We start from the raw sequence: 107,421 nt of genomic DNA on the forward strand, positions 1-107,421 counted from the left end.
AGTTCACTGCAGACAGGTACAAGATAATGAGCACTGTAAGAAATCATTTAAACTACTTATATGTATTGATGGGGTCTGAATTAGCTCTAACCTCTGGGTTAGGATGGATGCACAATCCAGCAGCAGTGAGGAAGGAAAAGTGCTGTAAGCCAGGGGGGAGGGTAAATTCAGATCAGAAATATCTCTTCAGTCTTACTGCAGCCATGAGCAGGGCTCATGTAAAATAGAAAGAGTGACCTCTAGATGTGTATGAAGAATTCCAAGCTAAGAAAAAAATAATAATGGCTATGATTATTTATAATTATTTATTTATAATTAATTTCTCATTTTGGGGAGGAAATTACATCAATTTAAGCTAAAAGGCAACTCTGAAAGGACAGAGACAAACAACTCCAGATGAAATGGCAGGCACATGTGAGAAAGGGTCTGAAGGATGCAAGTTAAACTTGCAAGTTTACTTTCAAAGTCAAGAGAGCATCAAGAGCACCAGTGTACTCCAAATATGCGATTCTGTGAGGGGCCTATTTTGAGTTTCTTCAAGACATGCCATGATCCAATGCCTAGCACGAGAGAACAGACAGAGAGGTTTAGCAATGAGTTATTAGGCTTATATTAAGGTGTTAACCATTTCAGCGTACTTCAGGCTTTAAACTGCTTCAACAGGACTTGCCAGCACTCAGCCGTCACTGCCCCAACACCAGAGAGATGTGACCTTGTACCATGAGTGAGGGAGAACATGGCTCTAAGCCACTGGCTCAAACAAAAAAGTCTGAACTTTTCCATTGCTGTTACTAACTCTCTGCTGTGAGTACTGGGGTCCAGAGAAAGCCCTTTCTGGAGTCAGTTCGCATGAAGAACATACCTAACCAAGTGACTGGTAAGACAGAAAAGCAGGGTTGCCTGAGGACCTGTTCCTCCTGTTCATGCTCTCTCTCAAAGCATTATCTACGCTGTCATTGAATGGAGAGGCTTCACTTACACTCTGTGTGCTACAGCCAACTTTTCTCCAAACATTACAACTTCCCAGCAAATTCCCATGTTCCTGAAGGCTTCAAGGAAGGAGATGATATCACAGAGAAGGACTGTTACAGAATAATTGTTTTATTGGCCCATGCACCACAGAGTACTTTCTGCCTAGGAAGGGGTAATGCAAAAAGTCAGTGATTATATGATTGTTGTTTGTAATGCAGATGTTTGGGTTTGATTTAAAGCACTCTTGGCAGCTCATAGGATGAACTTTTCACTCTCAGTCCTAAATGATCATTCATTATTTTCCTCTTCTGAATATTATTTCATCTCCTGTCATGGTCCTCAAGCATTTTTCCTTCTGCAAGGGTTGTCAGATAGGAAATGCACAAATTCTTGAGGAGTCACTGGGAGAAAGGATGAGGGGATGCAGCTGGAGTAAAGTGGTAAGGAAGGAAAGAGGGCAGGGGGAAGAGGGCCCTGGCCTTGGCAGGACTGGGAGAAGTGAGGCAGAACATGACAGCAGCAGAGCGCCAGAAATTTTATGAGCTGTTTTCCAGGACATCTGTAACTGTGAGGGACTGAGAGGATGGAAAAGAGCATCTTCTTTCCAGTATTGAGAATACCTCATTTTGACCACAGTCCTGTCCATCTCTGTGGCCAGATCTAGCTGGCCACACCTCCTCCTCCGATCCCTTTGACCCTCATTTCTGCAAGATACAACCCCAAGGCACACCAAGGTTCCTGGGAAGTGCAGGACCAAATCCTGATATCTTCTTTTAGACTCTAGTCATTCTTCAATAGACATGGAGGTTAATTGGTAAGGACCCAAACCCGTGTCATAATTTAAACATTTTTCAGAGCATTACCTGAAGAGAAAAAATTCAATGTGTCTTTTGTGGGATATTGCTCTGCTGGGAGATTGACTGTAGTGTTTTGAGGGTAAACACCTGGACAGATCAGGACAGGGACTGCCAGTCTAGGACTCTGTGGTAGGCAAACGAGAAGTGTCAGAACTCTTCTCCAATATGAAAAACACAAAGATGTAATTGTGGGCCTGTAGGACCCAGCCTGGTTTCCTGCTGGTTAAGATGTTATCCCTGTAAGAGCCCTTCACTTCTGATGCTCTGGTATAAAATGAGTGTGTTAAAAGAAACTGGTAGTCTGGCACTTCATTGGTGTAATTATTCATGGAGTTCACTCTACCCCTCCTGCAGAGATGTGACTATTGTAACAATTTCACTGTAGCATGACCAGGAGAACACAAACAGACATGGAAACTGAATTACTTTATCCATTTTAGCTGTGGGGATCTTTATACTCAATGTGTATATCTCTGCTGTATTTTAGCAGATGCAGAAACAGAGCCCAATTTCAGGGCAGTTAATCTGGCTTTCAGAAACAATGTATTCACTTTAAATTCCCTTATTTCATGACTTCATCCAAGGTGAAACAAAAAGAAGAAAGGAACTGGCTCTGAGCACTGAAATGTGCCATTTCCTTCAGATGGACCTAGCTACGCAGATTTAGGAGGATGTGTGCATGCATATGTTTATGTGAGTTTGTGTGTTTATTGCTTCAGAATTGCCTAGAGTTACATCATCCCAAGAGATCTATTCAGCCCTGTATGCTCAGATGGAATATGATGTTTGCACATAAAATGATAAGGATTTGTAAAGCACTCAGACAGGAAGGTGAGGTGAGACAGTTATAAAACAGATGCTGACACTACTTTTCAGCTGGAGTCCTCTGAGATAGGCTGCCCTGTGATTGACTAGTCTGTGTTTGACAAATACTTTCCATGGATTTTTTTTATTTGAAAATAATTTTAACCAATAATGGAAATTCATTATTTTGCTCTGACATTTAAGTATATTTTCAATTGTATCCAGATTTCAGTGACTAGAAGAAAAAACCCTATAATTGTTCTAGTGACAAGGATAAATGAAACATTTCTGAAGTATTATAAAGACCATCTAAATTCTTGAAGTGATAGGACTTGATTTGAAACCAATAAATAAATTTGATACAAAAAAAAACACAGCAAGCATGAGAGGAAAAGCTTCATCCAATGCATTTGTGCATCTTCTGTCTGTTTTACATCATAGTTTTCTTTTGGCAGAAAACTTGATGACTGAAGAGAACAGTCATTTGTCAAAAAAAAAGCAAAGACTGAAAGATCATGATCATAATTTTATTATTGGCATTAAATATTTATTATCCCAATTCAGTAACTGATACATGTACGTGCTTATGTGATAAATATGTGTGTGCATGCACATGCCTTTGGCTGTTCTGCACATACAGGGTGGATTATACCACAGCACACTGTGATGGGTGAGATACTGGCATTTGAGGGTGCTGAAAATACACAGAACACACCACCAAGGAGGCTGAAGATGTATAAACCCTATCTGGAGCATTCAGGATCTCTCAATCTGATACACCCTCTCGCCATCTCCTTTAGGATGACCTGTTGTGGTCTGAAAGTGGGGCCAGCAACCTACGGCAAACTGCAAATTTGGTGAGATTCTTTCTTGTATATTCAGCTAGCAGTCCAAATTTGATCACATCAAACTAATCAATATCTTTAATACAGTAGATCATGCTTCTGCTCATTTAAGAAAACACACCCAATACTAGTACTGTTCAGTTTTTGCTCCTTTGTTGGCACTATAGGCAGTTTCTGGAATGAAAGCAGTGCTCTGTATTTATCTATATTTATCTTTTGAAAGCTACCTAAGACTGAGCTCTAGGAAGCCATCAGCTGTGCATATTAGTTTCATAACATTGTTTGCACAATCAACATCCCAATTACCTTTAAAAAATGAATAAATATGTTTTTTCATGATGCAAAGCTTGGAAAATATCCAATAATTTATAAAAGCAGGCTGATGTCTTCCTATCAGGTCACCAGCAAAAAAACAAACTTGAGAATTCTACAGTCACACATAAGATGTTGTAATCACAGTGATCAATAATCAGAAATGTGGGGTTTGAAGTCAAGCATGTTGACCTGTGTTATTCATTTACTTATGCCTTCTTAACTCAGTCTTGCAAAGATAAATGATCTCATTTATAAAATGAGCAGCACATTTAAGTATAGAACTGGGGCTTTGCTCCCCATCTATAAGAATGGAAAGACTGCCTTTTGAAATATTTCCACAAACTATTTATTTTTACTGTTTCTTAATGAGGGATTCTGCAGTACTGACATTCCACATCCTGGTCCCCATTTAACTTAGTTTAGACATATTCTCCACTCTCTCAGGAATATGCACATTTGTGCATATCCCTCCTCCCTGCCTATAAAGACGGGCACCCATCAATACTTCAGTTTTGTGACACCTCAATATTTTTTTCTCAGCATTTTTTGAAATTTTTGACAGCACAAATTTGAAAGTGTCTGCTTTTTCATGTGTTCACCTGCTCATCTCCACTTGTTTAACTCCCATCCCTGTATGCCAACAGATATTATCAGTAAATCCTCCTGGTTTAATCTCCAAAATGTTTCAGAAATCTCTTCGTTCCTCTTCATTCTCCCCATAAAATCTTTGTCAAGTCCATCCTTCTTCACAGCCATTCCTATTACGACCTTGCTGTCTTCAGCCTCTAAATGACACTCACATTAGCCAGTTTTTAAAGTAGTGTAATGCAAAAGTAATCCACTGCTCCCAGTATTGAGATCTCATTAAGATATTCCTAAATCCCTCTTCTTCACTGTCTCCCTATTGCCTTCTAAATCTGATCGAAGCTGCTCTTATCACCCAGAGTTGCTCTTCACCTAGCCTACCTTCTCCTGTCCTTGCTCTGTTCTTCCACATCTTTCTTCTTTATGTGCTCCCTCCTCACCCATTGCCAGTCACAGTGTAAACCACTTGCCAATTAGACCTGTGCACTGCCTTCCATGTCATCCATTATACCTGTGAGTGCAGTGAGCAGTTCAACAACACCATTCCAGATGGAAAATATCCTGATGTGTTTGGCATAGACCCCTTTATAAGTTTGAATCAATGACTAGTGAAAAGGTGTTATTGAGTGCTTTTCTAAAAAAATAAAAGGAGGCATTTGTCTTCCAATAGTAAGATTATGCTGTTTCTTTCTGAGTCATGCACAATTTTTTCTGTGTCCTTAGGCCTTGAATCAGAAAAGGAATTAAAGTTGTTACGATAAATTTACTTTCACAGAGGTTGCGAAATTGCTCTCCAACCAGCCTATCTGGACACCCCTCGCAGAAAGCTGATGTTTAGACAAATTTGAAATATATATCTCTGACGTTTAAAAAATATGTTTCCTGTTCTTAAGACCTGAATCTTAGGTTGTAACTTCTTGCTTTCTTGCTTAATGTTAAAATCTTTTTGTGGCTTTTGTCAAGGCGGACATAAAAGCACACGCTAGTTGTAATCCATAGTCAAGAGAGGTAGAAAGATTTTTTATTTTCTCTACTCCTATACCTCTTCACAATGACTGTGGCCTAATTGAGATTGGCTGCTTAGCAAACAATGACAAGGCTGTCTAAGAAACAATGACCACTCAAGCAGTAAAACAATCAGCTCTACAAGCAAAAGTATAGTTGCTACATATTATCCACAAGTTCTTCCTTGTGCACTCTTAATGTCCCATAACAAGAACATCCTCCCGTTGCGTCAAGAACATCTTCTCTTGTTGATTATCTTGGCCTCCTCTCTGGGTTTCACTGAAGCTGCAAAATGTCACTGTAACATTCTCACAGGTAAATTCTGACTGGTTTCAGGTCTGACTCTGTGAGACCCCCAGACCAGCTGTCAGTCTCATCATCTTTTATCTTGATTTTGGGGAGTAAAAAGACATGGAACAATGACATATTTTCTGCATTATAGGTTTTCAGCCCCTAGTAGTCCACTGAAGTTTAGCAGCAGGATCTGTAAGTTAGTACACACCAGCTGAGCTTACAGTACAGCACATGCCAGCAAAAGGGCAGGACGTGCAGATCAAAGTTGTCCTCAGGTCAGCTGATTTTCTGTTCCTCTGTGTCTCCATGCATTAGATTACGGGAAAACGTAACAAAACAAACTGGTTCCTGCTCCCTTCCTCTCTTACCCTTTAAGTTCTCCCCCCATCACAAAGTCAAACAGAAGGGAAAAAGGTCTTCCTACACCTGGACCTTTTGTTCATTATTCTGCAGTTCATCAGAAATTAACATCCGGTTCCTGGAGCTTCCTCTCCCTTTGCCAAGGTGCTCCAGAGGTACTTTGTGCCAACCAGACACCTACGTGCTATTTCTACATGCCTCACACCTCCCTGGCTTGAGTAGATTAACCCACTGAACTTCAGCCAGCAGTGATCATGAGGCTAGAAAATGGTGGTGAGCAAATAGATACTAAAAAGTTTACAAAAAAATGTTGCCACATCTAGAGATAATTCCCAAGAGCAGACTGACGCTTTCCCATCACCAAAATCCCAGCCTCAAAACTTTTTAGTCAGACATGGTATGTTTTGTCACAGTGACATTCCACAGCCTCATGTGTTTTACTTACCTTAGAGAGATTCTCCACTCTCCCAGCAGCATGGCTATTTGTGCATGTCCCTCAGCTTGCATCTATAAGGACAGGCACATTTCATTGTTTGTTTTACAATGCTTCAACATGAGAGTCATCACCTCCAGGAAGCTGGGAAATGGCTGTAGGCACATTGTCCATGGCAAGATTAGAGAAAATATTGCCATATCAAGCATGATATAAGTATATGCTGAAGTGTCATTAGGATGTGTTAATGAGAACAAAACTGCTCTCATGTCAAGCACAAAGACATGCCAAAGGCTATATTGAATATGTCCTATTACGCAACCCATGAACTCATAGAAATTTGGTCTCCTTCAGTTCCCGAGTTTCCTGCCTCTTTCCTCCCTGTCTATGTCTTTGTTTTCCTCACAAAGCCGAGTTCAGAGATTTCCTGTACCTCCCTCACATCCCATTACCCTTAAAGCAACATTGCTTGACTGTAGTAAAGATCCATCTCAAAACTGAAGAAAGCAGTAAGAGCAACAGAAGTTAGCCAAGACTGATTCCAAACAAAGAGTCTCAGGGCTAACATATACTCATGTCAGCAGGAAAAAGGCGGAAGGAAACATGTAGACCGTTACCTCTGAGCTGATAAACACTGAGCAAGTTACTATTCTCCTCCACCTCCTCCTCATCCTCCCTCATCTGCTCCACCTGCTCCATTCTGCTGCTGCTGCTCCTGTACTGCCAGCAGGCTGCAGTCACCCCTTCCAGCTGCACCCTCCCCCTGCCCCAGCCACTTCCCAAACAGCTCCATGCTCCTCTAACCACCTCACCCCTGAATCCTCTGATATCCTCTGCAAGACGCAGCCTCTTGCTTCCCTTTTACTTTCTCATTGTTTTCCCATTTGCCAGAAGACCAGGTCCTCAGCCTCTCCTGACCCTTCCTGTCCTGCCTGTGAGCCTCAGGAACTTTTGGAAGCGTGAGGCTTAAGACGAAGGGCAGTGTCAGGGCTGCCCCTGCACCAGGACACCACTTTCCTGATAGGCATATGTGCGGATTTTGCCCACGGTCAGATATTTTAAAGCAGGAAGGTCTTTCTGTGACACAGGGGCTCTGCACCGGGCACGGCACAGCAACAGCATCACCAATGAAACTGCTTCCATTCCTAGGTAGGTGAAATCTCTGTCTCTGGGGAGCGTGTGGCAGGTGAGAATGGAGTGGGATCTGGCAAGGAGAAATAATTATATTGGGGATGGTTGAAAGCTGCTGGATACACAGGACTGGAAGTCCCTGTAGCTTTGATCAGTTCTGCTACTGGATTTGGTAATTGTATGGTTAGTACCATCCCACAACCAAACCCCAAAACACCTGTCTATCTCACTGTGGCTTTTGTACTGAAAAAGACAGAAACTTTGTGGGTTTCTGTGCATTTGGTTTTGGGGTTTTTTTCCTTATCTCTCTCCATCTGCTTGGGAAATTTTCGGATTTCACATGCTGAAAACAGTAAAATGACAACAGAATCCCACAGGTTTCTGTTTTAATCCCTGTGGAAGAAGATCTCTCTTCTCAGAAACATAGAGAAAATGTGAAATTTGTTGACCACTAAGTCGACTTGGATTATATATAATTATTTTTAAATTGTCTGTAATTTTCAGTCTTTTGAATTTTTCATGAAGTCTTAATTTGTCCAAGAAAACAGCATCTCAGTGAGATTTCATGAGGCAATGAAACTGTAACATTAGGCTAGCAAATATCCAGAATAACATTTAGGTAGGGAAAAGCAGAACTGCAGGGGAAGATAGCATTCAGTAGGATCTCTGTGTTCTGCAACTTTCACTACATTCTGCTAAAAATTTATAAACTACAAAGTAAAAAAACTTACTCTCCCTTCTGAGTTAAATGCCTCATATCTGTTGGGTGTGTGTGATAGTACGGTGATCTGTAAGCTTTCTCAAAATAAGAGATTCCTTTTTTAATTTGTATTGAAAACCATATACATTCATACAATGGGAAAGTAGTTATGGTATTTTAAGAGATTAAATTTAAATAATTTGCCACACCATAAATAACTTTTAAACCGCGCTGTCATAATGCTGTAAATATGTGATATTTCATCTTGATCTACCAGACCATGCCTATGTGTCAGCTACAGAAGTATGGGAGTGTTTATAAAAATAAAAAGTCTGCTATGGGGAACCCTCTTTGGTATTTTTCCCTCGGAGGTGTAGGGCAGTTTGGATTATGCTCAATACATAATTCAGAGTGCAAATAAATGCTTGTGCTTTACTGGAAACTACTAGAGAGCTTTGAAAGCCATCCAAATGTTTCCCCTAGATCACTGAGTAACTTCTAAGCTGTTTACCAATTTTATACTGGTTAAGAACACACTAGAGTTCTTTATCTATGGTGTCTGGTGTTTTACCACAGAAACCCCTGTAGCTGGTGGCTCTTCCCTATCATGCAGTACAGCTGAGTCTGTGATGTTAAGTTTACTGGAATACACCCATTTTGTGGAAACCTTTGGCTCAGAGCTCAGAATAAAGTTTTTAGACAATAAGTCTGATTTTCCTTTGTTCCAGTTCTGATTTCCAGTCTGCTGGACTATGGCTGCACTTCTCCAAGCTGCAACATGACATGCCACAAAGACGCCAGGTGTGAAGTTCAGGGTGGGACAACAGGCTGCTATTGTTCCCAAGGATACACAGGAAATGGCATAACAGTGTGTAAAGGTAAACAGATTTTACCTATATGTTTTCTTGTTATATGCTCGCTTGGAAAACTTACTCAAGAGCCCACTAGTTCAAGGATTAAACTTTATGTCACAACAGTGCCGTACACTAACATGCTTTCAAAGACAAAAAACATTACCATTTTCTGAGAAATTGTCCCATTTACTCTCAGCCTAGTGTTTTGATACAGCATGCCATGCATCTCAGTTGTGTATGACCTGTTTTCCAGCTTTCCTTTTCCATGAGAGTTGATAATGCATCTTTGCTGATTTACCTTCAGCAATTTCCCCTGTGACTCAGGATTTCTGAAGCTTACGGCTGTTGTGGTGGCTACTGTACAGCCCTCAGCTCCCTGCCCCACACTCACAGCACTTGGCCACTCTTCCCAGCAGCTGATCACCATCAAATAACAGCTCCTGGACTGCTCTAGAAAACCAAGGAGGTGTGTATGCCACAGAGGCATGCCAGTGTTGATTTTTCTACTACAGCTTCTTGCAAGAGAAATATGCCAGAAATCCTATTAAGGGATCTGCTTTTGGATGACTCTATCTTTCATCCAAAGAAAAGGATGTTTTTCCTGCCTTCATTTTTGGGTTTTCTTCTACTATGAATGTCTCTAATACTTATTTTCACTGTTCGTATGGTTATGTCCAGCTGCAGACAGGCTGAAATTCATATGAATCTTGTCAGTTTTCAGTACCCTGAGAAGAAGTTATGAGTAGCAACCATCTACCAAGTCAGTTTTTGTGTTTCAAGCGTTTTGGGAAATTTAGCAGTTACTGCTTAGCAGGAACATTTTGGTTTGGTATGAGTACAGGAAAGCAGCCCACAGGTATTTTGGATTTTTATAGCTCATTTGCCATGCTGTGCTTGGAAGTATGTTTAGGAAAATTTAGAAATGCAAAGGCATTTTTCTAAGAAACATGTCTACCCTTTTATGAGGTGGTAATGTTTAAACAGAAGTATAGATAGCTAAAATAATAAAAAATAAATCAAAAAATCATAGAATAATTTAGTTTGGAAGAGACTTCTGGAGGTCATCTCATCCAGCTCCCCTCTCAGAGCAGATTAAACTTAGAGCAGGTGTCTTAGAGCTTTGGCCAGCTGAGTTTTGAGTATCTCCAAGGATGAAACCTGCACATCTCTGGGCCATTGTTTCAGTGTCTGACCACCATAATTGTGAAAACATTTTTTCTGATGTCTGGTTGAGGTTTTTTGTTTGCAGCTTGTAAATGTTCCTTCCCATGTGCACTTACCACATTTCTAACGATAGTTTAGCTTCATCTCCTCCACAAGCCCTCGTGACCTCCCATTAGATAGTGTAGGCAGCATTATTATTTGCCCTTTGCCTTCCCTTCTAAAGTCTGAACAAACACTGTTCTGTCAGTTTCTTATTTGCATCAAGTTTGATGTAGTTTCTAAACATATTTCTTGAATTTAGTGTTATCTTTGCCCTGATAGGTAAATCATTATTTGTCTATCAAGCTGTTCAAAAGAAATTAAGAAATGGCCTTCACAACACTGGTTTTGCTCTTGCACTAGTTCAGTTTTAGTACCATGAAAAAGTCAGCTGATTTGAACAATAAGTGCACATCATGTTCGCAGAGACAAGGGCCTACATTTGTGAATAATGCAGAGAAAGAAGAAAACCAAGTCAATTTTAGCAATACTACCTGGAATAAATCAAACTAGCATTTACTTACCTAGTATCATCTGGCACCCACTACATTGTCTGTACTGGTCTAGAAAGCCTTTGATCATGAATCATCAATGAAATTTGCAGTAAATATACCTGGTTTTCTCACTGCCATGACTGATGTTCTTAAATCCCTCCATTATATATGTACCCATTATAATGTTATTAAATCCAAATTTGTGAGCACAGATTTATCTTACCTTCCATGCTTTTTTTTCCTCATACAGTACCTTTTCTTACTTTCTCTTTTACCTGTATTTTCTTACAGAAATCTACATTCAAATTTCATAAAAACATTTATTAAGCACTTAAAGAAAATTCAGTGCAGTGAAATATGCATTCACAAATCTTGTTAATCCATTAATTTTTTATTAAGAATTATACCCAGTGTTTGAAAACTCAGTCTTTAAAATAAAATTTCCAATGTCAGTCCAGGCAAACAAGATACTAGATGTATTTGTGGCGCTTTGCAGTTAAGTGGCAATGGTTTGAAGCAAGCCTCATGTCAGGAGACCAACATTTTCTCTGGTAAAATACCTCAACAGCCACAAAAGTCACTTACCCTCCAGCAAAGCAGCAAAGTTTATATCAGAACTGTGTGGCTGCTGGCCCTGAAAGAGAGACAATGTTTCTCTAGGGCAGCATGTAACACGGTGCATTATTAATATTGTGCAGTAGTCCTCTAATAGCATAAAAAAGTAACCAGAATTTTAATTGGGTAGGTTCTATAAAGGATTAGAAATATAGGCTACACCCTATCATAAATAGTTTAAAGCTGTGAAAACGTAAAGCAAAGCCTCAGTTGTTTAATGATGTATGAGATCTTGCTGTTCTGTGTGGCGAAACCAGCAGGTGTATCTGCTGTTCTAGAGATAGCTACCCATTTTTATTCAGTTAATAATCTTGGGCTTTTACAATGATAGTGCAGTCACCTTCAAAGGAGATCATCAATTATGTGCTAATACAGGCATTTTCTAAAGAGCCTATATAGTGCATTGTGTTTACATATTTGCCCTTTTAGTTATTTAGCTGGGTTGTCAGAGTCATAATTGCTGCCAAAAACATTAGTAATTTTGCATAACTTAGATCCAGCTTCTTCATTGTGCTTATCCTGGTAGACAATTAAAGCACAACAGTCATTGTTTTGAGACTTTATTCTGAAACAACCAATTCAAATTCTTTCTCCTTATAAACATGTTGAACAGAAAGTGTTAGTTTTCAGGTTAGTCCTCTTAAACTTTCATAGCTGAGAAACTCTTCATTTTTATTTATAGCTACATTCTTACAGCTTTTGAAAGGTTTACATTTGTTTCTCTATTTTCACTTGCTTGTAACACCTCTTAAATACTTGTAAAAGTTATTTCTTTGCTAGCCCTGTCTTTTCAATGTGACACACTTAGACATTTTCCCTTGGGTTTTCTGTGCTGCAAAAGGCAATAATGCCCTCTTACATTTATTTCCTAGCACCATTATTGATGAATCATGAATCACTGATGTCAACATACCTTAGGAATGGGGTTTGTTAGTTTTGACTTTGCTCCCTTTGCCAGCTGGCTAAGTGACTGCAGAGAGCTCAAGATTATTGGATTTGCTGTGTATAGATAAAGACACATAGATATGAATTTAATTTCCTGGTGTCAAAGTCATGGCTTTTAAAATAATTATCCTCTTACAATCTTTCCCACAAGATTTCAACCACTTTAAATTAGGTCATGTTTTGGACTTTCTGAAGGCATACTTTGGCCACTCTAACAAAAAGCTAATCCTCTTCATAATCTCATTGTCTTCAGCAAGAAATGTGCAGGAATGCACATAGTCAGGAGAATAACTGATTGTGGTATCTGGCCTCTTTTATGTATTGGAATTATAGCCTACATAGCAATAAATTCCCTCTGTACAGGATCTTCCAGAAAGCCATAAATGAGTCACCTTGTCAAGCTTTACACCTCTGAGGTACAAAATACTATCCCAGTCTTTTTACATTTTCTTTTGTATTTATATTCCTTGCTTTATGTAGTATTAGATGAGAGAGAATGACCTCTGATAGCACATCTATTTGCTTTTTAGGACTGTTCTTGGGCAGATGTGTATTCTGTATGTAATGCATGAGGCTTTAGCTTGACAATACCACACACCTAATTGAAGTAACATGGGCTAAAGCTCTTGGCATAAAAAATAAAGATATACCCAGAAACAACTGATTTATAGACAAGTTAACTTCCTCTCATGCAAAAATGCCACAGATTTTTTACAGATAAATAGAATATATTTGCCATAGTTGTAAATGCATTTCTTTATATAAAAGGAGTTGGACATATAAATTAGGTGTTGTTCATAATTCCAGCTTTCTTCCAAAAGAAAATTAAAGGAAACAAACAAAATTTCAGATCCTTTAGAAAAGATAGGGGTAGAAGTAAAACTTCATAGAAGCCAATATTTTATTTTTAAAACAAAGGGGAAAATGAGTTGGCATCAGTGATGCTTTCCTAAGCAGCTCTGCTGTTTCAATGCTGGCTGCTTCTTGATTGCTGACTGCCAATTTGCTGCTTTGCTGGCACACTGCAGGAAATTAAAGTAAACAGTGTGATCACAGTGTTTACTTTAACTTTGTAAAATACGGAAGGAAAATGAAGCAGTGCTGTTTGTTCCAGGAGGGTAGGCAGGCAAGCAGGAAAAGCCTGAACACAATATCCCTCCCAGATATCCCTACACAATATTCCCTTGTAAATGTCACTTGCAAATTACACTGCAAGATTAATCAGTCTTACTTGTAAAATAGTTACAGCTCTTCCAGAAATATTGAGCGGGGTCTTAGGCTGTCAGGGAAACTTTCTGTTGGAGTAAGGCAGTAGCTCTGTTTCTGAAGTGCAGTGTGGGAGGATTTATCATTGTACAGAGGTAAAAAATACCTCAGTGCAAAGTAGTGTTTTGTATCAAAATACAAAATCCCTGTTAGAACACAGGGCAATTTGTATAAATCCAGCTGAATCAAATTGAAAGCATGCTCAATATCTGAACACAAACATATTTTCTTCTTTTATGGAGGATCAGACAACCAACTCTCTGGCTTTTGCCAGCTATAAAAAGGAGTTTTCCTGTAAGACCTCAGTTCCTTGTTCTAACGTGATATTGCTGAGTCCCACCATTGACTTTTATTGCAGTCACTGAATTTGTTTGGATTCACTGGTGTCACTGTTACCATCCTGCAGCACCCAATTTGTGTATTGTTTTGAGGGATTTTTGCTTTCAAATTAAAATGACCCTGTAAAGCCACTGTGTATAATCATTTTATTCTACCCAGAAGTGCTCTTCAATAGAAAATTATCTAATTCAAGTGCTGGTTCACTAAAGGAGAATTTTTTTTTTTTTTTTTTGTTACCAGCAGGCATACATCACTGGATGTCACTTCTGTGTTTACCAAATAGTCTGAAATCACTGATATGGAAGATCCAATCCACACACTTCCTAAATTTATTTCACCGCTATCAGTTACCACAGGCTATAAAAAGGCAAATTGCAGCTGCTCTAACATAGCACAGCAGGAGAAAGATATGCCTTAGCCAAATGCTAATAACAGGGCTCAACTCAGCGTGTGACAGCTTGGAAAACTTGGAATGTGCTATACAGAGGGCCAAAGATGACCACTAATTCCCAGCCCTTCTGACATACTCCTTACCATTTTTCCTTTCCCCTTCTCCTCCTGCATCTCCTGATCTCTGCTGCTTTGCCTCTATATTCTGCTGGAGCTTTTACATGGTTTCGGGGTGGAGCGTGGTAAAAACAGTGTGGGCTGTGTGAAAGAGCAGGAGTCACCTTTGAATTCAGAATTCCTACTGCAGGTTTAGGTGTCTGGCATTTTGGTTATCCCAAGATTTGTTAGGAGGCACCTCCCTGTTTGTTGCATATTTAGGTATTATATTTAACTAAGCCTGTGGCCTCAGGGTTCCTCTTCAGGGGACAGAATGTTTTCTTCCCTTATGTCTTCTTTGGTGATAATGTAGCTGGATGTTTTTTACTTCTCTTGAAGTGCAGAGATTGACTGCTGAGCTGTGAGATGTTACCCAGCTGAGTTATCTCAATTTAACATTCCAGATTAAAACTGTAGGCAAATCATGGAATTGAAATTCTGGACAAATTAACTGGGAGGATTTGATTTGCTGGTGCATGACAGTCCACTTGCCTAGGAAAGTGTTGGTGTCAATGTTAGCTCAGCAGGTTCCTGGCCATTTGGGGACCTACAGCTTTATGTATGGCTTTTGCCTTTTCATGTGCAAGATGTCACACTTTTCTTGGAATTTGGGAAGGGCTTGATGTCTGTGATGTCTGTAGGCTGCAGGGGACTAACCAGCTGCTGTATGGTTGCCTTCCAGCCACAAAGGATGGAGTTATGTTTATGTTCCTGAAAATAGCCATACCCTTGGCTAACAGCATTAGTCAAAACAGCTTCTGTAGCCTTGAATTTACTTTTAATAGCTACTATTTAAATTATATTTTAGTTGAATTTTTTGAGAGTAGTTCAGGCCTTTGAAAGGGGAGCATGTGTTACAACAGTGCCTGGTGATGCGTGAGAACATGAGTCAGAAAGAAAGCAGCGCAGGATGTCTGCAGTCATATAACCCTGTTGAATAAGGCATAGTGGAGGCTGTCTCACTCCAATTGTCTTACCTCTGTAGATGGCTGAGTCCAAGACATTTTGACTCAAAACATTTTTTGCATCCAAAGTGTCAAATCCGCTTTTCTCTCTCATATGAAGAAATCCCTCCCTGTTTCCCACCCATATGAGAGAGGATCTTCAGAGGGTTAGCTCTTCTCCCTACTGCCAGAGAACACAGTTCACCTGGGCCGAAGACACAGCCCACAATAACCATTTGTAAGATTGACACTAACCTTAAGAAGCCTTAGACAAAGTCCATTTCAGGGACTTTTTAGATAGACTCATTACATCCACAGATTGGAGCCAAAAAAAAAAAGACCCCTCTATTTTTTTCATGTCTTTTGTTTACATTTTCTTGAAATGGTACTTTGAGCATGACTAAAATGCAGTAATGCATTTTTGAAAGGACCAGAAAGAAACAAAACTTCCTTTTGTTATATCTTTAATCGTATCCAGATTCTCTTTTCAATTAGTCCTGTTAGTATCTAAAAAGAGTTTTTAAAATGTGTGTAGATGATGTGGTAGAAAAAAGTTATTTATCTCTCTCAAAAATTTACCCAAACTTTTAGACTGATCGTCTGCACTTGGATGGTTTCTTACTTGTTTAATTCAAAGTGTGTTTTAACCCTTGCCAAATAATGCTAATTTCCTTTCTTGAGAAAATACTCCTTTCATCCTGCTTTATGTACTAGGAATCAATATGTTACAAGTTTAGAGGATGTGGGAAAATTCATTTAAGGAGCTTTAAACTTATTATGTCAGAGTTTGCTTACTCTCTGTTTACCAGAGATATGATTCCCTTCCTGTGTCTCTAACATCTGAAGTAGTCCCAGGAGATCCAACAGTAACAATATGTTCTTCTCACTTGCTGGTTTGAAGTAAAAGGATGAAAAGTATTTCCTGAACATGTCTACTCATACATGTATATTAAATACACAAGGCCATGTACACAGGGAGCAGTGTACAGGCAGGCATGTGAATAAAAAGCAGACTTTTCTATGAAAAAAAATGTAAGACAATCTCAAAATTGTCAGTTTTACTCGTTCTGTGGTTGTATAGACAAAATTAGCTTTTGCTAAGGAAAGACCAGGACTTACTGTAAAGAAATTGCTTCCATGCATTCCATTTCCTTGAGACTTCTCAATCCAGACTTGCCCATGGTAGGGGCTGCTGCAGCCATCAGGCTCTGAGCTGCCTTTGGGGCTATGAAGTCAGTGTCACCCACAGAAGAAGGGATGTATCATCAGGAATTACACACGTAAAAGAATATGTCATTTCTGCACAGCTATGCTGATTTACGTATAATATCCCACTAATCTTGTACACTCATTTAACTTTTTTCTCTCTGACTCTATACTGAACTCATAGAGTTCAATTGCAGAAAAGTGTTCCACTTAGGATTTTGGGGGTTTTGCCTTTTTTTAAATTGTTGGGTTTTATTTTCTTCTGCCAGAACATACTGGTCAGGAGTGGTGAAGTTGTATGTAACCACATTTGAAATGTGTAATTTATCCAGGATGATATGCTGGTGCACAATTTTTCTGTGTATGACTGTGAAAAATTGCCGACTGAGCTGTTGGCAGACAGAATATCAAACCCAGCTCAGCCCTGTGTGTATGAAAGAGTTTAAGAAGGTAATTGACACTTTGGGCCTCTATTTGCCAAAGAAAGAGATAATGACGTTCTCCAAGAAGATTAGAATCTAACCAAACATTGTGCTCTAAATATAGAGCACAAAGACAGGTGATGTTTGTGAAAATGCTGCTGGGCTGCAGGAGGAGGAGGGGGATGAAGGACTTCAATTTTGTACTGTATATTTTTTAGGTACACAGATTTAATTTAGAGATTGTGGCTTGAAAATGAAATTTACAGTATGTGTGTTTTTTGGTGATAAGAAATTGATTTTGTGACCTTGGTACACACTAATTGAAATATCTGGCACTGTGTTTTGCTGAGGTTAAAGAAAGCCATACATGCGTGGAACCACATTCTTCTTTCACCTTGAACTGTGCGGTTAATCACAGCCCCAATCACAGGCAGGAAGGAAGCTGCAGTTCCACTGGGGTACAAGGAAGCTGAATAATCTCTGCTCATTGTCTAAGGGATAGCTTGTTGTGTGATTACTTCTGGCTGGGTTTAGGAGATTCACAATTGCTTTAAAATGGAGAATTCTGGTGGAATTAACATTCAGGTAGCACCAGAGGCCAGAGCCTCACCAGCTGCGCTACCACAGCCAGAGCAGACACACTGAGGCACCGGGGGTTCTCCTTCCACCTGCCCATCACAAACCTGGCTGCTCTTTTAGGGCTGAGACAGCTCTGTCCTGTGCTCGTTGCTGCTGTGCCAGGATGGGAAACAGGGAAAAGCTTCTCTGGCTGTGCTCTGCTGTGTGCTGTTCCAGCAGCAGGGACCGCTCTGCCCCCGGACTGCTCCTCCTGCGTATCCTCCTGCTCAAAAGGCGGGTTGCAGCATTAAGGAACAGCAGCGACGTCCCAAGGGACTCCACTGGTGGGGTTTTAATATGTCTGCTTCATTTAACTGGGTTTCTGTCTTAGCTTGGACATGTACAGCTGTGACACTCTGAGGTTGTCTATAAACTAGTCTGGCAGGGTGTCCCTTTATTTTGCTTACTACTTAATGTTACACATTTGTTAGGTTGGCACAGGACCTTGTTTTTCAAAAGGGAAAATGAAAGCTCCTGAAAAGCCTTGACAATAAATGGTTATTTGTTCAGAACAGCCAAGTTTAATCTTTGTTTATGTTACTAGGCTTTGTGTAATGTTGTTGCAATAAAGAAAAATAGTTCTTCAGGATATGCACCGGCTTTTATGTTTTATTTGTAATGAAAGCTATGCACATAGGCAGCAATCTACATAAGTTACAGTGAGAGAGAGCATAAGCTTGGGTGGTGACTTGCATGTTTATATATTTACATTTTATTTGCAGCAAAGTGTCTGAATCTCAATGTTAAAAAATGTGAAATTAGTCTGAGGTATTGCAGGTTTCATTCCCAGAATTTTACCAGTGGAAGACTAAGAGAAAAGGTGAGTTCATCCTGCACTAGGAGACCACTGCTTCTCTCCTGCCCCATCTGTGCAGATGAGCTGTGGGTCCATCCCCACAACCATTGTCCTGTCTTCTCATGTTCAGTCCCCAGCTGGGACAGGGTGCAGTAATCTTCACTGCCCTCCAACATTATAGTGGGTTTTGGGTATCCCCAAAGCTCAAAAGGGCTGAGGGTAACACAGCTTTGTCTCACAGTTTGCATCGGGAGTGTCATGGGGGGCAGGGAGCTATGGCAGCAATAATCTATGCATCACATGACAGTCTTCATCACTGATCCTTGTAACATCAGAGGCCCTAAAGACATGCCAGAGAAACTTCAGGATGTTGGCATGGACTGAAAGAGAAGTTCAGCTAAGCTCTGCAGGGCGAAATAGGAACTCTGAGTCCTGCATTTGTTCCTTGTGGTGATGGGAAAGGAGTAGGTGGAAAATTGTATTATGATGAAGGCTTTGCCTTACTTTTTCTCTTGAATAAATCATTTTCATGGGTAGTATTGATCCTGAGGAAGCTCTACCTTTCCGAAATCAGCCTGTAAGGAGTTCAGAAGGGAGAGGAAGCTGGAGGTACTCAGACAAACAGTTTCAGGCCCTTTGTTCCTATCCAAAGTGTTCCATTATTTAGAGCTATGATGAAGCATGCATCAATTCATAAATATGACCACTGTGCAATACAAAAATATCAGTATTTCTCCCCCATTGTGTAAGGGATATCTGGTGCATACAGAAAGACTTTCGTCTCCTTAGCTACCACAGAGAAAATGGGAAAGGCAAATAGCCTTCAAAAGTGACTTGAAAACAGAGATGAGAAGTTTCTAAAACTTAACACGGCTTTTCATCTGAGCAGATCAAAATAGAAACTGTGCAGGGTGACAATTGTAAACGATGCAGAACTACAATTTGGCTTCTTTTTCAGTGTTGTCATGCAAATCTTGGTATGGTGATTCCGTAACTCTTTCATCATACTCAGCTCCATGGTTAAGACCTAGGAAACTCTTAGTAAAGCTGTCTTTAGAAAATGAGGTCACTTCAGGGACGTATTATATGGCACCACTGGTCTCACAGAAGTCAAATATTTAGTCCTAGGTGTGTCAGGACACAGCAGTGGGGTACACAAGTGTTGAGCTCCATTGGTATCATTTTGCACACAAGGCCTGAGATTTAAGTGGATGTCAAAGGAGAGACTGGGATAATATTTACACAGCTGTAGACTGCAGAAAAAAAGAACTGCTAACTGAACTTTTTGTATTTCCTCTTGAATAAACAGGTAGTATGTTAATACCACCAAATGCTTCTTGTTTGAGTGGAGGGATGTGCTAAAAAACCTCTGGGCTTTATCCTCTGTTCTCAGAGAAAGATAGTGCAGCTTCATTAGCTCCAAACTGCTCTTGAAACTCAAGTTTTGGTCTTAGACTGATGACCATTAAGAAAACTTTTAGCCTGGCAATGGCATGTTACCCTCAAAGAATGCCATGCAGACAGCAGCATTCTGTTTTGAGCTTGATATTCAAGCTAGTAAGGAGTCTGTGCCGCAATATGGACATCTGGCTTCGAGTGCTGCAAGAGAAATCCAAGAGCACAGCTATTGCTGCTTTCACAGGCAGCATGGTAAAAATAGACCTGCTGCCTGTGTTCTTGCAGCAGCAAGCAGTGGCAAGAGCACAGATGAGTACAGTAAGGTATTTTATTATAGTTTCCTGCAGAAGGGGTAATGCTGATGACATTCCTCCAGCAGGGAGGTAGGTGACTTACGTTGGGTCTTGCTAGTCACAATGGCTGTAGGACACAAAGCCACAGTTAGGGATGGATTTTCCAAAGAAATATGTGTTGAGCACTTTTGAACTGTCTGGCTCTATCGGAGGTGCCTAAAGGAGGACTGGGTTGTTTCAAAAGAATACTCCCAGCTGTGGATGCCAAGCAATTGAAAATCTGTCCCTGAAGTGCCTTTTATTTTCCTATCATCTGATGGCAGTTTGGGCTTTTGATTGATTTATTTCTTTATTTTTAACTGTAAAGACCTTTTAATTAGGGAGAGGAGCTATGTGAATGAGCTGGAGCTGCTGGTGGTAGCAGCTCCTTGCCATTAGAGATTGGGTCATTAAATAAGTAGATAATATCCTCCTTATTGAGAAGATTTAGAAAATCATAAGGACTTTGCATTATTACAGTGTTTAGCATTCACAAATGGACTAAAAATCCCCATAATGGCAATTTTCATTAGCTGCAATGCATGTGGAGGCTTCTTTTCTTTCTTTGAACAGCCAAGCACTAAACAATTCCTAAATCCCTCCTTGTTACTTATGTTTTCTTCTTGGTGGTTAAAAACCCCATAAAGCAGAAATTGAAGACTTGCTATTAAAATACTTGCTGACAGCTCCATTCAAAACATCTTTTCAAATAGTGCTATATCACATTGTGATTCATCTGCTATTCTGATAGAGTTGCTTTAACTAGTACCTTCCTTCTTAGTTAGGGCCCATCTCTTTTTACTGGAAAATTCTTCCTTTAAACACTTTACTGACTCTCTGCTGTAAACAAGCCTCTTTCTGGTGCGGCACTGTTTGTGCTGCAGAACACATGTAACCCCTAAAAAACACGGTGACAGGCTTATTGGGGATGAAAAAGGACAAAACAATAAGAGAAAGAAACCCTTTTTCCCCTCCTCACCTGTGTTGTATGGGTGTGAGCACCCTGTGCAATTAGCACAAGTCAGGGTTTCTGGCTCAGCATCATGTCCCCACATCCCTGTGTTCCCCAGGAGGGCACAGGGCCCTGCAGGGCTGCCACATCTCCTGGCACTGCCTCTGCCAGGGCCAGACCCTGTAAAGCAGCACCCCTGCAGCACCAGTATGCAGCCTCCACCAGCTGAAGACCAAACCCAGGAGCATCCTGGGGATAAGTGGTCCCCAGTGAAGCAGGGTGAATTTCACTGCTGAAGTTAGAATTATTTACAGTCACTTTAACAGGACAACAGCTGCTCTTTACCTAGAGATGAGCCAAGAGCACTGAAAGAATTTGGATCTGAATTGCAGATGGATGGATTTCAATTTGATTCAAGTAGCTGGACTGCACGAATCTGTACTGTAAGCTCTCAAAGTCAGAGCTTGAGAGAAAAATCATTAATTTGGAAGCTGATACCCTGAAAGACTTTTATGAAGCAATATATTTTCATAGCAGACACAGATCAATTTAAAAGTAGTAATCAAGAGCCATGTGCTACGTGTTCACAGACAAAAAATGTAGGGAATCCAGCCAGAGCCAGACACTTAACATTCAGAGCATTCAGACTAGCACTGAAGATATTGCCTCTATGGAAAATAGTAGGGTTCAGAATTAAAGTATTGTGAATTTGTGAGATAATCACAATGCTGTGCAGATATAAAGATGCCGCTGGATTGCTGCCAGAAACTAGCTCAACGTAACTTTTCTAGGCAAATTTGGGTTTAACTTCTGTAGAAACTTTGGAGCAAGGAAGAATCTCTGCAAATATTCCACTGAAAAGGTGTTAAACTCTCGAGACAAGAGAGAAAATTATAATATAACAGGACCCATTAAAAACACTTTTTATCATATTTGAAAGGCCTTCTCTAAATTCAAAGTTACTACACAAGCTTTCACCAAATGAGATTTAGGCCCAGGGATTTTTCCCTTGCCAGTCCTAAGAATTTTTAGGTGTAAGATTCCATTAAAAAATAAAGCATCCACACATTAGTGCTTTGTGTCACACAAGTAATTGCATTGTACAAAATCAAAAATTTATATTTACTTGGATAATACTACAACTAAACTCCTCCTGGAAATTTTTAACCTTGGTTCCTAAGTAGTCTCTTTGGCAATACTTACAGGAAAAAAATAGTAGCCACTAGCAGTAGTAGGTATTTCAAAAGGTGGATTAAAATGATCTCTTATCAGATTTTCAAACATTCAGGATTTGTACTTGGAGCCAGGCATGGTTTTCACTCCTCTGCTGAAATCATCCTCTGTCATGACTTAGCGCAATCTGAAGAGACTTTTGTGTGTGTTACATACACTTTCTTAGGTTGATTTGGCTCCAGTTTACCATGTCAGTCGTTACCAGTCAGGAAGGAAAGTAGGGAATAACATAATCTTTAATGGACACCTTTGTTTTAGCTGACATGTTAAGGCTTTTTGTGTGTCATGGTTTAACTCCAGCCAGTGACTCAGCCCCACACAGCTGCTGCTTTGCTTTCCCCAGTGGGGTGGGGGAGAGAATCAGAAAAGTAAAAGTACAGCAAAAGCTGTGCACACAAGAAAAGAAAAACAGGGCTTTCATTCACCACTGCCATGAGCAGGCAGGTGTTCAGCCATTCCAGGACAGCAGGGCTTCATCATCTGTAACTAGTGAAAACAAAAGCCATCACTCAGAATGTCCCTTCTTCCTCCTTCTTCCTCCAGCTATGTGTGCTGAGCAAGACACAATCTGTTATGGAAAAGTATGGTGTAGTTAAGCACTCTGCACATATTGCCATTAAACTAGATAAGGGCAGTGGCATATTTTCATGGGTGTTTCCATAGCACACAAAGCACAGTGCTTGGAAAAAACCTTATTTTTCATGAGGAGCCTGGTCTAGTGAAAGGTACCCCTGCTCATCGCTGAGCCGTTCGAACTAGATCCTTATGGTCCCTTCAAACCCAAACCATTCTCTGATGGTTCTATGGTTCTGTAACATAAGACCTATTGGGCACATGCAGAATTTATTTTTGCTTTTATATCTCTAGACAGATTCCATTTAGGTGTATTGTTTTGCTTGTGGAGAGTGAAATTCCTAAAAGGGCTTATTGCTTCTGTCAATTTTTATTACTTCTGTTCTCATCATGTTGATAGTACATTCAAAGAAGTCATGAAAAGAAAATGGTGAGATTTTTACCACTGGTTTCTCCCCAGAAAAGAGACATTATAAATTGATATGAGACACATGGCTTTGTATTACATTGCTACATGCCACTTTGTAGTATGAAACTACACAAAATCTTAGAAAACCCCAAACATTGAAATTTATTGAGACTAGAAAATGAGATATCTGGGATCTTTGGGAGAAATATAATTAATAATTACCTCCTACCTGATTTTAATGTTATTTCTCTGCTTCAGCCTTTGACAGACCAGAGGCAAACTGATTTTGGCTGGACTGTCAGTGGCCTCCCATTATTATGAGTTGGGACATAAAACCCCTCCTCACATATTTGTATAGGTGAGTCTGGTCACAGACTCTTCCTGTTCCCATCCTCTCTGCTTTCCCTCTATAGAATAACTCTGTCCTAATTGATATGAAAAGCATCTAGTAATTTAGTATCACCCATGAATTTAATTCTCAGAATGGTCATCTCTTTTTCCAGGGCATTAATAAATATGTTAAATGAAACTGGGCTTAACAGGAGCTCCTGGGGAACCCCAACTGGATACCCCTTCACAGCTCAGTGGAGTGCTGTTTGTCATGACCCACTATCCTTTGTTTACATTCCTGCAGCCAGTTTGCAATCCCCATAACAGCACTCTTATCCAAGACATTATAAGATATTTTTCTAATAAGATTTTGTGAGCCACTGTATCAAATGCTATGCTACATCCCAGATATATCATGTTCTCAGCCATTGCTGAGGTTCACAGCTAAGGTTTTCAGGCAAAGGGGGTGGTAAATCCCAACTCATACTTCAGCAATGGTAATTTCATATGGGCAGTGCCACCTGAAAATGAGGAAAGGCAGAGAGATGGGACTAGCTACAATTTAGGAGATGCAGTCGGAAGGAAAGGACAGAAAGATATGGTGTAGCTGATAGCAGGGGGAGGTCTGAACAGAAGAAAGGAGAAGGGCAAGCCAAAGAGAGTCTCAAAACTGAGAATCAACTTGATGGGGGAATTCTGGACCTGTCAGCTCTAAAGGAGAATCTCTAAGCTGTCATTAATTCAGTGTTTTTGTTTGATTCTGTTCAAACCAGGAGCCATGCCTTACTCTCTTTCATAGTGATTCTTCTGATGCTGCTGTTTGCATCACATGCCACTTGTGGATTTGGGAAACAATTTGAAAAGTATCCAGCAATTCTCTGCATGAATTCAGATGGAGGCATCCTTTGTGTGCATTGTGCAGTTTGTATCTGTAGGACATCTCATGCCATCGAGGCCATGTGGATTGGTGGGGACAGGAGCTTTTGCTCTCATAGCCCCATGTTTGGGGCTTGTCCCTTACTCAAAACAGAAATACATGGACAGACCTAGCACTGGCTTTACCAAGAGCTATTCCTGCCTGAGAATGGCAAGATCACACTGAGGATCAAATCCTCTTTCTGAAGGGATTACACTTCCTGCCAAATATGTGACATGGTTCAGTTTCAAGCACATACAAAATAAATCTCCATCAAGACAGACATTTAACAGTGGCTTAGTATCCAGGACTGTCATGGGAGACAGCTCTCAGCATCCAATCTAACAGGATCTCCTGGCCAATGTCTGCAAGACCTTGGGCTCTACCTCTCTTAAATAATTTATAGAGATAGTAGCTAATTAAGCTTTTGTATTAATTTATATGTACTGCACAAGTGTGGATAAGAAGAGTTAAATTTTTGGCGGAGATGACTTCTGAGAAGCCACTTCAAAAGACACTAGTTTTCCTTCCTGTCAATTCTTGTCACTGCTTGCAAATCTTCACTCTCTTCTTTGTGTCACTTACGCATGTTCATCCTTGGACTTTAAAATGCATTCATCAAAGAGATAACAGGTTTCATTTTGTACATCACCAAGGATTACCCTGTGAAAACAATGCTACTGACAATATGTGATGGCTGATTTTTAAGGAATGTGTGGACACTTTGTGCATATTACAAAAATTTCAGTCCAGCTCCTGGAAAAAAAAGAAGCAGTATAATCTTGCTCAAGAGATTCCTGTTTCTGGCAGTGCTGGGTGCCTGTTCTGAGAGCTCCCAAAAGTCATACTTCCTGTGCTGGGACAATCAGAGGCAGATGTTGTTATTTCCACTCTGGAAACTAACTGCTAATATCATTAATACCCTGCTCAGAATACTCACTTAGGAAAGTATGGGTAGTAGTTTAATGAGATTTTTTTTCCTTATGAAAATATGCAAAAACAAAAGAAGAAAGAAAAAAAAATATAAGGATGTTTTAAACCAGATATGGCAGCCTTTAAAATTTTGCACCACCTTCTTCCTCTCAAAATAAAGAATGTGTAAAGCAGACTAACTTGGGGTGTGTTGGCATGTCTATGTGATCCCAAGATCCAATCCATACTTCAGGATTGCACTGATTGGAAAAATGCTCTCATGAATAAAATAATGCAGGATAAAGTGTTGTTTATGATTTCTTTTCTCAGCAGATTAGCTATGTACATCTTGTAACACAGGCTGGCTCTGTGGAACATCAAACACTTCAAGAAACCTGTTAAAAAATGAATTACGTTATCCAGCCAAAGCAATATCAGAAACATCCCAGAGTCTACACTATCTTAATGTTGATTTAAAATCATATATTCATATTACCTTTTTATGTCTAGTAAAGCAATGTGATGGAGCCTTTCTTTTGCCAAAGTTGTATTATCTCATTTCTCTGAGTTAGGTAAACTGTAATGTGTCTGCTTTACAGATGGGTAAACTTAGCATAAAGAGAGGGAAGGCACTGTTTTGAGTCAAGAAAGCCTAAATGTAAGCACTTTCATCTATATTGGTCAGCCATAGTGGCAGTGGCGCCTAAAATGAGCCTCTTTCCATTCATTCATTTATATGACAGATTATTTTACTTTAAACAATTCTTGGATAAAATACGTTAGGCATCCCTAGGGCAGGAACGTGAAATCAAGACTGGCACAGGAGACATTAACTGCCCAGCTGGAGAGATGCACTCCTGTGCTCAGGGTGATTGAACTGCTCTTGCCAACTGAAGTAGCCTCAATAGGAGGGATTGGGTGAAGTTCTGCCTGCAGCTGGGTGATTAGGGTGTTTTTCAGGACTAGGGGAGGGCAGGTTTGTTTAGGACTGCCTCGAAACGCCTTCATGCTAAAACACAGTCACTGAAGAGCACATTGCCACTACCTACATGTCTCTTCTTTTCTTCTTCCTGTGTTTCAATAAAAGTGACTGCAGCTGTGTTGATCATAGCACAAGCTCCCATAGGTGTTTATAGGACCTCAACCCCTTGTCAAAGAGTTCCCAGTGGAACTGAGGCATCATTACAAAATAAAGACTGACCCCCGTATTGTTGGCAGGGTCAAGACAGTCCTGAGCATATCAAGAAGCACAAGACAGACATTTGTCAAAGTGCTTTTGGTGCCAAAATCATTTTTTCAAGTTGTGATTAAAGAAGTAGTCACAGAAAAAGGAACTAGAGTACCCCAGTCAGCAGCCAGTCTTTTCCAGCCAGCATTTTGAGAAATGTTGTATAAATTATAATATAGTATAAATTATAGGCATGTAAATTACAACTAGTATTATGAAACATTGGACCTGCTGGGGGTTTTAGCCTGCATATATGGAATAGTCAACATACTGTTTCCATCATTTTAATAACCTATATGGAGCAGGTGGCTGATGCAGTTAATGCTGGCATCATTTTTCTTTCCCTATGTGATGACAGTTCTGTCATTTCATTTTGACTATTTAAGGCTATTAGGAAGCATTTTTAGGCAATCATCTAGCATAGTTATTTTCAAGCATGCCTAAAGCATATAGGGTGTCACCACCTTTCCCACTGCATATTTCTAAATAAGTATATAATATATTCTGTGTTAATCTATGAAAAAACTATGGACAAGATCACCAGCTGTGATAAACTGCCTTGCTTCATTTAGTTAGATGGAGTTATACTCTTTTGTTCCAGATGGAGATCAAGTCCAACATTGTACAATTGCAGATTTCAAAGCAGTGAAATATTCTAAGATCATTGAAATATATATTTTGCATTTCAAAGATAAAATACCAATATGTCATCAAACCATTTAATTTTCTTCCAAGTCTGAAAGTAAATTGACGAGAGATCAGCAATTGGCAGGAAAACAAATGAAACATATTGAAAGAGCCAATTTGGTGGTGTCGAGGGAGGCAGATGTGTCAGTTTTACATCTGCTTGAACAAAGTCCTTGTTGTTGTTTTTCTCCCTCCACCTTTCAAAAAATATTTCATTACCTAAAGGTTTCATTATTAGATAATTGAATAATCCTTGATAAGTGGCCAAGTAGCACTCTGTTCATTTAAGAGCCCCTTTCATTGCCATGCTGTGACTCAGGCAGTTGCAGTTCATTTGTGGAAGTTTCTGATTTTTTTTCTCAGAACTCATCACACCTAACACACACGAGATTTCAATTGCAGGTTAGCAGTTTCCTGAGCCCCAATATTCCAGATACCAATCTACTACCTCTTTCCTGAACTAGTTATTAAATGAAAAGGAAGTGGAAACAGCACTGAGATTTCCACTGACAGTCTGTTTCAGGGTATAGGCAGAAAGCATGGCAGGGAGCAGCAGCAGCAGCAGCAGAAGGAACAAAAAAAGCAGGAAGGGTAAGTGCTTCCGTGTTTTTAAATACAGACAGCAAGGTGGGACCCTTAGACTGTTATTTCCTCTGTGAAGCAGGTAGACAGACATGAGCTAAGCCTGTCAGTAGGTGTTAGTCAGAGCTGCAAGTTTGAAGTGTGTCAGAAGCTGTTTGAAGAAATATGTACGGATAATGAAATGAGCGATTCCCTGCCACTGACTTTTGCTCGATTTTCTGGTCTCTGCCTTCTTTATTGTTTATAATTTGTTACATTCTTTTGAGGAGGCTTTCAAAAATGCATCAACAAAAAAAGGAGGCATTATTTAACTCAATATTTTATTAATTTTCAAGAGACCTGATAGGTGGTATGCCCAGGGTGTGTCTGCAAAATTGAAAAACCAAATTTCATGAGAGAAATGGTAGGACCACTGGATTTGTAGAACCTTTTTGTAGAACCAAGTTATGTATCTGTGAATCAGACCTCATGTATGCATTATCCTACAAAACAGGAAAGTGGAACCATGAAAATACTTGACTTTCTTTTACGTAGATTAAAATTTCTATTGCCAGGAGCTGATGATACTTTTAAGTATTAGAGTTGTTAATGTGATTTCAGGAGCTAAAGCTTTAAGTAAAAAAAAAACTACTGACTATTGTAAAAGTATTCATTTCATATACTGGAGGCATTTCTAAAGACTGAGCACTTTGGCCTTGAGGTGCCCATTGATGCATAAAAATAACAAGAAATTCTCCTCAAAACAGACTATCACAACCCTCTTTTTGTCTGCAATTTTGACCTTGAATTCTACATTAGAACATTTTTTTCCATAGGAGAAGGAACTTTTCTTTAGAGTAGTGTTTAATCTGCTTGAGAAGGTTACTGCAGGGAGGGCATCTGTTGACTGGGCTAGAGGACCTCACCTCTGTGTCTGCAGATCATCTCCAGTGCTCAACAAGGGAAACAACAGTACAGGGCTTAGAGACAAGCATGGGCAATGTGTAACTTCTCTGCAATATCAAAAGGCTATTCAAGGTTAAACCTCCCAGCCACTCAAATCCATGACAGAATTTCTTTTTTAGCTCTGCTTTTTAATGGGGTAATAAGGTACATTTCTAACTATGCAACTTAATCTTGTACCATCCTTCGCTCAAAGTAAAAACATTCTGGAGAGCAGTGTTTGAAAGGAAGTTTCAGTTTGTTTCATTTCTTAGGATTCATTATGTGGTTTAGGCTTACCCAAACAAGATCAAGGAGCCAAATGAGTTCATATTGCTATCAAAGCAAATGTGACCTTTAAGGGTTTGAGCTTGTTTTGTTTAAATCAAAACAGACAAGGTAAATGAAAGGATTTTGTAGGTGGGGAACTGAGACAAAGGCAGGCTAAGTGATTCCACAGGCTTCCACAGGCTTCCACCCACAGTCTATAGGAAAGTCAATAAATTAAAATGAAATCTGTAAGTCTCTTAAGGTCACACAATCAAGGGCGCAACCAGCTCACAACCTCCGTTTGTGGAGGTGGCTTCAGGAGGATGTATGGAGGTTGAAAATATGGAAAGGAGACTGCTGTGTGAAGGAAGTAATGTACCTTTTGCATCTGGGAATTACTTTGGGGCTGGAGGTTGGGGAGGTGGAGGCATAGCAGGGAGAGGTGTCATTATGTCAGGGCTGTTGGACTGAGCATCAGTGGAAATGCCTCGACTCCCTAGTGGCGCATGACATGTGTGGAATTATGAAGCTCAACAGAGATGCTGGTATTTGCCAGAACAGTTTACACCTGTTTACTTTGCTCTTTGTTTTCAGGGGCAACCCCTTGCTGAGTAGCCACCAAAGACGAGTTTTCCCGATGGGTTAATGACTTTTAATTTTGCTGTTCCTTTTATCATTCCAACAACATCCCCCATCACAAAGCAGTGTGCTAGAGCCCTGCTGGCGTAAAAGATGTGGACAAATACTGATTTGTCATGCAGTCCACTGGAGAGTCCAGAGCACTTCCCCGTGCTTAGTATAGATGGGAAGTCTTCAGCAGCAGTAGGAAAATGTTGAATTATTAAATTATGTCTACAGCACTTCATATAATTTTTGCCCAAGTGATAGTACAGTGAGATAAGCCTGGTGTCGACAAGCAGACTTTTCCACCTTCAGAGTTTGGTTAACAGGCTGGCTATTTTGAAATTCAAGAAAAGTCCACTCTCTCAGGAAGAATTTAAATAGAAAATTAAATGGGTTTGCATATTGCTCTGCATGTCAGATTCTTTAGCTAGCCTTCAAAGTCTGCATGATCTAACCAAGCATGTGGAAGCAAGATACATATTTCTGAGTGCTATAATTGTTGTTATTGTGAAAAATTATTAAAGGTAAGCAGTTACCCCAAATGTTATTTTAATTCACTAAATATTCTGTGGATTAATAATACTGTATGTGGAATGGCTGAAATCATTTTTGGGTGGCTTCTCAGCTGGCTGCTTTCAGAGGCAATTCACTCTCTGGTGATCTTTCCTTCCTCAAGGAAAACTATTTAGACATGAGATGACTCCACAATTATATCTTGGCTAGAAATTACTGTGGCAGAAACTCTGTTTGCTCTTCCCATTCCTTTCTGATAAAGTGCCGTTAGTACATCCCTTGGCTCACTCTGTGAGATGTTTGTGGGCAGGGGTGTTGTGAGGGAACATAAGCTGCTACCACAGCCATTCTCTAAACATGAAGTTGGACGACAGCTCTGCTCTGGTGACAGAAAACATCAAAGCAACAAAACATGCTGTTTTATCTGATGGGGGTAACAATATCTCAGTTAATAAAATGGCTGTCATCCCTGTCTATTGTATAGATAAGGAAGCTGAGGACTTTGGGATGCTCTTTGTTGGTATGCCAAGTTGCAATTATCCTATGACAGAGCCCTTCTGGGCTATGATTGATGAAACATTTTGAGGGGGAAAGCACCTCAATAAGTGAATTTCATTGGATTTGATGATGACATTGCTTGCACAATGGCTGGCAAAAACAAAAACATTTTGAGTGGAACTAGGAAAATGTGGCCTTATTTAATCTGCCTGAGATGTCCTTGCCACATTCATTTATTTGTATTTTATGTTGGATGTAAACAAGTCTAATTCTGAAGTTCTTATGTTGACCTTTTCTGGCATTGAGATCAAAGTACTGTCTGCAATAAAGATGAGAAGACTTTAAAGACTTTGGTGGCTTGTCAGAGTAGGGTACGTTTAAACATAAAATATCACAACACAGCAGCCGTTGGCTAAAACAGGCACCAAATGAAGTTCTAAAGAAATTTGTTGCTCCTCAAAAAACCCATCGTTATCTTGCAGTTTAACGGCCTGAAAGTGGGGCCTGCTTAGAAAACAGTTTTTCCTTCTTGCCTGAGCCTTAACTCACAGCGTGACTCTGCCAGTTGTCTCTAGCAGCTGTAACATGGATGTCACCAGTTAAGAGGAAAAGCATGCCCTTTCTTTACTCAAATTCCTACCTAGATTTTAGGACTCCTCTGAACAATAGTCAGCCCTCTGTAAAATATCAGCCTTCCCAAAGCATGGCATGCTGTCCAATCCCCAGCATGCCCTTTTCCCTGGCTCCAGCTGTTCTGTATCCCAGATCTTTCAGTAAGTCTCTGGAAGAGGTCCTGGAGGTTAACTTTACAGTGGCTGATCTGGAGCCAAGGCAGCTGGTGTAAGAATTTGAACTCTAATACATTATTTTCTTATATAACAGCTTGACCATTTGAAAATAAATGTCTTTTTAAAAACTGCTTTTTGTGTCCATAGTCTGAATTTAGATTTGAGGTATAAACCTACTCCAAGTGAAATGTTTAATGCTTACAATAACATAAAATTTGCAAAAATTCCAAGCACCGAGAACCTTTCCCAACAAATTGAAACTGGCATTTTCAGTACTTTGACTGTGCTAGGACTTTTGGAGCAAAATTGAGGATATCCTATAGAACTGCCTGTGCTGGTGCATTCACATACGGGTGCAGAGGACCAAAGGCAATGACTTCTTTTGATGAATAAAACATTTGATAGATTATATAACAGTTTTCCTGGACTAAAAACAAAGTAACCATCTTTATTGCAGCTTGCAGCACTGTGCCACATTTCTAATAGATGGCCCAATTTTCAGGAATACTTAACATGCTGTAGAAATCTACCCAATGCTTCCACAAGTTCAGTCGATTCGGTAATTGAAATATTTATCTTGATTATTTTTGCTTGAACTTAGTTTTGGGCACTTACTTTAACGGGTTTATTTCAATATGTAAAGGGAAGGTTCTTTTTGTATTTTTGAGTGATTTTCTTGGCTAGCAAGTTTTTAGCCTCTCCAACTGAGAATTTTGCAGCTGCATAATACTCAAAGAACAATACTAGTGAAAGTTTCTGCAGTGCCTCCCTCTCGGATGGAACCTCAGCATGGCAGTCTGTGGAAATCTGTTGTGTTCTACACGCATTTATTCAGCACCTTATGACAATCCTCCTTTTGTGTCATCTTAGTATGTAAATTATACCCCTCACCTTACTCAGTGGCAGCAGTGTTTTCTCTGTGCTTTGTAACTGGGACTTTGTCTCCGAGTGTCTGCTGCGCTGACAGAGTGCAGCGCTGGATAAACCAAGTCAAGCGACAGCGAGCAGTGGTGTGGCTGTGCTGCGATGGCCTGGCTAACAGAGACTGGATTTCAGGGGCTAATTAACCTGGCTAGACAGTGGCATTACTGTAGCATCACTGCCTGCAGTAGGACACACCTCTGAGCTCTTGAAGCCCTTCAGTGTGGCATACAGCTTATCTCCTGTTGCCAAAAGATACACAGCATTTATGCAACACATTCACACCCTCCCGCCTGTCTGTATTCCCAGACATAAAATGCACATAATAACAATTTATGTGGGAGGTTGTATTATGGCAGACAAACTTAAAAGTGTTTTCATCTCTGACTTGTGCCACATTTCAACTTTATTCCATGGTATAAGTATTACTTCTGTCCAAACTAGATATGTTTTTAATGGAACATTGTATTTTTGCCTACTAAGTGTTTTGTTTCTTTGGGATAACAAAGTCCTTAACCCCTGTTTCTAAGAATAAAAACCTTCACTAGAAAATGACAAATTTATGCAGACAACAGTGATTATGAATAAACAGAATATTTCAACCTAGGATGTATTAACTAATGAAGAGTAGGGTTGTTGGTGTAGTCAGCAAGGGAAAAGCCACTTTAGATTGATTTAGGACGCTATGTACTCCCCTCACGCTCAAAATTCATTAAGAGACCTGAGTAGGTTAACTCATTCTGCTGTTTGACATGAAACCAAAGTTTTACAGAAAAAAGGGTCCAGAAAGAGCTACCCAGACTGTTTGGCACGCAGAGACTATGGGTTCCATCACTTCAAAGCTGTAAGTTTCAGGAGGGAGAGATGAAAGAGGAAATTTGGCCTTAAGACTAGTCTGGTTTTTGGAAGAGGTTGCTGCAGAAAGGAGGAGGGTTAGATGCTTTTCAAATTAACAAATTCCACTAAGATGATATTTGGCTAATATATGGTAAAACTATTATAATCATCCAAAAACCTGCAACCTTTCAACTGAGCCAAGCAGCACCACAGACCTAACTTCTGAGTTTTATAACCTCCCATTCCACTTGCATCATTACATTTAGCTTTAATTCACATCAGAAGATAAAAAAAGGGGAGGCAGTGGGGAGTACACAACATCAAAACCTGTATGATTTTATAGTGATCCCCTGGGGTCAGTCTCTGAGAATATCACTGTCAGTAGTTAAGAGGTTTTCACCATGGAGTTAAATACTTGCAGCATTGACAGTAGCTGGAAATACTTCAGTAGTTATTGTTGTAGTCGTTAGTCCAGCTGAAATAATGCTGGCATGTTTCCCCTCTGGGTAGAATTCCTCAGCCTAATTGTCTCCTCCTTGCCAGACCATATTTGATATCTTCAGGTTTGGAGACTGGATGTTTTCCAGCAATTAATGGCTTTTCTCTGTTATAGATTGAAATTATTTCCTTTTGTGATTTAGTCTATTATCCAGAAGTGAAGCTATTGAATTCCAGAACATTTAAATGGGATAACTCACAAAGAGGGCTAATATAAAAAGCACAGTCATCAAGCCACATGAAAGCTGTGTGGGACACTGTAGAAGATGGGTATTTCACATGTAATTTTTTACTTTAAAAATAAAATAAATAAATCCATTCTTTACTATTGCGGTATCTTCTTCTAATGACTTAACCTTAGTATTAGCTTAGAGCAGTATAGGTTCAAGTGTCTCATAGGGCAGGATTATTAGGTCACCTCATCTAACCTCCTGAAGTGTACTGGCAATCAAATTTCATTGAGATACTTCTGTCTTTAGTACTGTAACTTGGGTTTGACAAAAGTACATAGTGATCTCTGTGTCTCTGATGCCCAGACCAGACTCCTTAAGGTACTTTGTCCACTCAGAGCATAATTAGCCTGTGGTTTCAGAAATCAATGAACACTGTTCCACAATGGAAAAAAAAAAAATAGCTTCTGTAGTCGCTGTTTTATGGCCTTCCATGTTATTTGAGCTATTACTTCTCTCAAAGAAATTTTACCACATCTTTTATTGTATTTTTCTTTTTAGATCCAAAATGGAACATACTACACATCTCAAAAGCAAGAAATGTTTTTAATACTGTTTCAGATATGTTACAGGAAATTATCTGCAATAAATTTGTCCTTTGGAAAATAATGTAACACAAATGACACCTGGGCTTCATAAAGTACTACCTGTTTTTAAGCAGCAGATTCAAAAGCATAAAGAGGGACTTTTAGCTGAACACCGAGGAGCCCAGTTGTCCTTTCTACATGTCTAGCTGCCCTTGTTGCCCAAAGAAAGTCTTCATGCTACGGTTCTCGAATTAGGATTTAACAAAAACCTTCTCAGTAAAATTCAGTTCTTTTCTCTTCCGAAAATGTTGGTAAAATGGTAAATGTAAACTGACAGAGTTTATCTCCCCAGGACCAGGAAGGTAATCTGGAAATGTGAGATGCAGGAATTCATGTTCACCCCAACCTCCAGCTTTGTGTTTCACTTGATGGTAGATGGGCCATTGTTGAGGAAGCTAGAGAGATCTCTGCCTATGACTGATACCCTCGTGTAACTGTCCATAGGAGACATCCTTCTAGTAGCTTTTGGGATTTAGATGTGAACAGAGTAATCCTGATATGGTTATACTGTCTTTCTTTAAATGCATTTAACATCTGTTGCGTGCAGATCGGATAGATCACAAGATTTGGTGCATGGTAATGTACAACATCTTTGCAGCTACTGGAGAGCTATGTTCTCTACAAGAGTGTTTATGGTTCTGATGTATCATGCAAAAAATTGTGTCATACTGTTTATGTGTTTCAGAAAGTTCTGTAACAGAGTTTTGAGAAATTAGTGTTGGAAATAACAAGAACCAGGTGCATTGGTAATTTAACAACTTTGAGACTTATTTCGTTAATCCTAGTATACAGTGGCTGCTGGAGTATTGGACAGATATGTGTACACAGAATAAATAAACACACATTATTTATATGAACTGAAGAAAGATAATGTAATCAAGACTGCACTCGCACATTCTGATACATCGACTTTCATGGGTGGTGCTGATTCTATGCCATCATTATAGGAAATGGAAAATGCAATGGGAAATCTGCAAGAAATTAAAATGCAGAAATTGTCTGGCTGTAGTTTGTTTGGAGTTTGGTTGGATTTCTGGTTTTGTTTGTTAGTTCTTTTAATGCAGTTTTATTTGCAGTGCTGAAACAGAACTTCTACCTGGGCTTCCATTTAGTTCCACAGAGGGGGCATAGCTATATGCTAGCAAATCCCTCTTAGTAGGGGACTGCTGTGTGCTGCTCACTTTCCTTTAAGCAAAAATATTTTGATTGTGCATGTGCTGTTTTACTCTTCAGTTAAAAGATGATTTTCAGTGAAAACAAGCAAATTAGCAACAAAAATGAAAGCTAGATTGGAAATCATGTAATTTAATAACAGTGAAGTTTCTAAAACACTTCTGCTAGTAGTGTTCAGAAAAACATTGACACCTGCACACTGCCAGCAGTTCAAATCCAGCATATCCCCATTCAGCTGCATTTCACCTTGTGTTAGTTCCTTGTTTTTGAAGGAGAAAAACCTAGAAATTAATGACATGTCTCAATTGCATTCTGTCTAATCCTGAAGCAGCAAGCTTGACACAGGGTGTCTGCCAGGATGTTGAGGTTGGGTTCTGTAATTAGATCAGTGTGGGGTGAGGAAAGGAAGAGCAACGTGATCTTCATTCTTAACTTCTGCTCTTGGCAGGTTTTGCCCCTTTGCTCCTATAACAGCAAAGGTGTAGGTTAATGGGAGTCATTCCTTGGGCATTCATGTGTTTGAGGTCAGGCTCTTTTACAGAAACAGACTTTTCACACACACGAGCATGTTCACTTGCAAATAAATGCAGAAACAGTCCTGGTACTTCTGAGCCTGCCACAAGGAGCAATGGAGCAAGTCAGCTAGGGGAAAGCCTGCTTCAGAATTAGATATGAACCTGAGCTTGTCCTTCACTTCAAACACACCTGTCTGCCCACTCCAGGGAGGAATTCAGCAACCGGGTCTTAACTTCTGGCTCCCAAATATATAATATGAACCACCCCAAACAAATGACAGTCAAGGAATCCCATCAGCTCCAATTAAAAGTACCTTTAACAACTAGCTCTGTGCTTCAGCAGTTATTTCATGAATCATTGCAGAGCTCCACATACTTACTCATTTTTGTCCATCACTGTGTGCCACCTGTGCAATGAGCTCACACGCCTTGCAGTGTCACTGACATTAAATATTTGATATTGCCTTTGTGCTTTGCACTGGCTCCCAGGGCAGCACAGGTGCACCTGGGTTCTGCTTCCAGCCCCAGCTGCCTGGCACAGAGGGAACACAGTGCTGCTGCTTCCATATGACATTCCAGACCCCAGGATGTAGTTGTGTGTGACTGAAGGATGATAAGCCCATATCCTGACATAGAACAGCACCATTTCTTATCATAGCCTTTGCTGCATGTTTGTAGTGAGTTTGATAAAGCTCATCAGATAATGCTCGGTTTTCCCCTACCTCAGTCAAGCTGCATTGTCTCTCACTTACACCTTCTCCACATCTTGCTCACCCATACCATGATGGCCCCACTCTGGATTTCATATATAACATGTAAAGCGCTGATGCATTTCCTGGCTGTGTTTTCTGAATAAATATCTTCCTTTTCTTGTTTTGAAATTTAGGAAAGTGTTGCCTGGAAGCCTTTCTTCCCCCTTAATCAGACTGTTTCCTAAGCTGTTTTCCTTCTGTCTAATCTCTTGCATGGGACCAAAATGTTTAGATTTGAATGGCGACATCTCACTCATTCACATCCTGTCAGATGAGAGCATTGCGTTGTTTGAGTTCACAGTATAGCCAACCGGGAGCTGCATGTGACTGGTACTGAAATTTGGATGATTTTTTATCCACTCCTATTCACTACCTATTAGCTAATTTTCCAAATAATTCACCTAGTCACAACTTCTCACCTCAAAAGGCAGTCTTGGAACTCCAACAGACCATCTTCAGCCTGTTTTGGGGTTTTTTCCTGCCGTACTATCTCTGACATTACTCTGCTACAATCTCTCTCCTTCTTTAGCTTTGCATTTTAACAGCTCAGCTGGTAAATTAATGCCATGTTCTTGGGAGAAAGGCAGAAGGGGATCCTGGAGTGCTCCAGATACAGGGAGGTCATGGTCTGCTACCCTGAAAAGTGAGTGGAAGCTTCTCGTCTGTTGTGCCTGAACTGCCGCCTGGGCTGGGCTCTACACCCACACACTGACAGGCACCTGGGACTCTGCTCTCCACAGTCAAGGGTTGCCTGACCAGCTCTGAGGATTACCTGCCGCAGAAAGGGTGAATCTTCATCGCACTCCCAGGTCTTCCCCTCATGACCTGGTCAGGGAAGGGGTGTCAGTCAAATAATAAATCACTAATTTTTGGTTTAGGCACCCAAACTGATGCCCTCCACTTGCAGCACTGAAGCTTTCTTGCTGAGTTGCTGTTGGTCAAGGCAGCAATAAGGTCTCTTCTGGGACAGCGGTGGGGGGGTGTTGATGCACTGCACATAGACCTCTGTTCTCCAGAGGTGCAGGGGAGGCAGTGATGGGGAAAAGGTGGGACAAGAGCACTCAATATTTATTCCCTCCTTCAATTATTTATTCTCCACTTTTACTTTTGTTTCACTAATTTGAGCACCTTGTTCCTTTTTATTCTCAAATTCTTGCACATGCCTCTCTGGGTAAATGGTTCGTTGCCAGTCAAGGACTAGTAACTTTAATGATATATACCCCACCACAACCCCGTTCTTCACATATGAGTGATCACAAATTATATATTTCCTTTTTCTGATATTTCACAAGTGTTGAAAAGGCAGGACATTCTGTGTGGCTAAACAAATGACAATTTCATCACTGGCTCTTACCCGATAATAACTGCTGTTCATGTTTAATTTATAATGTCTGGAAATATCAGCAAGAGATGAGGGAAACAGTTTAGATAATATATTAACCTCTCTAAACCTTTTCAGTTCTCTGAAACTCAACCTGAGGGTGACTTTAATATGTAGGAAACTTTCCTTTCCTTCTTCTTTTAGACTGTTATGTCCTGTTCCTTAAACTGAGACCAAGAGAATTTTTCTTTTGTGAGGCCCTTTAGTTCCTCCAGACATGAAAGAAATGCTGATCTGAAATCATCTCTGCATATACAGATAGCCTGTGAAGAATGTGAGAGAGAGTATTTGTATGCTGTGCTAAGACTTTATAGGAGACCAGCTAATTGCAGAGCCACCAAGTTAAAACCAGTTAAAAATTCCTGCCAAGCTACAAAAACAGCCTGAGAAGGCATTGTGAAAAGCTCTTGAAGAGGGTAGGGAAATGTGAAATTTTAACAAAGCAGAGTTTGCAGTGGCAAGATTTCCTATGTAGCAACTGCATGGTTCCCTGCCCAGGTGTAGGACAAAGATGAATCAGGCCCATTATGAAAGCAATTCATATTTAAATGAGATTTCCAGCCCAGTTTCTACAGTCTCGAGTGGTTATTCTAAGCATCTGCTCTTTCATGCTGATTTAGACCAAGCTCGAATGCTGAATCTTTGGAGAATCATAAACAAATTGTGTTAAATTGCCATTAACAGAAACAAATCACAAGAAAGGAAAGGCAAGGTTGTTAATGGTATCGCTGTTCTTAGCTCAGGCTTTGATGGCAGTAGATGCAGTCCTGCAGCACAGAAATAATGTATGTAAGATCACCCACTGCTCTGAGACCTCCAGACAAGCTAAGCACAGCAGGGTGAGTAGCATTGGAATTTGTTTTACAGGAAGCCTTTCATTTCCTTGCTTTTGAGGGGTTAAGTGAGGCACTTCAAGCCCTGCTTTCCCATGAGGGTTACACTAGGGAAGGGTAGTTTTCGTTTCCCCAGGGGCTCCATAGCAGCTCTAGCAGCAGAGGCTACTGTCAGAAGAGAACAGCCGGATGCAATGAATCAATGTATTCCCCAGCCGCCCCGGCTGCATTTCCTTCCTACCCACTGCTGCCCACCTCTAAGACTGCTCTGTCCGAGAAATAAAGTGTCCATCTTGACAGATGGGTATGCCCCAGAGGCCTCCAACTTTGGTTTCCACAGACAGGCCTGGATTGGGGCAAAATTCACTGTTGATATTTTAATTGCATTAACTTTATTTCATACGGGGAATGCACTAAATAGGATGTGCATATATTACACACAGTGTAGGGTAAGAGATGCTTGTAGTCCTTAGTAACATCAGGCTTCATTAAACTTATGAAAATCACACTATTAGGCCTATGCTTGTTCCAGTGTGCTTTCGGGAAAAGTTAGGTTATCAAATTCAAGCTCTGGTTAGGAGTCCTTAATTCAATAAAATTCTTCTATTCTCTTCACTTCTACAAAAATCTCATTTTGCACGGATTGGGGAGGACTGAAAGTGCACAAATCATTCTGTTTAACTTTGGGGACTTCCACCTCGTTTGTTTGTTACTTGAAGTGAAGGGAGGAACAATTTATTTCAAAATTTGTAAGGAAAACAAGAAAAACTTCTGTGTGTTTGTGAATCAATATGACACCCCAAAACTAGCTCTTCATATTATATGTCATCATAATATCAAAAGTCTATCACGGAGATGTGCCATGAAAATGCAATGAAATTAGTGCAATGAAAGTCTTTCATAGCTGTTTGATAAATCCACTACCATAAGACTTTTCCTTGTGACATTTTTCATGTAAAATACACAAACAGCATTACAAAAATCTTCTATCCAAAACTGATAACTCAAAGAACTTTCCAGTTCTTGTCACAAAAATAACAAATTTTGTAATTTTGTAGCTCTTTTCCAATTGTAGTTTATAATTTCATAACCACACATTATTAAAATACCATAAATGACACGGTAAATCTTGCACTTTAATAGGGATACGGAATACAACAAAAGAAATGTTCCAGGTTGGTTTTTTTCCCCATATAGTCTTATCAGATTCCTCTATCTTCCAACTGCATCATGGCCCTAAAGTCCACAAATCATTCTTCCTGTCTGTGTTGTGTTTTAAAGTTTCTAAAAGAATTAAATTCTCTCTATACAAAAATGTACTCATATTAATGAGCACAAGTGTTTTAATACAGTATTATCTCAAATCAAGCTCAAATTATTTGCTCAAATCAAAATGGAGCTCTACTGGGGTATATGTTTTCCACTTTTTTTCTTTTTTTTTTTGCGTTTGAAAATCCTTAATACATTCTCAAGAGACTAGTAGAGGTATGATTACATGTGGCTTCTAGTTGATTCTATCTAACCATAATGACATTTATGTACAGTAAAATACATGCTAGCTGTAATTTTAAGGTAAAAATGGAAAATGGATTTTATTATACTGTACCATATAAACACCCTACCAGTATTCAGGTACACATTCCTATATCCTCCACATATCTTTGAGTTACTTAACACAAATTTCCTTGGAAATTATTTATAACCTTCCTTACATTTTGATTGGTAATGATGAGATTTTAGAGCAAACCAAATCATAGAACTGCTGTGTAAAAAATAACTAACCGAAAATGGAAGGCAACCCAAAAAAAACAACCAAGCCTACCATCCCAAACAACCTGCTCCCCACTGGCATTTCTCAAGATAGTGAAGCTGTTCAGGAAATGCCTTGTGTATCAAGGAGTCTTGAATGTAGCATTACTATTAAGCCATGATAATTAACCTTGTCATTTGGCCAGTCCTGTCTCTAAAGTCTCCAAATTTTTCATAATTTACTAGAGACAAAATTCTTTAAAGAAATGTTTATTCCCAACATAGTGCCTGCAGTGTTCAATGAGTATCTATGCAGCATTGAACGCACATGCTGTAATTAAATTAGGTAGCAACAAAGCAGGTGGATTATATGAGTGCTGTCATTTAAAGTATCCTTTCTGCATAGGCAGAAAATTTTGTTAAAAAAACAACATTTTTTCATCTATAAATCCCTTTTTTTTTTCCTGACATCCTTTAAATCACAAATTCAATGATATTATAAATCATGTAAAATTTGGAATATTACTTTAAGCCCCTGGGCTTCTCATTGGAGTGCTGTCTGAACAAAAAATTCAGGTTGTTTACACAGAGAACTCGATAATATTTTTGCCATCATTTTTTATCTTGTAGGCTATTTTGTGTAAAAAAATACATTTAGATAAACTGTACATGAAAATCCTTTCTGTTTTTTTCAAACCTCTTCTCTTGCCTTTCTCATTAACCTAGTAGTTTTCCATAGCCTACTTACGTCAGTAACTTTTTCATCATTAATTTCAATGGAAGCAGGATGTGGTCCAGTAAATTATCCCCCAGCATGGTCTGCTCAGTATTACATTAGACCATGGGAATAGTGAAAAGAAATTCCATATGAATTTAACCCTTTAAAATATTCATTCTTGTGTTTCCAATGTAAGTTACTGCTGCTTTTCAATGTTCAAAATTTTTCTCTAATGATCTGAAAGATCCCTCAATAAGCAAGCTCACTAAGGCCATATAGTCACCGTTAAATCCCTTGCAGACATCATAAATATTGAGGAAAAACACTAATAATCCAGTGAAGTTATTTTAGCATAATTGTAGAGAATTTATTGATAACCACTGTATGAGTCATTTTGATATTGTTTATAAATCCTTTGGACCACCTGAAAAAGGTAATATTGTTGGATATCGAGGACTATAGCTGAACTCCTAGAAAAAAAATCCCAAAGTTCTTTCGTGTAGCCTTTAGACTCCTTAGCTCTGTTATTCCTCTGCCTTTAATCAAGTCGTGCCATCATCAGTGACCTTCTACTTCTCATCTTCCAAGACTACCATCCCATGAGCTTTCCAAAGTCAACACATACTCTTTTCTAGAATCTGTAATATTTTCCCAAGACCAAATTTACTTTACAACTATAATAGGGTAGTCCACTCTTTTTTTGTTGTCATTAAATGCTAGAGTCTGGGAGCAAATTTGGGTTACAAAGGAGTCAGACACACACAAATTACATTAGAAGTGGACCTTGTTATCAAGATTTGATAAGTTTTCTGGGACCTGGTCTCTGCGATGCTACGTGACAAACCAGATTTTTCATATTCTCATGCTTTTGAACTTGGATCAACACCACACTTTTTCCTCCCTATCATAATTCCACTTAGGCTAATTAGGTTTTACTTTGGCATTCTTTAAGATCCAAAGCATACACATTCTCTGCTGTATTCTCATGAATACCAAAGCTGTAGAATAAATATTGTTGACGTGTGTTGGCAAAGTGCTTTTATACTTGGATTCCTCATTAAATTACATTAAATTTTAGTTTTAATGAGCATAATCCATTTTATAGTGTTGACCCAAATTCCCCTGAGGAAAAATGCAGCTCTGAATTGATATTTGCATGTTTGAGTCAACTGAGTCACATTCAAAATCATGTCAGAATTTAAATCTAAAAATATATCCTGTTCAAGTTATGCTGGGGGTTGTGACTCAGTTATATTCTAGAAATGTATTCCTACAAGGCTTTATGGCTCTTGCTGTACTTTAATCTTGTCACTGCCCCAGCTTACGTGACACTTTCCTTATCTGCACCCTATCTCTGTAAACAGCTTATGAGAACACTGGCCATCAGGAAGCAGGAGCACCTTTCTAAAGCTCATCCTTGGCTGTCTTTTCTGAAATCATATTTCTTCTCCCTGTCATGCTCCTTAATCATTTCTCTTCTGCAATAAATTGTTATTTCTCTCCCTGTTAGAATTCTTTCCTGTCATTCATCATGTTAGGAGTACATTTTGCTTGAGAACAGGAACAAAATCCCAGTACACTTCAGGAAGTCTTTAACTCTTTTCCCTTCTCATGATGCAGAAAATGGAGAATTCCACTCAGAGAGTCTCCTTCTTTGGGAGACTTTCATTGATTTCTTTGTTTCAAAGTTTTGAGGTACTTTAAAAGAAATTGGCTATTGGAAAGATGGATTTATCAGTATTGTGAGTTTCTCTCAGTTTGATAAGTAGTGTGCCTGGATAAGAAAGCTTTTGAAATTTTTTTCAAGTTTGGTCTGAAATTTATTATTTAATAAACAACAGAAACCTTGAAGATTTTGAAGAGGAAATGGTTTTATTGAGTCATTGCAGGACATCAACTGTGCAGTTCAAAGCATGAGCTTATGATTTTGTTTGACCTTTGATTAAGACAGCTGGATCCCCATACCCATAATGACAGCACATGCTGAGGCTCTGCAGAGATTACATAGTCTCAAACTTGTGTATGTCATTCCTTTTCACTGTATCATTGGAGGCCTGGGATTAGCCCTGCAAAATTGTTTGTGTGAATTTCCAGGTACAAAAATGATGACTTGCAGAGCAATTGCTGAGAAGTAAGGCTCAAGACATGAATCTTTCTCATCTCTTTGTCAAGATCTTTGAGATAACTAAGAAAAAACAATATGCTTGAAGACTCAGGCCAGTCATTAGGATGAATTTGCAAATTTTTTTTCCCAGTAATGCTGAGAAATACCACATTATGTCTTTAAAAACAGGCCATAAAAATTGTGCATTTAGCTATAGTGGTTCTGCTTTGATGTTAGAGAATCAAAGGGGTGATGTCTTTATATCCTTTTGACCTCCTTTTTTTATAATTTTGAAATCCCAGACACATCCTCAGAGTGACTTTCCACCTGTAGATTTTTGGATAGGAAAACACTGTTATTTATTACAACCATGGCAGAACAAGAACATGCGTTTGTCTCAGTCCTTTATTCCAAGTGTATATCCAATTAAACCATTCATTTCAGTATCCCACTGATTCTCTCACTTGTTGATTCACACAGGATGAGGACAGAGTGCTGCTGAACACCTGATTACATCCTTGGCAATGGGAAAACTATATGGACAAACACCAAGAGTGCCAGCTCAGCATTCCAAACTTATACAAGTGAAATACCAGAGCCAAATTAAGCTTATACGATACTGTTTTCTTCAATTGTCAAATGTAAATATATTTCTCCATAATTTATGTCTTGGCAGATGATAATGAGTGTGAAAATGCTACTCAGCCTTGTGGAGAGCATGCCAATTGCACAAACACAGAGGGAAGTTATTACTGCACGTGTATGCCTGGTTTCAAACCCAGCAATGGTCAACAAATTTTTGTTCCTAATGATGGAACCTCCTGCGTGGGTAAGTTATTACTGTCTGCCAGATATCTTTACATTGTCACTCTTTTCCTATTTCTTCTCTTAATTATAGAAATCTAGCAAAATGCATTCATAATTGTGAAGTTTGGAGTCTGGGTATAAAATTCCTACAATTTGGACTGAACAAGCTTACTTAATGTTCCAGCTCAGGCCCACACTTCTCCCTGACAACAGAGCAGCTGCCATTGCTTTCAGTAACACTTCAGCCTTGACTCTGCTTGCAATACATTTAAACCCACATGTCACAGATTTACACAATAAATATATATTTAAGGCAACATTGGAAATCACCAATTCACCCACTTATGCCACTGTTTCACTGATCTGTGAGCAAGGTGGTGATAGTCTCAAAAAAAAAAATGACAAAATAGTCTGCATTCAGATCTGGATCAACAAAATTCTCTTTACATTTGACCTAGTATACTTCAAATATCTTTTGTTTTGAAACTTGGTTGGGATATTTTGGTAATTTTTCAAGTCTTATTAAAAACAATGAGCAAGATCAGTGGTTCTCCTACCCCCCGTGCCATTCATCAGCCTCTGTTTCTGAACATGTTCAAGATTACAGGGGAGGAAATCTCTCTGGAAAAATGTTATTTGTGAACAACCATGCAATCCTTTAGGATTTCTTCTGAATGGAAGAACTTTAACTATTTCTCTTTTTTTCAAACTCCTGGTAATTTTCTCTGTATGTTGCAAAAGTCCTCAGGGAATGGGAAAATGAGAAATAAATCTATTGCCCCCTACACCTTTATGCTGACTGTGTCTCATTCTAGGTATGTCTCCTGTGAGTCTGTGAGTGCTGACAACCTCTCTTCTTACTGCTCTTAATATCAGCAGAGTGGTTGCATATTAAGCCAGAAAGTGATCTAATCGACATTTCTTGCCCATTGCTCACATCCATCTAAAAGTGCTCTGCTTTATCCAGCTGCTATGAATCATTCTTAAATTAGCTGGGATGGAGACAGTTAGCACATTGAGCTGTAAATATTCACACCATTTCTGCTCCAGGTTTTGATTTTTACGTTATGATATTTCCTCAGCTTCAGAAGTTTGTCTTCAAAGTTATTTCTCTGACTGGTTTTGTGTCACTTTAACTTCTTATCATTAGCTTGATAATTTCTCTTTTTTTCCCTCTTTACTGGGCATATTGATCTTTTTTTATCCTCTACTAGGGTTTAGTTTAGTACTTCTTTTTGAAAATCCACATGGAGGAGCCAAGAGCTTTCAAAACTCACACTGAAATAAAAAAATTACCTGTGGGCACCTTTTCTCATTAAACAAGTGTACCAATTACTTTACCAAGATGTGAGTCCTAAAGACAACCTTTTGATCCACAATTAATTTTTGGCTTTATCCATCGGGGAAACTATAATAGGGTATTTTGTACCCAATGGACCTGCTGCTGTGGATAGCAGATATGACTTGCACAAAAGCAGCTGAGAGTTGTGTATTCAGGGTGACAGCTGAAGCAAATGCCAACATTTCTTCATAAATACAGTGCAAGTTGTTTAGTACAAATCACAGAACAGAACTACCAGGCACCCATCCTACACAAGTTTATAGGACCCCACAATTTATTTTCAGATTCTGCAAAGTCTTAAATCTTCTTTTTAATGTATGTATCTATGTACATCGCAGTAACTTTAAAAAAACAATGTTTGAATTTTGGAGAGTATGCCATTATGAACCCTCTTTGTTTATTCCCTCAAACCTATCTGGATTTTCCAGTAGTGCAAGTGTGAAACACAACTCTGTGTGTGAGAGTCCCTTTCAAAGACCATGCACATACATGCATGTTCTCTTTTTGGAAACTACAGTAAGCTCCCAAGTAAAAAGTGATAATGTTCCTCAAGGCAGTAGATTAAAAGAAAGCTTGGGACAATGGCTTTGAGAAAGGTTGGTTCACCCTTAATCCAGTCAGAATGCTGAGTTTTGAGTTGAGGGTCAAAAGTATTTCACGCATGTTATCAGGTAGAATTGGTGAAGAGATGACAAAGAAACATGCAGACAGAGAAGGAACTGGAGGGAAGGAAGGGAAAAAGAGGAGAATAGAAGGATAAAGGAAATGGAGAAGAAAAAATAGGAGTGCAGAAATGTTACATTTCTGAAGACATTTTTCTGCTCTCCTGAAAGCGAGTTATTAAAATCTATTGTTTGATTTGTGTAAAAGCCATACTTTTCCCTAGACTTCACATTTTATTGAATGTTCAGCTGCAGATAAAAAACTGAAATATAAACCTACTTTTTTCACCCCAGTCAACAGAGTAAAAACGTGAAAATGGCCATCTGTGAAATGAAAGTGACATCCACGCCACTCTGCCTTTTCTGGGAACATGCTATTAGTTCTCTTCAGGTATTTCTGAGAGCACTGGGAAGGCACCCATTCTCCATCTCATCCTTTGCTGTGACAAGGGAGCTGTACAGTGGATGGAATCTGGCGTTGGGCCACATTGCTAACTTTTCTTTTACCTTTGCCATTCATAGCTTTTTTCATTTCTACTTTGTGTGTGCTGCTGCCTTCCACAGTATGGAGACACGGGGAGGGAACATCTAGTCCTTTGCAATTGGACTTTTCAATCACTTGCAAGCTACTAATAAGCAGAAGGTATAATGTAGACATCAAGCTGTCTTGACTGGCTGGTGAAGAATCAAAGCGATGTAGGTACAATCCTGTAATTGGCAAGACTGAACATAATAACTGTTCTCAGTACTTTTAATTTAATTGGAATTTCCTTGCCTGCTGCAGTAAATGAGGAGTGACAAAGCACAGAAATAAAATAAAAGGTTATAAATCTATTTTCACACTAGCCTAAATGGTGTTGTACATACTATTTTTCTGATTGCACCTTTTATAAAAGCATCAAAGTTCAGCTCCAGGATTTGTTTTGAATATTTACTGAAGGGCCAGAGATTTTTTTACAGAGGCATGGCAAATGCTCATCTGTTTAAAAAGCTGCTGTTCCTCAACCTTTGCTCAGGAATGCTGTCTGTGAAGACTGCTCACACAAGCCTTGGCACCCCACTCCTGTTCCCACAGCACATCCAGGAGGAGAGTTTGGGACCTCGCCCCAAAGCTCCACTAAAATTGGATTGCTGAAAGCACTAGCAAGCTGTTGTCCATGTGTGGTCCAACAATTGCATATTTGGTTAAAAAGGCATAGCTACAAAATATAAAGAAACAAAAGCCTACAGCTACTGCACACAGCATTTCAAAGCAGGAACTTAAAAGCTGCATTCTTGCAACTGCCACAAACTGTTGGCTGCCCCTGAAAATCTCATTGATTTAAAAGGGATAGGAAGCTGATTAGTACCTTGCAAGATCAGGCATATTGCCTTTTAATTTTGTTATCCAGGAGTTGTTTTTTCTTCTGGAAACAGTAAATTAAATAGGCGTGATATGGACTCATTCCATACGGACAACTCAACTGCAGAAAATCTATTTGCATATACTCAACAGGGTGTCTCTATCAGACTTTAAATAGCAGTTCTGCTGCCAGAGATGTGCCAAAATACTTGAATTTCTGCTGTTGTTTTGGATAATCCTGTCTTCTCATTAAAATCTCCATTACACTTAATGTCTGATATAATTACAAAAGGAATTTGCATGACTGCCCAATAATAACAAAGGAATGATTTACTGATCTAGAAGTCTATGATAAGAAAAATGGCATTACAATTTTGAAATACTTGTATCAGTAAACCATATGGAAACCTGATACCTAGTAACAGTATTCTGAAAAGCATTCAAATATTTTTTTTTTTGTTTATAGGTTATTGTAAGTTTTGTCAAAGACTGTTGTCAGTTCCTGGTGGTTTAGCACTCCATACACGATGAATGGCTTGTTCAGATGTACATGTCTTCCATGTAGTTGACAAGGCCAAAGAAATCTTTGGTCTAAGGGTGATGTGTTTTCTTGTTAGACAAACTGGCTTTGTCATGATTTTCACCCTTGCCACTTCAATTCATTCAAAGTCTCTCATACAGAGTCACACAACAAGGCACTGACAGACACCCACTTGTTTCAAACAGCTTTATAATTTACTGATGTGAGAGGTTATTTAAATGCCAAGAGTAAGAACTTTAGCCTTATTTCTTTAAATGACAGCATTTAATTATGAGGTATCCTGTGTGCAGCACTACATCACACTATTTTCCTTCCCTTTTGCCAGGTTGGTTCATGTATAAGGTGGTTAGCTCCGTGACTATGAATACTGAGGTCACAGAAACCATACAAATACCGATAATGCAGAACTCAGTTCCTTAAAGAGAAACATTTGGGTCATTAAATATGGAAATAAACTATTGCCCTAATGCAGACAATCATAATTTAACCTTCTGCTTTAAACTTCCATGCTGGCACCAAGCCATTCAAACACATTGCTTTCTTGGTGGCTCTTCCTGCAGAACAGCGATGGTTGTGCTGGGGAAGGCAAATGCACCTCCAGCCCCACATCTCCTTCCTGTCTGTGTAGGAGTCTGAACAGCTTTTCTGTGGGAGCTTTTGAACCTCAGGCTTAAAACACAGCCTATCAGAGCTGATGGCTCATTGAGAAAAATAGATATATGAGTGAGGTGGGACTTCAGCCTTGAATCCCAGGGAGACCTCTGTCCAAATAGACACATGGCCCCCCAGGTATCCTTCAGGTATTTTTTTGAGTTCCCTCGATATATCCATATACATGCAGTATATCTTTCCATTTTTTAATAATGACCTTATTTCACAGGCATTATTGATCCTTTTTGTGCTCCTTTTTGAACAGCACCAAGATTCTTGTATCAAAAGCAGAGTGCAAAACTAGTTCCTATATGCTAATAGCATATTTCCAGCCACCCCATATCTGCTTTCTGTTTGTTCTTAACACCCATCTGGCTGAGAGGAGGCTTCCTATCAATTCAGATAGCTCTTCTTGTCCACTGATCAATTAATCACTGTTCTTTTTTCCACCAATTTCTTTCCAAAATTAAGCATCATACCAGTTCTTGACAGGAGTTGTCATCCTCTCTCCTCCATTCCCTCTGCTATCTTTCCTTTCTTTCAGGTTGGTTCTCAGGCTGTTTCTTTAAACCTGCTCATGTACCACTTCATTTTTCAGATACGCCTGTCCCAAAGCTGTTCACTTTTTTCTCCTTTCCAGCACTTCACAGTCCATTACTTCATCCTCAAGAATTATTTGGTATACTTCCAAGTTTGCTTTCTCCACTGAGTTATTTGATCTTTATCCTTAGCCAACCAAATAATGCAAAATAATCTGTATTTTAGCCAGGGAGCTAGTACCCAGCTCTCCTAAATTAATCAATTCATGGATTCCCTTACAGGAACTCATTGGTTTTACTTTTGGACTGTGCCCCACCCAGTTACTGAACTTGTCTACCTAAGGGCAATTTATTTAGAAGCACAAAAGACATTTTAGGCAAATGTAATTTAAATGTGGATTTAAAAAAAAAGGTTATGCCAAGCACTTTAAAGGGCACAGAGTTTAATTCTTAGATTAACAAGATGGACAGAGTGAGTTTTGCAGCATCTTTTTTAAAGCTGCAATTTAAAAGACAAGTCTGCAGGTTGTTTTTTTTCTTTTTCTAACTGAGCCGAGAAAATCTATTTAGTCTAATCTCTGAAAAATAGATTTCAGATGATTTGCATCATGCCAACCATTTTGTTATGATAGAATTAATATGGTTTTAAAACACAAGCAATGTAGTATTATATAGTAATAAAAGTGGTGGTATAAAAATATGATCAATTATGATTTAGCCTTCTAATCCCTAAGCATTATAATTGGCAGGGGTTTTGTCATTAAGATTGCAGGTCTATTTTTTGCTTTTTTTTATTATATGAAATTTTATTATGAAACTGCTTGTAGTGTGTGGGGCTATTATCAACAAAGCAGCAAGGTGTTAGTCTGTAAATACTTAATAAAAATTCAATTTCTCACGATATTTGCAGATGTAGATGAGTGCAGCAATGAAGGAACTCTTGCCTGTGGAGATCATGCAAAATGTGAAAACGTGGATGGAAGCTTTAACTGCTCCTGTAAGGAAGGTTATCAACCATCCACAGGAAAATTGCAGTTTAAGCCAAATGATGGCACTTCCTGCCAAGGTACATGATATTATAAAGGTTTATGTGTTATTATAGAGATATATCTTCTGAGAAACCCACCAGTGCCTATTTATCTTCAGTTAGAATAATCAGCAAGACATGAAAAAGAGGCAAGGCTGTGGCATCTACAATTCCTGAGAATAGAATAATTTTGTAAATATATTTTTGTTAAACAGTGTGATGAAATCCATTTGAAATAATGGTTACCCCCTCATAGTTGTCAGATCTGTTCTCCTCTCTGTAAATTCAAGCTGTCTCTACTCCACCTGTGGAAGTCCCATAAAAGGGACCAAACTCTCCACCTGAATAAAACAGCTTATTCAATGCTATAACTTTGACCAAGATAAAGCCTTTGAAGTTTGGCAATGGTGTGCTGTGATTTATGTGCATAAATTCAGAATGCTGGGGGTTTGGAGAATGACCTAGACAAGAGATTTTGCTATTAGTATATATTGAATATTGATTGAACTGCAATGTAGAATTAGTTTCCTTTTTATTTCTACAGAAAATCCAAAGGCCAAGTGCGAGTTATTCAGAGACTGTATAGCTGAACATATTAATAGAACTTTAGCCAGAGTAAGTAACATTGGTTTGTAGATTAATTTTCAAACCCTTTAATTGTTTCTGTTTGAAACTGCTATTTCAATTATAATAGTTCTTAAACAGCTTTTAACAAAGGCTTGAAGCATACAATTGAACTTAAGCATGTTTACAGAAGTCATTTTAATAATTTCAAATCATTTGAACTGGATTGTATGTTCTAATCATGATAATAACTTGCTGGGAATCTACGTGTTCTCTTTCCAGCAAAGTGAGTCATGATGCATGAAAAATTCAGAAGTGTGGTAATCACTCAGATGTTTCTGTAATTTCTGGAGTTACACACTGCTGCATTTACTGATGTGCAATTATTTGCTTGTTCAGAAGGAAAGGCAGTAAGACAGTTTACAAAAGTAATGTCAACAAGTGACTAAATAGAAAACGGAGCCATAACATCTTGGTACGCTGGTTTATTTACTCCTCAAAGGAGAGTGTGTAAAGTGATACAGGATTTATAGAAACAAATACTCTGGACTCCATTTTTTTTCACCAGAAAAAGAGATTCCTAAAGAAAATTACAAATATGTTAATGAATGCACTATTCATTATTCTACAGCAACGGTATTGTCTAATTTTAAAGGATAAATGAAGCACAAGCATAAATAAATTAAAAGCAATTGTATATGTTTACATCTGATATTAAGCAGTTTGATTGTTACTAGATTCAAAATTTAAAGAATCCTATTAACCTAGTGTTATATATACATTGTGTTAACATACTTTTTATTTTTACCTGCAATGTAATGCATTGTATCAAATATAATACCTGTTTATCACACTTAGGTGCAAATGTTACAGTGGAATCTTAGAGTGAGATTTTTTTAAATATGTACTCAAACTAAAATTAAAAAGTCAAAATACTTTCATGTAAATAACTGTCAGATTTTTAGCCTGTTTTCCAGTTCTATTCAGTTGCAGTCAAAGACAAAGCAAGCCCCATAAAAGCTGTTCAACAGTAGAGAGTAGAGATCATACAAAATCAAATGTTGGGTGTTTCCTTAATTAGATTTCAATATTGTGAAGCAAGAATTCTTTTCTTATTCAGCCATGAGACTGAAATGTGGAAGCTCAATCTTCATGTCAGCCTCTCCTGCCTATATTTTTAAACTAGCTGTTTTATGTAAGTGCATTTAGCAGTTTATAAGCTGAAGCACTGAAGGAGAAATAGGCAGTACAGTTCACTCAACTACATGCTTTATAATTTGCATTTGAGAAAAAACAACTTAAAAATATACAAATACTTCCCATCTGTTCCCACCTCTTCAGATAAAATTTAAAAGAGAAGTCAATAGATTAATACAGAAGCAGAATAATCATATCACTGAAACTTAATTAGTTTTGTGGAATATTTACTAGTTCACTTTGGATCATCAGGATAAATAAAACTGAGCTGCTGTAGGGAAAAAATGCGTAAAGATAGCACATGACTTCTTTTAATTATGGTTGCTTGTTAAGGTTATACTAGACATGTTTAACATCAATACTTTATAGGTCAACCAGTTGATTGAGTAGGGGTGTTTATGCACAAGTGTCTTATAAACCAGTATGTTAATTAGCAGAAATCAGTGGTTTGTATTGGATTGATTTTCACCTGCAGAAATATGTCTTTACTTGTTTCATTAAGATATGAGTTCTGGCATTTTTCAGATTAGTCATTTAAAAACACCTCTGGAGAAGTTGCAAGAAATTAATAAAAATACTTTGGGGCCACTTTTACCTGTAGAAGTTGTTTCATATGTTGAAGCACTGTCCTATTCATCGTGGAATGCCATGAGTGACTCTGACAATGAAGCCCTTCAAAACACCACCATTAACGTGAGTGGATCAAGCCTTGGAGTTGCGGTGTTTATCCTTATTCCAAAGATAGCATATGACTCTTCTCAAGCACGTGCTTTTACTTACAGGTCTTGGTCAACACTGTGAACAATTTTTTACAAAAAGACAAAATTACAGTCTGGGAAGCTTTACCTGTAGATAACCAAAGGCAGAGCCTGACTAAGCTGCTGCACACTGCAGAGCAGGCGACACTTGTCATGTCACAGAGCTTCAAAAAGACAACCCAGCTGGATGCTAATGCAAGTGACATAGGTAAGATAAAGAATATTAATCTAAGATATACTTTAGATGTGGATTAAACTGAGGAATTTTTCAGCACAATTATGAAGATTAGAAATGGTGTTATGTGAAAGACACAGGTGTTAATTTGTATGATTTTCATAACTAACACCTGACTTTCAGTGTAGGTATCATAATTTTCAGAGACTAAACACTTGAGTCTAGAGCACAAAAATAAATTGAAAGTCTGTGGGAACTTGTTTTCAGATTCTCTTTAAATCTCTCATTATGGCCATACTCACACAATCTGGATTCATTTTATAAGCACAAAATTATCCTATTCATCTTATGTGCATAAAAAACACCAGTGGTACAAAATATGGACTTGGTCACTACAGATTTTTTTTTTATCTCTTTATTCAGTGAAGTTACTATAAATGAACTTGGAATAAGAATTGTTCCTAGTGAATTCAGTCTTGAGTGGCTTTAACTCAACAGGAATTTCTCATTTTAAGAGGAATTCCCCAGGAGGACAATTGGTTAGTCTCAGCTGTCCCATTTTGCTCTCCTACCTTCTCCCTGTGTCCTGGTGTCTTCCCACCAATACCTGCTGATTTTACTGTGGTAATAACAGTTTTACTATTCCTTCACTGAGAGTAGAGTAAGGCTAACATCAGCCACTTTTGAAAATCCCAATAAAGCATGGCTGATTCCTTTGTCAATGGCCACCCTTTCATCTTTATTTTTCTGAATGTCCCCAAACTGCATGTGATCTGATTTCTTATTTTAGATTTAGTACAGTCCTTCAGTATTGCACCCTGGCTTGCTGTTTCATATGATGACGTGATGTGAAAGATTCCTACTGTGGTCTCAAGGCAGGTCAAACTTCCTGTTCTTCCCCCACCTTTCTTAAAGTAAATTAGACAGAGTGACGGAAAAGTAGGGAGGGATTTGTTCTATGACCTAGACTCCGTAGGATCACTTACATTATTGCAGAGCACCTCTGGGCCTGCAGCAGGTCCAGAGCAGTGCCAGGTGCTGTCTTTAAAGCCCTTGTGCCCCACTCCCCATACCTCCCTTGCTTGAAAGCAGAGGCTCTCATGGCCACAGAGCTGAGGCCATGAAAGTCAAAAGAGAGGATTTGGGTGCAGTCTCCAGTGGAACTGCAGATATCAGTCACCAAGGTGACAGAAAAAGCTGATAAAGAGAACAGGGAGGAATTCCCATGTTGAAAGGTTAATGATTATATTCCTTGGTTTTGTTCTTAAATGGTAAACTGTACAAGCTCATTTCCAGATTGGACCCAAACACTAATATTTTTTGTTATTGTTTCTCAGCATGAATAAATTTTTCACAGGTCTCACATGTGCCACACACAACTATTTTGGGACAAGACCTACAACATCATCCCTCTCTCTCTACTGCTTCTTTTGGTGCAAGCTCTTGAACTATGAGCTTTTCAGAACTCTAGCCAAAGAAAACTACTTCTTATGCCCTGACAAATATTTTCTGACAGCTGGTCTATTGAATAGCTTATATTATTTTTGTGTGCTGTGCTATAAGCAATGCAGATGGTCTAGCTTAGTGATATTCCTCCATCAGTCAAGTTTTACATTTGTTTGCTCTTGTTTTGTTTTTTTGAAAAGGCCTGATTGACTTATTTTTGTTCCCATCCTGGGTGATTGAAACTCAGCACCGTAATGAAGCAAGTAAAGAGCTCAATAGACTCTAATGTAGTTTTTGTCCTAAGGGGTGATGCTTGTTTGTTTGCTTTTTGACAAGACACATCATTAGTTCATAGTGCAATGTGTATTTGGTAGTGTGGATAGATAACCATAAAATATATACTTTTCAAAAATTGGCTTTTATCAAATGTTACTATTCAGTGGAGAATTTTATACTTTCCTTTTTATAATTGTGATTTGTTGCCCCTTTCAGAAATACATTTTTAATAAAGCAATAGCTCTTCCCAAAGTAAACTACATTGTTTTTCCCAGTACCTAATTTAAGGCAAGGTAAATAAGAGACTATATTTTTCATGGAAAGAGTAGAAAGTATGAAAGCAAAATGTATGCATGAAAATAACAAAACATAGACATTTAAACAAACATGCTATATTAATGACATCTTTCTTGAAATATTTTGCCTGATGGTAGAGTCTTAAAATTCACAGTAATTATGCAATCCAATAGCACATTTATTAACCCCATTCTAAATTGTGGTAGGCCATAATGGAGCTGTGATTTGTACAGTATTTTTCTTCTTTTACAGCACTCAAGGTTTTTGCTTTTGATTCACGCCACAAGAAACACATCCACCCTCATGTATACACAGGGGGAGATTACATAAAGATCTCTCCGAAGAAGAGAAGGGAACCTCATCCAAATGGTAAGAAACAAAGGTTGGAGAGTAGGTGGGTTAATAAACACCTTGGATAGATTTGTACCCACTAGAACACAGCCAAATGTGAAGTTTATCAAGGCTGAATTTCCACACTGCTAACTACAAAGGATCAAGGTATTTTATCACCCTTTCCTCCTTATTGTCCCAAGACTGATATTTGTAACACATCCGGTGGCACAGTGAGTATCCAATGAGTTCTCACATTGGATATTGGTACCACAGACCTGAGCTTTATCCTTTTCTAAGACACAGGTCTGCTTTATGACTTTGGACTGGCCTTTTCAACCCTTTGTGCTACTTCAAAAACTGGCACATCTTTTCCATTCAGAGAGTAGCTCACTGGGGCAAGAACATGAAATCTTTAGTACCAAATCTTTAGTACCAAAACCAGGACCCAAATGTACCTGAGAGTGCTACAGAAAGGACTTAAACTACTGTCATCACTAAGTAGAGACACATGTGTATAAACAGCTCTGGAATTAAACCACATAATTTAATAAACATGGAAAAGATTTTTTAAATCCTCACCTTCCATCTAGCCTGTATCTCACCACCTATCAGTATCTAAAAATTTGGTTTATTTTGGTACCAGGGAGAAAGTCGCTACATTTTTAAGATCAGCACTGTATCCTAAAATACCTTTTTCTTTTTCCCTACTTGTATTCTATCCTGGGTCTGCTGTAATGGAAATCAAAGCAAGCCAGGTACTTCAGAAAGGCCCAGTATTTACTTCAGGTCTGACACATTTTACTTTATGACTTGACACCATGTGTGTACCCAGTTGCAGAACAGCAGCAAGCATATATTATTCTAGGAAAAATATATATGTAAATATCTAATTAATATTGCCAGTGCGAACACACATTTTTATTTCTAATTCCAGTTACATTATTTTAAATAAAGCTATATTTCATTGTCTCTAAAACATTTTTTATAAGTATTCCACAAAGATTCCATCTGCTTTGCATATTTTATACAATAGCAGCAATAATGTCTATTGTTTATTGTTTCCTTAATGTCTTCAATTTTGTTCTCCCATAAAAACCCCCAAACTCCTAACCATGGCCTGTTTGATTGATAGGCACTGTTGCAGTTGTCTTTCTGCGGTACAGCAATATCGGTTCTCTTCTTTCATCGCCCAGAAACCGCTCCTCCAAAGATCCTTCAGAGCAGAGGCAGACAGTAAGCTCAGCAGTTATAGCTGTTGCAATTAGCTCAAATCCACCTACACTCTATGAGCTTGAGAAAATAACATTTACCCTAAAGTATGCCAAGGTAAGGGGGTTTTTTATTATCAACTTCAAGTAAAACAAAACCTTAGCTAATCATTTTATGTGATGTAAGCATACCTGCAGCATATGATAAACTAAGACATAATTCTGTTGTTTGCTGATGTGAGGTTACCATTTATTACTCTAATAAGATTAATCTCAAATGTGACATCCTAAGTGCAATATACTAAATATGATACAGAGGAAAATTGCTGTGGGACTAAAACAAGGACAATAATGCCATCTTTGCTGGGTTGTAGCATGGATAAAATGTAGATGCCTGAACCAGAGCATATTACAGGATCTTGACTGTTTTGTACTTAGGTGGGGATTTTTCTGGAAGTTTATCAGACAGTTAAGCATGTATACTGGGAAGGGAAGAAATGCTTCAAGGTTAATGTGAAAAGGTGACCTGGAATTAGGGGATAATAGAAGAACCTATAGTTTTGAAGTTTTGTTATTTCTGAAATCTGAACACATTTATTTAAAACTGAGGTTTACTTCCAGCAAATACAGATTTTTGCTGGCTACACTCATATGTAGACAATCACCTTATTTGGCACAAAGAATCATCAGAAGCACAACAAGAAAGCAGCTCTGTAGAGAGGTGAGCAATGGGACAAGGTTCTAACCTGGGTTACATAGCTTTTAAATTTGTTACTTCCTTTCTGAGTTAGAAATCACCTTTATATAAATTTCGATATGTTTAAAAAGCCTATAGTACAGTGGAGACTTAATCTTTGACTAGATTTAGTAAGCATTAACTGTACTAAATAATACTAACGGTCTTACTCTTCCCTGTTGTGTAGCAGGTGATATAGCAGGTGTGATATGACCTTGGCTTTATCCCAGATTGCTTTGTAAAATGCACAGAATAAGTCTCAGTTTTTGAACTGCTCATTTGGAATGGATAAGCAATGTGGCTGTAACCTTGGAGTCTATTCCATGTTCAGCAGGTGCAAGTGTATATATAACAATATTTTCAATAGGTAAAAATTCCAACGTCTTTGCAAGTGCCAAAAGGGTTCAGTAATCTGATTAGACTACATGTTTGGTGGGGTTTTAGCTGTGTGGATAAATTGCTTCCATCCTCAGCCATGTTTTAATTGCTTGGAAAAGGCCTTGCAGAATGTGTTTTTCACTTCTCAACCTTCCAAAGATAACAAGCAATTTTTAATGAATTGCGCAGTCTAGCGTAAGAAAGGTCTCTTGATGGGAAATATCCTGCCTTTTGCCATCAGTAAAACATCTTGTTTCTGTTCCAGACTGCAGATAAAGACATTAAATGTGCATTTTGGAACTACTCAGACACAATGAATGGCAACTGGGCTACAGAAGGCTGTGAGCTGACACATTCCAACTCCACTCATATCTCATGCAAATGTAATCATCTGACTCATTTTGCTGTTTTGATGTCCTCAGGTGGCTCTGTTGTAAGTGCTATTTTAATTTAGTGTTTTACCTGATACTTTCTTCTGTTTTCATTCCTTATGTTCCTATTTTAGTGCAAACTACACGCATTACCCTCCTTTAGGTTGTCCTGGTTTTGTTCAGCAAACACACAATTTATTGTGCACAAAGCAAACAAAATTCCTCCCATATGTGTTTGAATTTCCTTATGTCCTTTCTGCAGTATTACAGAGCAGTGATGCAGCAAAGTATCTTGTTCCAAAAACACAGTCTGTTGTGCTTATTTTTGGAGCATTGCTTTTCATTTTAAATCTCACTTTAAGACTGCTGTGGGATTTATCTGCCATTCATTGGTGGTCAGTAAACATATGGCCCTGAATTTCTGTCTCACAATACTTTGCCACCCATTTGTCTAACCTTGGCATCTAAAAATCTGCTTTAAATTCCCTCTGGAGAGTTTGAAGCAGCATAATCAATCTGAAGTTTATGACTATTAAACATGGACACTCACGACCAGCACAAAATTGGGAGAATGGACATTCAATTTATGTCCTTCTTATATTAAGAAGTCCCATAGATTTCCAGGGTCTCAGTGGGGATCTGCAGGAGCTCAGGTCCTGCCTCAGGAGGCAGCTTTATAAGGTATCAGAACTGACAGCAAGCAGAATATTAGCATGAATATACTGTATTGAGACAGTTCTCTCACACTGTGAATTTCACGCTGATAGAGGCTGTTTCCTGGTTGCTAAATAGCATCCTAAGTCTTCAGTTCAAATTTAAAACCTTTGCAGGTACTTATATAGTTATTTTGAAAAGAAAGGCTGGGAGATGAATAATCTCTCATCCTTTATTTAGTAAAAAAATACTTAGATACATTTTATGGTCAGCTGAATACTATCCTTTTGCTGATGTACAGTCATCTATTTCAGAGTTACTTTGTTCAAATAGCAAACAGCAAAAGAAATTGTATTCTTATACAGAAAATATTCACATCCGGTATTGAAATATCTTGTGTTTCTTTGAAGAAAGTTCATGTTACATATCTGGAATAGCATTTGCTTGAAGTGATTGTTATTTCAGAGTCTTGTTTTGATCATGTTGCAAATTCAGTAAGACAGTTATTCAGTTTTGCTTATCTAAGTCACTGCTGTGATAAGTCCTTTTATATTAGAAAATGTTCATGTCATATTAATATATGTCCTACTGCCAGTGTATTTGTCATTCACTAAAATAATCTGATTTTGAAAATCTCATTAGGAGATACTGATGTTAATAAAAAGTTTTGTTAAGACATATCAGAAAATGCAAGAGCAGGAATATATAGAGTTTATTACTAATTTCCCCTAGAATTATATCTGTCTCACAAAAACCCAATACTTTTTAGATTATCCAAAGTGTACATTTCTAGTGAAACTCTACAAACATTTTTGATTAATATTTTGTCTAAAAGAAGAAAAGAGCTGTATTATAGAATGAGGTTTTTCTTGAGAAGGTACAAAGCTGTTCTTTTAAATACTATATTATAATTTTCCCCCAGGGTGTTACAAATTATAGCATTCTTACAAGAATCACTCAGCTAGGAATAATTATTTCGTTGATTTGCCTCTCCATGTGCATTTTCACATTCTGGTTCTTCAGTGAAATTCAAAGCACTAGAACAACAATTCACAAAAACCTCTGCTGCAGCCTTTTCCTGGCGGAACTTATTTTTCTGATCGGAATTAATATGAACAATAATAAGGTGGGTAGCTTTCACTTGTGTCTCGATTTTGTATTGCAAAGTAAATATGCAGTGTAAGATATGATCTTCCTTCTACTCCCCACATATCCTACCTACAATAGTGACCCTGACTTCCCAGTACAGTTAGAGGAAATACAAAATGGTCGTTTAAAGAAGCAGGGCCTTCGTCTGAGCTGGTGTGTATTGACTTTGCTCCATGGGTTTCATTTAAAATTTGTCACCTTTATCAAGACTGTGATCCCAATGTGTTTAGCATTTTCACTTCTCAAATCCCTTAGGAAGCTGTACAAAGCCACACTGGTGGCTCCCAGGGTAACAGTTTTCCCTAAAATCCAGGCCAGAGCTGCTATCTCAAGCTGACATCTGAGACACTGAGCTGCTAGCTGGAGGACCACATTGCTTCCTGTATGTGAGGTCTTCACCTGTCCCTTTTGCTTTTCAGAAAGCTAAGCTTGCAAATTTTGCATCTCAGATTAGTTTTAGGAAATAAAATTATGCATAAATTATCAAAATAGCCTACTATAATAGCTGAATAGGATTTAAAATCACTTGAAAAAATATGAGCTGCTCTCCCTCAGGTAGCACTCCAGTACTGACAGATTGAAAAATATCATTTTGCAAACACTTTGTATAACAAAAGCTATTTCAAAAATGATTCCTCATGATGCCTAATTACAATGTTATCAAAAACATAAAAATGTAGATCAAGCATGTAGACTACTCAGCTATAACAATAGGACCAACTTTGTCAAACCATTTATACAGTTTTTCTGGGAAGACACACACCAATTTTAAAAGTTGAATGTAGTCTATTTTACCATTTGCTACAGAAAACAGTAATGAATGAATGTGCAAATGGGTGCTGTTAACTAACATTACAGCTAGGCTGAATCACCACCTTAGAGTCACTCAGCTGCTGTGCATGTACTGTTATATTATAATATGTATAGACGAAGGCCTATTAATAGAATTATGACTATTGCTTTCTCTGTTTGAATTTCTAGCTCTTCTGTTCAATTACTGCTGGACTACTCCATTATTTCCTTCTAGCTGCTTTTGCATGGATGTGCATTGAAGGTATTCACCTCTACCTTATAGTTGTGGGAGTCATCTACAACAAGGGTTTCTTGCACAAGAATTTCTATGTCTTTGGCTATGTCAGCCCAGCCGTGGTCGTTGGAATCTCTGCTGCACTGGGATACAAGTACTATGGCACCACAGAAGTGTAAGTCACTATTTCTGTGTCCAAATCATAGTACAGAAGGAGACAGTAATTGAAAAAGCACATTTCAAGGCATTTTCTGCTGTTTAATTTTCAGATGTTGGCTCAGCACTAAGAATAACTTTATATGGAGTTTTATAGGACCAGCATGTCTAATAATTCTTGTAAGTATAATTTTAATTTTTTATTGTAGTACATAAAGCCAATAATAAAAGGTGTTTAATAATCACCCACCCACTGCCAGCATAGCTGTGAGTGCTAATTATAGGGCAGAATCGACTAATTTAGACCTTTTTATAGTACCTCTAAATTATTTATATGCTGTACATCTAAATACTTTACTAGTCTGAAAAATGAATGTTTGACAAAAAAAGTTCAATATACTATCAGAGGGGTTTTTTCTTACTCTCCTTCTTTTATCCCAATGGTTTGAGAAATTCTGTGAAGCATTTCTGGTTTTTACAAAGCATCTCTGTATGCCACTGGCATCTCAGCATGGCTCAGCAGGAGGTGTACACAGACACCATCCTAGCAGACAGATAATCTGGTTTTTCAAATGTTGTGTGACTTAATCTCTTATCAGTGATCGGTCATCTTTGTAAGATTAGACTGTCATCTTTGTGGTTTTATCATTCACATGTACCCTGTCATCATCAAAGCCATTTTAAACTAAATTGCGACGTCAGAGAAAAGAACCCGCTATTTCACATGGGCAGACAAGTCAAGTATTGATAGCCCTATTTCAGCTGTGAAGAGGGCCTTTTTAATTCTTATTGGAAGTGGTTTCAAACCACAAATTTGGCAGGTATTATATGTTCAATGCTGAATCGAAATGGTTTTGGTGTCTCAAGAGCATTTCTAAGTGCTATAAAGTTTAAGGAACCATTCTAGCTGTAATGGGGCTTTATTGTGTATGACTGTGTTGACAGTGATAGCTGGAGCTAACAGAAGGAGAAGGTGCAATAGTGAGGCCTCACAACATCTATGGTCAAGTCAGTTACAACTGTGTTGCTTTTTAAGCTGTTTGGTAATAATGTGAGGATTTGTAAAAAAGAAGTGGAAGATCGTAACACATAAAACTTGGTAGTGGAACAGTTTTATTTCAAGGCATTATCCATTTCAAAGCTTAATAAACTATCAGGTATAATTCTGGTCAAATTCCACCCCAAATTCCCGCTGCATATTGGGTACAGCTGGAAACAACCTGCCAGATAGGTGATGCCTCCCATCTCACCCTTCTCATGAGCACAGCAGATTTTGAGAAGCAAAGCACCATGACCTCCCTTCATGCAGTGCTTCTGGGGTCAGATAGTCCTGGTGTCTGACAGGTTACCAAACTGGAACAAAATCATGGGAAGACATCATCCTTTACTAGGAAATTCTTACAATTCTTAGGTTTAAGTTTACAATTTCCTATTTCCTCTTTGGACCTTATCTCTTTCTTTCATGGAGGCAGCACAGCTGGGGTTTTGTTGTTGTTTCTCTCATACCTGTTCCTCATCTGCCTTCAAGTAAAGATTTATGCACAGTGGTGTATCTCTACACTGTTAGCACATGAAAATCTCATTATCAAAACATACAAAATGCTCCAAGGGTAGGTATCTGTGACCTTGTTTTCAGCTCCAGCTGAGCTGTACCTAATGGGGATCTCAGGTACACAGCGCGGAGGCAGAGCAGGTCTGCAGTGGCTTTGCTGTAAATCTGGCTGGCTGCAGAAGCAAATCCTGCAAGCTGGGCTCTGAGGCCTGTAGACATTCTCTGAGCACTCCAGATCTTCCATCATTCCCTGCAAATTAAAAGGAAAAAGGGAGGTGCTAGAAGTTGATCCAGGCCTGCGTGCCAGTGCAGCCCTCCTACGGATGAGGAGAGCAGCCAGCGAGTTTCTTTTCCTCTCACTCATTTGCCTAAGTGAAGCCATGCCAAAGACCTGTAGCTGGACAGCAAAGAACCCCGTGGTTGTTCAGCTACTTTTTGTGTGTTATAGGAATATTTTGTGCTAACTTGTTTTCACAGTATTCACATACCTTTATTTAGTGTCTCTTCATAATCATGCTCCACTAGACCGGGGAACAAAGGCAACCCACTCTCAGCAAGGTGCTTCAGCTGCTCCAGGGGTTTTTTGAGGGTTTGGACAGCTTGCTTTGATGAAGTGGTAGCAAACTGAAGCATGAACTGCAAGAGGGTTTTCTAAGGGTGCAGGGAGCTAAGTAATTTGCTTATGCTCTATCTAGATAATAAAGGGAAATACGGAAAGCCTATGAAAATAGGCACTGACATTAGAAGATGAAGTTGGTGTCAGATGTCTTCACTGTGGAAGGCACATTGGTGGTGGTAATTCTATTTCCATTGTCCAGCCTTCCTCTTGAGAGCAGTGCATGGGCTCCAACATGACAAAGATTAAACTCTTTCCAAAGTAGTGCCACCCAGGAAGTCCTTTTAATTGCAGGAGCCAATATTTTCCCAATATTTCCATTCTGCCCATAGCTAATTAAAGAGAAAGAGGGGGGAAAATGCTAATTAAGGACTCTGACAAGGAAATGTCACTTTTGTTCTGGAATAACCAGATAGGGCACTACAACCCTCATACTGAAAGCTGAAAAATCTGGCAGCTTCAAGTTTACCTTTAATCCTGAGCTTCATCTACAAATAGCATTGAATTTGCAGGTTTTCAAAGATAGTCTGGAGAGTGTGGATAGCAATTCTCTGGAGGGCTACTCACCACAAAATTCTTGCACAAAAGCATTAAAATTATTGTCATGACAAATGCCCATGTACCCAATGGTGTTTTCCATTTCTGTGAGTGGGGGCCCAGGAGATTTGTGGTTTGGATTATACTGTAATCTGCCTTTGAGACAGCATGTAAATGATGAGAACAGAACCATTCCTGTACCAGTGGGTTATCTGTCTCAGGGCACATAGTTTCAAACATGCTCTTGGGCTGTAAATCTGCAGTAATAATGAAGCATAGGGAGCTCAAGTGTTTATCAGGAGTACAAATTAAGTTCTCCTCTGATTGCCTAAGCAGAAACACTGCTTCTGAAGGTGTTTGCTTATTAAAATTAAGGTTCTATTAGAAGTCTTAAGTGCAAAGCAATGGCATTATTGATCCCATCTAAAAATTATTATTATTATTATTATTATTATATTGGTGACTGTACATGAAAAGAAGTGGGTCAGAAGCTCTTTAGATGGACTTAGCAAAGAAAGAGCATTTTAAACCTTTAAAATGCAGGCTGCAAACTGAAGATAATTTCTACAATTTATTTCTTCCTCCTAATATTTGTAATCTTTAGAACCACAACCATTTTAACTAAAACTATGCAGTAGATTAGATCAAAGCATACAAGTATGGAGAAATTATTTATAACAAGTATTTAAACTTTTTAATAGAAAAGTGAGTTTATCTCAAGCTTTAAGGGACAAACATTAACACACACTGCAACCCAAGCCTGATTGAGGCAAAGACAAATATAAACCCCAGAGATAAAAGTATGAAAATGGGGGGGGGGGGGGGGAGGGGGGGGGGAAGAGAAGAGAATAAAAAGAAGCCCTAGAAGGCTTTCTTTTCTATTGTAATACAGTCTTAAAATAATAATCTCCCTGTAATAAGTGTGCCGAATGGAAATGACTATTTGCCGCGGGGGTAACGTGGCTGCAGTTTTGATTAGCATGTAATGTCAGTCAATAACAAACTCCTTCCCATTGAGGAGGACCTCAGCATGGCTTTCCCCACCTCTGGCATCATAGCTTTTTGAGCAGGAGCTGACCTGTGTAAGGGCTTTATTCTGCATCCCTGGTGTTTTTGGAAACTTCACCTTTTAAACTCTGTGGACACAGCAAAAGTCCTTCCACTTGTACCTATTTTGAGGGCCAGCTGTATATTAGTTATCCAAGTGGGAGTAGAAATGATGTCTGGAAGGGTTAGCCAAAGGCTATTAACACTGTAGTTATAAAAATGTACGAGACATTAAAAGGAAAATTTGGAAAATAATCACAGCTACTCCAAGTGCAGCTATAGCCAACCCCTCTAATATACCTGTCTCCCACAATGTTCTCCCATCAAATCTATTCAGCTGAGCTTTGTGCAGCAAGTTCAAAGTCACCCATGAAAACATGATTTGTACCTTTACAGTATCGACAGAGTCATGCAAACTTGACTGTTGTACCTACTGCCACTGCCACCATAAATTGGCACACCTCTGTGAGGAACCAGGACTCAGAAGTGTGACATGTTGTAACTTTAATAGGTGCAATTTGCCATTTGACAGTATAAATCTATCAGTATCATTTGTTGAGATCACCTCCGTAATAACAAAATACAGACTTGCTCTTTGATGTTGGAACATTTCCAAAATTGAACATCATCCAGATAATCCTCTCTGTGTCTTTTGTCCAAACATCCCAGTGCCATGCAGTGAGAAGGTAGCTCCTGTATGTTATTCCTTGTTTTACTCTTCTAATGAATGTTTTTAGGGACATCGAAGGTGTCTGGCTTGGCTTCAAGTTCCAGTTTCTTGAAACAATTGGTAATTGTAGTGTTTACAACTATAAAAATGGCTTAAACACAAACCCTGCAATTTTCAGAGCATTCTTGTGCACTTGACTTGGAACATACAAGCCAAGAATAATTCTTGGGAGCGGTGTCCCCAGAAAATCCAAGCCCCTTTTTAAAAAATGTAATGGATAATCAACTGTAAAGCAAAAATATTCTAAGAACTTCAGTGATTGATTAACCATACTGTTTTGAACCTTTCTTGTGTAAATGAATGGGTAAATGAATAAAATATACAGATTGCAGTTGAAAAATACAAAAAAGTGACATATGAGTGATGAAAGCAGGCTAACAGTAGAGTAATGCTTTTCATTAAGGAACTGCCTGCATATTCATTAGAGCTAGTCGATTACTTAAAAAATACATTCATCAGATAATTTATTTGATGGATTTTACCATTATTTGTCAAATAATTTATTCAACAAAAAAAGGTAAAATTAATGGAGTAGTTCATTTATCAAATCTTAATGGACAGCTCTAATACTTATTCAGTTCTGTACATTTAGGTTGGTTCAGGATTAGTAATACTGCTGCAACCAACGCAGAAAAATTTCTTGGCAAATCCATTACTCTGTTGTTTTCTCATATACACACAAATTTCATGTACTTCATCTAGGCTATTCAAACTGAACATCTTATAGAAAAAAAATTCAAAGAATCTGAGATATTACATTTTCCCAAGCTTCGATAAAGAACGTGGTCTGACAGATCATTGTTGCCATTTAAAAATAAAAATTAAAAAAAAAAAAAGAAAGAAAAAGGAAAAAGCAGTGCCTCTGAGGTGCCACATCACAGTGGTGTCAAGTCCACTGCCTATTTGGGCTTCCTCACTTTATTATCCCTGCTCTTCAGTGAAATGTTCAGTGCATGTTCAGTATTCCTGACATTTCTTGATATTCTAAGAATTTTTATCAAAAAATTGCTTGACCTCTGACTTCTACCACAACAAAACATAACACCATCTCACTTTTTTTTTGTGAATATTTATGCTTTGAAAAGCTCTGTGGGTTTTTTATAACTAAGCAAATGCTTAGTTATGCTTCTTAGATAGATGTGAAAGATATACTCTACCATCTACTGTACGTTTTTCAGAAAATAGCTGTTTTAAACAATTTTTTACATCTACTGTTATTCCTCAGTCTGCCTTTTTAGTGGAAATAAATTCCTACAGGGACTAGAAATGCCTTTATTATTCTTTATTAAAGAGTAATAGTCCCCTTTTCATTAGCCCCTCTGTGGCTTCAGTTGAAGGTGTCTCCATGGCATTTCTTACGCCATAGTGGATAAAGTGGAGAGAATTAATTATATAGCGGCATTAAAGACTGAGCCTGCAACTTTGCTTGAAACAGATTAGTTCAAAGCACAGTGCTGTTCAGCAACAACAATACCTGCTGTGCTAAATAATAACTGAGTCACAAAATACTTGCCCTGTTCAGTGGACAGGATCAGCTTAAATCTCCAAGCCATAGCTTCCATATTGCCATACTCAACAGATGTAATTTCTCAGCAAGACCAGAGCTTTCACATGAATTAAGGTTTTATCTTCCTTTTCTCTGCCATTAAAGCTCCAATTCTAAGGTCCCTGGAAATACTTTGAAAAAAGAGGGTGTGGCCATTAGTCTACAACGTGAAAATTACTAGATCCTATGTTATTGCAGAGTAACAAATTCATCACACAAGGCTGAAGGGTCCTTGAAGGATGTTCTAAATAAAAGTGGTTTTTTTTAAAAAAAAAACAACTTAGTAGTTCTGTAATAAAAAGTATATTAAGTTCTCCCTTTCAGTCACTGAAAGGACATTAGACTTGAAACTCAAGCATGTCCTCTGTCACCCAGAGTGAACCAAGCAGAAACAGCAGGTGAGGGAGCACAGGTGGATGTCAGGGGAAAGAGGGAGAACACCTGCATGTGCCAGCTGGCTGTGCAGATTTCCTGAGGTGTTCCACAGCTCAGTGCAGATTAATGTCTCACACATCCTCCTTCAATTCTAGGAAGATAAACAGTGCCCATTCCTTTAATGGATCCATGTATAATCAGCTTCTATGGATGTTTTTTTCAGGAAAGCCACACAACTGACTGAAATAGGTTGGGGTTTTTGTTTTTTATTTTTAGGGTTTTTAAATTGTTTAATATCTTCTTGGTGATTATGTACATTTCCTTGTTACAAGCACATTTACTATAAACATATATGCTTACCCTAAATTGTTCATTGAAAGGACAACATAGGTTTGCTTTAGGTAGTAATCATGGACTGATTATGTCTTTTGGACTTTCTTAGCAATTACGTAGTGACTTCATCCACATGACATATGTTCTCACTCGAATCAGATTTTCTTCCACTATTCTACTGCCCTTTTGATTCATCCCTGACAGCCATTTAGAGAGGCGAATTTAAATTCACAGTAGTAATTGCACAGGAATACTTTGCTTGGAAATCTCACTTGGTCACTGAAAGAAGCTTTTGTGGTTTTGAATAAATCACACCATGGGATTTTGCGACCATGTCCACAGCAGAATTGTGGATATTTCTGAAAAAGCAAAAAGCCAAATCCTCAAGAGGATTTGGCAAATAATGGAAGGTATGGATATCTTTCTGCCAAGTATTCATGCCTCCAAAATGGCAAATACGGCTTGTTCTCAGACTTGACATCTCAGTCATGCTCCTGATACTTTCTCCTTCCAGGTAGCTCATCCATTCACTGAAGCTAGTTGTGCTAAAAGATAATATTCAACTATTTCACTCCTCTTTGCCATGCAAAACTCCTTCTGCAGGGCTCCTGTATAAGGCTCCAGATGCACCCTAAGAAAGGTTTCCATCTATGCAAAGAAACCATAGGACAGGAACAATGTGTAGTCTGAACTTTTTGATGCACTTTGAATCAGTTCATTAAACAGCCTGATTTATGTCATTCCCAACACACCTTCCCAAAAGCTTCTTGGAAAAGGAGAAGAGTAAACCTAGTAATTATTCACACTGCAAGCAGAATAGACCCCAGTCCTACCACTGGATCTAATTGGGCTAATAATTCTGGCTGAGGTCAGGTGCAGATCAATCGGTTCATTCTTCCTGCCCTTGGCTGCAGAACTGAGGGTAAATAATGTGTTTAGTTTTGCAATCCAGTAAGAAACAACACTGAATCCGTAAGTCTGCAAAGCTGTTTACCCTCATGAAAAGCATAGAAACCTCATTTATTTATTTATTTACATCTTCTTTTAAGTGATATAAAGTGACATAAAGGAAACACTTAATTGAGTCTAAATCTATAGCTTGAAGTATGCAAAGGAAACCTTTGAAGTATTCATAAATAAAAAGCAATCCTATGTGAACATTTTTTATTTCCTGAGTCAGGATTTGAAATAAACCCATTTGGCTGTGTTTTAACTTTTAAAACAAGGGAAATCATTAAAATCTTAGAACTATAAGATTCTACCCCTGAATAATGGAAAATATTTCCCAAAAATACAGCCTAAAGGGGGTTCATTAATGTTTTTATTCCATTTCCTACTCCCAGATAAGACTGCTGTTGTATACTTAAAGCATTCAAGAAGATATATTCACTGGGGACATGGTAATGAGATAAATCAGTCAGGAGACAAACCCTGACTGTTTGACTGCCAGCTTGTGTCCAATTTTATGCAATTAATATAGCATACATTTTCACTTTGAAGCTTAAACTGTTGTATTGTTAATAGCTTAATTCCGTTCTCCCCTGACTGAAATAATGATGACCCACTGAATGTTGTCATTTTACCCAGCCATTAGCCATCCAGCCAGAAAGACAGAAATGTATTGCTCTCTGTGGCAGAACTCAGACCATCACAAGCTCATTAATTCAAACGCTCATAATGAGGGTCATTGTACAGACTGATACAGATACAGCTGCTCTGAACTTCAGACATTTTTTGAAAGAACCAAATTCAATATGATATATGTAAAAAATTCAAGTATATGCCTAAGAGAGCAGCAGGAGAAATTTTCTCATTCTTTTTTGTGAGATCTGACATCAGCATATAGATGGTTTCATCAATTATTGAGCCAGAGACTAAGAAAGGAAAAGGGAATGATTTGGGGGTTTCATTTTTGAAGTTTGAATGTAAAGTGCTCAGACTGAATCAGAACTAGTATGTCTGAGTCTTTAGAATTAGCTACCTCTTTCTTATACCTTCTCTTCTTTGTAACACTAGAGAGCCTTTAAAGGCTGGTATTTGAAATGTTTTAATAACTTTTGAAAGGCTGGGGTGTATCTTTTGAGCAAAGATATCCTACATGAAATTACCAATTCCTTTTTCATTCTATAAATAATGTGTATTGGAAATAGCCTCAAAACCTCAGTCTCGTATTAAACAATTACAGCAGTGTTTAAAAAACAAAACTGTCTTTAGATAATTCCTGGATGAGGAACTGGGGGGTGAGGGAAATCCAGGACTCTCTGCTCCAGTGAATATTTAATTATTTATATGGCATGGAATAGATCCATCAGTAGCAGGGAATGGAGAGAATTCAGAGCCTGGAGAAACCAAGGGTCATAGCCTAGTCTGAATATTAAGGAAAACAGAAAACTGTGCCCCATGTCTCCAACATCCTATACAAATGCACTGTCCACGGGGATTTTCATTGTTCAGGAGTGTCCTTTCTGGTTTTATTCAGAAAAGCTATCCTAGTCAGGAAGCGTTTCCTGGTGAAAACATAGTCTAAAACAGTAAATGTCTTTTAGTGCTAATGAACTGACATTTTTCAAGAAAAAAGGTATTAGACAAAATTTTTTTGAATGCCCTGTCCTGATCCATTTCATTTCACCAGAAGTCCAGGTGCTAACTGAGCTACCGCCATGAAAGACACACCATTCCCCTCTGAGCTTTCAAGTGCTCTTTGTCTTGCTTTAAAAAAGGAAGCAGGGCGGGAGGAGAAGGAAAAAAGACACCTTAGTTGTCAAATTTGACAGCTGTCAGCTATCTTGATGGGGCAAAATGATGATAGATCACTTCACTCAGTGTCTTATAATTTAATTGTAATTAATTACGAAAGAAATTACAGCTCTTCAACTTGAGTGCAAATATTTTTATTTGCAAGTTTTATTAAATTTTGTGTAGTTCATCCTATTCAGTGTTCAACTAACAATAACTATCATTCTGTATCTACACAGAGGGAGTCCCATGCAGTGTGAAGCACTAACATGATATTTACTTGAGGGCAGAACACTATGTTACTCTTCCAGTATGTCAAATGCGCACCTTTAAGACTGGAACTAAGGACCTATTTTTAATATAGCAGTTGCTAGGCATTGTGCCATTAGCAGAACTCCAGCAGCCTGGAACACTTAGGATTTTAGGACCTATATGCTCATTTTTATATTATTACTAACTTTCCAAAATACAGTTAACAATCAGCAGAGAAGTTCGTAATTTGCTTAGACAATAGATGAGATTGTTCCTCAGTGCTCTCTGCTGGGGCAGTCCCAGACCTGGGAGGAGTAGAAGCCAGAGCAGCAGTGTCTTGCTCTGCCCATGCCCAGCTTTCCTTCCTTACAGAAGGACCTGTTCAGGTAACCATGGCAGTAGGGACAGAGAGGGAGGGATGGAAATCTGCAAACAGATTTCCAGAGCCATCCAAGATGTAGGTGAAGGTAGGTTAACTCCACACACTGCTTTTCCCATCTTATTCTAAAACACATATGATTGGTTGAACAGAGCTCCCCAGGCTAATTCCTTTGGCAAAGCCTCCTTATTGTTGACAAGATGATTAGGAGAGCACCAGGAAATTTCTTTGAATTCTCAATTACTTTTTCTCTCCTACAAGAGGAAATTATCAAGAGCAATGCTGTGGGTCAGATCTGGTCCTAGGACTTGTACCACTCCAGATAGCTCTGAACTCTTCCTTGTGTGCCTGCTGGACCTAACCCACCAACATCACAATTCTGAACATGGGAACTGTACCATGGAGATCCCCAAAACAGCTGCAGGGCAATTTCACTGTCCTGCTCTATACTACAGTGTGCATCCATGACACATCTAAGTGCTAATCTGCAGAGCAAAACCTGCACCAGTGTCCACTGTTGCCTGTGAATCCCTTGGGATTGCCATTCTCTGTGGTGTGTAGTGATAAAGTTTTGACAATCCTGATGGCAGTGGGAGTTTTACTATTTAACTGGAGTTCTGCATATTGGCTTAATGGGGCCAGAAGCCACTCCAAAACCTTAAATCCTTCTGACCCTTTTCATATGTGATCTCCCAGAGAGAGATGTACCAAACACTTACCATCCTTTCTCTAAACTCCATCTCGGGTGTACAATAAAACTCAGTTCATGCAGATTTGTGTCTCCTCAGAGATTATCCAGAGTTATACAGCTACATAAATGTAGTTGCCCATACCTGCAGAGTCCTGATTTCATGGCATCCTAATAATTGCTCTTATTCAATGTCTATTTCACAGAAATATATTTTAAGTTTTTCATTTGTTCATAAATATACCACAACATTTCAAGAATTTAAGAAGGCTAAAAATACTTTTACAAATATCTTTAAGGAGACTTGATTCCCTGAAGATGTTGTGAGTGGAGGCTTTTTCTGTATCAGTCCTTGACTTTGATTAACCACTTAAAAAAAAAAAAAAAAAAAAAAAAAAAAAAGGAATAGATTAATTATTAAAATTAGTCCTGTAGTGCACCTGAGCAACGATGAGTGAAACATGATTCCCACTGAATTGCAGAGGAGGCAGGGTTGAGGATGCTCAGCACTTCAGAGAATTGGGCTGGTGGGGAGAAAGTCAGAGGTTTCCTTTGTAAAATGGTGAGGACTCAGTGCACTGTTTGCCCAATAGCAGTTTGGGGTGGTTTGTTAAATAAATAAAATACAAAAAATTATTCCGTTCAGGGCTTGGAATCAATGCAATTCCCCTCTAGTCTATTAGACTTGCCGAGAAGCCCCTCTCAGGACATGCAGCAGTTTCTCTGACTGCTCAGCCATGTAATAGCACTGAAAACAAAGGCACCAGAACTTGCTGTGTCACACTGTAACATCGTTATTCACTTGATAAAACTGTGGCCATGCCGCAGCATTTCACGCTCTGGGTTTGCCCCAAGCTGCAGTGTAACTCTGCTCATTATTCAGGTAACTCGTCCCCAGGCTGGCCCTTCCCAGCCCTGTGCAGAGCCTGTCCTGAGCTCGGCTTCACAGCTGCCTGCACATCCTGCTCTGCTCCAGCTTGCTCCCTCTCCGGAGACAGCATGCCTTATGTTTGCCATTTCATTCTCATTCACCTTGCCTGTCACCTTAAGGCAGTCTTAATTATAATATCATTGAAGGTTTATTCAACAAGATCTTAAGACCGTGGTTTAATTACAAAAATGAAAACACATGATTACAACTAAAGCAAGAATAAAACAATATTTGGCTGTAAGTAGCTGTTAAAACTTTTTAGATGTTTCAGTGTCTCTCATCCAGAAGCCCCTCTGTTTGATCCAGGATTTCTTGTGTACATCTATATTTTAGATTACTTTTACAGCCTACCACCTCCATTTCTGCTCATTTGAAACTCAGTTTTGGATACAAATTCAAATGTCTTAAATGTTTGTATCTTTGGCCAGGCATTTTAAGTGATTTGACTTCCCATACCATTTGCTGGAACACATATGGCTCTTTGGGGATATCAGTTCTATTTCCTCTTTAGTCCTAATAAATCCAACTTATTAGTGTTCCTAACTCAGTCCTGCCATCCAACATGAACTTTTTACTTTCCGTTTCCCAGAAATAGTTGAGGCCATTGGTACGTTCATAGCAAAGAACATGCAGAGTATCAGGTTGAAGCAGAATGCATCAATTTTAGGATACCTTTCGGGATTCCTTTTGGAATTTTTCTCCAAAGGCCACACTTGACACGTTGTTTACATTAGCTGGTTTTTTCTCCGGGATTTACCCATGAATTCATGCTGTTGTTTTCCTGCAAGTTTTGCTTCACTTCCATGTCTCAAGATAGTTACTAATACTTTGTTTTTATCCATTTCATCCCCCTCAAAGGACAAAATGCTGTTCCAGAGGCTTCCAGCTTTGGTTGAAGCATTGTGTAAAGCCAGACTATGCACTTTTGCTTCGCTATAGAAATTTTTTTATTAATGGAGTGCTTCAAAATGGGGCAAAGACTGACTTAAGATTTTATAAATCTTGGAAATGAGCAGGTGTTTCAGAAGTTAAGTTCACCCTCATTACCCTGTAACACTACCTCCTGTGAGGCTACCTGAGACATATTGTACAGTAATTGTGTTCTGGCAGCTGACTCTGAGAAGCCAGTGTTAACCTCTCCCGTTCCCCTGATACATACAGATTATTCCCATTAGAATGGGCTGCTGAATGAAAAGATCATAGTTAATGGGTATTACTTTAATGCAGAAGGCCAAATCCTATTATCCTGTGCAACGGACAGTGCAAATAGTATTTGTGTAAAGGAGCTCCACTGGGACAAGGAGAAATGGAGCCTGCTGCCCGCGCCATCCTTGCTCAGCAAAGCCTTGCCAGTTCTGCAGCTGTTATTGTGAGTAAGGGGGGGTTGGCCCATAGAGCTTCTCACAGAACCTATTTCTGGCAATAGGAAGGTGCTCACTGACATTAGTAATCCTACTGAGGGGCTGGCACAGAGGAAGGTTGGCTGCATGGTTTGTGCTGCCATCTCCAATGCAGTTTCTGAAGAAGTAGCAGTGTGCACTCCATGCTCACGGTACTTTGATCACATTTCCCGCTACCTTTTTTCAAATTAATAAGTACATTAGCTGGGTTATGCAGATTAAAGTGTGTGCATAAACTTATTTGATATATTACTCACCAACAAATATAAAATAAAAAGTAAGTCTGCATATAATTATCCACAACTGCTGACTGACTTATAATTAACTTTGAAAAATTGCTGGTTTAGGAGATATCATAGATTACAATTTTAAATATAAGGAGCTTCAGAATAGCTCTCACGATCAGCACTAGTACAAGGTATTCAATGAAGGACTAATTCCCTAAACTGCTAATCAGCTCTATCTCCTGTCCTTATCAAATTGTAAATATATTATGCTTCATTAAACTATGAGCATGCAGCTAATTAAAGCAGAGCCTGCTTTAATATCAGATACTCCCCCCTTGACACAACAAAAATGTTCTAAGGACATACCTAATGAGTGTTAACAAATGAAAATTATTCCTTTTCAAGTGATGCTGTGCTCCAACAGCTTTTGGTTTTCATTTCAGAGATTTTTTTTTTTTTAAATTTGGTTTGGATTTTGTGTTTGGTTTGGTTTTTTTAAATAAAAAGAAGCAGGGGAAAAACCATACAGTCTTTCTGGAGAAACAGCTTGGGGAAGGCATTAATTCTATTCATTCTACAGCTGGAAGCCCGCAGGAACTGACCAAGGGATCACAACCGAAAGTTTACAAACAGTACCTGAATGACACAGAGCTAAAATTTAGTACATTCACTGACATTTTAAATAGATTCTGATGTTAAATGCTACAAAGTAAGAAAGCAACCATCCACATTTTTAAAGGAATGCAGTATAAATTTAAATGAAAGATCAGTGAAGCCTAGCCAAGCAAAGAGAGGATCAGAACCACAATTGAGCATCATTTGCAAAACTGCTTCTTTTAGTCACTTTTCTTTGTTTCAAACCCAAATAAAGCAATGCCATTTTACAAAAATCAAGGAAAAAAATACCAAAATTATTCATCTGTGATGAAAAACCATAAAATATAAGAGAGAATATGCAGCAAGGAGCCTTTCAACAAAAGCTAGATTTTTTTTAATTATTTGTGTAAGCCTCTAGGATTTTTGTGTCACTTGAAAGTCTTCACACCCCAAAGTCCTCATAACGAATGATGTTATTAATGTTATGCAGCAACAAAAGACACACGTTTCAAGATCAACATGATACAGTACAACAGAAAACCCATAGGGTACAGGGTTTTTCAGCAGTTTCTCCATTTCCCTTTCCATTTTTTTAATTCTTTCCCTTTCCCTTTCCTTTTCCTTTTCATTCCTTTCCTTTCCGTTCCTCCATCTCTACTTAGGAAAAATAATCTCAGCAGGAAATCAAAGAGATTTACCGATAAAATCAATAAACATTTGCAGACTGTTGGTAGTGATACTGTTGAGATAAGGTAGGGTTACATCCCTGTTTGATCAGTGTTTATTTCAGGGCTCATATTTTTTAATAGAAGTGAATCAGAACAGGGTGGGTTTTTTCCCTCCTGGCACGGGATTCCGTAAGTTTCAGACACCCAGAAATTCTATCTGACTTGTTTCATTTAAATGTTTAACAGTTATTGGCATTCAAGAGTATCCTGGTTTGAACTAAAAATTCCTTTCTTTGCTCCCCTCAGGTTAATTTGTTGGCTTTTGGAGTGATTATTTATAAAGTATTTCGACACACTGCAATGTTAAAGCCAGAAGTCAGTTGTTATGAAAATATAAGGTAAGTTTGCCATTCAATACAAATTCTACCTTCTGTAGGTTTAAATACCAACAGAGATGATAGTGACTATTCAAAAATAACTGTTTAATCTCTGGAGATTTGTATAAAAATAAAGATTTTTTTTTTCTGTTATTACCCTTACCTATATTTGGACATAAATTTTGCAATCATTATTCCCATTGAGCAATACCTTGTATGCTGGGGTGTGTGTGAGAGGTGTACAAGGAAAACAAGTGGGCCATATCAACCAGAGGGTGAAGGCTGATGGCAAAGTTAAAGAAGAGATTGTCCTTTTTTCTTAAGTATTTTCCACAGCCTCTATGCAAGCCAAAACAGATTTCAAAACTTACTCCTGAAATGGGACCAAAATATTTGCCTTGAAGTAACAAGTAATTCAGTGATAAGAGATTGGAGGCATTCGTGTTGCTTGGGAAAAGTCTGCAGTAGGACGTTGTGTTTCTGTGGCACTGGGGGGATGGAGCAGATTCTCTCCAGGATTTCACTTTGCATGCTGCTATGATTTTTCCATCAACTCACTCTCTTTAAAACTGATTTATAGGGACCTTGAAAACCGTTTGTGCAGGAAAAGCTGAAGTGTACTACAGGGAACATTGAAAACAACTTACTGTTTGTGTTGCTTAGGAACACTCCTGCAGTTTCAATGCATTGAACTAGATTTATAGTCAGGATTTAGCAATTGTTTGATTGATTACTTTCTCTTATTCCTCACCTTTCATAGCTTCATGTGGTGACCTGTTTCTAATGAAGTTGAAAATTATTCATTTTCAGGGGAACAGTACTAAAAATTTCTGCTGTACAAAGGAAGTCCTGCAATGACTGAGCTGAGAATGAATAAGAAAGTAATCAGTGGCTTCATTTCCAAGACAACATGCTGTAATTTGCTCAAGTCTGTGTACAGTGCTCTACAGCATCTTGGAAAAAATTTTAGCCCATCAGTTCCTACAATTTTAGTGCATCAATATGCTGAACCAGGAACTATTTGAGAGTACTTGTGCTCTAAAAACAATTTCTTGGGGTTTTTTTAAGAGAAAGAATTTTAAAAGAATCTGATTTTACAACTGGCACCATCCTCTGCAGTGAACCTGAGAGGCAGCCTGGGAATCCTTTAATGTCATGCACATGCACTGACCTAAGAGCATACTGAACATTTTTCTGGGTTATTTTTTTGAGGAAGATAAGGGGGAGGAGGAAAATTGGGGGAATGCTTCATAACAGACATATGTTTTTCCTTGGGGAATTACACTAACAGTAGATTTAAATCAAATCATATGGTGCTGCAGTACACTAGAGAAAACATATTTGAAGATTAAAGAAGCCAGTGTTTTAAGGCCCTCCAGTTTTACTCCTTTGCTCTTCCATAGTGATTATGTGAGTTTGTTCATGCTAAAGTGCTACAGCACACCCTGAAGAGCAGTCCTTGCATTTGCACTTCTCAGGCCTTTGAAGCTCTGAAAAACTTTCCAAGGCAGCATTCACCACCCAAAGTGGAGAAGAAAGGGGAATAGCATGTGCCTGCATGTTGGTCACAACGTTTTCTTCCTGTCTAGATCCTGTGCCCGAGGTGCCCTTGCTCTCCTGTTTCTCCTTGGAGCTACCTGGATTTTCGGGGTCCTCCATGTGGTCCAGGGATCCGTGGTTACTGCCTATCTTTTTACAATCTTCAATGCCTTCCAGGGGATGTTCATCTTCATATTTCTTTGTGTATTGTCTAGGAAGGTAAGTGTCCTACTTCTTGTGGGAAATGACTCAGTCTCATGACCCTACACAGTCAGGTGCCCAGCCCTGAAATTGAGATTTTGCCTTCAGTGGTGGCAGAACCACTTTCCAGCTTTTGTGTTCTCACATATTACCTCCAGTTTTGAAACTGAGGCATGAAACATGGAAAAATGGGGCTTTTTAACTGTAAAACTGGTTATAGTGTCATTAACCTGATGAAATAATACAATGTGTGTAATAAAATTTCCTTCCAGTCTTTTCAACTAGCAGCAAGATTCACCCACACTACCCTTGGATGATACTTTCTTCAGTGTTCTGTCCTAAAGAAAAATTCAGCCCCACCTTAAACATCTAGTGACGGGAGCAGTACCAAATGAATTCAAATACATATAGATCTATCAATAAATCTATTTCATAATTACATTCAATCTTTTTATTTCAGATTCAGGAGGAGTATTACAGATTGTTCAAAAATGTTCCTTGCTGTTTCGGCTGCTTGAGATAAAGGGAACGAAAACACCCAAAAGCATCTCAGCAGAAGAAGGAAGCAACCTACATGCTATTGTTATGGATAATACTGCAAAATACGGTATTGTGAAAGTATGAAATGACCCAGTGAGCAGGCATACCTCTTAGCTGAATTACTGGTTTTGTACATACATGTGCATTTGTGCAGAACATCTATTTTATTCTGTATAAAAACAGTATACAAAACAAACTGGATCATTGCAAAACAAATATTAATAAAGAAAAGGGAAAGCAGCAAATTTCTAAAGAACCTCAAGACTTTGTGACTGAGGTTTTGTTTCTAATATTAAAAATATCTGCAGTTCTTGAAAGCAAGATACCAAGAACCAACTGGCACAGCAGATTTTATGAAGTGCTTTGCTAGTGGAAACATGTTCACCATCCTTTTGTAGTAATGAACTTCTTACATTAAGTTGTATGTGACCATCTGCAGGGAATGGGTTCCATTAAAGAGCCAATAGATAAAGATCTGCTTCAGACTAGTCTTTTGAAAACATTTCTTTTAATTTAAAGTAGATTAAAAAAGGGATTTGTTTAATATTATTCTCTTATCACTCTGAAATATATATTTGTATATTAATCAATCCTTTATTTTTATAACTTCTAAAGAATTGTTTAGATCTAAAGAGCTGAGGTCAGATCTGATACAAGAATGGTGGGACAGTCATTTTATTACTGAAAGATTATTTTGTGAATACTTTGAAACAGATCTGGTTCTTGTTTTATTTAATTGCCAAAAAGACTGAGATCTGCTTAACTGGCACTATGATTTTGGAGGCTGTGGGAAGAAGATGCTTTCACAGGTTTGTCACTTCATAGAGATACTTGGAATCCAGGCCTTGTAAGACCAAATTAAAATGATAGGAATCACCCACACAGAAGGATACAGATTTGAATTCAAGGTAATTTGCCTCTACATTGTGTAAAATTGCAATTACAACAGTTTTCTCTACTCTTGACTCTACTGAGTCAAGCAGTTGTCTTCCTCTGAGGCTCCTGGGTTTTAAATAATCCTGCACTTAACCTTAGGAGTATGTACAGAACTACTGAAATCAAAGGGAGGATCGAGGTGCAAGTTTGGCAGAGCATAAACACATTGCATCAACCATTCCACCTATGGCGTCTGACTTATTTGAAAAATATGCTTTAATTTCACCCTTTTAGCACCTAAATTGTGTGAAGTGCTGAGCAATCTCCTGTCCATGTTGCTTTCTCAGGAAGTGTCTAGGATCTCAGATGAAGCCCAGTATTTTTACCAGTGAGACACTGTAAATATGTAGTTGTTAATAAATCCCACTGTTGTGTTGTCTGTTAAAATAAAGCACTATTCTGAATTTTATTTATATTACAGGAAATCTGGTTTTAGTAATGGTCAACTTTGGTTTTTATCTTTTTTCCATGTACACAAGGTTTTCATTGTATGCACTGCAATGACAGGCTTCATTAAGTATTCCATGGCTCTGTCAAGTTTTTTGAAAAAAGAAGAGTCTATTTTTCAAAAAAATACTAAAGAAATCTCCTGATCTTTTGAATGTAAAATATGTGAATAAACTGGAGTGCTTTGCTTCCACATTTTGACATTTCCATTCATTTAAATAAATACAGTGGTAAAAGTTCTCATTGTTACATATCATTTGCCCTCAATTATTTGCTGTATTTCCTTTGCTGTTGTATATTTTGTTCTAAGGTTGGGACATGCAGATACATATTACTTAAAAGAGTATTTTTAGAAGGATATCTACCAGCCCATCATTTTTAATCTCCTGCAGAACTGTAACCTATAGTAAGCTGATCTGGACAAAGCATCTCTAGTAACTATATAATGACTTCAGCATGCTCAGGGAGATTGAAAAAATTTCCTTGGAAAGAAAATATATCATAAATGTTTAGCTTACAATAGTCTTTGTAATGAAAGAGCATCTTTTATAGGAATACTGCTCTACTGTCTCTGGGTCAGATCTTCATTGAAACTCTGTTTTCCTTACATGCAAGGATGAGTTTTCATCTTTTAAAACAGCACATAAAGAGCAGAATTTTTTTTTTAGATTCCCTGCCTCAGACCCTGAAGGATATTGCAATTGTCCTTCCTAGTGCATGCAGATGTACTGACAAGAAATTAAAGCGTTTATTTGTCACAGCCCTTAGTTACACAAGCCCCAACCCAGCAGAGTGAGGAGAGACATTGGACTTAAATTGAAAAAGAGAGGTTTCAGCAAGATGTGAGGAAAAACCTTTTCACTATGAGGACAGTCAAGTATTGGAAAGGGTTGCCCAGAGATCTTGTGTGGTTGTGTCAAAATCTTTGGAGGTTTTTAAGACTGGATAAAGTTCCCAGCAACCTGATCTCATACCTGACCCTGCCTTGAGCAGGAAGGTGGATGAGATGACCCTCTGAGATCCCTTCCATCCTTGATTGTTCTAGGACTCTATGGTATCAAATCAGAAAAATAATAATCAGGCATTAGTTACAATTTTGTTATGCAAACTTGCACTCAAGTGCTATGCAAACTGTTTTTCCAAAAGTAAATTAATGTAATCTAATTATCAGATAAACTAGCTGACTGGTTTGAAAACTAAGAATTCTGTTCAACACTTTTTAAGATTACACACTTTTTGGAGGCATATGACATGTCCAGTGGGGCCAACAGGAAAAATAAAAAAGTAAAAACATCAGGGATTGACCAGCGAGATAAAAAGTAAAATGTTATGGTTTCACTCTGAAAGTAAATGCCTGATGAAATTTTTTCCATTAAACCAAACAGAAACACGTGTTCAGTGTTGCATTTCAAGGTGTACTTCAGAATACAACAAATAAGGTAAAGACTCGTCCATTCTGAAATAAATATTCCCTCAAAGAATTAGAGTTGTATTTCAAAGAAACTGCAATATTATCACCATAGCCTTCGGGAGGTTCAGTCTGCTGAAGCTGTGCTAATAAACAGATCATCTGTTTACCTATGGAATGAAGCAGGTAGTCATTTAAAACAAGATAAATACAGTGCAAATTTATCTCAGACTTTTCTCTAGCCTCCTGTTGTCACAGACCTTCAACTCAGAACATGGTGATGCTCTGAAGCCAGGAATTTGGAGACTTGTGCACCTTGCTGACCACACATATAAAACAACTCTGCACATGATTATGTGAAGCAGAACAAATATTTTCAGGGCTGATTCCTCCAGCTGCTACACCTACAGCATCACTTTTCTCATCAATAATATCACTTTTTATATCTTTATCATAATAGTTCCTTAAAGCCCAGTTCATAATCACACTCTTGCAATGTGCTAGTTAATCCCAGGAGAAGCCCTACCTCCTTCTTTGAAATCTGTGGAGATGAGATAAAAAAGTCAAAACCCATGAAGAAAATTAAAACTTTCTTTCCTCTGGGAAAAGAGGTGGTAGGAGGAGGGCCCGGCCAACAACCTGCTCCAGCCTGTGTCACTCTCTTCCCTTTATTCTCATACATTCAGTGCTGTGCTGTGAGATTACAGGAGTGACGATGCCACCTCACCAAAGGCACCCCCCATGCAATTTTTATATAAAATTAAGCCTTTAAGATGGATGCAGACTTGAAAACAGCTGATCATCAATGCACTGATAGTCCATTTAAACACAACCAAATTGTCAAGTGCAAATGTGCTGAAGCATTTTCACAAGTTGCCTGGCTCCCTGCCAGCTCAGCCCTCACGGCCATTGCTGTGGGCAGCCTGTCCACGGAGATGCAGTCACAGAAGGACGGGACTGCTGTTTTTAAACCCTGTATTTCCATGACAACCTGCCTGAACAACCTTAAGGAGAGGCAAGAGCCCTTGACATATCCAGACGTTGCCAGGAGTCAGATCCATGGCCACACATGGAACCTGGAGGCCCTGGAACTGCTGTTTCAAAACAAGCTGCAAGATGTGACTCATATGAAGTACAATAATTCCATCAGCTTTACTGCTACACAGCAATATTGACAGCAGCAATCCTACTGGGTCAGAAGAACAGAAAGTATGAAAAAAAATCCATACCCAACAAAAAGTAACAGTAAAACTGACTGTTGAGAATGAACTCTTTTTTTCCAAGTGGAACAAAAAAAATGCTTAAAAAGCACACTGAAATTAAGATGAAACATAAACATAAACTGATTCTATTTATGATAACAATTACGTTTTGTAGAGGCCTTATTTTACATCTTCCCAATGCAGGGTTGCACTTTTCCCAGAATTCCTTTTCCAGAACTATCCCTTTAAAATTGGAAGAAGCTTTACTTCTACAGATGTTGTTTTACAGCTTTTTGGTTTTTTCTTGTCTTGCTGGTAAGTACTCAAATTTTATTGTATTTACTCTTCTGGATTCCCAAGGAAAAATTGTATTTTCATCAAATTTCATAACATAGGGGAGCTCCTCTGTTTCCCGAAGCATTGCCGAATATTCTAATTAAAACTAGCTCCAAGACTGACCATCAGTCTTCAGTGCAGTGCAATAGGCACCTCCCTCCAATGTAAGCCTTTGTATTTATTGTAACTATTTATATAAATGCTGCAGTCAGCTCTGAATCCCCATAAACCTAATGCCATTTAAATTAATTTTGTAAGACTTTTGTGAGACACTGCTGAATAATTTTGCTGAATCCAAGTTGATTATAAACTGTTGTTCTTTATAATAACTAAGTTTGAAAACCATGTTTTTAAGAGACAATCCAGTTTACTTTGTTAAAATAAGTTCTATTTTAATCTGGGCAGGGACATTTTTCTCCTATGCCTGGCCCACCATTATTTAGTCTAATGGATTGAGTTAAAGGCAACAATCTTCAAAATCCCTTTCCTCTCTCTCTTTGAATGTTTCTGCACTATGCAGACTTCTGGCATCACCTTGGCTTCTGTTGGGTTTCAGAAATAATTGTTGATGATACAGTAAATTTGTTTTCTCTCCCTTGTGTTTAAATCCCAGTCTTACAAACACTCATGTATTTGCTCAGTTTTATGCACGACTAAGTCTTTGGCGTTAATGAGGCTGCTCATGTGCATAAAGTTAAGCATATGTGCAAGTGTTGTATGATCAGGGTCTTAGGATGCCAATTTGCAGTAATAACAGATTTGCATAAACTCACGATCCCAAGCACTGGGCTTCCTGCTCATTATCAGTAGTGGAATTCATTTAGCTGTTTTTCATTCCATGATGCTTATGAGCCTTTTCTTTTTTTTTTTTTTTGTGAACTTCAAGTTGTTTTTCTTACCACTCCTCAGACATTTTTAATTTTGTCTGTCACTTAATATATGTGGGCTTTTTCCCTCCACTTACAAATACCCACCTTAGGTGTGTTAGTATGAGCTCATTTATGCTCAAGATGAAAGATTGGGTCACAATCCTTAAGCTGAAAATATGCTCCTCACTGTGTAAGAGAGCTGCAGAAATACCAATTGCAAATACCCAGGTAGGACTCATCAAAATCCTGTGCACAAGTCACGGCTTCTGTTGTCAAGGGGTTAGGCCCTAAATGAGGTGAGTATCAGCTGTAACAAATTTAATATAGATGCCAGCTAAGGGAGAGGCAGCTTGTACTCCTCTCTGGCAGGTGGGTCGCATTGAAGCAGAAAAAAAGACAAGTATATCCTCACTGAAATTACAAGGCCTGTCCTACTGAAGGATAATCTCTCTTCTGATGCTCAGGTCTGCTTTGTCTTCATCACAATCGACACTTAATACCTATAATACAACTCCTAAAGACTCTGGGGTTTGATGCCTTGTTCTCAGAAGCAGTGGTGCATACACTCTCTGTCCAAATGAATGGGGCAGGACCAGGTGTCCATCCTCCCCTGGCAGGTACTGATGAGGACACGCCTACCCAGAGACCTCCCCTCTGGAATGCACCCAGCACCCACAGCTGACCTTCAGTTGCCTTCCAGTCTAAGCCACCAGCACAGCTGAGAAGGCTGGAGTGTGGTATTTGGCTTTGGAGTGAGCAAGGGATATCAGTGCTGCAATAGGAAAACAAGGGTAAAAACAGTGATATTTGGTGAGTAGCAAAACAAAGGCATGAATGCATCCTAACCCTAATATATAAGGTTTTCAAAGCCAGGAAAGAAAGATGAAAGAATAATTTCTGGGACAAAATTGATAGTTGAGAGCTATCATTTAGAGAACATCACGGTTCCCTCCATGAATAATTGTATTTGCCAAAAGGAAAGGGGAATAGTACTGGGGGAGAGGAGGTGTTAGCACTCAAAGGAGGCTCAGGGTCTGAGGGCAACACAGGTTATGGATTATTGGGAAAATGAGAGTAGTATCAAATGGTAATTTTGCAAGGATGTCTTCTCTGAAGCTAAAAATGTGGAAAAAAAACAAACTGATTCTTGAAGAAACTTGGAACTATATCCTATATGTAATCTTTTTAATGAATGACTTGTGTGCAACATTTCTAGACTAAAAATATTACACGTTACTGAATCAGACAGCATAATCTTGCAGGAACATCACAAAGACATTTACAGTAAGAGAGAAAAAGGGAAAGACCCTGTGGTTCTGCATGGCTTTCATGAGACCACGTGAGCCTGTGAGATCTGCTTATACTGTTGCACAGCGTGAATGGTCTTGTTTAGTTGTTTTTTCTCCTTTAAAACTACTGTTTTCTTCAGAAAGACATTGTGTGCATGGAATACATGTTCTGTGAGCTACAAATGAGTAGCATCCCTCTGGATCTGGCAACCTTAGGCTGCATCCATCGTTGGATCGTTGTATATCTGTGCAGGAAGGATGGACAGAAATGTGCTCTCTGGTCATGCACAGGGTACAACAGTTACATAAAACCATGTTTTAAAGTAAGCTATCCTTTCAAGTGGTCAGTGTTATCTTAACTACTTGAATGACCAAAAAGTTAGATTCTCTTTACTATATACCCTCTACTTCAAGCCCATTCACAAATATTCCTATGTTTTGCATTGGTTTTGGTCTGAGAGGAGGCCTAAAGTAGCCACAATACTAATGGAGGATGGTACAAGTGACCAAGTATCAAGTCTCTTCTATGCACAAAAGATGCTGGTGAAGAGCTGCGTGTGATGACAATGAAGCAATAATCTCTTCTCCAAGCCCTGTATAGTGCCAGTGCAGGCTGACCTCAGAGGCTTTACCTGTCAGGTTCTGCATACAAGTGGTATGGGCTGGTTGACAAAGCAAATGTCCTATCCAGGAGTGCAGCCACGTTTCAGGTTTCCCCTTTCTATATCAGGAAAAGAAGCAGGGAGTTTGTAACAAAGGCATGCTCCAGAGGTGGTTCTCAAGTGTGCTGCATGGAGAGGATGAAAAATTCTGTCCACTTTCAAGACAAAAGCAGTGGCTGAGATGTGTTCTGGTTCAGGTTACTTTAGATGCCTGTTGTAATAATTGTACTGGAATAGGAGGGCTGATTCCAGGAAAGAATCAGTGCCTGGCTCTGGCTGGGGCTGTGCCATCAGGACAGAGGGAAGCCTGTGGGATGCAGCTCAGGGAACAGTGCTGCCAGGCCCGTTCCCAGCAAGCAGTGAGGCATCATGCTGTGGGGCTCTGGGGGAGCTGCAAAAGCCAAGAGGGAGGCTCCCAGGAAAAGCTGCGCTGGAACTCTGTGACAAAGTGGAGGGGGGAAAGGAAAGTAGTGTTGGTAATAAAGCCTCGTGTTCAGCATTACATGAGGGTGTGTTTTCTGTGATCTGTACCCTGGCACAGTTAAGAGTGCTTCTGTGGGTTCCCGGGATTTCACAATTCTTTACTTTAGGGACCCTACATTTCAAATTGTAACTCCCACATCTGTCACTAATGAGGACAGCAAAACTTTGGAGATTTCTGAGAGCCAGCTGGAGCCACAGAGAGCAGTATCCCTGGAGGCCAGCCCAGGAGGAAGCTATTAACCCTCTTAGCGCTGGTGGAGAAGCAGGAAAGCCAGGTAATGGTACTAAATAAATGAGTCTCTGTGTGTCTCAAAGTCTTAACTGCAATTATTTTCAGTACAGCATGCTTTCTTTACCAGCCCAGGGCCCTTGAACACACAGTCACAAGGAGAGTGCACAAAGAGGCTTCGCTGTCTCTTTGCAGCTGCTGCAGCGTGGAGGGTCTGGAGCACAGGTCTGCCAGGGCCAGAAACGGCAGCAAGGAGCATCCCATTGTGTCCTGTCTTTTGCCAGGCAGGAACTCCCCTTTCTTAAACAGCTTTGTTCCCCTACCAGGGGATGCTCTCTGAGGGTGCAACTGATTGTAGTTTCCAAGTTCTGGCTTGACTCTTGCAGACGCTATTCCTGTAACAGACAAGCCTGCTACTCTGCCACGTATTTGTTTAAACGGGTTCAAAAGTTCTCAGCTTCCTGACAGCTTTTTTTTCTGCCTTTGTTTTATACCAATCAGTTAATTTGCTAACATCACCCTCCATATCTTCTGATCTTAGGCAAGCTGGCTGGGTTTACTGGTTCTTTATCGCCACATTACAGCCAGCAGTGAGGAATGCAGGTCAGAAGGGAAATAAGAAGGGACGGCTCTTTTGAAATGGGGAGGAACAAGGTCAGGGTTGTGGGGCAAACAGGAGAGGGTGGAAGTGTAGAAAAGGGATGTACTTTAAAAACAAGCTCATGCTGCACTAATCTGACTGCTATTCAGCTTTATCCCCCTCTGCTTATACATTGCTAGAAATCTCTTTTTATCTTTGCCTCTTTTTCTTATTCTATTATAAAGTCTTCATGAAACCACCTATTTTTTCTTATACATTTTATAAAATGCTCTGAGTATTTCACAACACACTTTTATTAACTTCTGATCAAAAAGTCTGTTTCAAACGAAAACATTAGAACTGATCAGAAATGGGAACATCTCACAAAAGATCATGGTTTTTGTTTTGAGAACACTTTACTTTTTAGTCAGAATTTTTGTCCTAGCCAACAAAGAGCTTTTTTATCTCTTTTCCAGTTACTCCAGATTTACAAGAGTGAGAATGAAAACAGACTGCAATTTTAGTCCTCATTACAAAAGGAGCAGAGATTTAGAAGAAAAAGATTCATTGAGCAGTTATATTAAAATAAAATTGTGCTGTTTGGCTTTGGTAGCTTTGTGCTTGTTTATATCAGTGCAATGATCAGAGACAGTCATATTTTGTTTTTTCCACTGCTCTGCATGTCCTTGGTGAACAGGACAGTCCTGCTTTATCTCTCACAATGTTCTTCCAGGTCATGGTTGAGCACAGAGGCATGACCATGAGGAAACTTGCCTTTACTTCTGCCAATCACATACCAGTCGATAAAGAGAAATCCATTTTCTTTCTACCTAGCACTAAAGTGAGAGAAGAAAGAAAGGTTCTCTCTTCTTTTTTCCTTTTTTTTTTTTTTTGTGTGTGTGTGTGTGCATGCAGCAAAGCAAACAAAAGCTTAAAGTAAACTTTTTCAAATAACTCTTTTTCCTGGCAGAACTTTCTCTGCCTTCTGCTGGCTGAAGGGCATTGTAATTCATGCAATAAAAGGGGAAAAGATCTGCTGCTAGAGATTGTTTACTTTAAACTCCTGTTTGTTTTGCCTCCACTCTGGGAAAGAATGCAATATTCCTATGAAGCTCTGTTAATTTTTTTTTCTTCCTTTGACTGACTTGAGCACTGGAGAAAGCACCCGATCAACAAACAGGAAACCAAAGGACTTTCCATCCCTGTAGGACAGAGATAGCATGAACTGTTGCACTGCAAGCTGCTTTTAACCGATCCTCTTTGTGAGTGAATGGATGTTACCTGGTAATAACCCATATATTTGGGTCAAAATTTTCAAACCAGTCTCCTAAGCTCAAGCACCCCACTGTAATCTGTGGTGGAGCTACTAAACCACTTCAGATAATAATTTTTAAGTAAAATAAGGTACATAAGCACCAAACTGTGGGTGTAATTAGCAGGTCACCATTGGTGGAAATACTGTCAGTTTGAAAGCAGGGTTTCAGGTCCGGTTTCCAGGCTGACAGACCAGACGTGCAGATCTAGGAGCTGGTCCTCACACAGGAGCAGATGTCCATCAGAGGCCAAAGTCCCACAGTGGCTGCAGACCTCTAGCATTGGTTTGAGGTGCCTCATCCCTTTGTGGGCAGCAGCTCACAAGTTGCCCACCCTAAAGCAACCAGAAACTGAGCTTCCCTTTTCCCTTGTCACTTGCTGTGGACTCTGTGTGTGGGTGTTTTCTTTCCTCCTTACTGAAAGACGTTGAGGCTGAGAACATGGAAAAGGTCATGTGGATAAAATGCTCAGTCCAGAGTGATGTTTTTCAGGGTGGTGTGGTATCTGATACATTGTATTTTTTTCTCATATATACCAACTAGTTTAGAAAAAGAGGCGCACAGGGTTAGTCTGTCTTTTTAACACAAATGTGAATACCAGGAAGGCAATTGCTGGCATTGTGTGCTAGATCCAGCATTTCTGGGAGATGTAACCTACATCCAGTTGCATAATAACAGAGAAAGGGTTGTTTTTATATTCATAGCCAGCTGCAATGGTGACACTGATCCACTTATCCTGAAGTGCCTAGCAACTGGGAGCAGTGGGTCCGGGTAGTATATGCTCCAGCTCCTGTTAGGGTTCAAATCTACATCTCTGACTTTTTGGGAGTGTTTGCCAGAAACCTGCCCATGAGCTGCTACTCAGCACAGTAGGGGTATGTTTTCCTGACAAATGTCAGCTGCTGAAGCAAGAAATCGTGGGCCCAAGAGGGGCCCGAATGTCTCTCCTTTTGGAAGTGCCTGAGACAGTAGGTGGAAGCCAGTGCTCTGACAGCTCCTTCCAAAACTTCCCCCACCCCACCCCCACCTCCTCATTTATCACTGCTACGAGTGAGCAGGAAAAGAGCAGGAAGAGCAACCGAACAAAAATAGCCCTGAGACTGGAGACCAGGAGTCAGGGCTCCTTCTTGCTGCTTTCTCATCTGTGCAGCTTTACTGACAGTAAGGTGCTCTGGCTTTCTTACCCACAAAGATGTGTCAGGGAAGGGACAAGCAATTCTTCTGCTTCCCTTTCTCTTTCTGCTAGAAGGGTAAAGTTGACACTATGATGTTTTTGAGGCACTCTGTGCTCATGGTCAGAGGTGTTCACTGGCCTCCCCCCTCAAACAGTGCCAGGCAGGGGACTTGAGTGTCACTCAGTCACACATCCCCATCTACCTGCTCCTCTCTGTGCAAATGCATGCCTGCACAGCTTGGATTCAGGCAGGGAGATACCTGGGGTTGCAAGAAGAATGTTGAGAGCAGATTTGGTGGTCTTACTGCCCATATTGGCAGTTGGTCTTTAAAAATCTTGATTTGCCTAAAGCTTCGGTAAGATCTGACCCTAAAAATTGATCTAGAAAGTGTCATTTTTATTTCCGCAATATGGGCTCCATCCCCAGGATGTTCAGGAACATAGATCTTCAGAGCCAGAAAGGATTAAAAATTTCAACTCCTGTGTAATGAAAAACTAAGAACCTTATCCGAAAATGTCTGCCTCGAGCTTGCAGCTTGTGACAAGATATTGCAAGACTCTTAAAATTCCAGGATCTCAAGAACTCTTGCCCGTTCAGCCTCTTTCTCTTTCTCCAGTCTGCCGCAGTTCTTGAATAAAAAGCTCCTGAAAATATGTATGTAAATGCAGGGCATTTTACAACATGCTTGCAAGGCAGGCAAACGGGTCAGGCCTTTGAGGAAGCATGAATAGGTTAGGATTATAATTCATTGTAATGTCATGGCAAGATGCAGTTTCAAAGGCCTAAGTTCTCCAATTTTAGTCAATAAAAAATTTAAAGGGACAAAAACCCAATTTGCTTTATAATCAATAAAATGTACAACTTCTTTATCTTTTTCGAAGAGGCTGTCAGTTGCAGTCAACCATTGTCAACAGGCTGTTTGATCTATCAGTAAAACAAATCATTACAAGGAACACAGCACTGCTGCTGTGGCTTTTGGGGTGTTTTTAATGAGGACTGGCAATACTTCTACTTCATTACAAGATTTGAAAGTGAATTTGTTGGAGACACACCCAGGCTTAAGGTATGAGCGTGAGGTTTAAAAATAATTAACTCTGCTGTTCCAAATAACTTGATAGATTAAGGATTCGTTCACAATAAAGCAATTCCCTGTCTCTATGATTGGTATTTAAATCTGGGATGGCATTAAGTGCTGGTCTGCTTCAGCCTAACCTTGGGACTGCACAGGATTAGAGGGCACGCATGGCTGCTCTCGCATGGGGTAGCTGAGAGGAATGAAGTGTCTGAGCACTGAACAAAATGAGAAAGGAAAGAGGAGAAAATGTGACTGAATGGGAGGGGCTGAGGGGCTGTTTGGCAGTTGTTTCACACCACGGTTGTGGCCATGCCTGTACACAGTGGCCCTGGAGCTCGTGCTGTCACCCAGCACCATCGCATCCCTGAGGTGTGTAAGCTGGACACCCCTGGAAAGGGGACCCTTCCCTGCCATGCATGCACTGCTGCCTCAGGCCCCCCACAGCTGTCCTCTGTGTTTCTCTGTTCTCCTCCCTGTAGGTGCTGGGTCAGATAATAAGGTGGTGAAGGTAAGATAGGGCAGGCTGAAGCCATGGACATGGCTTCTTTAGACATGTTTCCCCATTAGGATCTCCCCCACTCCATGGCATCCCTCCTATGGCACCATGGCTACTCACCACATCCTGCTGCTGACACATAAGGGTCAGGACAGGATTTCCTTCCTTTCAGACCTGAGGGAAAATGTGCAGCCTTGAGAGAAGGGATACCTTGGGATTAAAACAGATCTGAGGTTGAGATGATAAATGTGGGACAAAAGCTCCTGTGAAAGGCACCTTCCTAATTCGAAGGTAATGCTAATGGAAGTCATACCCTTAGGTCACGTAATTCCTGAAATAATCTACAGAGTAGCCCAGTAAGTCAAGGAGAACTGATTTGAAGCTTCTCCTCCACCTCAGACTGCTTTTTTAGGCACTTAACTCATAAGAAAAAAATCTCATCCACCTGGCAACATGCAGGGGGCTGGGAACAGCAGCACCTCTGACGAGTCTCGCCTGTAGTCTTTGCTTTGGGGTGGGAGTGCACCCCAAACAGAACAGATAACTCTGCCTCCAGGAAAAGGGATGTCCTGGGAAGTGACTGTGGACAGTCAGCAATGCCCTGGCCACGTCTTCCTGAATAGCCAGGTTTGGGATCCCCCTCTGAAGCCTTCAGAAGCTGCTTGAAGCTGGATGGGACCCAGAATCGTCAACAAGCTGAGTAGCCTCTCACAGTCCTGCTGTGAGCTGATTATCACATCTAACAAAATAATGTGCTGGAACAAATAACACTTCAGGCTCTGTTGTTTCAGGTGAAACTCAGTCCTACTAAGTATAAATTTATAGTAAGAGCCACAGCACTATGAGTTTCCCAACAGTCAGATTTAATTCAAATGCATAATTCAGACCCTTACGGGGACGCTCTCATCTTTGTACGCTGGAATTTGGGGATTTACACACATAATTCCCATTAACACGAGTAGGAGTTACAGTATGCATATATATATTCCCCTCTCGATGCAGGCATTTCCTCCTGGGGATAATAACCGTGCTTTCAATTCCCCTTCCGTGAGGGTTTGCAGTGATGCCGCATATGCTCAGCCGTGAGCCTCCGCTCCCTCCGGGAAGGGCGCACCCGCCTCGGGCTGTCCCCGGCAGCGTGGCGTGACCTCCCCCCCAACACGGCCGGCTCGCCCGCGGGACACTCCCGACAGATGCTGCTGTCGGCGATTTAAGCCCAGAAGGCGCCGCTCCGCCCCGTCCCGGCGCTGCAGAGCGCGTCCGCCCGCGCCCCGTCCCTGCGCCCCGAGGCGCGGAGCCCGAGTGCCACCTGCCGGGGACCGCCGCAGCTGGAAACCGCTGGCACAGCTGGGCGCGGGGGCCCGGCGGAAAACCCAGCCCGAGACCGAGGGCCGTAATGGGGCTGGAGCAATGGAAGAGGGGTAGCATCGGGAGGATGCTTGGTGGGAGAGGAAGAAGAATTCCCTCTAATTCCAGGCACAGTTCATGCGCGTGGAAAAAAACTGGGAATAGGTTTTTTTGGAGTAGTTAGCTGAAAGAAAATGAGAGCTGACCTTATTCTGTTTCCTGACAATTTTTTTTTTTGCAGTCATTAAGAGCACTGCTGCAAAACCTCTACAAGGCACTTCACTTAAAAAGGATTTAACCTGATGTTTAAACAAGCTGCCCAATCAAGGCCTGGAGCATCCCAGAATATCCTTTCTGGAAGTGTACTCATTACACTCTGTTGCATTTGTAATGTTTTGCAAATGCCTGCTTGTCTAACGAGATCTACTCACATAAAATGAATCTGTAGCATAACTGTGGTGGGGAAGAAAGGCCATAAATATTGCACCGTGCCTGACCAAAATATATTCATTGTGTTCTGTTCCCTTTTTAGTAAGTTTGAAGTTGACTCTGTTGAATTTAATAGGCTGATGCCCTTACAAAGCAGGCGTGACAGATAAACTGGATTATGCAGAGTTTGACGGGGCAGTTGCTTTTGAGAGAGTTTTTGGGGTTGTTTTTTGATGCTGAAAGCTTCAGTGATATTCAGTGCACTGGTAGCTGCAGTGCTCCTCTCGCAGGCCCACTTTGCTGTCAGTCAGAGCAGGCTGGTCCCAGCTTGCACAGCATGGAAGAGCTGAAGGCAGAGTCTCACTGATCCAGACAGCCCTGCGTTGTGCGTAAAGCTGAGATGATGACATTACCTTTGTAGCACTCTGATTGCTGAACTACTCTTAGCCACAGCTCTTTCATGAACTCAGAAATATAATTCTGTTGTGTGTATGGATTACTAATAAGAATTTACCATAACTCCGTATGTAAAAGGCATGACCCAAATTTATCTGGCTACAGAATGTGGAATGCCCATATCGCCTTTTTTAATAGTTGTGCTTTAACCTAAACAGGACTGTAAAGCTACAACCATTTTGTCAGGTTTTTCTGACACCTTTGAAGATCTGTTCTCATAGAACTACCAAGTGGTACATGGAAAAGATGTGTCCCCATGTGCAGACACACACCCCACCCCAGAATTCACCCCTTCTTCACACACTAGGGTTCACTTCTTCATGAAAGCTAAAAATTTGGCTTTCTGTATAATTCTCTATCTGCAAACAGAAAATCTTTGTTAATAAATCTCTTCTATATGCTGTGAAATGCTGGAGGATCTCACAGCTCTTTGCAATTATGCGTATTTTAGATCAGAGAAGTGATGGCTTATACTTAGAGGCTCTGCAGAGAGTGTTGCATGTTATGCTAGCAACATAGCTTTGGCCACAGGCCCTGATCCAAAGCCAGTTGCAATCAAACGGTCAAAGGTCATGTCTCCACAACAGAAAGAAGTTGTAATTGTAGCTTGCCCCAGGATTACCCTTGGTAGTTTAAGCCTGCCAGCCTGAGAAGTAATAACACAAGCGAATGTGTAGCTGAGAGCTACCAGAATACAAAGGTCTCTAATGTGGGTTGGTGGTGCCTCCTGGAGCCCATCTCCCTACACTTGCAGAAACAGTCCAGGTCTGTGACCAGTGCTCGTCACCAGCGCACCCTGGCACATCCACCCCCACGTGGCAGCCCTGGTCACAGGGACATCAGGACCTCCTGCCACCACCCTGCTTCCAGGACACTGTGGCCAGGACCCACCTCCTCCCTGCCCCAGCTTCCACTGCAATCCCCTGTGAATCACACAAGGCCATGAGTGCCAGAACAGGTGTACCAACTGCCCTTTGCCTCCAGATCAGGATAAGGTTGTTCACATACTAGCAGGAAAGCTGCTGAAATGTGATGGTGGTGCCAGCTGCCATTAGAGGGGAGAACAGTCTAATCTCCCTAGGCTGGGGGAGGGTCAGAGCTTGAGAACGTGAATGAATTTTCAGAAAAAGACAAAGCAGGTCGCAGGTCCTTAAAAAGAATTTTAAAATGTATTATTCATATAAAGATATATGTGTAATATATATAGATGTCTCTATAAATATTTTGCAGAATTTGAATGATTTTTTTAATGTCCATAATTTAGGGTTCCAAGTCATTATTTCAAACACACTTAGTTTTAACAGGATGGGATGTCTTTTTCCAATGGTGAGAAGTAGAAAAAAAAAGTTGGTGAGCTACACTCTTCCCATTCCAGTGTCCAAACTTTTCCTCTTGAAAGAAAGTTTCTTGCTACCATATCTCTAAGTAGTTGATGTTCAGAGTGTATTTTATTGCAATATATTAAGAAAATGGCCATGGATCTTTATATCATTATGCAAAAGCAAGGGGATCTCATACTACTACTTTAAAAATGCAGAAAAATCATATATTTCTGCAGTATCTGCCTTAGAAATGGTTTGCTACAAACAAAGTCACTGACTATTTTAGCTCAATATCTATGAATGCTGATGGGTCACCCTGAAATTTAGGAGAGTGATGGGAAGGAAAGAAAACAAAGGTAGAAGAAAAGAAAGGGAAAGAAGCTTTGCATTGCTGCCCTTTCTTGAAGGCAGACATTCAGCAGATCACTTTGACCTGTCTGCTGTCTACCTGTCAAAATGATTATTTGTTCTTTCACAGTGCCTAGAACAACTGCAGGGTAAGGGTTTGTTTACTCTTTTGCATCATATTGAAATCATTTACTTTTATAATTGTGGACAGCTGGAAAAGGAGTTAGAAAATAAGATAGAGACAAAAATTAAGAGGACTGGCAAGAAGGTGAAGGATTTTAAGACAGGGCACCAACCAATTTTAATGCTTGAGATGACATAACAAAACTCTTATTGAACACCAAAGACCAACATACAACTTCCGTAGCTGAAAAGCGAATGACAGTTTTAATAAAATATCTTTCTCTCACTAGAACAGTAATAAACATGAGCAGATATGTTTATCTTTTACCCACACCTTTATCAGAATCAAAAAACTCAGAGCAAGGGAAGTTACTATCATCTGTCCTTAATGTAAAACATGTATCTATTAAGTAAACTTCTGAAAAGCTCATTTAAATGCTCTGGTCTCTGCTCTTAGCTATTATGTGTGTTCAGCCCCATGTAAACCCTTGCAAAGCAAAACAAGAGCTCCTTTGCAAAGCCTCCTCTCCATTTCCCAGAGTTGTTTTTTTCTAAAGCCATTGTTTTTTGTCCTGCATATAATATCATTGTTTTTATCTTGTCACACTGTTTCTTAGCAGATGTTTTAAGAACAATAACAAAACATTGAGGAATAATAACTCCCCTATCTCACGTTGGCACTGCTGTTCTTACTCACAAAGCCACACATACTGTCTGTAACTAGAATACAATACCTTAGAATGAACTTCAGAAAATAGCAGGTATTTATATTTTGTCAGTGTTGTCACCGGGGGCATTGGGTCTTTTTTGATCCAAGTGGGAATAGCTCTGTATTAGCCTTAGTAGCAATTTGTTTCAGAAGATTTCCAATTATTCATGGAAATTTTTCCATGTTGTGCTTAATGATACACTCAGTACAGAGGAATCTCCTTTTGTTTTGAAACTGCTGTTTGCACTTTTGTTTGATTTGCCCCAATTTTCTTACTAGAATACAAAGTGAGCCATTGTTTCCAATTGGTACCTAATCTGTCCATAATTACAAAATAGTCAGGTTGGTTAATGGTTTTGGTTTTTTACTGGAAAAACAAAATTCCCCCATAATATCCTTACAATTAGAATGCCAAGAGAACTTTTTTTCACAATTTTCTATGCCAGTATAGATAGAGCTGGGATATATGCTTATATTTGAACAGTTGTCTATAATGCTTCTTTAGTTTAATCAGAATTACCTGCTCACAAGGGTCCAGCATCAGAGAGTGCAATACTAACTTATGCCAAATTAATCTTTCAAGATTTTTTATAAGTGTTCATTGATATTTAGGTTGATTTTCCTTTTCCTCCCCTTAGAAGAGAGGACTTTGCAGCTCCTATGCATACAATGCTGCTTGTCTGTAGTCCCCTCCTTAGAGCTTCTGACATGTTCCAATTTCTGGTTGGGCCCTTTAAAAAGGATCACAAAAGTCTGTGAAACTATTTCATTTTCTTTATTCACAGAGCAGGTATATGAGAACACTAAAGCTATATGCCCTTATTGATTGGGGTTTAGTGAAATCAGAGTAGAAATTCATGTACCAGCTGATTTTCAGACAGCCACTACCACAGAGCAATTCACTGATGGATGTCACCAAACAGGAGGTCACACCACAGCATATGCACTTGGTTGTGCTGTGCAGTGACTTCATTTGTATGCAGCAGGGACAGTGAAGCATGGGGCTGCCTCTGGAGGGAACAGTCAATTCTGCAAACATTTATGACACTGCAGACTAGTCCAGGGAAGTTTACCTTGCCCTTGTCTTTGTAAAATGTTTTGTCGATCAAGGTTATCTGGTCAGAGCTTTCCAGGAGTCTCAGCACAACCAGTTCAAGGAGCAAAGGGGTGGAGGGACATTAGAGAGAGTCTTTATAGTGTGTCTGGTGGAATATTTTTCAGAAAAGCCACTGTAGCAGGACTTGGGATTTCTGATCCCATTTTCCAGGGATTGCTTTGGACAAACAAGAAAACTTTAGCTTTTCTGTGTCTTTCCACATCTTAAGAACAGGATGCAGATCTTCTCTCTCCACCATGTAAGGTCACCTCATTAATTCTTCCTGGTGTGTGTGGGACCCTGATTGTAACTTGGGTCTATAGATATAATTTTATACCATGTTGAATAATGAACATGTAAATGAACTCTTATTGAATGTTTGTCTGAATAAATTGCATGAGGACAGGAAAGGAAAGGTAGATTCATGTCTGAACTGCAGCTTTGGTAGAGGGGAAATCTAAGCCATGGTTTCCCACAACCCAGATTTTTTTCCTGCTCCATTTTGTGAAAGGTGCCAACATTATTTGTTCTTCTCTTTCTTCTATTTTAGTAGTGCTGCTTAAATGCCTATCAGTCAATCCCTTTATTTTCAAGCACTTATTTTATTTTCTAAGATCTCAGAGAATACCTCAAATCAAAGCTTAAAAAATAATTCCGATAAAACAAACATTTTTATTTAATCCCAGGCAATATTTGTTTCAATTGTGGATAATTCTAGGAAAAAAAAATTAGGTTCAGGTAGACATCCAACTTGTTGGGGACTTTTAAGAAATTTCATTGCTGAATCAGAAAAATGAGTTCTTTTCACAACTCTTTTCTTAGATCTTTATTCATACAACCTACAGGTCTGTCATTCATTTCTCTGCCTCCTTCCATTTTTTTCCTTTTTTTGTACTTCTTCATCTTCTCCAGGATCATTTGTGAGAAGAGTCATCTCAGGTTTGCATTTTCATATGTATTGCTTGTTATCTTACAATCTGCAAGCAAATAGTCTTTTGTATCTCCTCTATCCCACTGAGGTCAAATGTTAAAGAAACGAGGCCACAGCAGCTTCTCTTAAATATAGTTTCAATGGCAAAGGGGGATCTAACTATTTGCTTTTTCATTTATTGTTTTCCTGAGGAAATAAAGAAACTGTTTGCTAAGTTTCATTGGGTTTTGGTCACAAAAAATGACTTTTTTTAATGAAAGACATTCAGATTTTGTTGGTTGGTTGGTTGGTTGATTGGTTGGTTGGTGAGTTTTTCATAAGCCAGCAATATTTTTGTTGTTGTTGTACAAAGTGTTATAACCAGACACACCGAGTACCATGATGAAACTGAGATAGAAATAAGTGTGTCCAGAGAGCCCAGGGGGTTCACCCAAGCCATTCCTGGGTGAAGCCTGCTCTTGTCCAGCCTGGGGTGTGCAGAGCTGTGTGTGGGTACAGGTTGCTGCATACAGAGACAACAAATTTGGCTGGAGAGGAACCAAAACAGCAAAAGGCACATGCATATCCATGCTTACGTGGAGAATCAGAGACAAAATAAAAGCTGGTAAAGAAGGAAAATGTCCTTAAGGACAGGTGGCTTTCAAGAGAGGAGTCAGCAGCAGTGAGGAGAAGGACATGGCAGTGAGAAGTTTCGTTAGTGATTGAGGGCCAGCCAGGACAGCAGAGTTTGATGAGTTTTCCTCCACAACAGCTCCGGCTTCACAAGTTAGGCTGAAGTCCACATTCACAGCTTTCATTTTCTCCCTATGAATTTTGTGGGCACACAGTTACCCTGAGTCTGGGCATTTGGATGTCTGCCTGACCAGTGCTGTGTGTTTATTTCTCATGTGGGAATAGAAGCACAGGGTTTGCTCATGGAAAGAAGTGAATGAACTCATTTGCAGGTGCAAACTTAATGTATTCTTAAAGTGCTGGCCTCTTTGCCTTTCCCAGTTCATTTTTATAGGGCTGGTCGGGGGTTGGTGTTTTTTTGGTTGGGTTATTTAACAAAAATAGTCCAAAATGTTTCCTAACAGAAATCTCTTTAATCTCCCAGAATCTTTTTAACTGGACTGGCCCAATGCTTAACAGTGATAGAGAAAAGAGGAGTGCAGAGAAGAAAGGTGCACAGGATCATTAGACCATTGGCATTTGGTTCTGAACTTCAGAGTAAATGTCTATATTCTTTCTGGTAACATAACTTTCCAATCATGTAAAGTACAGCACGCCAGAAAACTTTGCAGCAGTTAATTCATTTCTGTGGAGTTCCCTACTGCCAAAAGTCAAGGGAGCAAACAAGAACATAGTGTAAGCCACAGTTCACATGGCTGTGCTATAGACCACAGAGACAGCTGATTGATGCAGTGTGAGTTTACCCTCCAGGATACAGCTGAGGTTATTGGTGGGACAAGGAACTCAAGATTGTGTTGCAGCTATTGGCTTCATTCATGAATTGTTAATGTAGAAGAATAAAAGAATTCACTCAAGGCAATCAATTTCCCTTTAAAAATACAACAATTCACCCCAAAAGAGTGAGAGAAGGCTTAAGTGATAAATTGCAGGAATATTGCTTTCACATTTGACACCCATTAGACCTGTTTTATATTGGGAAAGTAGCATCATTAAGCAAAGTAGACAGTGCTTTACAACTATTAGCTTATGAAAAGATACAGCTACTACATAAAGATAACTGTTATTAAATAAGAGCATTTTGCAAAACCTTTAAAGAATAAGAAGCGAGAAGAGTTGTCTTTGGTAGTATAAGTCTTTTTCTACATGCTTCACCAAAAAAAGAAAGGCAGAACAATTGGAGCTATTTGAGTTGAGAGGCACTTAATGGGAAGCTGGATTCCCTTAGCAATAAATACAAGAGCAGGTATAAACTAAAGGAAGTTTCTGTCATCCTCCAAAAACACTAGAGTGAAGTAATCACTGTGTGCTGAAATCTCCCCAAGGAGTGGTAGCAACTACTGCTCCTCCCCAGGGGAGCCATGGAGCAGATGTAGGGTGGTCAGCATCCATTTCTCCAGGGTTCAGAGCCCTAAACAGTGCCTCCTTCATCGTTGCCAGCCTTTCAGACATAAGCTGAAACCATTCACCAGCAACTTACATCCCATAGTCCTTTTCCAACACAGATTATAAACACTCACTCAATCTTATAATACACTATCTTGTAAGCTGTTAAACAAAAATATGTGACTGAGTTTCAAAAACCCTGCCAAACAAAGTTTCCTCCTAATGTCCAGAAACTGCTGTCCTTTCTGTCTCCATATCTAATTTGAGGCAGATAAAACCAACTTCTCACTGTGTTTTAACCATCTGTAACTTGTCTTCCCACCACATTATACCCCAAATGTCCCTTAGAGAAGCAAGAATATAACACTGATAGAGAGGGGGCAGTTCATTTTCTAATTTATGCCATCTCTCTTCAGAACAAAAAGCATACATATCTTCTGAAACCATTAGTCCTCATCCCATGTGCCAGGTTATGTCCTAGAAGCAATTCACAGTGATACTGCAGATGGAGGGATTTTTGAAAGGAAAGGATGAGAGAAGTAAGATGGCGAGGTCTGCATGAAGCATCAAGCACGGGAACAAGGTGATGGGAATTCAAAGCAAGGGTTAGTTTTTGCCCTGAATGTTGGCTAGATAAAAGAGAGGCTTAGAGCTCTCATCCTTGATTGCTTATGCTCTCTCCACGCTTCCTGAACTCTGGATACTTCTGTGCATACCAAGTTGGGTTTTTTTTCCCTTAATAATTAGCCCTATATTTGGGTTATTTTTGAGGTGAAAGCAACATTTTCTAATTCCCTGAGAACTCTCTGTTCTAGCTAGTGCCAGATGGTAAAGTGGAAAGCACTTGGGATAAGCCCTTCACCATCTGCAGAGCAGAATATCTCCACCAGTTCATTTTCTTCCATCAGCTCCTCCTCCTTTCTGTTTTCCCTCACATCTCTGGTTCATTTTCTTCTTTGATCTTTATCAGCAAGCAGGAGCTGTCTGCCCCCAACACAGCTAAGTGCAGAAGAAAATCTGTGTACCCAATCTCACATCTGAGATAAGCTCCAGCAACTCGGGGAGGTTGGGAAGAGACAAATATTTGATTTTGTTATTGATCAGTATTTCTAATATAGGAATACCTCAGCCTCTCAGTCAAAGATAGATATTTCTTTGAGGTAGATGCCAAATCTTCACCTAGTGAGAGATTTTCCCTGCCTTAAAATGTTTATAGTCCAACAGGCATGACATACTACCCACATTTCGTATTAACTGTGATTTGCTCCAAGACCGACATGGATCCATAAATTGAAACCAGTTCTTCTCAGGCTTTATCTACTGCCTCAACCACAAAACCAAGTTTTCTGACTCCTGCAGGCCATTTAGCAATTGGAACTCAGAAATATTTCACAGTTTCTTTTTCTTAGTAGCTGTAAACTGGGTCTCACTGAAGTCAAAAGTGTTGTTTCATTCTAGCGATGTTTGTAGCTTGGCTGTGTTTTGCCATGTTTGAATCAAAGCTTATATACCACTCTAACTTTTCTGTGCTAAATAAGGATGCCATTTTTCATCAGTACCAAACTATTAAAAATGTTTAAAAAATTAGGTCCAGAAATGCACTTCTCCTTAAACTGTGCTGCACCAAGTAACTCCAATATATTTTGTTTGCCTTCTCTTCAAATCTGCATCAGAAAATTTTAGGCTGGATATCAGGAAAAAGTTCTTCACCTAGAGGGTGGTCAGGCACTGGAACAGCTCCCCAGGGCAGTGGTCCCAGCACCAGCCTGACAGTTCAAGAAGCTTTTGGACAATGGTCTCGGGAACATGGGGTTACTCTTGGGGATGGTGCTGTGCAGGGCCAGGAGTAGGACTCTATGATCCTTGAGGGTACCTTCCCACACAGCTTATTCAGTGATTCTGTGATGTCACTCTTTTGCATGAAGCTTTGCATTAGAGTTTCTGGGTAATCAGGAAAGGTGCTGCTTGGACCTTCAGATACCTGTCATATGCATATCTAAGTGATCCAAACTGTACCTCTGTATACTACAATTACTCCATTCTACCCCATATATTTCATTCTGGCCTCAAGCAAATGAACAGCTCTTTTTCCCCAACCAAGCATTTGTATTGTTGTGCTGTAAATCTGAACTCATACCTACGTCATTTTCTTCTACATCTTGCCCAAGTTTTATTCAAGTTATGCCTCGTTCTCTTCTTTCCACATCAAGGGCATATATTATACTTGCAGTTCCATGTGATTGACAGCAAGGATGCTATTATGCACTAAGCAATCTGAAAAAGTAGGTCGCATAAATTTTCAGAGTGTAGTTTGCTGAAAACCTGTGGAGATTTACATATAGCATATTGTATGGATTTGTTCTGAGCATCCTTTGTCCGTGTTATGCTTTAGAATGATGTGGTGGATGGGAATGTTCTTCTAGCCAAACACCCTTCATACTTTCTATAGGATTGTCCTGATGCCAGAGCTAGTGTGCCTTGAAATTTGAACATGAGCTGGGGAGTATAAATGGCATAAAGTGATTTGAGGGCCAAGAATATAATAAAGATTTTGGAAACAAATACAAAAAACCTACAGGAAAAAAGAGATTTCTGACTTAATTTATGCAAATTTTTGTCAAATATAATTAAATGGAAGAGAAAACTCTCATCTCATCCTCTAATACTTCTGTAGCTCTCACAGTGCATCCATGTGAGCAGTATAGAGGGCCAAACTGAAACTCAGCCTAACACCACTGATGTAACTCTGAATTATCAAGTTAGATAGAGGAAACATTGTGCAGAAATCTAAAAAAGCCTGTGTTGCTGAGGCCCCCAGTTAGGTACCATAATGGTTTCTTTTGGCCTGTGAACCTTTGAAATGATCATTTTGCTTTTTAAAGACTCTTAAACATCTAGAGGTCATTGCATTGGGTTACAATTGCAGGTATAAAATGACCAGTAACAAACCAAACACATTTCTTTTCACTTTTCTGAAACATGCTTCTTATGCTGCAGACGCTGCTTCTCTCACTCATTATAGTGAGATCCCTTATTGCCCAGCATTGTACTAACTCTGTCTGGTCTATTGTATTGTGATGACACTCCTTTGCCCATTGTATTAGGTTAGCACCTCCTTGGCTATAATAAGTATGAAAAAAAAATTCAAGGTTTGGCTTGTCAAATGGAACTTTTCAGTGACTTATTAAAAGAACCCCTGCGGTATTACAAAATGCAGGTTTTCTGTCATCTAACCAAAAGATGCCTTTAGAAACCTTCATTTTTTATGTGTGTAAAGACAATTTCTTCTAGTGAAACTCTTTGATTCTTCCCTGAATGAAATCAAGTGTTTTAAAACTTTTTGAGTTGCCCCGAAGGCTCACTTCTATACTATGGAACGTGAAAGTCTGTGAACCACTCACATAATCATCACATAGACACTTTGCAGTGTGCTCCTGGCAGCAGCCATTCATTACATACTGCAGACTTCCATAAAAAAAAAAAAAAAAAAAAAAAAAAAAACCTGAAGAAAATCAGGGAGAAGAAAACTGTGAACTGTGTCTTTCTTCATCATAAGAATTGAGGGAAAGCAAAGCTGGAGAGAAAGCAGTTGTCAGAGATTGCTAATGAGGTTATGATAAATTGTTGCTGGAGAGATCTTACCTAATGAAATGGAGTGAGAAACAGAAATGTGAGGGGAGATGGTATTCCTGTTAACCTCCTTCAAGCAGATACACCTCAAGCAGTGTTGTCTCTGGTACTTTACAAGCAAACAGTAATGTATTTGGAGGAGTGGAGCTCATAAGTCAGAATTCTACTCTCTGTCCTTACACCCCTGCAAAGAGCATCTTCCTCCCACTGCAACACATGAATTACCACGAGCAAATGAATCAGGTCTTTGGACTCTCTTCTTATATATTTGCTATTTCTCACTTTCTGTTTATCCCTTGTGCTATAATGGTGAGGTGAAATTGGGGTTTTTTGCCTTTTGGCATCCCTGTGGCAGCTATTAACATCCATGGTAATCAACACAGCACACACACAAGGAAGGCAACTCTGCTTTGGTCTTTCTGGGGTTCTTTGGTTGGGTTTTTGGGTCTGGTTTTGAGGGGGTTTGGGGGTTTTTTTGCTTATTCATTTGTTAGTGATGCCTATGGTGAGCACAAGTCGTTTTGTGAGCAGGCTGGGAAGACAGAGTTCCCACATCTTGTGTGAGCTCAAAAAGGAGGGAGGGGAAGTGGCAAGCTCAGTGTCCAGCTCTGTAACAACAAAATAGTCAGAGCACCACAAAAGGAGGCAGCAACACCTAAAGAATGACTTAAATGGAACTCCCCTTCCACTCTCTGGATATCTAACAGGAGCACCTACCTCTCTCTAGTTTTATTCAGTTTTCCTTGAAGCCCCCATGAAGCAATGTGTATTAGTGAGAGGTTTAGAGAACTGCAGAATGGGCTGCTTAAGAGAGAAAAAAGCTGTCTGAGGAATACTGTTGGTCTCATTTGACTTTGAGTTTGAGACAGAGTCACTGTGTATAGAGTGCAACAAAGCAAGAGAAGCTAAAAATGGTGGCAGATGTTAAAATACATTTTCTAGATAAGAAAGAAAAGCTAACTGGAAAAAACAGAATATATAAAATTCAGGGGTCTTCCAGAAGTGCAAGACTAAGAAAAAGAAAATATCTGAAGCTCTCTTATATTGTTCTGAAGGATCTGTGAAGGGGTCAAAGAGAAAAATAAAGGGAGTTTTCTGGTTCCTTTTTTTCTGCATTGTACACTTGCTCCTGGCTTCAGATAAGAGACTGAAGTAGACATCTTTTCCCAGCCTTCTAATCTGAAGTATATTAAATGGACTTCAAAATGGAAAAGTAGAATTTTCTATATATCTCTATCTTTTTTATTGTGTAGCTTCAAATTTTTCTCATTTACTTCTAGAGTAATTTTTACTGTGTATTTATCTAAACTGTTTAAAGCCTCTCTATTGTCTTTCATATTCAAGGGCAAATCCAAATCGTTTTTCCCCAAGACAGAGAGACAAAAATAAACTACTTAGTACTGAGGTAATAACATGGACAAAATGTCACCTGTGTCTTTCAGTTTAAATCCCTTTTTACCTCATGCTATTTTGATCCACCTATTGAGGAGACCTAAGAGTCTCTCTGCAAAAACAATAGGTTTCCAATTAAGTATCATTAGTGAGACAAAACTACCTGTTTTGGGTTAATCTTTAACCCTTTAACCCTTATAAGGCTCCAGAGCAAAATGAGTGACAGTGAGGGTGAAGTGCTCTGATGAGAAATCGAACAACTCCTTCCCTGAGAAGTCCATCGTCCCTTCCCGCTCTCCAGATCAATCTGAAGCTGCTGTCAGCATCTTGTGTGTCTCATGCTTTTTAGCACCATACACTCCTCTTATATCTTGGGGTCAGAGAATGCCCTCATGAAAAAACTGGCTGCTTCTCTGAAGCTGCACTTCCATAGAGTTGTCACAAATCTTCTCCTCACACCTTTTTCCACCTTTCGCCACCTTTCATGGCAGGCAGCTCAAGCCTATTTCAGAATTATTCTTCCCGCTGCTTCTGAAGAAGCACATTGCCTCCTTTTGGCTTTGGTTGTGGTCCTTGCACCTTATTTCTCATAGCTGGAGGTTCATCAGCTCAGTCCAGGTCCATTTTAAAGGATCTGTCCACAGGTCTAACTGTTCTTGCAAGAGAAAATTCACCCATTAAATGGCAATGAACTCTTATTTGCTGTAACTTCAGGATGGAAAGGCAGACAGTTTCAAACCCATTGCTAAACTGCTCCTTGGAGTCAGAGAACTGTATCTAGAAATGCCTATAATGGTCTTCATTTCAATGTGCTTTGAACCTCCTGCTCCAATAATCTTCAATGATAAGGTTGGCTCACATATCTTGTGGTTCCATGTGTGCTATAGAGAGTTCTATAATTTTAGAGCCTATTAACCACTAACTTACAAGTCTATGGTACTTTTATTTTGTGAATGCTTTGTGAGGCTTAGACTGATAGCCTATTTTCTGGGTTTGCCTTTTTTTCTTGTTTGCCAGGTGACTGGCCTGGCTTTTCAAAGTGTACTGTGAGATTTGTTTCTTTTCTTTGCTTCATTAAGACAGAACATTTGTTACCCTCTCTTCAGACATTGCCTAAGTCTGGGTACATGCACTGTTGTCACTCCCTTTTATCTTTTTCTATACATTTCCCAGCATGCTGAGTGAGTGGAAATTTAAGAAGGGAGCTGCTGATGTGCTTTCATGGAGAGAGTATTTTCTTTTACAGATGTATGTCTCATATTTTAATTTTCCTTTGTTGATACCAGCAGTTACTTTTATGCCTGGAAGATAAGCCGTTTCCACACTCCTCCATAGTTTCTCCTAGCAACATTTCTTCATAGATTGGTTGGTGAGGAGAGCTGAAAGGTTATAGGGTTGCTACCATCCAGAAAGACACTGAATTATTTAGTATCACCACTTCTACCTAAAATGATAGCATCTTTAACTCCAAGTTCAACAGTGGCATTGCCATCATCTTCTGAAGCACTCTGTTGCTAGAGAAAGCCCAGGAGCCGTCTAGAGAGGCTAAACATGGGCAGATTTGAAAAAATCTGTAATGCTTACAAGTAATAGTTACACTAAGAAAGATAGCTGAGCTTTATAAACAACGAAAATCTTGTGTTAAGTGTCTTGGCTGTGTTAATAGGTAGTTCTGCTGTGACTCTGTATGAGGTGGCAGCCACTGGCACCTGCACTGAAGAGTAAAAGCCTGTGGTGGCTGGACCAAGAACACAAGTGGTATACAATGTTTGTAAAACTAATCTGGAGTTAAAAAAATATATATGCTTAAATGCACATATTTATTACACCTGATAGTGGTATATGCTGCATATATTTAGAAGTGCACAAGTACAGAATGGAGTGGAAAATAAACATTCACTTCTGAAAACTCACAGACATATGAATCCAAATAGTTTTATTTGCTGTAGGAAAGATCTTAAATCAATCTTTAAATCAAAAGGAAGACAAATTTCCATTCACTTGTGTCACAGTGTCCAGAAATTCTGGGAAAATGAATAGGAATGCTTGAATCATTTACTAGATAGTACTTATGGTTCTTTGTATTTTGCAGTATAAATCCTCAATTAGAGGGTTTATGCACTAATAATCAGTTCCAGGGAACTTAGTTGGCTCTTAGAAAGT

The 107,421-nt window shown here is 39.3% G+C and overlaps 1 protein-coding gene across 1 annotated transcript; it reads left to right on the forward strand.

Moving 5' to 3' along the window:
• The first annotated feature begins 7,045 nt into the window (after positions 1–7,045).
• ADGRL4 (adhesion G protein-coupled receptor L4) lies at positions 7,046–80,529 on the forward strand. The gene is made up of 16 exons (XM_082286936.1): positions 7,046–7,619; positions 9,030–9,179; positions 44,690–44,842; positions 50,808–50,963; positions 51,469–51,539; positions 53,211–53,378; positions 53,468–53,651; positions 55,890–56,006; positions 57,103–57,296; positions 58,558–58,725; positions 60,240–60,443; positions 61,448–61,668; positions 61,763–61,829; positions 76,570–76,661; positions 78,230–78,398; positions 78,841–80,529. Exons 1-16 carry the CDS (start codon positions 7,499–7,501, stop codon positions 78,901–78,903), a joined length of 2,298 nt encoding a protein of 765 aa, XP_082143062.1. The 5' UTR covers positions 7,046–7,498; the 3' UTR covers positions 78,904–80,529.
• Positions 80,530–107,421: the final 26,892 nt, after the last annotated feature.

The sequence above is a fragment of the Coloeus monedula genome, assembly GCF_965178545.1.
Source record: "Coloeus monedula genome assembly, chromosome: 9".
Taxonomy (NCBI): Eukaryota; Metazoa; Chordata; class Aves; order Passeriformes; family Corvidae; genus Coloeus; species Coloeus monedula.

Bases quoted from the DNA above. Each gene is read 5' to 3' on its own strand.
- ADGRL4 (XM_082286936.1), top strand. From the start codon at position 7,499: ATGTGCGGATTTTGCCCACGGTCAGATATTTTAAAGCAGGAAGGTCTT. The intron at 58,726-60,239 runs GTAAGTGCTATT...ATTTTCCCCCAG, and splicing joins TGTCCTCAGGTGGCTCTGTT to GGTGTTACAAATTATAGCAT. The intron at 76,662-78,229 runs GTAAGTTTGCCA...CTTCCTGTCTAG, and splicing joins AGTTGTTATGAAAATATAAG to ATCCTGTGCCCGAGGTGCCC.